The sequence below is a fragment of the Neopsephotus bourkii genome, unplaced genomic scaffold, assembly GCF_033783945.1.
Source record: "Neopsephotus bourkii isolate Nb327-2 ecotype Australia unplaced genomic scaffold, CSIRO-AGI_Nbou_v1 NB_1594, whole genome shotgun sequence".
NCBI classification, from domain to species: domain Eukaryota; kingdom Metazoa; phylum Chordata; class Aves; order Psittaciformes; family Psittacidae; genus Neopsephotus; species Neopsephotus bourkii.
The window spans coordinates 699,319-843,497 of record NW_026902070.1 but is presented as its reverse complement, the minus strand read 5'-3'; the positions used below and the strand labels follow the sequence as shown (position 1 = coordinate 843,497).

Here is a 144,179-nt window from a genome sequence, read left to right as displayed (position 1 = left end):
CGAGCAATATTTTACCAGCTGTATATTCATCTAGAAATACTGTATATGTCTGCAGTTACACAGTATTCAAGGTAAGAGAGAAAAGTACACTGCTTATATTCTTTACACCTGACTGTGCTTTATGTTTCTCATGATGAAGAACAGGACCAGCAAAGTCTACACACATTGTAAAGGCCTGTTTAAAAACTACTCACCTCATGATCTAAACTACTTGCAATAACAGATTATCTGATTAAAGGCTCCTCTAACATAAGTAGATAAATTTATCTTGCCTACAGGCATAAATGAGAGTGCATCTGCAGACTTACAATAATGTTTATCTATTGGTCTCTTTCACAGCTCAATAACATACACTAAAGAAGCATTTTAATAAATTCATCTCCCTTTTGTACTTCAGAGGAGGGGGGGAGAGAAAGAGAAAACACAGACATCTCCAGTTCTCATGTAGGCCAACAATTTAAAAGGGGTCTATTACAGTACACTTGGCTCCTGACGGAACTACTCGAGAACCTGTCATATGGCATGCCAAGTTCCTTTAAACTCTCTGAACAGGTTTATTATTACTGCTCCACAAAGTCTGCAACAAGTCTTGGCAGACCTACCACTCAACAAGAGGAACACTAGACCAGATGTGTTTAGAATCCAAAAGCACAAAGTTGCCATTTTCCATTTACAAGTCACCTTTAATCTTTTCAACTAACCTTTCAAACTGTAGTCAATCCAGGGTCTTGTCTACTTTAGCAAGATAGATAGATGGAAATGTAATGAGAGAGTTCAGTTGTCAGGCTAGCTCTTCACTGGCCAAAATCACTTTTCTAGTACATTAATTAGTCTTTCGGTAAATGTAACTGAAGACAAAATAAAATTACTAAATGCTGTTGGGCTTTAAAAGTACAGTGCACAGATATATTGTATTTCAGTTGATGTTCGCTGAAGCACTGTCTGGAGGACGTATGTAAACATCCATGCACACATCCATGTTAATTTTGAATCTTTCCTCTCCTCTCCTTTCCAGTCCCTCCTTTCCTCTGCTTACCAGGAAACATATGGAATGACAAAACTATCATGGCAAAAGTGGCCAGGATGTAACTGATACTGACTAAACGATTAGTGATAAGAATTTGAAAATGCCACAATCATTAAGTTTCAGATGGTTGTGTAATATAATAATGTAGTAACATTTATTAAGCTTTTTACTTTTTTAAGAAAGAGTTTCTGGCTCCCAGAACTGAGAGAGAAACAGTCTAAGAAAGAAAATGGAAAACAAAGATTCTGGTGCATAATTCTGCAGCAAAAAATTACAGCTCTAGCAAATTCAGGACATAAGTTACCAGAGCAAGAAAGTGTTGTTTGTTTTTTTTTTCATAAAAGACATGTATGTCAGTGGCTTCTAGAAGCTTCTCAGATGTTTATAAAACTATCTAAGATATAAGCAATGGAAAACATTATGGTTTATGTATGCACAAGTGCATTTCACTAAGTGCAAGCACCAATCTGTATTTTGATTTACATTAGCATTTTCTAGAGAAAACACATACTTTCTTACCTGAAATTCTTTACGAAGATACTGTTCTCTTAGAAGCTGAACTGATCAAGTAACAAAGAGTACATTTTTGTAAATTATTATAAAGCTGAATGCAGTCAATAAAGGAGTGAATTAATCCCTGAAATATGTTGCCTGAATGAATATCACAGATGACAATGGGGTTTGGTGATGTATGTGGGTTTTTTTAAATAAGGGGGCAGAAGGAGAAATTCACACCCATGGTTTTAGTAAGGATTATAACAAAGGGTAAAACACCAGAATCAATGGCAAAAAAAAAAAAAGCACTGAAAATTCTAAGATAATTTCCTAACCCCATAGTATCTGAATTTAAAAAAACGTCAATTTAAACTACTGAAGAAAACTTACATTACAAGGAATAGTTGTTGAAGTAATTTGAGTTTCCTTTCAGGTAAGGGAGAGTAATACATGATGCAAATTTCTGCTTGGTTATGGAATACTGATATTCCACGGTGCTTCACAACCGCAAGAAGCTGCCTCTTCATCAGGACATAGACAATGTCTTCAGAAAATTTATTTGCCTGCATTTTGCCTGCTAGTTCTTCATTAGACAAGTAAACATGAAGCAACTTAAAAATTAGACAAAACTTGTATACTTTAGGAAACAGCTCAATACAATGATCAGTTCCCAGAAGCAGCTAAGAACACACCAGAGACCTTTGATTTTGGCATCTGGTTTGTTTGTTTTGAAAGGGCAGACAGCCTAGTAGAGTTGCTGTAGCACAGCTTAGTGAGCAGAGAAGTTCAAGTAGCATGGACCAATGTTAACCCATGATCAACAAGCATTTCTAACTAGGACACTAGCAACTTCAGAAGATTTTGCACTGTTGACCAACACCCAACAAACTTAACAAAGAAACCTCCTGCCTTTCCTGCTTACCACCAGCAACTGTATGAGGGTACTCTGACACACCATACAGCCTTGTATTTTTGGTAACTACAGCAGTGTAACACCTCAAAACACTGAATTAGTATCTCCATTTAGATTGAATGCTTTGGTCAGAGAGCCAAGTTGAAGACTTGTAATTTAAACAGCAATGTTTACAACCTCAAAGCATGCTCCTACAAACTACGGAGCATCTTTCAACCATTTCAGCAAAGATGGCTTCTAAGAAGATGGTAGCAAGAACTGTTTGCTGCATTGGTGTGTCTAGCATGGTGACCCAATTTCAGGGCATTACACTGGTATCTTACATCTTCCCTTGTACAAACTAAGCTGAATTGCTCAAATATGGATGACCTTCTGGAAACAAGCATTATGCAGTTGGTGCTCTCAACAGCTTATGTACACCTATCCTCATCTTAATGATGAAAATCAGCAGTTGGAAAGGTCATGACTGAGACCTCCCAGGATGATGAAGAAGAGCTGCTAATCATGCCACAAGTTATGCAACTGCTGGGGGGGGGAGTTGAAAAACCAAAGCAGATTGCTACAAAGACAGGCCTATGTACAACAGATAGATATCTTTATAACTGTAGGGATAAATACTTACCTGTATGCACAGGAACATCAGACAGAGACAGACACTGTTCTCCTCAGGGGAAACTCAGAACCATGAGACACTATGTGCATTTTGCTCTACATGACCACCACACACCTTCCTATACACCTCCAAGGTGAACACTGGGATCTGACTCACAGATTAATGAAAGCCAGATTATCCATGTTAATATTCTGATAACATTATGACAATGGGGTGAAAGGATAAGCACATAGGAAATAAAAGGGGAATACTTCCATGGATCACTGCTTCTTTTGCAAACAGAATTTTGCGATAACAAATTCCTTGGAGAAAACCTTCTGCATAGGAATTTTCCTGTTCAGGTCATGTAATATTACTAATCAATGAATAACATTCTGAGGACAGCTGAAGAACAAACACCCGGTGCAAAACACGCCATAATACGGGAATTGTTTCTTCTGAAGATATGATGAAATATTCCAAATGACACAAATGTCCTCCTACAACTCCTTCTGAACTTAATGCCAGAACATGTTTGGTTACTGCTTGTCAAGTTCATTTTCTCCTTTCAACAAACACCTCATACAAAAAATATCCTTATTAATTAATGTTATTATTCCATAGCAACTTCCTTTACACTGTCACAACAGAGATCTGTCCCATCATAACGAGATTACGTAAAATACGCATTCTCCTTAGTTGTATAACTTTACCTGAAACGGTATTTACATAAGCTTCTTTTACCAGTGATTTTTTTTCTGCACATGTATGCCTTTTGGACAATCGAGAATCTGAAGTTGCTTTCTGCAGTTCAAGAAAGCTATTTTTAGGTATTGCTGCTCCTTAACTCCTTAAAGGACTTATTAGCATTATTCAAAAAGATAGTTGATAAAGAACATTTAACTGTTTAACAATACTCAACAGACAGTTGATTATAGAAAGACATGTCAGTGCACATATGGCAGGCGGATAAATTATGCACATCTGGATTACTTTTGGCAAGGAACACAGCTAAGTGTCTAACGCCAAGTTTAGCAATCTGTCACTATCAATATGTGCATTTATTTAAAAGACGTCAAGGATTCAAAGTCATATTTTCTATTTCTTCATAAAAGTTCCAGCGCTTCATGAGACGGCAAAGCAGGTGACAAAACACATTGCTTAAATTGCCAAAGGCTGTATAAACAGGGATAATTCTGAACTCGCCAGGCATATAGAAGTAGCCAAATTTTCAAGTCAACCCTATTCCTCATTAGTTTTTACTAATGTCTAGTACATAGAGCAGGCATATAGTCAAGTTCTGAGTAGCCAGCCTCAAAATTTAGCTGAAAATCATTAAAACAATTTGTTAAATTCAAAGAAAATGAAGCAAAATTAAATTGTCATAAAAGTTGCAATTACAACTTCATTTGTAACAGTACTTGCTTATTTTTAGTGATAGTTTAATACGAAAATACATCACCCCATATTTAACTTTCTCGGCCAGAACAAAATAACAGTAGTAGTGGTAGACAGAGTTTGCACCACCTTGAAAGGCAAGCATACCACTGGAGGTTGAGAAGTCATGATTGTTCTTAGTTCAAATTTAACGCAAGTAGACAAAACAGAAAAACTCCAATAGAAATGGATTAATATTTGCCACAGACACCAACAGTCATATAAAAACAAATTAGGTGACTAAAAATCCAGAGCTATTTTTCTCAAAGAACAGAGAGTATGACCGACAAGACCTTTTTAAATCCAGAAGCATTAAAAAAATATGAAAATCAAAATCAGATTTTGTGGCAAGAAGCCTACTTGCTTTCTTAAGGATCCAAATCATTTAACTCATGCTGAAAAAGTGGAGAAGGGAAAGAAGTATTAATACTGCCTATCATTTTTCATGCAAAAAAAGCTACAAAAAACATCTAAGAATTCCAAGACTGACCACTGCTTAAGAGAAGGTGAAACCCCCTTTGGCTGATGGTGCTGTTTCTTTTCAATAAGAAATTCCATTCAGCTTTAGCTGAATGATCGTATTAGACTCATCCACAGTCCTCTTACGAAGTATATTTCTTAGGGGAACGAAACCTAATTCTGTCATATTTACACTGGCTAGATCTACAGAGAGACAACAATAAGCCTGCATAAGGAAATTTAACTCTTACATTTAAATGCTTTGACTTCATTAAAAGAAGTTAACTTTCATGTGTTTTTTATGCAAAGTAACATGTTTTCATACTCTTATTAGCGTATGAATACATGAACTGTGGAAACATTTTTATTTAGTTGTAATAAACCCTTAATTCTATCCATAAGAAATGGAAATTAATTTAATGTATAATAATATATATTCCAAGTACTTAACCAAAGTAATGATAATATTTGCCGTACCAAAATAAAACAATTTTGGACTATATTTCAGGATCTAAACCCTTGACATATTTTCTATAAAAGTAGTCACCATTTACATTCTATTTCACACACAGACCCCCCAATATACACACACACAAAGGTAAATCACCAGCCACAACATTTTACATTTTAAAATAAGGAACTGATTCACCATCGTATTGAACATTGAATCTGAAGCCAAGAGAGATATTTAAACTAGCCAAACATTAAAAAGAAAAGTTGGAAGAAGCCAGCAAAAAGATAGTAGAATTATTTCCCTTCCTTATGGGCAATCTCTCCTCTGGTAGGGGCAAAACTATCACACCACTGGGGCTGTTGGGACAATAGATTTCACACCAGTCCCAGGACAAACACACTAGGCAGCAAGAATTCATGTGGGCCTTCGAGAGATGCACTTAAGATGGCTTTCTGTTTGTTTTTTCATTTGCATTTACCTGTTGGTTCACTTCCTAGTGGATCACGGTACATGTTTCTCACAATGAATAATCTACTTCTCCTCTCTCCTCTCCAGTATCCCTACAATTTTCACTCTTCTTCATGAGTACTAAAAGTGCAAAATTTGGTAGAACCATTTCCCATTGCAGAAGGAAGATTTGAGAAATTCTCCTGACAAGCATGCATATGGCAATATGATCAGATTTTTAATTAAACTGAATTGAAAGTCTCTTAAAAAGCATGAGTGCAAAGGGCTGCTTATCAGGACAAAACTCTTAAATAGCACTGAAATTGGTAAAAAACAAGCTGAACAATGCCACAGGTTGGTTATAATACAATAGAGTACACTCACTATTGGACATGATGTGAATTTGTTATGTGCCAGCTAAAACAGACAGGAAACTTGATAACTTCAGTTGAACTGTATTTCACTTTAAAATGCTTTCAGTAGATTCACAATAGTTTATTCTGTGTAAGAGTGGCTTTTTTATTGCATAAACATGTTAAAATTCAATCAAATTTACCTCAGCATCTACATACACTGAAATGGCTTGAACACTGAACTCTCTACCAGCAGAGGGGGAACCTCTATTGTTTCTTTCAACACACTCCAAAGGCAGTCTTCTAAATCCAACATTTAGCTTCTAAAGCATTCTTTTTATAAACCTCACATACAGGACTAGACAAATACTTTGATTTCCCATGGTCATTCGAGACAGACACTTAAGTTGGCTGATGGCTCCAGTTGCTTTTATCACTCTTATCAGACAGCATTTTTAAAGCTACTTCCAAAATTTCAATGTATACCAGCATGAACACATGTTAAGGGAATTGTATAAACTCAAGATTCTTGACCCTCATTTTAAATGACCTCTTATCAGTTTAAAAAATTCATTTCAACATCAAAATCTTTGGAGCTTTCGTTTTCTGACACAGAAATCAACATTTCTTTCACCTGTACTTGGGGTCTCCAAGTTACTCGAAACTATAGATTGTCATTATCAACCTACAGCACTTATTAAGACTTTCCCTATATGGATGTAAGCTGGACTGCAGAAATAAACTCCTTCCACAAAGTCAACTACAAGACTTGTACAGCAAGTCCACAGCAAACAGTAAATGAACCTGTATTTCCTAACACCTCAATATAATTGTAATGACTTCCCTCACTCTAAGTAACAATTGTCATCTTAATTTCTCTCCATCAGAAGCTCCCTCTGGATTAAAGGAAACTGTGTTACCGTATGAAACAACTGGCAATTATCTTGCATGACAAAAAATAATTATATTATGGTATATTAATTGTCCAAAATACAACTTCTTTATGCCAACAGAAATACTGTAAACATATTCTTCCACTTTATTTATTTTATTTTTTTTGTGGAGCTATGATTAAAAGTAGTCTTAAAGAGTCACACCAGGTAAAGTTCTATTTTAAAGGGTAAACATTTCAAGGGGTAAAATGCTTTTCCGACTACAAGATGAGTGTCCTGTTAGCAAAACAAAAAGACCCAAATCCCCAGATAACTTTGCCAAAATCTAATCTGAGTGCTTAACTGTGCCATTACGTTGTGCTCAAACAAAACTTTGATCATAAATTCCTTTTCAGAGACCAAAATGAATGATAATAGGAAAGCACATTTCTATGGCAGGGCAGCTCTGCTAAAGCTTTCAATAACCATGTCAGCTCCCAGGGGCTTTAATTTGCTTCTGTGGTGGCCTTTGTTTTTATCTTTAAAGACTTCAGTAACTACATGATATACACATACCTTTTCTTTTTTTTTTTTTTTTTTTTTTTTAGTATACTTTGGTAAAATTTTCATTGCTCTAAGTCACATATTTGTGAGGGCAACAGTCACCAGTGCAGATTTGCAGAGCACCAGAAACAGGTGAGCCTCTGAGACAGAGTCGCAAACACCAACAGCTTCAATTCTTTTGGGGAGGCAAACACATGGGCACAGCTCTCATCTTCTGGCTTTTAGGATTACTCTTCTCACTCCATGCTTGCTGACATTAACTGGCATACTCGGTCAGTAAATATGCTTTTCTCTGAAGAACTAGTTTCCCGGGGTGGGGGTGGGGGGTGAGGGGAAGGAATTTTCTAGGGCTATAGCTTTCTTTTCTGCTCTTCATCTCTTCTCCCTTGTTGTTTGCCTGTCAAATTTAAGATGAAATACTCAGGTCTGCAAAGACAAGCAGGAGATTATTACTGCATGACAAAAATAAACCTTGTATTTTCTAACAATAGCCTGACAGCCTCAGAGACAGTCTGTAAGAAACATGTGGCTTGGCCCTTCCAAAGCAAAACTTTAGATACTATGTGTAAATAATAATGTTTTCTTAGTGCTATGTAATACAGAAAAGCTGATATGGCCATAAACACAGTACCGTAGCACAGAAATCTTGCAAGATCCACTACCTAGCACGCAATTTAAAAGAAAAGTAGAATGGGATTCTTGGAAGATTTCTGATCCTGAACCATGCTTGGCATTAAAAATTATGCTGATGAGGATTTATTTCTTATATTATTCTCAATGCCTCAAAGCTCATGAACAGAAAGGTTATGATGGTGGTATCCACAATTCTTCCTCTATAAGAACAGCAAATATTCTACTAACAGCATAGTTACCTAGAAATCAAACTTAAAATCAGAAAGATTTTAAATAAAAACGTGACAAACAAACTCTTTTTGAAAGGTAACTACTTTCAATAGCCAGGAAGTAGAAATTTGCTTAACTTGAACAAACTTCCATTTTCCTCCTATCACCAGAAATTAAGACTTTCAGAGTTGTTTTCAAGAAAGATAATTATAAACATTGCAGTGCTGAATAATTGTCCACACTGTAACAAAAGCTGCACATAGGAAAACAGTTCTCCATTTCCGAGCACTGCACAAAGCGGCCATCTAAGCACAGCCTGAAGATGCAACAGAGAACTTTGATAGAGGTTGTGAGACTTTTGGTCCTCATCAGATCTATAGCTGTTGTAGAGGGACGGCAGTTGTCCAGAGTGCAGTCAGCTGAAGAATGCTAAATCTGTGGAATCCTGTGGTGTTTTGCAGGATCTCTGGCAGAGTTTTCCTGCATTTCTATAGAACTACATCAGTTTCTTGCTGAGTCTTTTGTGGAGCTCAAGCTGCAAATTCTTTTAATAGGTACAGGATTGCCACACTTTTCAGCAGTAATACTTTATACCAATATTCATAAAACTCACAAAAACTTGACTCCTGAACAGTCTCATCAGTCTATATTAAGAACAAAGTAACTGATGAAGCAACAATTAAGGTCCAAAAAACAGAACTGAGAATCAGATTTAAAGGTTTCTTTTTCATCTCGGGAAAAAATGCAGAATTTTATCAAGCTTGCAAACAACACCACTACACTAGCTGAGACTACTTTTTGCCTATTAATACAAAATTAAAGACTTGTTATCTATTAGCACTTACACTCTGTACATTAACACTTATATTATGAATATTAGCACCTACATCCTTATTAATTCTGAAATACTTCCAACTTTTTTCTTTTTTTTTGCACAAAAGATGAATTAAAAACCCATTAAGAATGTACAGTCAAGAAAAAGAAATGGAAACAACAGAAATAATCAAAACAGTAACAGAGAATTTGAAATCTACAGGGTAAGAGAAATTTTTGGACTTCAGTGGGTATAACAGCAAAATGACCACTTCAGTATGGACTTTCCACATATCTAAAATGTATTTTATAGGGATAGTATTTCTGTATTCTTTAGCAGCATAGCTGAATGAACAAGGAGGAAAATGGTCATACCAGTAGAGAACATTAAAGCACTGTAGAGCTCAAGAAACATTAGTCTCAGGGAACTGTTTCTAGACCAGACACCAGCAGTCAGAAGAAAGTTACTGGTTCATACTGAAATGAATAAAGTATGCAGAATAATTTCTTTACAACAGATAACTAATTACTAGATACTGTATGTTACCTATGCCTTGGGTAACACAGGAATGCCATTTCAGAACCTCACAGCGCTATACTTCTTTCCAATTACTACAATAAAAGAGAATCCAGACTCAAAATCATTTTCAAAGGGTCAAAAAAGGTTTTGAATGACACAACACTTAAAGTGTCAGAGCAGCACCAGTATCTTTTTCAATTAATTTGCAACTATTGATGTCAAATGGGTTACAAAATGACAGGTTATGTAAGTATACTTAAAAATGTATTTTAAATATATTTGAATATAAATTAAAAGTTTAAATGCAATCTTATTTCATAAAACAAACTCAAATTTGAGTCAAGTGAAAACATGCTTTTGTCAGATTTTTCCAGCATTCATTGTGACTTAGACAAGTGGTCAACATAGTGAGTCCCTGATAATCCTGAGCAAGGCAAGTCAACTCCTCCTCCACTGCCTGATCACAATACCTCGACAACACATACTGTATTATGAAGCATCTTCATTTACTCATTGCAGGTTCTCAGAATACTTAAAATCATATTTCTCAGAACACAGATGTTGAAATAATTGTAAAATCCCAGGATCAGAAACCTGCCATAGTAGTCTATTGCTTCAATGCTTTACATAACTTTTCCAGTCAAAGACAACATTATGACAGTTACAGTAACAGCGACATAAGGTGAGGGACTCCATATGACCACAGCTCTTTGAGTATATCAGGGTCTATGCATATAAAAGCACTGTGATGTTGACTGAGTCACAGCCATCCTGGAAAAAGAGATGGAAATATTCAGTTATCAGTCATAGTACCAGCTAGTCACACCACAGTCTTGTTCACTGTTCTAATTGTCCAACTTCTGCGTTAAGCTCTCAATTCCTGCTTCAGATTCAAACTCTCATTGGAATCACTGACAATTATATGGCCATTAGCTTTGTGGTTGTAGCAGACAGTCTACTAGTGCTTAAACTCTTGCAAAATGAATAGCTGTCTGTTTTCTTACCTCAAAGATGACATGCAAATACATTAAGAGATTTGGTATGTTCTGATACTACACTACTGTATTGATTAAACACCTAGTACAGGGAGCAAGATGCCTGAAAATATCCACTTAGCCTTCTCCCTAAAAAACATGAAGGAAAGGGCAGTACAGTCCCAGATGTCCTGGTATAACAATTTATAACAGAGGTAGCTCTTTAACTGAGGGTTTTTTTATGTGTCTGGGAAAAAAATGGAGTGCAAAGAACAGAATTACAATTATGAACCTGCAAATTCCAGAGAAGGACAGCTTTGCAAAATATCACACATCCAAACAGTTCAATTTGTCTCACATCAGCTATGGCTCTACCTAGGGCAATAGCGAAGTTCCTTGGCTTTCACTGTATCTGTTTTCTCACTCCAACCACTCTCTGCCCTAAGTGGCTTCAACAGTATTTTAGGGAACAGTCCTTAGCTATCAGGTCTCTATCAGAGCACTGGCTATGGCTGCAGATTCTGAATTTTATTGAGTGATTCTTAACATACACCACTCATTTTGCCTTCAAATGGCTTATGGATTCAGACCCATGCACAGTCTGATTGACAGTACACAGAAGAGGACTCAAGCACCAAACCAGAACTGAATCACACTAACACAAGGAAGTTCCACATGCGCTACCACCAGACATAGATTTTAAAATTATCTCAGCCAGGTTCTATAAAAAATGGAGATGCCGTTTTGCTGACCTACCCTTTGAACACAGCTCACTTCTAAAGTATCCATCCCTGACAGGGGTGAGGGACTTGATCGGCTGCCTTCTACATGAATAAAACCATCATGTAAATCCTGGGCCTTATTACTCTCAAGAGCAGACCCTCTAAGCTTTGACCTGGTTTGGCCACTAACAGCTATCTTTCTAACCGAATCATGCTGTCAACTAAATGTCAACAAACTAATATGTAACAAAACAAAACTTAATCCAGTGTTCCTGATTTAAAAACAGGCAATTCTTCAGTCAATAAACATGCCTTCTACACTACAAGTAAGTGAAAGGTGACTAACAGGCAGAAGACTTTTTAAATGCCTGGAGAGTTTGGAAAGGGTTTGGAAAGAATATGCTTGCCAGAAACTGCTGGCAAGTACACTCCCCTACAACAGCCGGCAATGGATATCCGAGCATACATTCTTGCTTCCTTTCCCAGACATAGTATTACCACCCCCACCTTCTTATTTATGGAGGGGAAGGGTGGCATTATTGAATTCATTTTCTTAGTTAGGCAAGATTTTTTCCTAATGCACAGAAGGAATGACTTCCAAAAGGTAGCAAAATACATCTGGGGAACATTTTAAGACCTTTTTACAGTTACTAAAATCCAAATCATTGGAGTCCATTGGCATAGCATAATGCTCCATTTTTATGCAACATACTAGCTACTGCACTCCCAGTTTAGAACATTTTTAGGGATATGTTTCTCAAATACAGCCCAGAGACACAAATAATGACTTAATATAAATATAGGAAGGCACACGCATTTTATTTGGTTAAAGAGCATCTGCAACTAGATTTATAGAATCATAGAACAGATAGGGTTGGAAAGGACCTTAAGATCATCAAGTTCCAACCCCCCTGCCATGGGCAGGGACACCTCGCACTAAACCATCCCACCCAAGGCCTCATCCAACTTGGCCTTGAACACTGCCAGGGATGGAGCATTCACAACCTCCCTGGGCAACCTGTTCCAGTGCCTCACCACCCTAAAAGGAGAGAATTTCCTCCTTATATCCAACCTAAACTTCCCTAAAAAATACGGAACGCTTCATGAATTTGCGTGTCATCCTTGCGCAGGGGCTATGCTAATCTTCTCTGTATCGTTCCAATTTTAGCATATGTATTTTTCCTATTTTGCTAAATCTTAATGGTTGCATCCCATCCAAGATGTGATCTAACTCATGACCACTTCACACCATTAAGGATTTTATGGTGGATAACCTGCAGAAACTGTAGCTTAACCTCCAGGAAGGTATAACGTTTTGCTGCAGGTTACATATTGTGACACATGGATAAACAGAAAAAACTTGTATGTTGCATTTTAGCAACTCTATCACAAGTTAGCTTCTCTGTATTATAAGAAACGCTTTCCTGAAAGACAATTATGAACTGGAAGGAAAATTTTCCAAGTGCCTGCATTTGGCCATATCCCCTCTTCTTTCATGAGCAGTCTTCCTGAACCAAGCAACAACAGTTCCATCAAAAAAGATCTTAATCTTTCCATATAATACCTGGCAAATTTTTGTGAAAACAAATTTACATGGCAACAAATCTTTTGTGCTTTTAAAAGAATTGCCATACACCATGTTACAAGAATTATTCACGTCTCTAAGAAATCCAACAAGAATATATTAAAGTTTACTCTGTTCTTCAGATCTGCAACGTTTACTCTTCCACTGCCTGCAACTGGCAGTATCAGTACATTAATCTATTCCTGGATTGACTTTCACTTACAAGCCAATTTTGAAATACTGCTTCAGTGTCGATTCCCAAACACCCTTAAAAATTAGTCCAGCGAGAGGACATTAGTCTCTTCTCACTGACCAAATGCTTTGTAAGAAGCAGATTGGCGGAGATGACTTAATTCAGACACACTGAGTAACTGAATAATTAAATCAAATAGCAGAGCTAATAAAGAGCACATAGACACTGCACAGACAACGTTATTTGGGGAATGGACAGAGTCAATGGAAACAGAATAGTAGTAAAGCTTAAGTGTGTTTTGATTCAGTGTTCTGATTTGTTAAACATTTTTCCAACATTTTATGCCCTAATAAATTTCCATTGACCAACATGACCTAAAGCTACAGAGAAAGCTAGTCAAGTGCAGACTTTCCTAGAATGTACCTCCACCAAGTTGCTGCAACTAACCATCAGTTAAAATAATAAAGAAAATGGAACTGCATCCTAGTAAATTTTTTTGAAACTAGTCTTCAAGTCTCAAAACCACTAAGCTACTTTGAACATGATACAGAGTTAATTTATTTTTAAACAGCACCAAAAATCCAATAATAAGTGAATTTTACAATGTGGTAAAAACAAGAGTGACACACTGGGAAAGTCACTGAGAAATGCAGCACTGTAGACAGAGAGCATACTTTGTTTCCCATGTTCAACTGTCATGTAAACTTAAGTTTATCAGGAAGTAAAACTGTAACACATGTTCACTTGAAACAAAAGAGGCTCAAGATAAACCAAAAATAATCTGGCAGCACATACTAATACATAATCCAATGCAAGTACAAAGCAAAACCAAAAGCTAATGTTCAACATGATTAGCCTGACATCTTATTGTCTTCCTTTTAACCAAGTCGAGACACTCCCTTAATGCCACTGGAATTATTTGAATGATCAATGGGAGCACAGTTCCTAAAGTCAGAAAAGAAAAATTCTATGAATTATGGTCAGCTGTTCTCAGACATTTAACTTTGTATACTTACAAGTCGTCATGAGACGCACAAAGATCAAGACAACAAACTCTGTCCACGCAGTACAATCTGAAAGCTAACACGGTTGTATACCAGTTGTGGAAATCTGATTTTTGACAGCCAGCAGGAGTAAGAATCAATTAGTGAAACTTCTGGTAGCAGACAGGAGAAAGTACTTTACCCCTAAGACCACCCATTTGTTTTATTACCTACTGCTTCAGTGCACAATGATAATATAGTTAAAAGGCTGCATGTACTTCAATTTTTATGAAAGCCAGCCAGATCAGAAATAGCAATGACAGGAGTTTGCTATGAGTTAAAGCCTATCAGTGCAACAGCTTAAAAGGATATTCTGCATGGCAGTTGTACTCTTCAAATCATGGAGATTCAGGACACTGCTAAGTAAGCGAATGTAACAGAAGAGGAAACATAAATTCAGAATGTAAATGTAAATTCAGAAATATGTAGCTCTAATTAAAAAGCAGCAATAAAAAATCTGCAAATATAAACCAAAGATGAAAAAGCTGCCAAGTCAAATACAATTGTTAGAAAACAACCTTTTCTATTAAGAAAAACAGTTTTTCAGAACACAAAGAGAATGGTGTTCTTTTGGTCTCTGTGTTCATAAATGTAAATTTAAGGTGAATCTTTTTCAATTTCATGGCCAGTGGCATGAAGATTAGCGTTTAATTTTCATTCAGGAGAAACAATAAAGGATCTAAGGAAAAAAAAATAATCTCATAAAATGCTGCAGAAGACTCCAAATCCACATTCCTGGCAACTGGTGCTAGATTTTTATTTTGACATATATATACATATGTGTATATATGCATACATGTGTATGTACTTAATAAATACAAACAAAAAATTATATATTATACGAACACACATACACATACACTCTACAGATCTCAAAATAAGCAGCACGGGCACATAATTAAGGGGTCCCCAGGGCTCATAAAGAAAGTGCAACGACCTTGTTAGTGTTTGGCCTTTCTTTCGCACCCAGTCTCATTGTAAAACAGTCAACCATGAAAGTACTTTAAAAAGCTGGTTTTCTTCTTGTATTTACAGCATGATTTTATAATGTACCTTTCATGTTTTAGAGAAGCTGGTACTTCTGTATATCTTCCTGGCAAATTCAACATGAACCACAAACTTTCTAATTTACAACTTTCAGAAATCTGAATGCTTTTGAATACCAGGATTTTCAACTTTGCAATTTAATGACAACCCTGCCTTTGGCCTTTCCTGACCTGTTGTGAAGTAAATCAGGCACACTAATGTGGGCTAACAAGTCTTTTTCACACTGTTCGATCACCCTGCATCTTTTTTCTCCACAGACACCGCCTCTCTCCCACTCTCTGTCTAGCCATCCTCCCTCAAAGCAAACAAAATGGTCACTGTAACCCTGCATTACTGCTCATTAGATCACAAGTTAGTCAAGTGGAACTGCCCGAGGTTCCCAAAGGAGAGCTATACTTCAAAAATCTGTCCATGTCAAATGAAGAAAAAACCCCTGAGCGTGGGGTCACCCAGATCAATGATCAAAAGAGACTGAGAATAGCGGAGGGAAAAAAAGAAAAAAAAGCCCTTTTTTGTTAAAAAACAGCCTTCTGTATAATAAATCAGAATACAAAGATACTAAGCTTTTTCTCCCCCTTAACAACACTCCATTTTGGCTTTAAAATGGAATACCTTGTTTTTCAGAAGATTTTCTAAGAGTTAAGATGATATTTTAAGTGCTACAACTGAGATTTCAGTAAACCTCAAAACTACCTTAATAAAACTGGCAAAAGAAATAACAATGGAAAATACTGTGGATTTTCTTTCCATTACGCAAATATTTAATTATTCAAGAATGTAGTTAGAAGTCAATCTTCATTCAATTATGACTTAAATTTAAACAAATTATGCCTTCTGAACTTCATTAGAAATGATACAGATATTATTTCCACAGAAAAAAGTAGCCAACCAGAATTACACAGTTTGAACTCTTCCGGTACATGACAGATGTGCAGGCACGTGCAATACTTGAGGAATGTGGAGCACCATTCCTGTAGCTTCTGTCATCTTTTAAGAAGATATAGCAACTTATTAAAGACAACTAAGAAAAATCACAGGAAGGTCCAAAACAAACAAACAAAACTAAAATAGCAACTCTATCTGTAATTAATGAATTTTGATACACAGAACAGACCCAAATTACTCAGTAACAAGTAATGGCTGTTTAACAAGGCTCTGCGCACACACATACTTGTGAAAGCAACTTTGGATAGTCTCTACTTACCCCTAATGAATGAAATATGACAACATTAACTTACATAATGCATTTTAAAAATCACATAGATAACCCATCTTATTCAAAATGAGTTACACATTTTTAAAACAATAAATATACATTGTGCCACCAATGAAGACACTGCTGCAACTACTGGGACCCTAAGTGTTTCCTGCAATACTGGTGACAGAACATATTTTCATTTACACCTCTGAGGACCTTTATTTTTCTGCTATAGAGCAACTCAAATTTCACTCCCTTCCTTCCTTTATCCTCAGTCACAAGTGGAGGCATAATTAGGAAAGAAGAACAAAGGTATCTAAATTGGAAGAGAGTATTTGGTTGTAGGTTTGTAGTTCATATATGGTCTGTTGCAAAAGCATTACAGCAACAGAACAAAGCTATAGAAAATCAGAAGAAAGGAATCCTTAAAATACTAGAATGTTTTATAGAATTTCAGCAAACAATTTCTTAGCATTTACTATGATAGTAAAATAAAAAAAAATGAGAATGCAAATGTTGTAATAATAAATTATGAAAAATACTGGAATTTTACAGAACAAACCTGTGTTGACAGAGAAACAGATGGGACAACTTTATTTTAAATAAATAATAAAGTCATAGCAAACCTATAACAGTATATGCAGTAATCTCAATTATCCTCCTTTATACGTATGTGTGGGTTAGATGAACAGCCTTTTCAGAAAAGCTTATTCACTGATGCAGGTTGGGTTTTTTGCTGGCTTTTTAACAGTTTGCTAGATTCCTCACAGTGCATATTAGTATTTGAATAATATTAATTCAGTGTGCATTATCTGTAAAAAAGCCTACACACAAATATTGAGTCTTTAGTTTTAATACAGTATTTCTGACCCTTGCAACTCCACACCTGAGCAGAACTTGAACAACCAAAGATAACAGAGAATATCAGAAAAGTTACTGAGGAATTCCTCATACATGAAGTCATGGATTACTCAATGCACTGTTAATATGTTATTTTTGTAAACATAGGGGGGGGGGAGAAAAAAAATATGTATAAATCTGAATAATATATTAACAGATTAAAAAAAAAAATCTCAAGCTTTTTCTTTTTTGTACGTTTGGGGTTTGTTATTTTGGGTTTGTTTGTTTGTTTAATAGGTTTCCTAGTTTATTTGTATGATCCTTCACTAACAATTCCTTTCCAGACCAACTAAATTTTGGTAATTTCATATTCCAGCAGAACAAGTTACTGTTTCATATCTTACTGATGTAATACATCTTCTAAACATGTAAACTATTTTAAGAAAACATTTATGCTTATAAAGATTCTAGCATGACTAATGATATGCCGCAGTATCAACAAATCTTCATCAGAACAACGTCATTATATTCAAAACTCTGCTTCTAGTCTCACAGAGACGATTGCTCTCAGATGCTAGAGAGTGGGTAACTCATGTTTCTTCAGGGCGACATCTGCATCTGATGCTGAATCACTGCAAGAAGAGCTGGGAGAATGGCTTTCCCTTTTTGAACCAAATGTCATAATGCACTGGATAGAAGAGATTTCTGTAGAAATAATGGACTCAGTTCTCAGCATACACCCATCCCCACAGAAGGTTGTCTCTAATGGACTGCTTGAAGCAAAAATTCAGCAGTACTCCATCCTCATCCTCCCTGAACTCTGGGACTCTTCACAGATTTTGAACTTCCTGAACTCCCTTCCATTCTTCATTTCTGTTTCAAGCCCAGATTTCTCTCTACTCATCTCTTCTGCTTTACTGCCAGTGAAGTCTTGGGAGATGGCAGGGAAAGAGGTGCACAAGATTTTGTCACCAGTCCCCTTCCATTCCTGCTGTTTCTCCTTATGTCTGGATTATCCCATTTTCAAAAACTATAATGTCCTGTCCAACACTGGACTCAAAACCTAGGAACATTCTTAGATATTTGGCTTTCCTTACACCCATAGAGCATCTGAGATTTTTACAAAAGCATAACGGCTTGAAGGAATCCTGGGGAGGGAAAAACCTAACCAAACAAAAACCCCAAAACTCGAACAGTTGAGAACCAAGAATGGATAGGAAAGGATTTCATCTCACCTTATAACAGTAGGTCTTTCCTTCTTGGTCTTTGACAACCGTAACACTGCCCCAGTAACATGCACCCAGAACGATGATCCCTTCCCTATCCTGTCACTTTGAAACACACCATGGTTTCATGAAGTCTCACATGTATGCCACCACCTCCATGTCCAGCTCTCATGCAACCTCACCACCCTCACAGTCAAGAATTTCTTCCTAATATCTCACTCTCCTCTTTGTCAGTTTAAAGCCATTCCCCTTTGTCCTGTTACTACCTGTCCTTGTAAAGCCCAGAATTCTTGTTGGCCCCTTTAGGTACTGGAAGCTGTTCTAAGGCCTCCCTGAGGGAAGCCTTCTTTGCGTCTTCTCTTCTCCAGGCTGAACAAGCCCAACTCTCTCTGCCGTTCTTCGCAGGAGAAGTGCTCCAGCCCCCTGATCATCTTCATGGCCCTCCTCTGGACTTGCTCCAAGAGGTCCACATCCTTCTTATGCTGGGAGCCCCAGAGCTGAATGCAGTACTTACTTCTTTCTCAAAAGCAGGACTAGGAATTCACTATTCAGAGAAACACTTTTCTTTGTTAAATGAGCTATGCACATTGGCATAGCACAGTTATTTGTAAGCTGTATTATCCATCTAAAAATTATCAACAATTCCAATTGTTCTTTTGATCTAATAAAAATATATTGGGATTTTTATCTGCCATGGTTTTGTTTATAGTAAAGCATAATTTAAACAGAAATCCATGTAAACAAAAATTATTCTGTTTGGATTCTTCATGTCACCATTTATTATAAAGGGATTTTCAGAAAAAGTAGGGCCATTCTAGACAGATTAATTTAAAAACCCTTTAAAATAATTTTACAGTTCCTTTTCAGATCATCTTCATTTCTTTCTTGCTCACCATTACTTCCTTCCATACTAGGACTCAAAGAGAACAGACAAATCCAGCTTCTTCCAAGATTTTCAGTTTCTCATTTTAATTTCTTTATATGGTCACTTGTATTTTGCAGTAATAAATATTTACTACCCAACTTGCTATTTGTACGATCATATAACTATGCAATGATTAAAGCAAACATGACCTGCTAAATATTTACATTGAACAGTCTTGCAACTGTATGAAATTGATGAAATTGTTTTGCTGTTCACATCTAGCTGGGATGTGAATCTACACAGAGATTACTTTTTAAATTGTTTATCTTTGTATATTGTGTTTTATTTACATTATTTTATTTTAGAATCTTTTTGTATCTAAAACATCTTCCTAGCAGTTCTGAAGAAATTCTGTAATTAGAACAGGAGTTCCTATGACACATGTAAATTAAGAGTTACTTCTGCATTGTTCTAAACAAGCCAGAATTAATATTTCCTAAGCATCAGTTTAATAATGTCCTCCTCTCCTGTAAATGTGTTCATAACTGAAGTCTGACAAATAACTCCTCTGTTCTTGCAATGGCCACAGTTGTGAAGGAAGCAGCCAATACTCAAAATAGCAGAGTCCAGCTCCAAAACAATCTTCAAATATCAGGGGATACACCTTGGACGAGAAGAAGTATTTGCAGTGAGGGGATTGCAAATATTAAGGTCATTAAGGTCACTATGATCTCAAAACAGGGTAGGAATCCATATTTTGGCTATTTGCTGTAGTAATCTGAAGATAAATAGTTTCAGAAACAGTTTCTCGAGAAATCAAAAATCTGCCCTCGATTTAACTTTGTTATGCATGTCCTTGTCATAAAGTACACAGATTTGTAACAGCTGGTCTTTAAGAATTCGGATAGGTGAACTAATTTGAGAGGCTTGACCAGGGTGAGGATGGGACAGGCTGCAGAGAGAGCCTCCATTTTCATTCTTGGTTTTGGGCTGTTTTTGTAGTATCTGCTGCTGGAGGCATTATCTGCTCAAAACTGTTAGCTGAGATACGCTCATGCATACTCACTGAAGCTAAACCTCCTCAGGTGTCACTGTTCAAAACAGTTTTCCAGATTTTAAGCAATGATGTCTACAACTGGTATATTGACAGGATTTCCAAAAAGAAACCATTTTCCCCTAACTAGCTGAAACTACAAAAGGATTGAACTATGGCAAATTATTACGAAGATGCCAAAATAAAAAGAAGTAATAACATCTTGGAATTAAGCCTGACATATGCAGTCAACTTGGCCCATAAAGCATCAGCAGGCCCTGACAGCACAGTTTCAAATGTGCTCCAGATCCCCAGCACCAGTAAGAGCTTCTGTAGATACTGACAAACCTGGACATTCTCCTGCAGTGGTTATTTAGCTTTAAGACTCTTAAGGCATCAAAAAGACATTGTTTATCTACAAAATTGTTTCCAGACATAAACAACAGAGAAGAAACTGGCAGGATAACAGATTATTAGCCCTCACATCCCTAAGGTGGCTCTTTTCACGAGAGTCATCCTTCACTTTTCTACTAGCAGAACACCAAATTAAATGCTGTCCGTGACTCAAGATCAAAATGCATTAAAATATTCTCAGATAAATATATCACAATCTAAGTAAAACTGGGATCAACTTTTCACACTTGCTTTTGAAAATAATGTTTGTAATTCAAAGATATTTTTTATTCTAGCTTTGTTGAAAAGGAAAATGTGAAAGAACTTCCTCTGCAGTTTCACACACATATCAGTATCACAACTATAAAGTAAGAAATTGTAGACAAGAGGAAAAAAGGCACTTGCGATCAGTGCAGTCATTACCTTTTCACCTATCTTTCTGACAACAATATTTAGAAAGACAATACAATCTTAAAATAGACTGAGAAGACTTTTGATATACTGTCTACTAGGAAGCCTATGTTTTAAAAGTTCTAGCATTTTTTTAAATGGTAATTTAGAACATATATTCATTGGCTTCCCCTGGTACTGGTGATCAGCAACTTTCATATATAAAAGAAATCCATCAATTGCCTGCACTTTCGGATAAGTAAAAGAAAATGCAGCAAATGGTTATACTCTATGAATGTCTTTACATATGTGACCTTAGACTACAATAGTTCAGTTGGAAGAGACCTAGAATGATCATTTAGTCCAGCTACAATCTTGAAAACAGCCTTAAATATAAAAACCAAAGAAACGCCCCAAAACCAACACACTGCCAAACACGTAGCAGCTTCACCACCAAACTGCAAAGCCTCCTGATCCAATTGTGTTTGTCCTTTGGCCAGTCCTTCATGGCTTCCACAAGTCTACAACAGATTCAGACAACTGTTTGTTTGCTCATCATAGCCTGTTCCTAAAATACAGTGGCTATGGACAACTTCCAATGAATCCTATCTGCGACTCTGAAATACTGCTCTGGCCTTGGAGGAAAGCAACTCTCGGCATGTATACTGGTTCAAATCACAGGAATCCACTGCAATATCCAGCTTCCAATACTATTACACAAAGCAGCACAAATTCCAAACTAAAAATCAACCAGTTGGTAATCAAAGTAATGCTGCTGTTCCCTTGCAAAGCAATTTACAGTGCTTTTATCACCATAAATCTCCTGTAATATTCTAAGCTTTTAACAGAAATCTGACTAATCAACAGTTGTTATAAACAGAAGCACTTTTGTGATGGAAAAAGCAAAAGCATATCCCATCACCAAGATACTCATTAAAATATATATATGTAATTAAGTACACTGGCTCAGAATTGCACCCTGTATTTAGGAAACAGTGGCCAAACTGATACGCTGCCATCTTCCATCTGCTATCACAGTATCACAGTATGCTAGAGATTGGAAGGGACCTCAAAAGATCATCCAGTCCAATCCCCCTGCCGGAGCAGGAACACCTAGATAAGGTTACACAGGAACGTGTCCAGGCAGGTTTTGAATGTCTCCAGAGAAGGGGACTCCACAACCTCCCTGGCAGCCTGTTCCAGTGTTCTGTCACCCTCACTGAGAAGTTTCTTCTCAAGTTTAAGTGGAACCTCTTGTGTTCCAGTTTGTACCCATTACCCCTTGTCCTATCATTGTTTGCCACTGACAAGAGCCTGGCTCCATCCTCGTGACACTCCCCCTTTATATATTTACATACACTAATAAGGTCACCCCTCAGTCTCCTCCAAACTATAGAGACCCAGCTCGCTCAGTCTTTCCTCGTAAGGGAGATGCTCCACTCCTTTAATCATCTTAGCTGCCCTGCACTGGACTCTCTCCAGCAGGTCCCTGTCCTTCTTGAACTGAGGGGCCCAGAACTGTGTAACTAAATTTATTTTCACTTGTAACTCTCTTTATTTATTAATTCAGGAGATTTCCAAAACAGCAGTCAGAACTGACTTATACATGATTAATCTTCATCACTGTGATTTTAGTCTAAAAATTTTGCAGCATACCCATCAACTCAAATACTTTCACCTGAGCTTTACAGTCTGGTTAATATACGCAGTCTATTATTTCAGCATGGCTAAGCTGAAATCACTTAGCAGCTATCTGAAACCACTTAAATATGTAGTACTGTCACAGGAACAACAAAACTTACAAGGAACTTTGACACTGGGACATAAACACCACAGCAGCTGACATAAGAGAAGTAATACGCACAACATTTAAATTGGCATCTTAATTTATGGTTTCTAGAAGGAAATGTCAAGTTGACTTTCTTAATTTCATTTCAAAATTAAAAAAAAACCAACACAACAAACAAAAAAAAAACAACCAAACAAACAAAAAACCCCCCCAAAAACTAGGAAACAGCCAACCAGCAACTGAACACAGGAAAAAAGGTTTACATTTACTTATTAGTATTTTGACTTAGCTTCTCCTGTAATTTTTCCTGATAACTTCAATAATGTGAAATACCCTATCCAATCATACCTAAAAAAATGAATTAGGTTAAATTACATTTCATAAATTAAAAAAGTTATTTAGATATTCTTACAAATAGCCATTATGGTTCTGAACTGACCTACTCATGACGTTGCTTCATATTTACAGCATGCAGCTTCTACAGTGTAATTCCTACCTAAGCAAAGCATGGAAAAAACACATTAAAATAAAATAGAAAATTTTGAAAAACTGGAACAACTGTACTTCCCAACAATAAATATAACTAACATCTGCTGCAGAAACTGCTTGGCACTTGTACAGTTTTGTGAGGGATTTTTGTTGTAGATAAATATTTTTTCTACAATTCCTATTATGCACCACTCAACTCAGACATTTTCTTTAATTATACTCCAAGGAGTCTTTTCATATGCATTAAGGAAAAGCAATTTGTTGCATAGGAAAATGCATACATACTTCTAAATTTCATCTGTCTTCTGATACATAAAAAAGCAAGGAAATACCTATAATTAATGGACTTAGTTCTGCTAAAATGTTTAATAGAACACTTAACGTTATTTTTGTTAAATCCCAAAATATGCTCTTTTTGAAATAAGGGAAGGTCTTATGATTCAGCATTTTACTTTCATTTCAAATGTCTATAATGAGGACAACAGCACAGCAAAGACTCTGGGAAAGCAAGAGATTTCTATCTTAACATCAGCCATACTGACCAAATAATGATCCCACTTTGCATACACTGCAAACATAAGGCATCGTTTTTTTTCAGGGACAAACGAACAACTTTGTGGCATTCTCCTTAGCTGTTTTTGTAATTTTGATCACCACTATTCTTAAGTAAACCATTTCAAAGACATACACGGCATTCTTGATAGAAGGTTACTTTTTCCTGAAAATATGCATAAGCTGTACACATTTAACAAAATTATTGCATTCAGCATTTCATAAAGACTCAAAGCAATCAAGATTTGTTTGCTATGATAATATACTGAAAGATTTTTTTTTTAAGGGCATGCAGTAGAAATATATTTAAATGATATTGTAAGCATGTAAAGATCTACTCCTCTGCTGAGGTATCAAGCAATTGGTAATGATGAATGAGGAGAAAATAAGGGTGCTGCCAATAAAAGAGTAGAAATGCTAACTCTAAACATGTAAAAGATTCAGTTCAGGCTCAAAAGTCTATCCATGAAGGCTCAACTCCAAAACAGAGAGTTACAGGTATAATTTGCTGTAAAACAAAGTAACTGGCATTATATTCACTATTCTTATGAAAACAGACAAAGAGCATTTCTTGAACATTATTTATAATCAAAATCCTCAGTTAAATTTAAACTAAGTTGGGCATTTTAAAAAAGAAAAAAGTAGTAAAAAAAAATATCTTAAATCATGTGAAAAAAGCATTTCCATTGATGGAAACTGTAATCTATATTGCTCTATGAAAAAAGTAAAAATCAAACCACCTTGGGTATATTTGTATTAATAAAATGAAACCAGTTGTGTTTCAGAATATTGTCATTTTTTAAGTAGAAGATTAGGAATATGTGCTTTGCTTTTACACTGTGCAATAAACTAGAGGAAATAAATAAACCATACCTAAAAATCCACATTACATTTCCTTTAAATACTTCTTCCTAAATCTGTTTTTAGATGAACAAATCTTCAAACTTGTAGATTCTATCCCTGCATTATTTCAGTTTAGTTTTTATGTAACTTGCAACTAAATCCAAATTCCCTATGCCCTCTCCTATACTCTTTCTTTTTCCTAAGCACAGATTTTTGGAGGAAAGGGCCAACAAGTTCATAAAACATTTTACAGTGTATCTAATGCAGTTACAGCTTATTCTCTTGCTCTCATATTAAAAACATTGCTGTTCTCCAGTCACATTTACACTTATCCTTCTTAACATATAATAAGCTGAACTTTTTATCCACTATTTCTTTTGGCTAAGAAAGGAGGTCTGAATAGCAATAAGGCGGTACAGAAAGCACGTATGACTATACTGTACAAATAGCAGTTATCCTACAGATCAGTAAGTTTTGCATTCAACTGAACTGGCATTCTTCAAAAAGACCAGATTTTAATATCTTAGACAAAGTGTATCTAAGAAGGCACCAAGTTTAGATGCAATGCAGCCACACAGCAAGGTGCTGCACTAGTTTTCACTCTGCTGTAATAAAAAACACCACTCACAGAACAAACAGATTTCACATACAATCTTTTAATAGGAAGAGTCCTTTAGATGGCATTTATGAACAGAATGACACAACCAAATTGTAACTTCTTCCTACAAATTTCAGAATAAAGAGAGCTTCTCATGAAGAATCAGTAACTTTCTGCATTTCCTCAAATGTATGTGACACAATAGGAATGTAGGTAAGATGAATTTTTCAGAAACTTAAAAGCAAAAGGTATATTGAATAGAACAATTACATAATTTACTATGCGATAGCTACAAGTTAGACAAAGACACTACCTAACGAAGAAAATCAGAACAAGTTAAGGACTTTAGAGCAAGAACTGCAACTCTGCTTCCACATCAGTATATAGCAGTTCAGAAAAAAGCTTTTACATAAAAGACAACCTATGGCTACGATATATTGCTTTAAGCAGTTGCAAAGAATGGAGTAATGGGACAGTGCAAGATTAAAACTAACAGCAAACAAAAAAACAAGATTAACAAAAATCACTGTCCCAGCAGCATTTGATAAGAGTAGTTTAAAAACGCCTTTTTTCCCTTAAGCAAAATATGGTGAAAGCAGGAGAACCATTTGCATCCAAGTATTACTTGGCTGTTTTCCACAACAACTAAGCCTGCACAGAGTGCATTGGACTAAGTTCTTAAGGGCTGGGACTGTTCTTGGTCTGCATACTTACAGTGAATAGTAACCGAGGCCAGTTCATAACTAGGATGTCAGGGTAATAATTTATACTGGGTCAGTGATGTGCAGATAGCAAATAAAAACAGGCAAAACACTGCCACATTAACATACCTCTTGCACAGAGCGAGCTGCTGGCTTGTCTTGATGATTGGCCAGTATTAAAAACGGCAAAGTACATAACTGTGGGTGCTGGAGAGCAGAATGCAGTTCATTCCTAGCAGTTTCTAGATCGTCTTCAGAGGAGGCACTGTCTAATACAAATATTACTCCTTGGGATCCTTGGTAGTAACGACTCCAGTACTTCCTGATATTGTCGGCCCCTAGCAAGAAAATAAGAAGAACTAATTAAAATACAAATAATTAAAGAGATTTAGCACTTCTATCTGAAAATAACCCTTCTATTTAGAACAACCAAAGCAATAGACTAGATTTTCTCTCCTACATAATCACTATTGAAAGCATAAGAAAGAAAAAAGCAACACACTCACAAACATCAAATTAACACTGTTTAAATAAGAAAGGAATTTGACTCAATACAGTTTTCATCCCTAAAAGTGTCTGCTCCATCAATGAGTACTGGCAGAACTACTAAATTCCCAGTGCCACATAATCCTATACCTTCTCACTGTAATATCTTGCTACTAGTATCTAAAACTTTGCCCATTCTTTTTTACTTAGTCCTGCAGATCCTTGCTATAACCTGTAGCTTCTGTCATGGTAGTTGCTCATTTCTGAGCATGATCAGGTCTTTCAGTTCATCTACAAGCCATCAGACAACCACCTAATAACTGGGGAAAAAAGTGTCAGAAAGTCTAGTAATTAGACACTTAGTGAGGAGAATGGTGATACAACAGTGAGTTGAACAGTGGATGAGAAGCTACGGTGACAATGTGCAAAGGTATTCATTTCAGCTACTTTTGCTCTGTCAACCACATTAAGGATTCTGGAAAAGCCCAACAGTAGACACATGAGTGAATGTACAGGCTTATATGCCACAGTAATTTTTAGAACACAGTTCAGCAGCACTCAGCCATCTCAACAGAAGCCAAGCAATAAGGTTATCCACAGAAAGCTTTTGTCTCCCTTGGGGAGTAGCATATGTTGTAACATTGAGGTAGGGAAAAAAAAGTATGTATTTGACAGCTGTCAAACTATCTAAACTATGATTTGGATATGGGCTATTCTTTGTATGTCTGAATCTGGCACTACACTCAGGGGGACTAACACTAAAAAGTGAACAGCAGCAATACCCTAGTAGAAAACTTGACATGTCTGCAAGAGAGTGATTTGCAGAAATGGGCTGATCCTTTACAGACACTTTTCTGAATCTGAGATAGACAGAAGTGAACTTTAATGTAGACACAGAAACCATGTGCTGATAATAATAAAACTCCATTTTTTTTAGAGAAACAGAACTTCACAAAAGTTCTGAGCAACATGTTGGCACACAACTGTAATTTAATGCAACACTAGTATTATAATGATATAATACCTAAAATATTTGCTTAATTTATACATTGTGCAACAGAAAGGCAGTCACTAACCAAAGGGATCTGGACTGGCTGGATCAATGGGCTGTGACCAACTGCATGAGTTCAACAAGGCAAAGTGCTGGGTCCTGCATATGGGCCACACCAAGCCCCTGCAACACTACAGGCCTGGGGCAGTGTGGCTGGAAAGCTGCTCTGCAGAAAAGGACCTGAGTGTGCTGACTGGTGGAGCTGGACATGATCCAGCTTGTGCCCAGGCAGACAAGAGGCCAACAGCATCCTGGCCTGTATCAGCAATAGTGTGGCCAGCAGGGACAGGGCATCCCCCTGTACTGATGAGTGATCACCCCCCTGTACTGGGCACTGGTGAAGCCACACCTCGAATCCTGTGTTCAGTTCTGGGCCCCTCACTACAAGAGAGACATTGAGGTGCTGGAATGGGTCCAGAGAAGGGCAACGGAGCTGGTGAAGGGTCTGGAGCACAAGTGTGATGGGGAACAGCTGAGGGATTGGGGCAGGGTTTAGTCTGGAGAAGGCTCAGGGCGGACCTTATCGCCCCCTACAACTACCTGAAAAGAAGATGGAGCTAGTAGCTTGTTGCTCTCTTCTCCAAAGGAACAAGCAATAAGACAAGAGGTAACAATCTCAAGCTGTGACAGGGCAGGTTTACATTAGACATTAAGTAAATGTTCTTCACTAAAAGGGTGGTCAGGCATTGGAACAGGCTGCCCAGGGATTCAGTGGAATCCCTGCCCCTGGAAATGTCCAAAAAACATGTACGTGAGGCCCTCAAAGGCAGAATTGGCAGTCCTGGGGTTAAGGCTGGACTTGATCTTAAAAGTCTTCTCCAACCTAATTGATTCTATGATTCAATGGTGAAGAAATATCCAAATCTCACTCCATGGAGTTCCTGTCTTCTCTGTACCAGCCACACTGGAATCTTAGGCACTCTGTTTCTGTGTTCTGCATCTAGCACAATTTAGGTGGCTAACGAACACTGGGAACACATGCTTTTTTATAGAGAATACCAAAAGTCATACCTGAACAGTTTTTCTGCAAGAGAGCTAAACAGTCAATTATTTAAATGTAAATGATCATGGGATTTAGTCAAGATCTTGCTTAATTTCCCTACTAATTTAATCAGAATCAAAGTAACAATGCAGGAACAGGACAGATGTTTCATTTATTTTATCATCAATCTCTGAAGATCAACATTACATGCATAGAAGAGAGACTGCATTGAAAGCTAATTCTGTGTTTCCTGTATCACCAGAGTATCTACCAACTGTACTTGTAAAGAATTTCACAGCATCTGTCAGATGTTCCAGTCTTTCCAAACATCTGTCTCTGTCAGAACCAAGTGGAGCAAGTTGCCAGAGGGACACTACTTGCATAGCCACACACAGCTGTGTCACAGGCATCTGAAATATCACATTACTTTAAAACCTGTTAGAGAATGATTTTCAGGGAACCGAAAGGCCAACACCCTGATCAGTTCCTTGAAGGTCTTTTTTTTTTTTCCCTAGCAATCTAACATCTGTCTTACTTACTCTAAGCTTCATCCAGCTACTTCTCAATCAAATGTTGCTGCCAGAACCTGAGTCTTTTCTTTGTAACTGCAATATTTCTAAAGAGAAATATTTTGTGGTGAACTACAGAGCACAGAAACTGTGGTATCCAGGCACATGGATCCCTACATGGGACACTGGAGCCAGAAAAACAACATGCTGACCTGTGGACCTTACTGTCCTGTCTGCTTGATTCAAGTTCTTGTTTCTCCGTATCAACTGTCCCAAAAGAAACACCACCAAAGCATAGTAGTCCTTTTCTCTCCAGATGTGGCCGGTCATCATGGCGTAGTTGTGAGAACCAACTGACAACGTCCAACAAAACCTGGTGTTTCCTTTGGGATGTTCTATTAGAATAATGACGTATTCTGAATTTGCTTACACTTCAATTCAGAGGAAACCACAGCCTGAGTTTTAAGAATAAAAGTATCTTCACTAAGCAGACAAGCGCTATCAGCAACTGGAAATCACAATTCCTACATGACAAATAAGCTCATATTCTTTTAATTCTTCACACCCAAGGAGCATAACTTGTTCTTAGTCTCTTTTTCCAGAGGGCACTGGTAGTTATCCTGGGCAGAAAATGCTGCCTTGTGATGAGTGATCCATCACTATGGCATGACAAACTCAGTCTTTAGACCAATCAGTTGTTTTTAAAGGTGCAGTTTAGCACCTTAGCACACTACCCTATAAATTAATCTTTTCATCTCTTCTAAAGATTTCTATGACAGTGAAATTCAAAAGTTGGACTTCTTTGGCAAGACATAATGTAATGTACCTCCACTAAACAGACTCTCAATAAAACCAAAAACTTAACTGGTACCCAAAAATGTTCTATCAAGTAATAGTAACATACAGGACAAGCATTTAGGTTTGTCACAGGCAAAAGCTACAACTCATGCCTTGACATGTGATTTTTTCCTACACCACTGGACCCATGGGAGTGGGTTGGGTCCTGTGATGTGACTAACCCATGCAATTTACAAAGAAAAGAGGTGAGACACACCACACACAACAACACACCAGAACATACTACAACACAATCACACTACTTACTATAAAAGACTCTATAGGCTTGACTTACTTCATAAAAGGAAGTACAAGGAATCAAAAGGGTGCTGTAATTAAAACCCCAGTCATTCAGCATTACTACAGGGCAGATCTATTCTATAACTGTTACAAATTTTACAAAGTTTTAACTTGTAATTATAACAATATCAAATAAATTCCTTTTTTATTTTCAGCCAAGGGTATAGTATTTCCATATCAACACTACTTATTAAAGACCCCTTAGAAGCTGGGGGGGAAAGAGTGTGAGTTATATGCAGTTTAATGCATTTCCAAAACAGGCTGCACAATTATGTGCAAATATACAAAATTCAGAGCTGCAAATCTCCATTTCACCTATTAATATTTCTGCTCACATCTTCGTCCACACATGCTTGAGGCTACCTTCAATTCCCCCCTTTTCAGTACTTTAAGGAAAACACAACACAGAATTACAGAAAAACGTCACTGAAAGCAATTTAAAGGTGTCAAATTTGTTACTTGTCAAACTTGCAGCAAGACTCCATCGAGAGCACAACGAATGTCATGTAGCCCTTGCTTCAAGACAGTCTAGCTTGTGCATGAAAGCTCTTGCTCACCTCAAAATACATCACAGCTCCAGCGAAATTATAGTCTCAAATCCAGGGGAGAACTTTTTTTTTTTCCTTCACACCAAAAACAGTTAACCTGGGGCCATAAAAGATTGCAGGCTGCAACCAGTTTTTCTGCCACTTCAAACATGACATCCACTCACCTCCAATAAAAGCCATATACCTATTTTGAAGGTTTTATAGTTGATTAAAAAAATACATAGATAATTCCTCTACTGATATCAAACAGGCCATTTCTAATTATCTAAAACCATGAAAAGATGTTAAAGAATATGTCAACTGCACCACAAAAACTTTTTAAATGAAAGACTGGACCACAACTGGAGAAGTAAGGAGAGGAAAAGAAAAAGAAATCTCTTGTCCATTGTTGCAAAATCTTTAAATACACCCTAGTGTCCCACCCCACAAAAACCTTATTAAAAGGATTTTGAAATAACAGTTTCTAAATCTACATACGGTTTATAATTTCACTTCCCATCAAAACTGACATGTCTTCTTAGGCAATCTGGAAAGTACCTGAAATCTTAGAAATCTTAATAGATTTTTAAGAGATGTTGCTATACCTCATCTGTCTCTCACATACTCTCTATTTAGGTGTCCAAGTATTCCCCTTTAATAAATACAGCATACAGATTTATTTGGTTTTTTAATACCACCTATTTTTCAGCCTGTTAGGTCCTTTTATTTTTATAAATAAACTTTATTTGCTTTTATAAGTAAGTTATAAATCCTAAGATACATGCTTTGTACATACATGCAATTTGTCCATGCTGACAGACACATCCACACACAGATACAGAAGTTTCGCACAGGTGTAACGTCAGTCACCATTCAATGGCTGTATTGTATTACTACTGCTTATCGCCAATTGGCAATACAGATGCTAAACCAAAACCTTCCTCAAGGTTTTAAACCTTCCTAGGGTTTAAGACCAAGTGATCACAGCCTTTCATGCAGCCCACTCCTTCAACCATATACAAAGAATGGCAATAGGAAACTGGCAAGCTTTTTTTCTGAAAGAGGAACACTTGGAGATTGCTAGATCAACTATAATCACTGCAGGAATTCAACAACAATTGGGACAAACAGAATTAAAAATGAGAAATAGCTTCTGTGCCTTTATATTCAGTACATACAAAAATCAGGAAAACACTTTATTATACTCGCTTTCATTCTTCTTATCAAACCGCTATTTATGAAAAAAAATCTCTGACATCTCTTGTCTGCCTTCCAGGCTTCCCCAGTGAGATTAATCTGGAAATTGAGCCTTCAGTATTTTCTCTATTAGCTAACTTAGGTGCTGTCTCCAACTTTGAACCTCCACCTAACTCTGCTATTTAAAACTGTCAGAACAAGCACTTGAAAGTTTTAAAAACACTGTACTTACCCTTGCCTGCAGAAAGTCAGTTTGATCTACTGAGGCACGTACCACATCTTACAATAAAATCACACAATTTGAAACAAAATTCTCCTGTTCTAGTCAAGAACATAATGTTCATTAGAAAACCTTACAGATTATATCAAAAGGAAGATAATGTGCCATGCAAAACACTCTTCACATCTACTTAAGCCTGAAGCTTTAAAAAGTCTGCAGCAGGTGGCACATCACACTAAACTGGACTTCAGGTACCACAGACACTCTCAAAATTACTTTTTTTTATTGGCAAGGCACAGACACACAGTAAGGCCCCTCGAGCTGGCAAAGAATGGCTGGCAACAAGAAAAATCATCATCATCTCTACCCAATACCCCATCTCTGCCCTTCCTCAACCTCTGCTGGAGGACTCTTGTAACAGCCAGGATCCGAGAACCACCGGCACAACTCCCTAGCCAACAACTGCTGCCAGCACACAGCAAGAATCAGATGTACCCTCCACTGAACTGCAGTCACACCTCCAGGAACAGTGCTGGTAATCTCAAACAAGGCTCAAAACACATCTATCTCTACAGAATTTAAGACTAGAAGATATATGAAGAAAGCAGCAAGCCAACCACAGTTCTGTACTTCTGTCTAACCCTTCTGCTGACTGGCCAAAAAAGTTTGCATCCACTTTAGCCTCTAAGGATGAAGGTCTTTTCTGTCCAGAATAAAAAATAAAGCCTTTTGTTGTAGTTGTTGTTGTTGTTTGGCAGGGAGTTCATAAAATGTAGGTATCATTTTGGATGCTAAACTAGGCTGCTATGCTCTACCCTTTCATTCAGCCAGAAGAAAATAGTCGCAAGCCCAACAGGAGGCAGAGGCTTTTTAGCAAACCAAAGGTTCTTCTTTTCTCTCCACAAAACATCCAAACAGCAAAAAACAACCAGCCCCCTACCCCACAAATTACTTAACTAGGAAATTCTGAGTTTAACTTATCATATTATACATAGCTTTGATAGGCATTGCTAGCATGGCTCCTACTTGTTTTGAATAAGATAAGCAGTGGGCTGTCTACTCACACTGCAAAAAGCTAATTCTACAGAAGGACAGGATTTCCAAAGAATGGCAGAAAGATCACTACGCTGAAAATCCTTATTGAAACTTCCTCAGGAGTCATGTTAATGAGATCCATAAGCAGGTGCAAATGATCTCTCTTCTCTATGAAATGAGGAAACGATGTGACAGAGCCTGGGCTTAGGCACCATTTGAACAGCAGGCTGAGTATGATTGATAGCAAACAGACCTAACTTTAATGCTTTCGGAAGCTGAATGTCTCTGTGCAACTCACAGCTTGGACAGCTCATCAGGGTCATCTAAAAATTTCATCTGCTAAGACGTTCTGTAAACTGTTAGACGCAGCTATGTCGCAGATGGCATTGCATGTACTCCACAACCAGATTTTGTAGAGGTGTCAACTGCCTTTTAGTTAAATACAGTACTGAGATTTTATTGCTTTGTGTTAGTTCATCACTGTGAAGATGACTTAAGATGGCATTTACTTGTGGTATCGGTTTTCTGATGACTAACTAGATGAAATTTTAGCTGCTCTGTGAGGCTACGTTGCTAGAAGGATGTTCAGTACTCCCCTCTACCTCCACAGAGAAAAGGAGAAGATTGATCTCCCATAACTATTCAAATTTTAAATTCTATTTAATAGCTCAATATAATTTTCTCCCTTCTCCCTCACTTTTTCACAAGTTCAGGCTCTGCTTGATAACTGCTGTCACCTTCTTCAGGGGTTCATGTTTCCCACTCAACTTGAACTGCATAGAAGTGTGACTCCCCCTACTAGTCTCTCTTCTGCTCTTTACTTCCAAATTAAGGCAAAATACACATGCTTTGTTTAACCAATCCTATTTAATGTTATTTTTTTTACCAAGCTCTCACCTAGACAATTATTTAGCTGGCCTAAGAATGTGAATTTATGACTTCAGTCATCAAGCTTAAGCAGAAGGGAGGACAGTTCTCATCCCTCTTTTTCTGGTGTGCCCAAGCGACTGGAGACTTGAGCATCCCTGATATTAACCACTCTGCACTTGCTAAGCACTTAACACACACTGTCTTAAATGTAGTTTCAAAGATGACTACACAACATGTAGTCTCTATGCTTGTGAAAAAGGCCTTTGGTGGATTACAAAGATGTAACACAAACATACAACAATATATTTTAGTACATAAAACAGAGAAGGTTACTAAACTCTGTAACATGTTCTTAGTATTTTTAAACTTGCTAAGGAGAAAAAGAGCTGTTCACATCCAGAATAATTCTTTTAAGTATGATCAAGCTCAGTACTTGGCATCTCTCAGTAGTTTCTAAGCCTGTATTTACAAGATAGCAAACTATATTATGAAATAGACATTCTATAAAAAGCAACTGTAATTATTACTTGACTTCCAGAGCTAAAATCTTGATTATGGAGCTAAAATCTTGATATAGGTCTGAATATGTATCTACGTCACAACATACACTATGACTTTGCATTCTGTTATGACAGCATTGTAACAGCAAATTAATAAACACACTCAATAAATGGTGGTTTCAGGCACTGTGTCTCCAGGCTGGAATCTGTCAGAACCAAAGAAAAAGCTTTCTATTGCCTTTGCATCTTCTTTATCTGTCTTAAATATAAACCTCAGCATTCAGCATCCCAAATTTCTTTCAGCCAAACACTGTCAGAACCTTCTGAACAACAGATGTTATCATCTGCTTTATTTCTGCAGTCTTTCCACACCCTCAAGTTTGTTCATCGCACAAAATTTCAACCTTAATTCCCACCAGAAATTGTGGCACCAGAACAGGAAATCATCCAATTTGTAATTTCTTTCTGTACCATTACTCAGCTGAGTTCCATAATATAGAGGTATTTCCAGTTATCCTGGTAAGAGTACATTCTGAAAGAATGCGGGCAAGGACATAGCACACCTTCATAGTAATCTAAATTACACATATTATTTTATGGACTAAATTTCTGACAATAAAGTGTGTTAGGGTTTTTAATTTGGGTTGGGCTTTTTTTTATTTCTCAGGGAGCAGGAAGTCATGACTGGTATATGAAAGTAGAAATTTAGAGAAAAGGCAGTTCAATTTGGTTAGTAAACAAAGCAAGACCCTCTTTTCAAGTAATTCAAGCAGGCCCATGTTCAATTTGAAAGCTACTTATTTTCTACTTATTCAGGGTCAAAATGTTTTTAAACAAAACATTTAACATTAATGAAACTGGATAAAACCTCCATTTCCTGGTAGGAATTCAGCCTGGTTTAGGAGACAGATACAATTAAAAAAAATAATCAGAAATAGGATTTATATATTTTTATTTGTATATATTTATAAATCCTAGTATCATATATTTTAAAGAAATATTACTGCAAAAAGAACATAGCAAACTTTGCACTATGTCTCTAATCCTAAAGGCTGATGAAGAGATAATCAGACAAACAGACCTGGAAGAGACAAAAGAAGAGAGTTTTCTATACACTTTGCCTGAAAATTTAGAATCCCTACAGAAATTAAGAAACAAACCCCAGCTTCATTAGCAGCTCCAGAGGCAACCAGCACAGTAAAAACTATCAGCATATTCAACCTCGAGGAAGGATACAGCTTTAACCAAACGAAAAGGATACCATACAGTCAGCATCTTTTTCAAGTAACTGCTTGGCTGCTAAATACAAGAACCTTCAACAGTATGATTTCTGTTGTGTTTTAAATGTTGGATGTTAGTAAGTTGTTGTATGAAGACATTTGAAGCTTTCAGTTACCTAAACCCAAGACAATTCTAAAACAGGGTATCAAAAACTATATAAAACTTCACCCTTAGAATAACATGCAACAATGCACAGCAGTTGTTAAAAAGTTGCCTTTCTACCTGCCTCCAAGTTTCCAAGATCAAATGTGACAAGACCTCCGCAGTAACGTAAAGAGAAATTATACACCACCACCATAAAAACTGAAGGCAAAAAAACAGGAATAAGAACAAAAACGTAGATTCCTATTCAACACTAGAAGCATAAATTCCAAAATAAGATTTAGCAGTCCTTAAATATGCAGGATGTTTTATTTTCACATAAAGAGAGCAAGAGAGCAGAAAGCTCAGGCTTTACCTTCATCACACAGGAAAACATCTCCCAACTAGAAGATTAAATGCTGACCACCAGCTTCATAATAAATTTTGGGAATCTTGCCTTAGCTCCCTTACCTAGGCAATGAAAAGCTGGCAGTGTTCAAGATCACGTTGGACAGACCCTTGGGTGACATGATCCATGAGAGGCTCATGCCTATGGCAGGGGGCTTGGAACTAGATGATCTTAAGGTCTTTTCTAACCAAAATCATTGTATGATTCTAGTATTTTTATCCAATATCTTACAGAAAAAACAGACAATGTCATTTCTAAGCACAGACATGTAAACAGCCATAACTAAAGGGAAAAGAAATATAAAGGTGAAGTAAAGGAATTCTAACAATCTTTCAATCTTTGGGAAGAGATAAATGGGTGAAAAATCAAATATTCTGGATTACTTCAGGACATCCTGTCATGAGACATTAAACCACTCCACTGAGATAAGGTTTCTCCTAACACACATACCTGCATAAAAGTTGTAGGATCAGAAAAGTTTAAGGAAGACTCTTTAATGAGGATCTGCTGCAGAACTCTCAGATTCAATTCTTCATGGAAAACCTGCATTTACCTATACAAATTACGTATTTCACAGAGACTGGGAAGCAGAATGTATAAATTGGGCTGCAAATGATTCACCTTGTGAAAAACAAACAAACAAACAAACAAAAAAAACCCACAAAAAAATCCCAAGGTGACCTAAATCCACATGAATGGGGGCTTTGAGCAACCTGGTCTAGCAGAAGGTGTTCCTGCCCATGGCAGGGGGTTGGAACTGGCTGATCTTTAAGGTCCCTTCCAAACCAAACCATTCTGTGATTCTACAATGCAGATAATACACTCAAGCACAGCCAACAATATCCCTGTTGATGCCCTTTATAAAAAAACTTCTGCTTTGTTTATAGGATATATGCCCAAACAAGAACACGTACGTTTAAATCCACGGATCAATGGTAGTAAAAATGAAATATAAGATGTGCTTATCTCAAAGCATATTCTTGAAACAATTTCAGGTAAGACAACTATGATGAAACTTCATTTGATCTCATGAAACTTTATTTGATCTCATGAAGCTTACAGGAACTGAGTTAACTTCTGAAACCCCAGAGTATTTAAGAGAGGTTTCAACCTTGCCGGAAATCTAACAAGCAAGATTAATTCTACTGTATTTACATAGGTAATAAAGAAGATCTACAGAAATTCTAGAATATAAAGATCTCAGTGTTGGGGTTTTTTTAATTAGAGGAACATTAGATGAAATTCGACTCCACAAGAACTCTCATTAAAAGAGTGTTTTCTTCCTTTTACCAGTTACCTCTTGATCACTTAAGACTCAGGGGCAGAACTAGGCAGCTAAATAGCCTACTTGTATACAGATAATTAAGAAGAAACACAATCACAGAACAACCATGCCTCCAAAAGCCACAAATTCAACAAGAGAATATCAAACAATATTAGATGTTAGCTGCCTTTGCAACATTTTCAGTGGTGCAGCAAATATATTGTTCTTGCTAAATGTTGGCAGTTGCCTGAGCCAATGCTCATAAGTAAAAGCTTATACATACAATAAACACTGGGAACACACTTCCTTAAGCTGCTGCTTGAGTTGTACCACAATTACAGTCCAGTTTGTATTTCTGCATAACTCAACCACTGCCGCACAAGAAATCACATTAAGGAGATACGCCACACTTAACTGCCTTCTGTTCCTCCTGCTTTTTACTTTTCGTTCTTTGTAGTCAGCATATGTACTGACTTATTCCCAACTTTATCTGGAGAAACACAGGTTTTAAATTCCGTCTACATGGATTTATAATTTTTATATTTAAAACAAGTAACAGTTTGCTATGGTAAGATTTAGACACTGCATTTTTTTATAATCAAATTATTATATAAATATATAAATGACATACCTCCAAGTTCTTTCACATTCAAGATGGCATTCTGGAATGGCACTGCTTTTATACTAAAACCTGAGAACAGAAATCAAGAGTAAGTTATTTGTTAAAGAGGCCATTTGCAATCAACTGCATACGTTCAGAAAAGACTATGTTTTTCATCAAGAACCAGGATTTTGCATGTAAAATTCTGTTTCACTGTGCTATTTAAAAGTATTAGTTTTAAGGAAGGGGAAAAGGAATAAATCAGTGCAAGCAATAAAATTTGCAATGATAACTATTAAATAGCTGGCACACATAAAATTCAGCACAAAACTTCCATCCAAGCCACCTATCATTTGGTCAGGAGTTAGTATGGAATATACCTTTATAAAACCATCTTTTCATGTATCTTGAACTACCAGCTTAGATTTCAGACTACCAGTAATATGAAGTAATATGCAATGGTTACAAACACACTAGAAGCATCTATGAATCCTCTATTAATCTGCTGTATGCTTAAAAACTTCCAGAAGGGTGATGTTTTCCCTTAACTGAAAATTCAGACAGCCAACAGAAAGGTAGTGTGAAAAGCTCCCAGCAATCCATCAGTATAAATTCTGCATGTTTAGTGCATACATATAAATGTATATATCACTTTATACAGTAAAAACTATGTCTACACTTTCAGCATAAAATATCCAGATAGACATTGAATTTATTTCCATTTAGCACAAGTGGTTTCAACATTATTACATACCTGTGAACTGAAAAAAGGAGTTTTGAAAAAAAGTCTTTCACTCCAAGTTTATTACCTATCATTTAACAGAAATAAGATGATTTTTGACCCAGATCAGACCAATAAGATATTTGAGTACTCCAAACTTGGTCAGTGCTAGATGCAGTGTAAAGGAATGTGCAAGAAAATCTGAAGGGAATAATTATAAAGCACTTTTGTTGTTGTTGTCTTCAAACAAACCCTAAACTCTTCCTAGAAAGGAGGAAAAACTGGAATGGACCTGAGTGGCGTTGATGGGAAAAAGGAAAATACAGGTTATTGTTTGAAAACTCAGTGGAGAAGTTGTCACACTGTACTCTCGGATTCTCAACAATATTTTCTAACATAGGACAGATATGGCACATATGGGTAGATTTACTAATAGCCTAGATATGCATTATTTTGGTATGGATGCTGCCTAGTTTTCACCAGAGTCTACCTTCATTCCTCAAGCTGTCTAACTAAATAATGATATTTTTTGGCAACTATCTAGAAACATGTGGAAAATCAAATTTTAGAAAATAAAAATATTTTCAGTATTTCCTGTGATGGATCTATACTGCTGTGTACACTGCTGTTACTGTTTCTTTCAGAATCTAAAGTGTTAAAGTATAATTTGCAATTATTTAAGGTGAACTCTAAAAATAAAGTTCGGGGGGGGAGAGAAAAATAAAAAGGCTGAATTATTCTACAGTTTTCTTCCAACTTTTCAAGTTAGGTACTGCTAACTTCTCCATTCAATGAAGTGTGAGTTCTCTTTAGCATCTGCAGTAACACCCCTGTGAAGGCAGTGGGTTAATGGCTCACTGCAGGAAAAAAACCCATATTTTCTTGCACCTGTTTTACTTTGTTTACTTACAGCTGTATTAAATAACTTTATGTTCTTGTAATGTGAACAAAGATACAGTGAAAATCAGTGAGGGTTGCTAAGGGACAACCATATGATTTAAGCCTGTGAACCACAGCTACAATGCAAAGCCATGTAGGTATAAACACAGGTTACTTGCACAACACTCACTATCTGTTCCCTCCGCAAATCAACCTTAGTAAACTGCTATGGCCACAGAATCAGATTTCCTCTGTCTCTGTTATTTAATCTGTCCTCTTTCTGAACTTTGCAGCCAAGTATTCCTTTTTCTTGCTCCACATGTTTGTTTCTGGGTTTTGTTGTTGTTTTTTTCTTTTTTTTTATTTTGGGGGGGGGTGGGTGGGAGGGATTCTGGTGCTGTTTTGGTTGGGGGGGGGGGGTGGGATTAGGGTTACATTTATTCTTTCGGTTGCTAGCATATACCACAAGGTGCTCCTGACCAAGTACGAGAAGAAATAGATTGCAGTAAGGTTTCAAACCAACACTGTCCCATTCTGTGTTATAGCACATTCTTCTCTTTACTGTCCATGTAACAAAGACTGCTTTAAAAAAAACCCAAAAGTAAAAAGAGAAGAAGGAAACCTTTTAATGCGTCTGCACTACATTGGTACTGTTTGTTTCCAATGGTTCTACTTCATTACATCACAACATAAGTTTTGACTTTATACACATTCCAAATTTTATGTTTTCATGGACAGTCCCCAGTATATGACCAAAGAAGGAAAAAGTAAGTAGTGGAAGCTTCAAGGCAATCCATTACCTGCTTTCAAAAGAAAGATTACTAAACCTAAATTCTCTACCACCTTTGCGACACATTTCAAAAGTTACCTCTGGGAAATGTTGCAGCATACCATGGAATAAAGGCGGCATCCTACCTGTGGTAGACACTATATTCTCCGGGCTTTCACCGCAAAGCTGTGACAGAAGACTTGTCTTGCCAGAACCGGTGAGGCCTATGCAAACCAAGTCATATTCAGGTCGTGGTGGCGGTGGTCCCTTGCAGCAAAGTGCTCGAAAACACTGCCAGGGTAGGGAAAAACAGACAAAGCAAAAACAAAAGGAAGATGTTACTTTTTTTGAAGATGTTTATTCAACAAAGTTCTAAAAATCAAGTTCATAAATTTAAAGGCACTGGAGAGAAGCAAATAATTATTCAAACTTTCTATTTTAACAAAACCTACAGTTAAGAGGCTGAGACCACGGCAGAAAATCTAGAACAGTTTTATAAGAAAACACAAATATACCTGTTAACTTTTCAGCTAAATTTCACAAAGCTGGATGTCATTTTTCTCAGACCGTTTCCTGACAGCATGTACAGCAGACATACAGGGCATACAGTAGGCATACAGGGAGGCACACTCCCTATTCAACTCTGCAGTGGGGTATGCATAAATTTGCTTCCTGTGCTAATTTCACGCAATATGTGGTGTGAACATCAGGGAAGCTCCTAAGCAGCTGCTCGCCAGGCTCTACCTGTTGTCACAGGAAGGAATCAGAGATGCACTCCTCCAATGTCCTTCCTCGGCTTGGTTTGTCAGATATTTTACCTTGCGATATCATCTGTTAAAGAGTAAAGCTTGCAAAGAAACAAAATTTGCTGGACATAGCTCTAGTAAAAGATATAAAGATCTCTCACTTCCTCTGGAGGATTATAAATTAATCACAATATAAGAATAAAAAAATCTCCTAGACAAAGACTGCTCTAGAGTTCTGCTGTCATCTCTTGAACAGTATTGCCAAAGTACACCAATCTCATCCAAAAGGTACTTTAAGCCCTTGGCTTAAAGGTTCATCAGACCTTTATACATGATGTGGAAACCTTTTAGGTAAAAAAGGGAAAGCCAGGAAGTATGTATTTAAGTTAAGGGCTATAATTACCCGCTACTGTACAAGACAGACCTGCATCAGCCCCATATATATAAATATCTTTTTCCCCAGTATCTGCCACCTTCATATCAAAGGATTCAATCTGCTACAACAAGGAAAGGAAAACATGTTTGCACAATCACTCTTCTCACACATTCGATCTTTACATATTCCCAACTCTTTTCTTCCATCTTAACCCCAGGCCAATCACCGCACTAAGAAATCCAGTCTTTACAACCTTAACCTACTTTGTGTACATTACTACTCAGGATCTCTCACTGAGGGCTACTATAGGAGAGAAACTGAATGGATGTCAGTAAGGTGCTGTTGCAAACAGTGAGGTCTGGCTCTGTGCGCAAGTCAGCCAAAGAGAGCATGATTATAAAAAGACAGTTCACTGAAAGCAGGGCTTTTATTGGGTTCTTTCCATAGAGATGGTAAGTTATTATACATACTGCTGAACAGTCTTCATTGCTTTAAAGAAGCAAAAGACAGCAAGTACAGGGAAAGTTACAAAATTCCTTCAATAACTTTTAAAAATGTGAGAGGAAATATTTTAGGAGTAAAAACATTTACAGTAGTAGTTAAGCTGAACAAATACAACAGATGTTAAAAGCTTTGCCTCTGTTAAATTTTGACTAAATTTTCTTTTTTTTAAGGTCTGCCCTCTGTGTCTGTCTGTAACACAGTAAACATGCCTTCTAGCTTTATTCACTGACGTCAGTTTATACTTATCTCACAGGCTCTACAAAGCCACAGCAAATATTCTACTCTGGTACTTAAGTGGGAAAGGCCAATTGAGTTCATTGCACAAAATAAGCTCCTTCAAACAGAGTTTCCACTTAGTGGATATCATGCTGAAGGCCACAAAATTCTTCGAAGCTTGCCAGAGCTCCCGAGGCTGTGTGTCAGGCCCTTTGCAGCCAGTCTTTAAAAAGCATTCAATTTGTCCCTGTCACCACTGCATCTTTGAGACAACTTCTTGATGTCCTATTGAAAAACATAAAGGAACAGATGAGCTGATGAAAGTCTGTGCTTCTCTCTGGCCAGACACTTTGCCAGTTCTTATGCAACCAGACACAACTCTTCCAGCCCTGACTCTGTTTAATAATCTGCAGTTCTGTCAAAGATAACTATCTCTTTGTAGAACACATATGGAGGCTCTGTGGGTGACAGAGGGGCTCCACAGGCTGGTTTTGTTAAGTTCAGTATCTGTTTTGTGCAGATTCCTTAAGCCTAACTTAGTCTGCAGAACCTCTACTTGCTGTTGATTAAACGTATGATCAAAAAGCCAGGTCATGTCCAAAACAGCGTACACACACCCACCACTCCCTCACTCATCCTTCTCCAGGAAACACAATTATGAAAGGTATCAAAGTCCCTGAGATACAGCAGATACAGGATCTCAGAAGACAGAGAAATCACTCCCTCCAGAACACTCTCGTATTTTATTCTATGATTCCCCTATCTTTATTATATTCATGACTTTGTCCTTCTGCAAAGCTAATTTCCTTCAGTAGATATTTTTGTTTCATTAGAGTGAAAACAGACTTTAATATTCTAGCTTCAAAAAGCTGCTGAAATTTAAGCTGCTATGTATAGCACTCAACCACTGGCTGACACGAGTTCTACAAGCACATTTTAGGGGATACTTGCAGCAACATATTTTTAATTTCAGAAACCTTTTTGCAACCCTCTTAATTCAAGTTCAATGACATCTCTTCCTTTGGAAATGTCACTATACAAACACTCTGATCGCTGTCCTCCTGTTCCCTCAGTAAAGTTACTTGGCCACTAAAAAAGTCTGGGCTGTTTAAGCTTCCACTATAAAGACTAAACCTCTATTATCACAAATTTGGTAGCTGCATGTAGTACCTGCACAAGATCTGTGGAGAGCAGAAAATTCAGAGGTCATTGACCAAGTGAATAAAATTACATCCTGTATTCTGCTTTTGATTATAGACAGTAAATGCATCCTGAAATATTTTATAGAGCATGTACTAGAGCTATACCATTATCTAAGATATTGTCACATGACAGTGTGGTCTGAAATGCACAGAACTGCAAGAAATGTGTATTAGTGACTAAAGAAGCCATTTCTGAAATTCAAAACACAAACATATGAAAAACATTGAGAGAGTTGTTCCATTCTCAACTACTGCTCTAATCCTTTCCAAAATGGTGTAGTTTCCACTACACCAGTTTAAACAACCCAAAGGGTGTAACAGAAACTTGAATTAAGTCTGACTGGTCTTGAAACACTTGCCAGATATGGACCTGGAAGTCTCTTTCATTGATTTCAAACCTGATTTGCTCGATGAGTGACTGTCCAAAAAAAGGCTGTCATTTAGGTATTACAAAACGAACTCCGAAACCAAGTAAGGCCACTCGGAGGGAGTGTAGGAGGTGAGAGAAAGAAAACATTTGAGTACCTCAGCTATAGGGTCAAGCAGAACTAGCTGGCATAGTCACCAAAATGTTGGGTGTCTACATTTTCAGCCCCACTGCTAGAAAATAAAAGGAACATTTTTTGGAACCCTTCCATCGTATCTGGGTAAGACTTCACTTTAGAGAGACAGACAAGTCAAACAAAGTATCAGTTTTCATTATTTTTGAGAACATCACACTCAAAACTCTTTATAGCCATTGGATCATGAGAAGAAGCAGGCAAGGGAGGCAGGGCAGGAGAGTCAGAATTTAATTATTTTTGTTTTAAATGAATGAGCAGATTTTAAAGTTCTGTACAGGAACACAGTATCTTGAAAAAAGTGCTTGCGTTTAGCCGGTTTTGGAAAAAAAGGATACTATTAATCCAGGAAACCAAGCAACCAGGTGCTGCATCCTGCAGAAAGCTGCAATATTCACAGCAGCACTGATGCTTTCATTTTACTTGTATATGTGTGTGCATGTTGCATGTGCATGTATTATCATACACCAGAGCTAAGGGAAGAAGTTAACCGGTCCTACTCCTGCTTAGAGATTTCTATCCCACCCAGATGATTCCAGTTTTAGTTAGATCTGTATTTGAGCTGACAACCCTAGACAGTGTCCCTTTAAAGCCCTACGGGGATTTCTTCCGGGAAAAGCATTAAATATTGTGTCTATAGCAGGGGTGGCCAAACACTTCTGGTATATGTGCCACTCAGAGATCCCAAATTGAAGCTCCAGGCAGCAAGTGTCCCTGAATTACTGCTCTCTCCAACGCACTACACTGCCTCTGGCCACTGAGTCTGTCTTTGCCCTCTCATTGTACTTCGTTTCACTCTCCTTTTTGGGGTGAAATACTCCATTATTTCTGCTTTGTTCTGGACCCATCTACTGTCTGTTTCTTTTGTTGCCACTATTTAATAGGGACAAACAGAAGCAAGGGATTTCATGCTTAGTTGGTTAAACACACACACTCTCATGCAAAAATACCCTAAGTTAGTGCAACATTAATGCTAACAAATCAAGCATTCAGAGCTCTTGAAATCCAGAATTAAGGCTGAAAGCTCAACCATAACTGTGCTCCCCTCACCCTCTTGCTTATACTTACAAATACGGTGCCCTTTACATTTTATTTTTCAGTTAAGGTACCTTTGAACAAACAAACTTCTAGTACCCAGAACACCCTTGTATCTACATGACTGGTTAGTCATCTGAACCAGTTGGTAAAATCTCAAGGGGATTATTAAAAGAAGTTACATTTACATACAGGCTCTATAGCTCTGATGTTGTATGAGATCACAATCGTGCAAAGAATTCTCAAGCCTTGAAGAGATAATGCAAAAGGTGGGGGAAAAACCCACAGTAGGCAGTCACAGTAATACCGAGGATAGGAAACTGGGGACAGCAGTGGAATAACTGAATGCAAAGAGTTAAAAGTGCTCAAGGCACCTGAATGTAATAATACATATCTAAGAGAGAGGGGGGGAAAAGGATATATAAACAAACTAAACTTCAACTGTATGAATACCTTAATGTTAAATTAGTACATTATCAATCTGAACTTACAGGGCAAGCTAAAGCTGCAGACTCTTCAGCTTCTATAGTGCTGTAAAGGTGGCCTTACCAATACAAAAAAAAAAAAAAAAAAAAAAAAAGGAAGAGGGAAAATGTACCAATTTTAAGACATACAACCAGTGACACTGCTTTTATGTTTTCAACACACCAGATCGATAAGGTTCATCTTTGTCTATACAAAAACAGTAATGAGGACATTCATTTTGTGGCTACCAGTACAGATGAATGCTCACATGGCCACTGCTATGCTGAAGTGATGTTCAGCACAGATTAAAATACTAAAATCATGACCAGACACCTTCTATGACAGCCCACAACCTTAAACAGTGACTGCTACACTCAACCTTCTCCAACCCAATACAGACTAATGATCCAAAGTCCAACAGAGGGAACTCAGCTTGAGACCTGCAACCCTATTGCACCACAAATCCACAGAACAACATAATCCTCTTGCTTAGCCTGGCTAAACATGAGTGCATGGTGGCCCACCGGTTGAACGCAGAAACTCTTCCTCTGCATGCACCTACACATCTTCAATTCTGTATCACCCTGTGATGCAGTAATACAGACAAGAATATAGCATTAAAGACAGGATAATATAAAAGGGGTCAGAAAATAACAATCGATGAAATGAGCCAGCTTTACAAAGCAAACAGAATCCTAGTGATGTCTGACCTTATAGAAAGTAACAGGATACTAAAATAGCAGCATATTATTTGGAGCACGAATCTCAGTTCCTCCCTTCTGACCCCTAAGAAATACATTTTGATTCATTGGTTGAAATCATTTACCAAATGTGAAAAACTCCTCAGTATTTCAGAGGAGCCACACTTCTGGAGTCTCAAAACAAGCACCCACACCTCAAATTAGTTTTAACTTTCCAATGTAGTCACCAGCAGAACAAGACACAGGCTCAAGTGCCAAAACCAGACAAATGACACAGCCCTATTAATTCTTTAACATATTTGACAACTCTGCTACCAGGCTTGGAGGAAACATGGTCGAAAAGGAAGAGTTGCTGGTGTCTGACAAGCCAGATATGACACTGCTGTTTACAGCATATGACTTCAAAAGACTTCACAGTCATGATGCATTCTTTGAGTGACAATAATGCAATCACAGTAGGTTGAATCCTGCCCAAAATCCAGACTAACTTTTGGTTTTCTCTAGAAAATCAAGTCTTTACTATCTCAAAAGATTCAGCTCAGTCTTTGATGGTCAAGCTGCTGCCTCCCTCATTGCGCAAGGATGAAGGACATTTGCTTTATTGTGTATCAGACAGACCGCTCTGGGGTGAAGATTTCACTCAGAAGTTCAGGGCCTTAGGAACCACAAAAATCCAATAAATGCAGTCAAAAATGTAACTTCCTTGTAAGAAGCTGTAAAGCAACACAAATCCTTCCCCTACTACCAGCCAAAACAAAGCACAAAACCTCACATCCAAAACGAAAAATTAGCCTCTCTGACCTTAATCTCTTGCACACTCCCTATAAATGAAATGAGCAAACTCCCCACTCCATTAACAGTGTACTTGAAGAAAGCATGAAGAAAAACAATATTCAGCTCTGGATGTACTCAGACATTCGGTGCAGCAGTACGGTTTAAAAGCTTACATAAAAGCAAATACCACATGGCTATGATAAACCAAAACTGAGTCAACAACAGTTAAACTCATGCACAGGTGCTACTCTGAGGAGGAAAAGACAATGACTCACTTTACCGTATCAAATCAAGGTCCAACAGGGTTGTCTGACCCTTCTAAGTTTCAATCAAATGTGGAATTATTGCCAGAGTTGTTTACTCTTCCAGAGTTTGACTTCCATTTGTTTTGCTGCACAGGAGTAGCTCAGCTCTTTCGACCCATCAGTCCAGTCACATTTCACAGCAAGAGACAGAGAGTGCAAACAGAAATCCAGACGAAGAGCAAGAGAAAAAAATATTTGCTTTGTATTCTATATAATAAAAAAGTAAAAAAAAAAACACCTACTGTTGCTGTCCTATTCTGAAACTGCTAGGCAAATTTGAAGTACAGTAGGAGAGTAAAAGCCACCACCAAGTGTGAAAGTGAGACTTCTGCAAGTTACAATAGGATTTATGTAGGAAAAAGGGTCTCAAAAAAAAGCCATTTATGTTAAAATAAGCACAAATTAATTTGAAACATAGTTGGATAAAGTACAAGGAACATTGAAGTATGACAAACAAGAAGCATGCCCTTATGCACTGATAGGCAAAGGATCTCAAGGAGGATTCAGGTGATACCAGTTATAGAATCATAGAATAGTTAGGGTTGGAAAGGACCTTAAGATCATCAAGTTCCAACCCCCCTGCCATGGGCAGGGACACCTCGCTCTAAACCGTATCACCCGAGGTCTCGTCCAGCCTGGCCTTGAACACTGCCAGGGATGGAGCATTCACAACCTCCTTGGGCAACCCATTCCAGTGCCTCACCACCCTAACAGGAAAGAATTTCCTCCTTATATCCAATCTAAACTTCCCCTGTTTAAGTTTTAACCCGTTACCCCTTGTGCTACCACTACAGTCCCTAATGAAGAGTCCATCCCCAGCATCCCTATAGGCCCCCTTCAGATACTGGAAGGCTGCTATGAGGTCTCCACGCAGCCTTCTCTTCTCCAGGCTGAACAGCCCCAACTTTCTCAGCCTATCTTCATATATCCCTGAGAAAGGTATTAAGATCTGAATTCTTGCACCCACTGTACCAGTAACATTACAGAAACAAACTCCAAAGAGTCTTTTCCTCCCAGCTTCAGCCCACACTTTCAGAGTTTTAGGGCATCATAATCATAACTAAAAGAAAACATTTGCTGGGCTGCATGCATGTCTCTGAGTATTAAAAAGCAAAGAAACCTAGACAAACTTCAAGTGTATTTTGAAGGAAGAAGAAGAAATAGCTAATGTTTACTTAAGGCAATGTTTCCTCTGAGATTAAGCCCCAGGATATATCTTGTTCTTTCTTATGAAAGATTTCAAAGCTAACACCACCAAATCCAAAAGAAGAGAGGAGAAATCTCTAAGGACAGCAGACCAGACTATTTTCTATCAAGTCCATTCTTAGTGAACATGTTCATAGCTGAGGTAGAATATTAAGTACAAGAAGATTCTGGGAATCAGTCAAAGAAAGAAAATCTGAAGAAAAAAAAACACAACAACCCCCCAAAAAAACCCACCACCACCAAAAAAAAAAAAAAAAAAAAAGAAAGAAAAAAGAATAGGAGAGAAGGACCTATTGACAAAGAAAAAGCCTGAAAGAATTTTTGTTTTGCTAAGTACCAAAAGTGAAATTAAACAAAATTATGGTAGCGTGATGGTACATTAAAAGGAAAGTACAGTTTCAACTGTCAACTTTAAACCTGCCTGCTCAGGGGTGCTTATACAGTACAGGAAGCACATCATAGAAAATTCAGACATTACCCAACCAAGAAGTTAGCAAACCAAGGAATGTTCAGTTGCTTTAAAATTAAAGGGAGTCAAGGGAAAGAAGATGCCACTAGAGACTAAAGCAAAAAAGTTACAAAAATAGAAACAGTCTACGCAGTTAACATTCAAATGTAAGGATGAAAAACATTAATAGCATACATGCACTGTAAGTAGTGATGAGAGGATTTAGATAAAAGGAGAGGGTGGACAGAAGAACAAAGATAGCTGGATTTTTCAGGCAGCACAAGTAGCCTGGCCAAAGAATTCTTCTGCTTAGCACACTGAAAAACTAGACAGTTTTCCAGCACTAGAAAATGGAGTGAGAATTACATAATGTAGGCAGAGACACAAGTGGGAGATCTAACAGGTGTGCTCTATTACCATTTCATGGCATTATTAACCTCCAGTGTTGAATTTGAAGCATTATGTAGTTGTGGGCATCATCTCTTATTCATTCGGCACCCTATGAACGATTTCACTCTTATGTGCCCTTTTCATTGTACTTTCCCAGTATGCTATATTTACAAAAATAAGAAACTCTAAGAGAATATCTATTTTGACCAAAAGACCTATGGAATAAGAAATATGTATTAACATATATGGGAACCTCCTTCCCCTCCTCATATAGCCTAAGAGTTTTACTTAGCTAGCATAGAACATTACTGCTGTGGAAGGAAACAGAAGACCAAGCCACACAAAAATATTAATCCAAAATACACAGTTAGAGGAAGGCATATCAATCTTCAGTACCATTAAAAAATTCTGTGGGGTTTTTTTCTGTGGGGAAGAACCACTTTTAGTCTCAGAGCTGCCAAAAACCCTTGGAGGGGATTCATACTCTTCTCCTTTGGGCAGGTGCAGTGTCCAAGCAGATTCAGCAAATGAACATTTCTGAAGGGAGGAAAAACCCTCAGCCTGAAACCTTCCTGTGCTATCCCTTTCCCAACGCTACTGCTTTCACTGACAGCGGGCTGGGTTTCTGTTTTTTTCAGATAACTATTACACAATAGTTCCATAAGAAGTCTTTTGCATTAAAAAAGCAACAGGTTGCTACTTCAGAATAAATCTTACGTTGATGAAATACAATCATAAATCCAAGCAGAAATAAACTCAACATGCAATTCAGATAACTGAGCTGGGTGCTCAGTCCCTCACCTGCTTTAATGCACAGCTATGAAAGATTTAATACTTGTTCTAAGGAGGCTGCAGACACCTCAGTAAGAACTGACTCACTGCTTCTTATTGTAACAAAAATTTTACCATTTATTCTAGATCAGCACAAATCTTGCCAAACTGGAAAACTCCTCTTGCTGGCTACAGAGGAGATTTCACTGAGGACCAGGGAGAACTGCACCAACGATGACATTCCATCAGAGAAACACAGGCAGTCTGGAGCTGGTGGCATAACTCAGAGTGAGACAGTGAGTAAGAATAGGCTTAAGAAACAGGAGTGAGCTGTCTTTTAGAAACTAAGACATATGATTAGTTGTAAAAGCAGAACACTGGCTTTAACTCAAGCTTTTTGTTTAAAGTATTTTCACTTTCCTAAGGACTGACAGATTATTAAAGAATTGTAATAAAGAACTGTAAGCTTGGATTTTGTAGAAGTATGATAAGGAAACAACTTTTATAGTGAAACTTCAGTAACTGCCAATTACCTACATATCATTAGATCAGTATTTTTGAAGCACAAGGAACGTATAGAGTATGGGAAGAGATGCACACAGCTCTTCTCATGCCACAGAGAATTTTTACTGAAGAGGAAGTGCTCACACCTAACAAGTATTTCTCCAAGGCAATTTATACAAGTGAAAAGATACGACAAGGCATGGAATATATCAAACATTTTATACAAGGATTAAGGAGTGCAGCACAGTCCGATAATGTTATTCAGTAATAAAATTATGAAGTATAGGGTTTAAGGAGAAAATGCACTAAGATGTATCAGATAAAGGTCACAGTAACTGAACAGCCCCAGAAGTATTTTACTTTCCTAAGGAATAATAATATAGTGCTCTTCATTTGAAGAAATGTGTAAATGATCATGTTTCCTCATCCTGGCAAGAAATTCTTAAGCTCATGTTACCAAGTCTACTGTTACAAAAGCATGCAATTACAAATTATGCCTCATGAAGATCAGCATTTACTTGGAAGAAACAGCAATCTATAAAATCAGAGGATGAGAGATATTTGAAGAAAAAATATTATTTCATAATAAATGTCTTATTCTAAACATTTATGAAATTAAGAGACATTAAACATCAGTTTCCTAGTGGGCTGCACAAGTGGAATCTAGGTGGAATCATCATGCACATAGATGAACCTTCACTTGGTAGGTCTGCAAAGCAGAGACCATCACAAGGTGCTGGTGTACTGCTGTCAACTAAAAGAATAACACTGCAGAGCAGTAGGAAGCAAAAACTCTGCCCCAAGTCCCACAGCCCAACTGAGTTAAGAGCTGTTAGTGGGGCACCAGCTCTACACACAGCCTCCTTGGACTTGCACAGATTGAGCAGGAAATAGAGGGGACTTTCTGGACAGATACTGAAGCAAAGTAATTAAAAACAGAGGATGTCTTCCGAGACTCCAGTCATTTCCAGCTCTGTAGGTTAAGAACAGAAAGATTAGAGTTTCAACCAGTTACAGCAAAAGAATGTTTTCTACTCATTTTTATACAAGCCATTTATAAAGCCTATAAAGCCTATTAATGAGAAAAACACGCTGTTTGCAGTTCTCTGGCAAGAGGCAAAGTTTCTGGTGCCCAGTATAAGGTATGAGCTCCTACGTCTCCTGCAACAGAGGAACAGAAGCACCTGCAAACTGTGTCAGGTCACTATCCTCAACTGATCAATGCCAAGGAAATCAACATAAAAATCACAGAGCAACATACTAAAAAAATATAAACCTAAGTATTCCTCAAGCCTCACCCAGACAGAATGCTGAAGCAGAAATTTTCCTGCCACTGTTAACTACATTGCTCAAATCTGAAAATTTGTTAACAGCTACTGTTTTCCAATTGCATTTTCCAAGTTTCTTACCACAGGAAACTAAAACACCCTCAGATCTTTCAAGCAATTAAGTGCACTCTCTAAACCCAGAGATATTTTGACGGAAATGAACAGAATACCAAGGCAAACAGTTCAAGATGAAGCAAAACATAAGAAATTCCACTGAACATATGCCGTCTCAAGTTCAGAAATTTAAGTGCATTTTCCCAAAAAAAGTGCCTCATATTAATAAAAGGACTTTCAATCTGTGATTTCCAAAACTGATGTGCCATTGCCTAAATTTTTAAACTGACAAACTATCAGCAAGTTGGTTATTTTTTTAACTTTATTCTTAGGAGCTAGCCAGCAAATTTTATTAAACCTATTTTTAAATGTAGCTAACCTCACAGAGTTGAGGATAATGTCAGCCTGAACAGTAAAATTCAGCCAAGGAGCTGAAAAAAAAAAAAGACTCAAGAATACTAGCAGGAAGGGGGAAAACTACGTTGTTATTAACATATTACTTCTAGTGAAATACCACTGAGTTCCAATGGGATCCAAACCGCAGTGCAATGTGTGTAAAGCAGCAAAGACTTAAAGTTCCATGTACTAAACAGAAGTAATAATTATATGGGGGGGGGGTATTATTTTGTTCAGATGTAGAATTTGGTTTTGGGACTGATTCAACCTGTGTGTAGTTCAAAGGAAAAGTGTCCTCCAGCATAGAAATATGGTCTAAAAAATTACTAGATGCAAATTTCAGTGCTAGCTTTCTTCTTAAAGACAACAAAAACATGAGAACATGACTCGATGTCCATCTAGCACAAAGAATCTAGAGTAATTTAAAGTTTAGTTTATTATAAGAAGACACAACTGAGTTTAGAAGTCTCATATTTGACTCTTGTCCAGAGAGAGGAATCAAAATGAACTATTAAGCTGCAGTCTAAATGTTTGAAGATTTTTCGGCTGGGGACATTATGCAGCCTTAAATGGTAAAAACAGTTAAGTCCTATCCCAATAAAAGTCCTAGGAAAAATAACCTTCCACAAGCATGATGAAGATAAAGTGCCAACATAGCATAAATTGATTTGGAAATGCTCACATCAGAAAGATGACATTGACAGCAATGAGCACAGTGTTGAATAGTATAAAATCAAGTAAATATTTTTGCACTAAGTGTACCTATGAGGTCCATTTCCAAAACATTAAAACGTACTTGGATTTCCAGGCACACTGAAGTATTTTCATGACAAATGTATCATGATTCTTCTTCCTGCTGTCTACTGCTTTTCTCTTCTGCTAAGCCTTACATTCCAGCCTAATAGCAACATATTTTCTACTCCAATCAACCATACTATTCAGTGGTATTTCCTAGAAGAATTTTTCTTGTGTGTCAGATAAACACAGAAGAAAGTCCTTCAGGGACAGCTTGATATACCACAGATTCCAGTTGAAATAATACTGAAGCAAGAAATTAAGAATTTCCTTAGTAAACTTACCAGCACAGAATGGGGTAAGAGTATAGACATTTTAGCAAAATTTAACTGTATCAAGCACAAGTGACTTAGACTTCGTAATTCTAAAGCCATATGGATTTAGAATGATCAGAAAAGTCAATCTGTGTGAAAGTGTGGCTGCAGTAAAAATAAAGGTCCACACAAGTAACATTATGGTACTGAAATATTTCTTGATTATGCATGTTTCATGTGGAAAATAAAAGCACCTCACATATGGAATTTTAGAATAGCAACATCCTTTTTGTAATTTTCTGGTTAAAAATATTTTGGTGGCACCTGAGTAGACAAAAACAGTGACAAAAAAATCTGCCTTGCTGGTGCCACACAGAATCTCATTAAGGGTAAACAAAACATACTTTCCTTGAGAAATCGCTGAACTTCTATCAACAATTAAATACTCCATTATGTCAAACTGCACATAACAAAGAACTGTGTGAATTTGCACTGCAACTCATTTATCAGTGTTCTCATACAATTCTTTGCTGCCCACATTTTCAGGAATTAGGCCTGCAAGTTTCCCCATTTTTACACATGTTCAAAGAATTTAACATTATTAGACTGTCATAAATGACTTAAGATTTTTGGCAGGCCATCTGCTGTAATAGCTTTGAATTTCCCTTAAGTGCTTACTGTGGATGACTTATTTTAACAAGAATTAACACTACCTTGTGGCTCAGACAAAATCTAAACTCTTAACTCCTTTGCATCACTAACATGACAAGTGAAGGACAATGTTATATATGTGGTATTTGCATAAGGTGAATTGAGATGCACAACGTGTTACATATATTGGACATTCTTTTGATCTTAACTTGAAACTATTACTCCTTCTAAAGCAGTGTAAGACAGTATCCATACATGTGTACCCTGTACTTTGTATCTCTGGAGCAAGAGCTCCGGAAAATTTTAAGAGCAGTAATTGGACAGTCACCATAGGGTTAAAAATCAAGCAAGATCACTAATACCATTCCACAAATTCCAGGTATATTTGAAAAGTCATACCAATCCTATTCTGCATTCTGAATTTCTGCAATATTCATTAGTTTCAGTGTAAGAACCATCATTGAATGGAAGACCTATTGGCTTGTAACATTTCCTGTGTTGCTTGCACTCTAGATCTACTTTGATACTGCATATAGAAGAATTTAATCAATCTTCTCAGAAAGCATTTCACTAACTAGAGCTATTTCAGTGTCTCATTAGGTATTTACTAAAAAACAGAATTCATCACTGATATCTTAGAACAGTGAAAACAAGAACCACATTGCATGATTTGTTTTTAAAATATTTGATGTCATTGGTTTTGCCATTATAAACTGACACTGAAAGCAAATATGGGCAAAGACTCCTCCATTCTTGACTCCTCCATTGCCCATGCATTGGAAAAAATACTGCTCTAACCTAACACTGCAGAACTCAAAAATGAGTGAGTAAAATCTTGTAATTTCTGTTCAGTCACAAGAAGCAATTTCAGTGTACACTTCACCACCACCACCCCCCAAAAAAACACCAAAACAAAAAACTGTCATAATGATCCTGCAGTTCTTGACCACTTCACACTGTTTAGCATGTGGCAGAAATATCAGCCATACTCCTCAGCATTTCATACCTACTGGCTTGAGTATTCTCCACATCATGAGTGAAGGGGAACTCAACTCTGCCCGTTCTCAACACATGGAACCTAAGATTTGTGCCCCAGTGGAGAGCTTCACTCAGAGCCTGAGCATCTAAAGTTTTAGAGATGTTCAACATCACGATGATGAAGTTTCCCATAGCATTTCAGTGCCTTGTCACACATCATACACTTTACCAGATCAGCCAGTATTTAAGTAACTTCGTATTACAAAATTTTTAAATCTGTAAGACTGTAGGAAGAGACCTGAGAACACTGCAGTAAGTTTCAATTAGTTTTTTTGTGAACTTTAACTAGTCTAATAACACAGGAAATTGTGTTCACTTCAGCCAATGCTTCCATACAAACACCCAAAGAAAAGTGTTTTGATACTGCAAAGCCGTATTGTGCTCATCCTACAGTCACATCATACCATGTAAAGCTGTACTGTTGGTAAAGTTTTCATTTTCAGTATCAACACAGGCTACCTATATGTGTGGTCCATCAAAACCAACGTCTTAAGTAGAAAAGAACCCTATCCATGGTGTAGCCTCATTCCTTCTGGGGGCGCTACTTGTAGGGTAGTATCTTTTTATTCCTTTTGCAATTCCCTATTTTAGACACTGGTTGGCTACAGCTTCCAAATCATACTGAGAAAATTGCCACACCCTAAAAAGCGGAGGAGGGATTTGGCTTGTTTTTTTTTAATTGGGAACTATTTGTAGTACTCCTGGATGCTTACATAGTAACAGTAGCTAAAAACTCTTGCAGTCTTTGGCTGTCCAGGAGACTGCACCCCTTCCCCAGGAATGTGGATTCAAGCATAGTTATCCATGTATTCATCACCCCTAGGCTGAGTATCACCAAGCACTACACCCCAGGGATGAGGCGTTTCAACGGAATCAACAGGCAGCCTGCCCCGTGAAGTGGCACGTGGAGACTGCTCACTGCACTGGGATGCCGGCTGGTCTGTTACCAGATTCCTTCCAAGATCTGGTGCTTGATTTCATGCTAATGAGTGGGAGCGGATCCGTTTCCCCATGCATTTCTGTGATGATGGCAGTTGAGAGATCATTGGTATGGGCTCAATCAGGGGAGGGAGGCTCATTTCCATAGCAGCTGACTTCAGCAGTGAAATACTTGTGGTGGTGTCTCGACCGCAAAACAATTATTAGTTCAGCAAAATTTCCTTTGCGATAGCATTGTGATTATAGGAATGGTTTCAATGTCTACAAAGAGAGAAATGGAAAGTGCTATCTCAGAGCATTATATGGAGTTTCAATAGCCACTTGTATCACATTAACATGGATTCTGATCATGTATGCCTGCAACATTTTTGTCTCAGCAAAAAACACTACTTATGAAGTTTCATGAAAAGCTTACGAAAAATGCAACAAATGCTTTACATAAAAGTAAGAATAGGGAGAGGCCATTAAAAAAAAGTCAGGTTTCTTTTATCCAATTCTGTTGTTTGCCAGTTGGAAAGCAGTTACTACAACAGAGGTAAAACAAACAAGTAAATAAATCAAGCCAGAGACAGTTTAGACTGCCCCTGTCTTCACTGTTCAAGCTGCTCCTAGTTTTCTGCTCTGTTAAAGAAGCTAGTTGCTTCAGTAAACAGCACTTTTTGCTAGTCAAGTGGCCTTGATGCTATATTTTTAATACTGACTATTCACATGCAGCTCTGCACATCAAGAATGCTATTGGAGCACTGCAGAAACATCACTACCTAAGGCACAGACTGTAAAAAGCAATCCCTGTAGATCCTGTGCAATACAGCAAAGGCTCCAGTGCATCCGGACCAGACAGAGGAAGAGAACATAAAATTGTCCGTTTTCAGAAGTGCGGTTTTACTGATTTAAACATAAACCAAGTGATGTACCTTACACAGCCATAGTACGCCCCATGGAGCTACACAGAAATAAGTGATACTTAAGCCCTTTCAGATAATGCACAGAATAAAACAAGTATGAATTAGGAAGTGGATTCTTATTACTCCTATACATCACATACATGCCTGATGCAAGTTAGCCTAACTTAACTCAGTGAATCTTCACACACAGATCAGTGCTTATTTAACTAAAGAGTTTTAGATCATATTTAATTAAGCTGCAACTTGTGCATAGACAAGACTGCAGCTCAGCATGTACTTGCTATCAAAAAGCCATGAGGAAACGAACCAGAAATCTATGAATAGAGCTTGAAAATACCACTTACCTACCTGATGGTCATTAAAGAAAAATCTACCTGAAGAGCAAAAAGCATTAATACATCTATTTTCATACAACTGATTATTTTAACATGAATTTCAGGCTACCTTGCTATGTGAAAATAGTAGCATACTTACATGCTGTTGTTTTCTGTTTGATTTTCTAGTGTCTTTGCCAATGCCCTAAGTTTCCTGTGTGAAATTAAAATCAGTGAGTCTTTAAACTCTGAGCCCTAAATGCAGCAGCATATTAAAGAAAAATACTTCCAATTTCCTTTGTCACTTACAAAGCCACTCCGATTTCCCGCTTTCAGAACAGGCATTTGTTAACGCAAATGCATCAGGCGTCACATTTTTTCCTTATGTTTCAGACGACAACATTGCCAAAAGTACAAATTTCTATTTGTTCAAATTTATTTTGTACTTATACTACATGTGGCATATTGAACGTGCCAACTTTCAAAAATCACACTGCAGTCTGAGTTGCACCCTCTGCTAAAAGAAATCTCACTTGTAAAATCTAAGAAGACCACAGCAGTACCACAGAATAATCTTCGAGACAATCTAAAGCAATTGAGATATCCAGATAAACATCCTGGGAACTTTCTGAAGGGATGCTTGCAGCTGTAAATGGAGTGATGACAAGAAACAATGGACAATTTGAAGCCTGGGAGGTTCAGACTGGCTATAAGAAAATACTTTTCCCCATGGGAACAGTCCAGCTATGTGCAGAGAGGCTCCGCAGTCCTTATCTTTGATGGTTTCTTCCACTAGGTTTTTAAGACCAGAACTAAGATGAATAAAGCCTTGAGCAACACAGTCAGACCTCAAGCTGACCCTGCTTTGACCACAAAGTTGGACTACAGACCTTCCAAGATCCTTTCCAAGCTCAGTTGTTCAATGAATGCAACACAAAGTCTACAGAGCAGTTCTTTGATCTTACATCTACACAAGTCTTAGGTGACAAAATTCTCCAACAAATACAGTTTGTAAGTTGACAGTGCCCTTAGAAAGATACCATCACTGGGGAGGGCCCTCAAAAAGCTTGAATAGCTTATTAATTTTAATAGACTTCCACAGACTGCTAGCTCCAATGTAGGCATGTTGATTCACTGCTGGTTTTGCCCAGGTGCTCAAACCCAAACACCCACATGAGCTTAGTCACAGGGTGAGTAGCCATTGCCCAAGTGCTGTTTCTTTACCAGTGAAAACAACTCTAGAGGTGTATCACAACGGGGGTGGGTGTGTGTGTTTGCTTTGTTTGTACAGTAGTGGGGGAAGAGAACCTTCTCGCATATTAACTGAAAAGGAATCATCAAGCATCTGCCTGTGCTTCTGGGAGAGCTGTGGGACAGTTCTGAAGGACTGCCAGATCTATCTGGCATCCTCATTTGCACGGTGGGCAGGTTGCCAGACTGAGTTAAAACAATACCTGAGGTGTAGCTGGGCCAGCTACCTGGGATGTAAACCACTCAAATTTGGGTGTGAGGACAGCGTGCATTGACAAAGGAATTAGGGCATGGCTCTAAAAGACACAGATGCAAGGTCAGCTCAAGCAGTTCTGCTCTCCCCTCACCCTATTTTCCAGCTTCAGGAAAAGGAGGTAGGGGACAGGCTGGCCTTAATTTATGCCTAAAAAATCAGGCCTTTCTCTCAGTTGCTCTCCTGCTTTTTATCACTTATGCCTCCCTTCTGCCTTCATGCCTCACACACCAGTCGCCACAGTCTGTCCTTGCTTCCACTTCTCTCTCCTTACTTTCAGAGGAAAGGGGATATGGCAGCAGCTCCTTTCCTAGTTAATACCCTGTCCACAAAAACTCCCTCCAAGAACACGAAAAAGAAGAAAAATAAAATGCCAGTGACTTCCTCAAGCAAAATGCCCAACAAGTCTGCTTGCACATCTCCAGTGAGGTAACACTGGCGGGCCACTTCCCTCTACAAGGATACACAGGGAGGGAGCATCTCTGGCCATTATGATGGCAGTACCTAGCACCTCCTAAGCTTTCCTTCTCCACCCCTGCCACATGCTGACTGTCCTTCGCTAGAGCACCAGGGGTCTTTGTCTTAGAATTGACAGTGGTTTGTAATACATCAGCCTCAGGCATGGTGAGTTTGGGCAGCACAAAACACCACCCTGCTGAGAACCCTGTGAGGCCAAATATTTTGTTATCAGTCCGTTACTTTCTGTTAAGTTTAGGCTGCCCCAAACGTGGGGAGACCAAAACATATTGAAAAAACCAAAAAACCACCAAACCACCAATTTGCACCTTTTAGCTCATCTCAGATAAATTCACTTCCAATAAGCAGCAAAGTTATGTTTAAATCAGTAACCCACACTCATTAAAGTGAGCAATGCTTACATACTCCACTGCCTTAGATCCCTGAAAATATAAACTGTCCATTTACAATCTTTTGTTGAGTGAGACAAATTAAGACAACAGGAAGTAAGATTTCATCCCACTTTTTCACCACATTAAAATAAGATCAGAAGTATGCTTAAGGAAAATTCACATTTCTTAAACCTCAATGAAAAACATCCCAACTAAAGCTTCCAAGGACGGATAAGACTTTCTAATGCAGCATAAGCAATGAATAAAAAGTAACCAAGTATAATAACCTGTATTTGTTGTGTGCAGGTACATGTTTCACAAAATCCAGTTAAAACCAGGTTACAACTATAGAGAAGTTAAAATGCTTACTCAACTGTTCAAATGCTGTATTAATATTAATTAATTTTACATTTTAATGGAAAATCTAATTACAATCTCTCAATGCAACATATATTTATTTTTGATAAAACTGTAACACGGTGGGGGGAACAAAAAAAACCAACAACAAACAAACAAGAAAAAAAACCAACCAGGAATGTTTCTCTAAGACAGGGAGAAAATTATGTTGCCACTGAGACACTGAAAGATGCAATATGGAGGCAAAGTTTGGCAAACTATTAGTCCCAGTAGCCACAGATAATACCCCTAAGAAAGAAAAAAAAAAGGAATGAGGGGGTTGGGAAGAAAGCAGCTCTATGCCTTCTCCACATAAAGAATTCTTATTCTGCTGTTAAATATTTGTTTCTTTGGTAGCATATATTCTTTTCGCTTAAGCACTCACACAGAGGAAAGTTGTGTAACAGTCAAACATGTTCAGAACACATAAATCACAGAAATTTACCCAATAAACAAAGATTACACCATCACAATCTCTGACCATGGATTTGCAAAGAATAAACTGGCTGCTTTTTCCAAGATACAATGGTACACTGCTGCTGCATAGCAGAGTGGCTGTGAGCCCCCAAAACACAGGGAGCATGCATATATTTTGTGGTAATACTGAACTGCCTGAAGAACCAGCTCTGATTTCCTGGAGCTGATTGTTGTCAATTAATATTTACAGATTTACTTTTTATTTACATACTTACTTTTTATTTACATATTTACCAGATATATTTACTTTCTTCCACTGCTACAAAGCTCTTTTAAGAAAGAAAAATAACAAGAGCAGAGAATAAAACTTTCTATAAAATGAGTTCATAGTTAATTCAATTCTTGTCATGATCAGTAGTAATTACTCCTAGCAAACAGGGGAGAGACTTTCCAAAGCACACACAACAGACTTGCAAATTAATTCAAGAATTTTGCAAAATTGTTTCGTCATTAAGTAGCATTCCCCAAATATACAGTTGACTATAACATCTGGATCCTTTCATCAACCCGTTACTCCCTTAGCTACTCTTGAAATAGCCTTAGAACAGGAAAACATTTTCAAAACATGCCCTGGCATGTTCAAGCCCAAAGCTCGCCACTGCAGTTCAGCTATTTGAAATTTGCACTACCTCTTGTTTCCACCACCAAATGTACCAACATGTCCAGCTTAATTTAAAATTTCCCCAACGCTCCCGCTCAGCATTCCCACTGCAACACAAATTACTGATGCCCCCCAAAAAATAAAAACAAAAAGATACCTCAAGCCCCACAACATTTGGCTTATTTTAAATATGCTCTCCTCAAAATCATCTTTCCCCTGGTCAACCACCAGTGGTTCTTACATTGCATAGTAGCTATGACCCCTACATTTGAGGTGGCATGATCAAAGGAACCCTGGCCAGGCTTGGAAAAACATTTCCACTGAGAATGGACATACTGCCTGTCAAAAGGTTATTCCCACTGCGTAAAGGGAGCAGCTCATATTACTCCAGTGTAACATGAAAGTGCAAAATCTAGCCGTAATAACCCACATACATGTTTTTCTTTCTAAAAAGGGCATATGGGAGACACTGACTGGAACAGAACATCCATATTATCATTTGAAGGGAGGGGATGGACGGATGAGGGAAAGCTTCCCTAATCAATGCAGCTGCAGAAATCAGCCTTTTAAAAAAATACTTAAAAAAAAAAATATCTGCCTCTTGCCTTTGCGATTACTTCTCTTCGGTTGCTTTCTTCCCTTTTAGTTAAACATTTATATATGCAAATATACATCTACATGTAGATAATCACACACATACACATGATCAGACTTTACACTCTGCGGAAGACAAAATAACTTTGGAGGCGTAAATCTTAATGTCAATGACAGGAAGGCTTTGGTGAACCATTACCATAAATCTGACAAACGCTAATTTGATGGGTGGCTGTATCTGTCTGCTGCAAGACCAGTCTAGACAGTCTATTGAGAAATCCTAAAACACAACTGTTTGTTCCCTGTAACACCATCTGGATATGGCAATAAGAGCCGACCCAGTGCCATTCACACATGGATCAAAGCACATGCTAATGCCATCATGAAGTCATACACATAAAAAATTCAATCTGAGAACTCTATGCAATTTTCCTAAGTCCTCAGTGAAGAAACCTCAGACTTAGCACAACTCAAGCTAAGTGCATGAAGAGGGGGAAAGGGTAGAAAAAAAGAAGAGAATATTTAATGAGCTTGGCCTTCCCGAGGAATGTTAGGCCACCCATTGTATTGGAAAAGGCTCATGTCACACTTCAGTCATGGCACCCATCAGGGTGCCCCTTTACAAAAACTGATCCGGAGGTTTTTGTAATTACCTGTTTCAAACAGAAAGAGTGCCCAGAAATACAAGAAGGTGTCCGAGGTGTAAATCATGCATTTTCTTATTTAAGACAGAGCTGGCAGAATTTGTAATATTGCAGACAATATTGAAAACCCCTCTCTCATTAAACTGCACCATGGCACTAGATCAAAGCACCAAGGGCCCCCTATTGAACTTCTCTAAATTTTACAAACATAAGAGCAAGTCTGGCTAGGCAGAAACTAAAAGTAAAGCAAATTATTTTTTCTGCCTCCAAAAAACAAAACACAACTGCCCATGACACAGCTTTAAAAGGTACAAAAAATACTACATAGCCGCACTGCAAACTTTAAATTGACAGGGCTTCATCCACTTAAAAAAAAAAAAAAAATCAAAGATTACTGGTTTTTTTTCCTCTGCCTAGCTCCCTTCCAACAGCTTCTGGGGTGCTTCTTTAAAAACTGCCCTTCACAAGGTCTCTTAATTTTTATTTAATGTAATAAATTATGTCACAAACTCAACAACCTGCATAAGACATTTAGCTTTGTCAGAAAAAGCACCAGGTTTTATTTCTGTGAAGTATCTGCTAATACTAAGCTTCCAGCAATTATATTGTTCCCAGCCTTTTGACCACTGAGACTATTTCCCATTTAACTCTGTTTGCTTTTTGTGATGTAAAATTTTACAAGAAGTCTTTAATCTTTTTGGAAAAACTAGAGTATGAAGCTGATTTGCTGCTACTGAAGATGTATCAGGGCAGAAAGCAAAGGCAAGGTTTAACAAACATCTTCATACTAGCTCCATCTCTAAAGCGACACCTTATCATTTAAGTCTTTTTCGCTAATCTTACGAAAGTAGTCTAAATGCTTATATGGAGGCATTTCATACAGAAAACAGTTGAGTTAGCACAAAATCCTAGCTCCTTAAATACTTTCCTTTGTAAACTAAACAAATTACAAGTGACAAAATTTATTTCTGCCATCATGAGAAATTCAATGCAAGTTAAAACTGCATTTTCAACTTTTACAGTATGATGTAATTTCTTTATTCCCAAAAACCACAACCAGCATGTTAACAAGAATTGCCTGTCATAAAACACTGAATCCCTAATACGTTTCATAAAATTACTGTAGAAAAGTAAACTCCTTAGCTCCTTCACAGAACCTGCAAAATCCTGTAATCTGCACACAAAAATCACTGGAACTAAACTTCCAAACACAAATAACTTAACAAAACTCTCAGTCTAACCTGAAAAAAACATATACTTGCAAGAGTACAGTGATGAAGTTATAATAGCTACACTCTGGTGCATCACTGAAATACAACTGTAAAAAAAAAGTACGCTGTATAAGCTTCATGATCTTCTCATTCAGCACCTCTATGGAAGTTTACAGTTGCCTTAAGATTTAAATACCCAAATTCTGTACAGGTTTTTTAATAAAACTTCAGAAGAGAAACAAGTTCACATTGCTATAGAGACAAAATATTCTGAGGAACTTTCTGCTACCACACCATCAAAAGGGCTAACTCTAATAACATTATTGAGTGATAAAGATTAAATACTTTTTTTTTTCCCAGAGAAGATTAACATTCCAACAAAAAAAAAAAGAAGGGGGGGGGGGAAGATGGGAGGACAGAGAAAACTTATTTTTGCCATCAGATTACTCTTTAGGACAAAACAAAAGTGATCAAGCAGTCCTTCCATTCAAAGTGTGCTCATGGATAAACAGAAAAAAGCTTCCACAAAGATTTCCGGTACTAGAAAAGCCATGAGAGATTGGCCCTGACTTAAGACTCAAAGACTGATAAACTATGAGTCATCAAGTTTTCAGACTCTAGAGATGTTTCACTATGGGGAAGTGGGAGATTTACAGGAATGAACTGTACGTCACGAACCAAGAGCTGTAGAAAGCAAGTAATTCCCTTTGAGGAAAGAAGACAGGAGCGTACGTATCACAGTGACCCCTCATTAAATTTGCAGTGGCATTAAATGGCATCATATTAGCATTAGGCTCTTTCATGTCTGAATGGTGTACAAAACAACTAACTTAAGAATACATACGCACTTAATATGTATTTATAAATAAATATCTATAACCTCCTACCCCCTTCAAACTTCTACATCGATAACTGCCTTCACAGAACTAACGTAATTCTAGATAGAACCATATTTACCCTAACTATTAGTGTTTCAGCAGCAGACAAGTAGCGTACGGCACGTTAAGCGGGATTTAAAACGCCTGATCGCTGCTCTTCAGGCACTGAACGGGACAGCACTGCCATCTACCGTTCACTGCCGAGGCAGAACCTCTCCCACACCTCCGAAAGCCTCCTCTGTCCTACACCACATACAGCAGATTCAAAAACTGAACATTGGAAAGCCATTCTCAGGGAGGACACCTGCGCCAACAGACCCCTCTAGTAACTCTGCAGTTCTACAGAGTATGAAACAAAAGTCCTCTTCTATGTTTTAGTGAAATACCTAAGCAGCACAGGGCTGAAGCGCAGCGCAGAGCTGCAGCAGCTCCCCAGCGCAGCACTGACACTCGGGGGTCACTGGGCAGCTGTGCAGTGCCCTCTTCTGCTTTCCCCCTCAATACAGGCACACTTCCCTTTCAAATTTTCAGAGCACAGACATAAATAAATCTGTCTGTACTCCGAGAAGCTATCCATGTCACACATACAGAAACGTCACAAGGCTACACAAATTACACACCCAGGGTTGGAAGAACGACGATCACTGATTTTTCAGATTTTAGCTTGGCAAATTTATTTCTGCCAAATGCTGTTAACTCAAATCATACCTTCATTTAAAATAAAGCCTGTGGCTAAACCATGTACTGGTTAATAAAAATACATTTTAGCTGCCTAAAAAGATCTGCCAGGACATTACTGACATGCCCAATGCATTTCAATCACAATCTTGGTATGACGAAGAATTCAGTACAAAAGAAGCACAAGGACTTACTTGTGCCACTGACGTCCTCACTGAATGAAAATAAGTTTGAGTAGTAAGCTTTAAAGATTATACTTGAGAATTCCACTTCAAAAGTGTTCTTCCAGTTAACAATAAATTTGGATCCCCTAGAAACGGACACACACAATTTAAAGAAAAGAGATGATGGATTTTGTTAATGGAACACATCTCACACAGTACAATTGTAATGATAAAACTACTGAAACTTAATCTGTAAATACACTGAAGACAAACTGAACCACTCCATTACGAAAAACAAAAAAGTTATCGCTGTTTTGAAGGGTACAAATAGCCATGTAATCACTTCAATGGTAAGGCAAGTGCCATGTAATTACAGTACATAGTTATTCATGTCTAAGAGATTACATGGCAATAAAAGGCTACCTGTTACCATAGGCAGCAATTTGGAGTTGATGGTGACAGTTGGCAGATGTTGAAGATAACTTTAAAAGGGTGAGAATAATTGTGAAATCTGTAGTTACAATTAGTTTTATGAAATTATACACTCAGAAGGTTTTGATTTGCTGGTTTTTGCTGTGTTTTGGGATTCTGTTTTTGTGAATGACCTTTCAGGTGCAGGCTGCCCCTACAGATCTGCAGGGCCTTTACAGGTATGGTGGACCTGGAACTTCTTAAACAAAGCAATCTGTTATCAAAACATGACCAAGGTACCGACATTTAATTTGGCATTGTTTCACAGAGCCAAAGATCACCCAAAGATTTTGCCCTCTAGTCGTACGCTATTTTTGCTGTGCAGCTTCTTTTGCGTATTTCTCTTTCAGTGCTACCCTTAAGACCTAAAAAGCCCTCCCAAAAGACCTCTGCATTCACTCGACCCCTCTGTCTTGTTAAAACGGTTCTTCAGAGAACATTCAACTACACTTGCTCTGCAAAGCCCAGAAAAGCAACTCACAACCTTCTGTTGTCAATATCTGGTAGACAAAAAAAAATACAGATGAACTGGAAAGCTAGAAAGACCCCATTTTCTGATCAGAAAGTGCTGACCACATTAATCATTCCCTTTCCCCATTTGGAGGAGATTTTAATCTGCAAGCTGCTAGACTATCAAATTCAACCTGCATTGGGAACATAAAGAAATTAACTTTCAGATGTCACATGTGATATATACAAATTAGTACCTTATTCTTAGAAGCCACATTTCCTTTTTTACTTGAAATCACCAATGACCAAGAGACAAAGGCAAACACTATCTGTAAGAGCCACTTCTTAAATCTTTACTTTAGAAAAGCAAAATTTGGGTATCAAAACCTAGATGATGATTCTCTTGGTAGCTCCCCCTTTTTATATCTGGAGAGAGGTGATCAGCTTGGCACCTACCCTAAGACACCTATGGATCAGAAGTTTGCTTTCATACTGCCCTTTACAGTCAGTAAAAGAAAAGAGGCACTGCCGAAAGAATGACTTCTTACTCTAAAATGAACATCTAGGTACAAAACTTCTACTACATTTAGATTTAGGATAAGTAAATCATACCTTTAGTAAAAAAATAGTTATCAACAGAATGCTCATACTGAAAATGAGCTAGGCCGTTTCATTTTTCTTACTCAAGAGCTACTAAATCACTGTGGGCGCTTGATTAAAACGTTTCTCCATTAACAGGGTATCAGTTGTCCCCTCAACACAAGATCGTGACTAGAAATTAATACTGAAAGGATATTATGTAAGTTGCAAAACAACAGAAAAAGAAACTAGTAGCTAAAATTGTTCAACAGTTTTTAAAGTTTGGTGGAAAAAAGTAATCCATTATTACACGGAAATTGTAGGACTACTGACAGTAACAAAGAAAAGGAGGAGAAGCTTAACACACACATCTGTCTGAGAAAAAGGAAACAATACTCTTATGACGATGATGAAATAGTTTCCATTCCAACAGCAACTCAATAAGATGTTGAACAGCAGCTATTAATTGGACACTTCTACATCAGCAGAGTGGATAACTTGGACGCAAGCCTGCTGAAAGAGATGGCATAGGTACTGGCTGGACTGGAAATACTTACTGTCATTAACATTTGAAAAACTGGAACTGGAAAAGTTCGCATGTAAAGAAAGAACTGCTATGTCAATATTTACAATAGACAAACTGGATGCCCTGTCAGCCTGAAGCAGATTTTGTGAAGAAAAATAATTTTTATGTAGTGAAATAGCTGATGAGAGATTTGGTTATGAACAATTAAATTAAATTACATAATGAATGCCAATCAACAGGTCTACAGACAATAGACTTACTGTTTTAAACCGGGTTTAGAAAAGTATGTCTTTATGTAATAGCCTTCTGGAATACACTCAGTTTGGCATGTAGGACATTTTGCTTAATCCATCAGAATAATCCAATATCAACAAAACACTGTTGAAACTGTGGAAGTTCAGTTGATTTATGGGCTCCACAATATACCTGGAGCTTTCACTGAGTGATGCATTTCTAGTACGATCCCATGGTACCCGCCTCTCCTGTCTGACATTTAACAGCACCCATCCCAAAGAAGCTCAAGATCATAATAAATAATGATAAATAATGAAAAAGAGCTTGCTGATACATTACTAGGTGTCTAGTAGCACAGCAACATAATTTGGAATATATCGGCTTCTTGAACAGGTCTACTGAAGATAATCCCATTTCAAGCAACTGGCTGTACACTGGGATTCTTGGAGACAAGGTCAGAGAAAGCAATTCACAGGCCATGTTGACTATTCTCAGCACAGGTAATGGTAGGTATAAAAGGAAACCCAGGGGTGTGCCAATTTGCATCGGGAAACAAAAACAGACAATGGTTATTTTCTGCCCCAGAAAATAATGCCTCTGAAAATGCTCTTGGCTACAGCAGCTAAATTTTCATGGGACATCTGTAAGGATCAGTCACAGCCTCAAAGGACTGATGTGTGCTTTGGAGATTGGGGAATTAGCAAGTTGGAAAATAAAGGTTTTATGATGTCTGTAGTTGACACAAGAGTAATTCCCACTGCACTGCTGCTGTCTGTCCCGTGGTCCCCAAAGAACAGTATTCAATATATAAACAGAAAAATAGAATCAAAAAAGGTCAGGGAAGAGTCATTAGAATGAGTGAAATACTAGAAAAAAAAAATCTCTGATAATTCAGGGCTTGAGGAACTCATAATATCTGTATTACAGATAAAGAGCAAGGAAAATCTTCCTTAACATACAAAACAGGATCAAAATGCAGTAGGCATTCATCAAAGGGAGGCAATCAAACACTACAACATCTTTCCCAGACTGTAGTGGATTTTCTGCTAGTGGAAATATTCAAACCATAATTAAATACTTTGACCCTCACACCAAAAAGATTAAGTTTAGAGGACATCTGTAGACTTTACTATGAATAAAGACAAGGTAATCAAAACAATACTTTGTGGATTTTCATGTATTCATTTATACTAGATAATCAACAACCATGGCTTTACTAAAAATAGAGAGAAGGCAGTGGGTGTCCTCAAGATGAGTATTGCCATGCTTGACTCCCCAAGTGCCATCACATGCTGTTCAGCATCTCACAGTGCTGCCAGAGGTAGGACTATGCTGAAGCATCCCAGACATGGTGATCAACTTATATTCTGAGCAGAAGTAACTTTTAACAGGGACAGTTCAGAGTTCACAATATTAGAACTGCTATAGGCTGAATTTGGCTTATTGTGCCAGGCACAGCAAGCAGCACAAAGTAAACACAATTCCCTATTTATAACACAACAGCCTAATCTTTTCAACGCTGAGAGAGAAACACTTCTTTCAGGATACCGGTGCACATCAGGCCCAAGAACTAAAACAAATATTTCCACGGAAGTTACGGGATCTCCTCTAAAAGAGAGCAGCAGAAAAAAGCTCTCTGCTTACCTAGCCTGTCACAGAGACTACAAAACATGCAGAAGCAGAAATCACTTTTGCAAGAATAAAAATAAGGAGGCAGAAGAGAAAGAGGAACATCTTTTTGTCATTTTGCCTTTCCCTTTCTACTCCCACCATAAAGCCAGCAGCAGTGGCTGGTTAAGGAAAGACAGGAAACCTGCAGGCATTCAGGTAAGATGATTGCTACTCCCGCTACTGGTTGGAGGCCACAACACTTTGTCCCTTTAGCTGAACACAAGTGAAGAAGCACTTTGATCATCCACTCCCATGTGCCAAATGGAGTAAGCCTTGAGGACACAAAATGACTGCCTACCAGAAGATGGACCATATTGACTTCAGCATACTTTACCTGGCTGTCCACTCCAGAAAGCTTTTTATAAACATTAAATTCTTGTTCCATGTTTGGTGCATCTCACCAAATTCCACAGGAAGTGCATCCAGATTTCTGTGGAAGAAATTCAGCTTTACTTGCAGGTATCATTACAGAGAACTTCAGATCAAAGAGTTAAGATGTGCTGTTTGCCTCTCTTAGGTCAAACAGTAAAAGGTCCTCCAGGCTAATTTATGCTGTTGGTCACATGTACACAATCCCTATGATTTTAACAGATGTTCTCAACTCTGACTGGAGTTCAGTGAACTGTCTTGGAAGTCTCCAGAAAAGCACAGAACCCCAGCAGTATTAAAGTCAGTGAAGTAAGAAGGACCAGCTCCTAACACCCTGGGAGCAGACAGTTTGTCTTAAACAGCAGTAGCTTTTATCTACTCCATTTTGAGGTGAGAAGTAATACAGTATAAGTATTTCATTTAGATCCAAACATACTCTATGTGTGTATGCAAATAGGTCTGCAAAGTCTGCACTAACTCAAGAATTGAAGTGATGTCTGCAGATGACCATTACTGGGTAGCAGTTTAGACAGCATTTATTCAAATCAGTGCAGTAGAGAAAACTCAAGTGCAGTAAGCTTGAGTGGAAAGACAGTCACCAAACTGTCAGAAGTAAGAAGAGATCAGTTCCTGCTGAAGCCATACTTCCTTTTCCCAGCTGGAAACTTATACAGAAACCTCACGACTGAGAAAACATCTCAGAGAAGAGTGTGCATACACACCCGCATTGGAATAAATTACCAATTGTTAGGCTAGTGAAGGCAAGCATATTTCTCCAAAGCAATCCCTTCTCCTCTCAGGAGATAAATCTTACACAAACAATACTTGCTAGCAACAAAAACATAAGATGTCAACAGCTTTCTAGTTTGTTATGCTATTTAATACCAAGTTTGTACCAAGCACAGTCTCAGAATAAAAAAAAATACTGGAAAATACACAAAGTCGTTTGCAATGTAATTCAGGTCAAATTCAAAACAGTTTAGCTGGAAAAGCCTGGAATGATTCTGAACTCCAGGAGGCCTTTAAGAGTCTTGGATATGTTCTCATGAACCAAACAGAAATAAACAACAGAGTGTCTTAAATATGAGATAAATCTGAGGTTAAATTGAGCCAACATGGATAAAAACCAGCAAAAACAAAAACATACTCTACCTGGCCTGAAGCTCTCAGTAAGCCACAACACAAATGCTGTCAGCCCTGTCCATGTAGCAAAATGAAAAAAGATGGGCTAAATGGACAATATATTCTGAGTATTCTCAGAAACTGAATTCAGGATTTTTCCATTTACAGTTGAAAAACTGAAAATTCCATTTACAGTTAATAACTTGCATTAAAAAAAAAAAAAGTATATAAATCACTCTTTTTCCATAACAAAGCTTAAATCTGTTACCTGAAGTAATGTATCATCAAGTTGAAATGTCAGAGAGCAGTTTGTGGATAGAAGACATATGCTTGTACCCTGCACAGTTTTATTTCACTATTTAGGGATTACTTAGCACACATTAATGCCACAGAATGTTCTTCATTTCTCACACACTGCAAAAAAAGTCTTACCTGGAGTATGGCATTTGTCACTTACTAATCTGAAAAGACTGAGACTAATTCATGATCTTGAAAAAAACAAATAGTAATGCCCAGATGTATCATAAAGGACATCTGAGAACAAAATTTGGCACATATTCCTTACAAAATTTGCGTCTTGATGATTGATGATAGGTCTACTAGACAAAACAGCCTAGTTGAAGGCTCCTTCTCTGAGCATGAAGCCAAAATGAAAGAAAGAAAAGCTTACGAGAATTTCTCATCAATTTATACTGAACCAGGTGGTGCAAAGTTGGCACTGGAATGCTGTCTTGATTAACATCCTGATTTGGACCAGATGTTGTTAGATATAATACCAACAGTGCATCAACTTCAGGTGAACACAGAAAAACCCTTTTATATGCGGGCAAGACTCATTTGGAAAAAGCCAGAAGTACAAGAGCATTCATGGAAGCCTCATGAAGATTGACCTACCTTCATACGTGAGTAACAATACCATTTTAAGAAAATCTTCTGAACATACATAAGCAATACAGGAATCATGTGAGCAGAGAAATAACTTTATTAACAAAAGTGACCAGTTTTGGGGCTTAAATCTTTGAATCAGTTTAGCTCTAGCATGAAAATTTTCCTGAACCACAGTATTACACCTTTGACGTTTTACTTTTCCTCTGTTTCTGGGAGAGTTTCATAGAAACTGAAGCATTTGTATTAATAGGTTTTGGGTTTGGTTTTTTTTCATTATATTGTCTATTAGGAACAGGAAACAGGACAAATATGAACAGAACACCCCTGATCACCTTTCTTTCTATAGCTGTCCTTTCACTCTGAGAACTAGCCTTACCATGCATTACCTTTTATAAATCCTGAGAACAATACCAATGCAAACTTCAGTACTATGCTGCAAATAAGCTGGAAGCAGGACTTACAATGCTGCTGCAAACACACATGCTGTGCTGGTTCATCAAATGATCTAACAAGAACATTTACAGTGAAAGTAAAGGATGATGACTTTTATTTTCCTTTGTGTTACAAACAAGGGCATGCATGAACCAGACACTTTTCAGTCTGTATTGACACAAAGGGATACAGCAAAAGGTTTCATGAGACAACTAACAGCTCACTCCTGTCACAGAGGTAGGCTCACCCTATCTATGTCCCTTCTCAGCTGCGTATTCCTGCCACTCACATGCCACCAGTACTTGGTGCCAATCTGATCCCTCATCTGAGACCACTCAGTTCACTGACTGTCAGGAAACCAACATAAAGAAAAAACTAAACCAGTCTGCTAAACTTCCAGAAAACTAAACAAGTATGGAGATTACAGCCACCACATACACACACTTTATACCCCATGCCAACACAACGGGAAAGTAAGGTGACAAACCCCAAAGCAGAGCTCCCAAGTGGTTCTCCCATGAAACCTCATTCTAATCATTCCCTCATTTTACAGGTCTGAACATTAAACTAGAAAGGAATTTGAAAACACCTTTTGACAGCTATCCATAACATTATGAACTAGGTAAGTGTTTCAGTGAATCAACAAGGTGTCCAGGCTCTAGCTCAGAACTGCAGATATTTTTTTCTAATTCTCATTCCCTTGAGTCTGAAAACTTACTCCCTGTTGAATAATGAAGTATCAGCTAATGACTCCAGTTCTCTTGTTTTTCATTTGCCCTTTTTTATTTGTTTGTTTTGGAGGGGATTTCTTGCTTGTTTGTTTTTTGGTTTAGCTTTTTTTTTTCTCAGATAAAACCCATCCTCCTCCTCATTTGGAGCTGCTACTGGATTTTGCTGGCCTAACTTGTTTGTTTGCATCCTGAGGTTTCCTCTAGGCTCTGTTTGTTCTCAAATATATCTGGAATCTTTCTTCTCTGTAGTCCTTGGCACGCATCAGCGCTACGACTTCATAAGCTTTGCAATACAAGACCTAAGGTGAGACAATTCAGAATCTGCACCCCCAATGACACAACTGTCTAACCAGAAGGGATTTATACTGGTTCTCTTTTCAAACCAGACAAATCTATCTTCCTGGCATGTCTTTTTCCAGAGTGCCTAATAGCTTAGTCAAGATAATGGAAATGGCAGGAAGGCAAACACAGAAGTAAAGGTGTCAAAGCCAACTTCTCTTCCCCTCAAAAATCCTGCACCTATTTCAAAGAATTAGCTGTGTATAAACAACCCTGCCTTGGAAAGCCACAGCGACAACTTTGCCCTTTCTCTTCTGCAAACACTCTATAATTGCAAAACAAAAGACAGATAAGGTCCCTTCTCCAAGGAAAATGGCACAATGATCCAGAGGTGAAGCAACTGTGAAAACAGTAAGAAGCATCAATTACTTCAGCAAGCTAAAAAAGTGTCCACTTCAAAACACACAAAAAGGTGGGGGTTTTTCCCCACACAAAAAAGATTTAGACAGCAAAAAAACACCATCATAAAATATTATAGAACTCAGTAACTGATAAAAATCAAAAAGGCTCTAGCCATTTACACAGCAGCAAGCCCACTCAGCTGCAACACTGGAAAAAAACCCAGACAATTGGAAGGAATAAGAAATGTTTAAAACCAGTCTGTAACTAAGACACTGCACAAAACCCTTACAAACATGCAGATTTTTCTACATGTTCACTAGGGGAGTTACATTTTCACTGAATGTTAGAGATTATGCTCCCAGCTGAATCACAGGTACAAAGTATGGCAGTTTTTATGTTCTGATCTCCCCTGAAAATGCCACATGGAGCAAAAGCTCTACTATGCATTGCTCACATGCCCACAGTCAGTTTGGTTCTATAAAAAATAAACTAAAAAACCCAAACACAACAAAACTAAGGCACTCCATACAAAGCCTAGGAGCTATACACATCTGTAAGGCAACCACAAACAGCACTGCAGACCCTCCCTAGCATCCCCCTTCCTCCCTTTTCTCCCTAGTCTGGCCAAGGGGGAAGATGGCTGTGGGTTGTCACCGTAACCGCAGAGCAGCAGCACTGCAGGAAGTGGTTCTCTCTTCGTTTCCCACAGGGCAGAGGCCTAGAAATGCTGTGGGCCGCTGGCAGAATGGTTGCCTTGCGGTTCCTAGGTTCTACATCCCTCTGCCGTAATGATAATGCACTGCTAATTTACTGCTACCACCACATCTCCCTGATGTCAGACTGAGGCACCCACACGCCCAAAACGTCCACTGTGCAGAAAGCACCTAGTTTCCAGGTGGGGCTACACTGAACCATTTTTATGTGCCCCAAGTGAACTACTGCAAGCTAGCTCCCATGCTCTGCAATGGTGCCGGATGCTGGTGAGCCACCCCAGCCACACAGGCCCTCTGTACTCTTGCACAGACAGTGCTTACCTGTCCCTGCTGTCCTTAACTTACAGGTGCAGCTACTTCCCACCTTTATTCCTCGCTCCCTCCAGCTTCCCGTGCTTCAGACCACAAGGTCTCTTAGTAACTGCTCCAGATACTCACAAATCACTTAGCTAGCAGGTTGCTCTGTACCGTACTGAAGGCACAGTAACACTAAATAAAATAGTGGGCCAAAATCCCCAAAAATTCAGTTTTCTCTCCCCCTCGCTCCTCCAGCTTCAGAATCCACCTTCATAAACCTGTTCCAGTCTCTCCTCTTTACACCAGAACATCACTAGCACGGATCTAAAGTCTGTTCATCTGCAGTAGGAATGAGTTTTCCCTATCTTAGACTACAGCTTAGAAGTCTGCAAGTAAGCAGAACTACACCGAACTACAGCTCCCCGTGCTTTCCGGCAGCCGCGCCGCTGCACCGGGGATACCAACACCAACCCCGCGATGTGCAGGGGCAAAACGCAGCCTCACACAGCGACAGCCACCGCGACAGCTCCTGCAGCACGGGCTGACGCTCTGCTTCCCGCTGTGACCGGGCCGCAGCGCACAGCGCAGCCCTACTTGTGCCGCCGCAGTCACGCCCGGCCCACTGGCGCCCCCCCGTGGGCCGCAGCGGCACCGCGCCCGCCGTCCCGCCGAGTGCTGTCCCGTGGCGGCGCGGGGTGAACCGCGGCAAGACCACCCACCCGCTCGGGACCCGCCGAGGCCGGCATCGAGACCCGCGCCGAGCAGCACCGCACGGGGGATACTCGTAACGCACACCAAAGGGATGGGGCAGCACACCAGAGAACGCAGGTTCGGGAGAAAAAAATGTTTTTGTTTAGCTTGTGAGGACTTGGGGGCTGTCTGTTCGGTGGCAGTGGTTGTTCTGGGTTTGGGTTTGTTGTGTGGGGTTTTTAAGGCTTTAAAAATAAACGTCCCTGAAAATACATTAAAGTGGTGAACTGCAGTGTCAGTGGTCTGCCACAAAAAAGGGACTGCCCTTCCAGAAGACTGAGATGGTATTTCCACAAAGGCTGCATAGAAGACTCACCTGCTGAACCCCCTCTGTACCCTGCTGGAGCGTGCCTAACAGTGCACAGCTTCTTAAACCTGCAAAGCAGCAGTTTGGTACATTAGTTCTCAAGTAAATTTTAATGCAGTTGTCTCCTGGCTCTGCGACAGAACAGACCCATAGCTCAAAGCCACATTGTAACACGGAGAATTCTGAAATCAATTACAGAAATGCAGTTTAATGCAGTGGGATGTTGAGGAGGTTGAAGACAACCATACAAGCTATATATATACATACTGTATATACCAGAGGAAGCACTTTGCACTTTAACACAGAAGGTAAGTGGGCAAGTTTTACTAACGTCCTCTCAAAATTCTAGCCTGGTCTCTTGGGTTTTACCTGTCAATATCATAAAACAGCAGAAGTAAGGACACAAACATTTCTTCCGAGGAAGCTAAAGAAGTAGTAATGATCCAGTAACTACTGACTTTCCATTTGGGTATTTAAACCTGACAACAGGGTATCATAAGTACCTGAACCAGTTAACACTTCAGTCATGTTAAGGTACACTCTTTAATGAAAGATTGGAACAATGTTGAGAGAATGTAAAAGTGGTCAGAAAATAAACCAAAAATGTCAATGTTTTAGGAGATCTTACTTGAGAGAAGTTTGCCTTTTGGCTGTGCTTTACCTTCTTCTGCTGCACAAGTCCAATACACTAACCCGGCTACCCTTTAGAAAAACTGCTGTCCTCACTACTGTGCCAAAAAGATCACCTTTCCCACAGACTGTTTGCGACGAGAATTTCCAGCAGCGTGTGAGAACAGTCAGGGGTTACATGGGAGACTGTGACCCACAGAAGGGCTGCACCCAAAGATGGTAGTAGCTGCTCCCAATGGTGACCAAGACAGGGGAGATCCCAAAAAAGTGCAAAAATGCCAATGTCATTCCACCTTCAAAAACTAGCCAGAACTGTCCAGGGAACTACAGGCTGACCAGTCTAATTCTGGTCTTTGGAAAAGTCAGAGCAAGACCTCTGTAAGAGGAAAAACATTACAGTCAGCAGTCAAATAACTTGGGTAAAAATTGGGTAGATGGTTGGCTTAGAGATAGTACTCACACTCTACCATGACCACAGTAAGAGAGTGAACTAAGGGGCCCTACCTGTGACCCATCCTGCCTAATAACTTTTATCAGTGATGCGGGAGGAGTCGCTCCTATCAAGTTTGCAGCTGACACGTAACTGGGGGTATGTGCTGGAAAGCACAGCTGCCATCCAGAGGCATGGTGGAGGAACACGGCCTTGTAGTTCAGAAAAGAGAAAGTCAGAGCCCCAGGCAGTGGTCCAGGCTAGACACTGCTCCCCCTGGCAGCAGCTCTGCAGAAAAATCCTTGGGGCCCTGGGGAAGAGCGAGTTGCACCTGGGGCTGGCAGCAGCAAAGCTAGCAGCATCCAGAGCTAAAGCGGCACAAGGAGATGGAGGGAAGTGATGATCCACCTTGGCTTAGCACTTCTTAGACCACACCTAGATAAGATACTAAGTCCTCTGGACTGGTCTCCAGGACACTGACAAAGTGGAGTGAGCCCAGCAGACACCCCCACCAGCTCAGGGACTTGAGCACCTCCCTGGCACAGGGAACCTGAAGGATGAGGCTGCTTCAGCCTGCAGAAGGGAAGGGGGCACCTTAGAGCTGCCTTCTCCTGAAGGTAGGTCACTGGCAAGACAAAGCCAGGCTTTGTCATGGTGGTTGGATGCCAGCCAACAGGCACAAGCTGAAACAAGACAAGTTGAGACTGGAGATAGAGGGAAACCTTTTTCCTTACCGAGACAGTGCAGGAGCAGTGCAGGTTGCTCAGAAGCATTGTGTGGTCTCTGTTCTTGGACATTATCTAGACAGAATGCATAAAGCTCTAAGCCACATGGGTCTGACCTCCTCGCCGATTCTGTCTGAGCAGGAAATCAGACTGATTTTTCCAGCCTTAACTGTGGTGTAAGACTGTCTACAGTGCTGTCAAGCTTCAATGACAACTGAAGGTCTAGTGAGCTCTTTAACCTTTCATCACTTGCCTGTTAATCTAATAGGTGAACAGAAACCAACCGTCATAGAAAAAAAACACATAAAAGTTTGAAAAACCTACTAATTTGAATCCACAAGCCTGCACGGTATCATCTTCCACTGTTCTGAAGATTGGGAGGAGGGGCCTTCATTAAGTACCATCACACTGCTGGTTATGAGTGCTCATCTGAAGCACAAAAAGAACTGCAGGAGGCAACAACAAAAAAGTCACATGTGCCAGAGCTCAGTGCTGCTCCCCCTGCAGTCAGTATAAAACTCAAATTCAGTAAACCCAGTACTGGACACACAATATACAAGTTTTTTGGATCAAAACCTAAGTTTGTTCTTTTAAATATATGGAAAAAAAAAATTCAGTTCCATAGACCACAGAACGTATCAAAGGTGGAGTAAAAATGAGAAGACCTGCATTCACCTTTATCAAAGAAAACAGGAAGCAGATGTGCTGCTGGTATGTGGAGTGATAGCAGAGCCCCTATATTAGCAAACAAAATTGCCAATGCAGCAACAAGAGGTACACCACAACTCTCACAAAACAGCACAGGGCATGTGAGGGTTTCCTCAAACCACCCAACTCATTATCAGAATCATGATGTTTGCTTTTGAAAAGGTCTGCTGTGCGTAGTCTTCATGCCAGGGATTACTGAAATTCAGTAATGGAAGACTGAATTCTTATGTAAGTAAACTGATTAAAACTTGTAACATGTACAAAGTCCTTTGGATGAGAAGTGGCATATGAAACAGCTGTTAATCCTCCAATCTCCTTAGGAGGTAGGGAAGGTTCAGAAAGTGCAGTCAGCTAACAAGCATGCTCTGCAGCAGTCAAGAGAAGGGGATGTGAGAAAGCTACTAGTTTGTGAGATGGCTATTAATTGCAGGAGTCTCATTTTACTAAAAGTGGAAGGGACTGCATAAATACCAACCCTTCAGAGTAACTTTGATAAACTGCAATATAGCATTTCCATAACAGATAAACCCTCAACAGCTGAGGAAGGCTCACAAAGAGGAATGACTACCACACAACCAGTCTAACTGCTGGTAACTGAAAGAAGCTTTTTTTTAGGGTCTACCAGTTACTTGGCACTATATTTCTGACTCACACTAGATACCGCTAGACAGATTTCCAGTCTTTGGAACAATCACCTGGTTATTGACTTCAAGACTTTGCAGTGTCGAACATCCAGAAACAGTAACTGATCAGCCCTCAGTCAGCAACCAACCAGCTCCATCCATGCTAAGGTATAGTATCTAACCTGCATCCATCACAGCCTGGGAGAAAACAGATGTTACTGAGAAAATGCATACTACTAGAAGAGAAAATGAGAAATAAAATTTAGCATTTGACCTTCCCATTCTTCACTTAGACTCTATCTACACAACAATTTACTCAACTAAATTAGTAACTACATACAAAATCATTGCAATGTTTTTAATGTGTTGACTTACTGTGATCAGAAGACAGCAGAAAAGCTGTTTTCTTCCACAGCTGCACAAAGTCTACACTTTTTCTTCTTTTTCCTGTTGTACTGTTAGCTATGTGGCCTATACTAAAAGATACTAAAAGCTACCCTATGTAGAAAGTTCTTTTGCCAATGAAAAGATTATCCCAGATAACTAGCAACTTGGGGGGAAGGAGACTTGTACAAATGTATAGATGCATGTGCGTGATCATTCTTACAAATAAAAGTCTATCATATATGCTCTCTAGAGCTACTTATCTATTTTTCTTTTCCCTTACTCTCTTCCTCCTTTGATTTTTAATTTCCTAGCTAAATAAGTTTTCATATACTCTAAATACATCAATTAGGAACTCCACCTGTGCATGTGATAATATATAGGGTAATACTGAACAGTACAAGTCTCCATGTACTCTACCATATTAATAAAACCCCTAAAAATCTTTTTAGATTCCCCCTGAAAAAATACCAAGGTTAACAGAAGCATGACAGGATGGCCACTGGTTGAATGAAACCTCCACTTCTCTTCCTTCTGCCCATTCCCTTTTCCTCACTCTGTGCCTCCCTCCTTCCTGCAGCACAGAAGCAGTATATCAGGCAATTATCTACTTTATTTTACTATCTACTGACAATTATACACTCTATGTTCAGTCTTAATTTATTGCTGTCCTGCAGCTGCATGATTGTATTGGGCAGAAACCTTTTGTCTGCCTGGGCTACCACAGCCTTCAGGGTACACCCCAGCATGTTTTGACTGCCAACAAATGTTGGGAACCACAAGACCTCATTTCAGGACATAAGGACAATGTGATCAAATCCAGTTCTACTCCAGATATGAATAAACATCCACATGCACAACCCACCTCTTTCCAAGCCCATCTTTTCCACTACAATAAAACAATGGGGAAAGATTTTCCATCCTCTTTCCTGTTATACATTCTATTTTACTTTCTGTTCCCCAGAAATTTCAAAAAAATGTTATTTTTAATTCTCTGAGAAGATGGAGATGTGTAGTCAAAATGCAAGAGCACAAATCATTTACACAGCACCAACATTTGCACACAAATCCTGGGCAGAGTAAACAAACACAGTCAGTATGTAAGATTTAAAAATGGTTTGCTGTCCCAATGCTGCATTTTGTCAGTATGTCATCATTTCGATTAATTTATGCATATTTGGCCTTTCCTGAACTCTTTGCGCACCGTACTATGCTGGATGGTCCCAGAGGACCAGCTGGTGTCATAAACACTAACTTCAGACTTGAGGAGACAAAGAAACATGTCTGGTAATGGTGTTAACTTGCCCTTAAGTCTTTTGATAGTGAAGGCAATTGCAGTGCAACAATCCTTAACCCACACAGGACAAATCAGAACAAATGTCTTTTTAAAGACATCTGTCCTACATTTCTGCAGACTCTGAAACAGTACCTGTTACAGAAATCTGAATAAGGCAAGGGAATTTCTCATTACAAGGAGAAGGCTGCTAGTTCGGTAAATGTAATTCTACCACTGCTTCTGCCACAGAGTGGCTCTATCAGAACACTTAAATGTTTCAAAGATAGATGCTATTTTAGACATCCAACATGCAACACTCAAGTGTAATTTAGGGAAGAACTAGTCACTGTTACAGTAAATGTTACGGATCCATACAGAGAATGAATGGTACATTCTATGAGGCTAAGAGTTCGGGGAGGGGGGGGGGGGGGGGGAATTAATTCTGGAGGAAAAAAAAGTAAATATAAATCCGAAATTGACATTGAGTTATTACGCAGTTTAGACTGTAGCTAATCAGTGCTTTGTTCCATAACTGAAGAACTTTTACAACTTCACAGACATACAAATAAATAAAATTCAGCATTTGTGAAGTACCCACACAGAGTAGCCATGATTGCCACAGAAAGACCTTCAAGAAAGATTTCCACAAAATTCTTCAAACACAAAAAACAGCTGGTCATGACAGAAAAAGAACAACCTTCTATGGACAAGTAATTGACTAAGTGTCACAAAGCGTAAGAGTAAAAGGGCAATTCCTGCAATAGAGGAAGGCCACTTACAAGACTTATCAAGGATCTGTGATGGATTCCCTGTGGCTAAGGTGAGCAGTAAACATGCAGTCGTTCAAAACAGTACAGACTAAAGATTCATGGAGGAACACCATAAGACTAAACAGACAGGAGAATAGTAGGTGACATCCTAATAAACTGATGGGGTTTAAGCTGACCACTGTATTACTCAGGAAAAAGATTTTGGGTTATGATAGTCTCAGGAAAACAAAAGTTCGGTTCTTGATAATCCTCAAAAAAAATAAATCGAGTGTTAGAAAGACAGGAACCTCATCAAGACATTGTATAAATCTATGTCTCAATCTAACCATGCTTTTACTGAACACTAACTTTTTATTCCCCTTATCGCAAAAAGGATAACAGAACTGGAAAACGTTCATACAAGAACAAAAAAGATGATCAAAATATGGAATAGCTTTTTCTTCAAGAGGCAAGCTAAGCAATCTTAGGTTTTTCATTCTGGAAAAGAGAATTTTTGAGAGGTCTGATGAATTTACAAAGCTTTAAGTAGGTTCTAACGAGTGGTGGTACCAAGTAACTGCACACTGTCCCTCCCAGTACAAGAATAAAGAGACGCAAATTAAGCTCATCTGAAATAGCTTAAGAAAAGACAAGACAAGACATGGTTTGTCACGTAACTGGTAGTTCACTTAAGAACCAGCAGCTCATTGACAAAGGAGGCTCTGGATTCTGCCTGACTTCAGAGAGAAACTGGACATATTCAAAGATGAAAATCTACTTAATAAGGACACAAACCACAACTAACTCAGGAGTTGCCTGCCCTTAAAAGAGTTGGAAACTTGTAAGATATCAGGTAACAGTTGCACATACACTTTTCCTGTTCTTACTCCTCCACAGGCATTCGTTTACAGCTATTGTAAAACATGTTGTTGGTCAAAAGAGACATATTTGGACTGACCCAATATGGCCATTTCTGCGTTCCAATTCTACCTTCAGAAAAGTGTTCAAATAGCAGAAAAGCACGTGAGGCAACTCCACCTCTGTTTTTCTCCACAACTGTTAACAGCAGCTAATTAAATTACCACCACCCATCCTGTGCAATGAATGACTCATGGGTCCTATGGGGAAAGGAAGAGGGAAAAGAAAGCAAATATAAGTAATTAAAGACTACACCAAAACACACATGAAACACAGAAGGCAAATTAGGCAGGATTAATTTGGTTGTACATTTCCCAATCTAGGCTAGCTTGTCTTTCCCACCAGACAATTCTAATGTCTCCAGTGAACAACTCCTGTTTCTACAATGGCATAGATAAGTTTCTAAGAGTTTGGAAGAGTCTGATATATGCATCTTCTGATGGAGAATGCCACTCACACATCAGAATCAATGGAATGGAGTATGTGAAGAATCTCACCTGATTCCCTGGAAAGAGACTACTGTGTAAAGCATCAAAGACAGAGCTTTAAGCTGAACTGTCTGACCTTGTACTCAAGCAAATACACCAGTACTCAAGCTATGTTTTAGCAGCTAAGCTGGGCAGCCATTCCAGGCAGATCAAAGGTACATATGACCATAGCTATAGATGTTACTGAACAAGAAGCAATCAGATGTCAGCACATTGACAAGGTAGTGTTTTGTCATTGGCATCAGAACATCACATGCATACCTGCCACTTATAAAGATACTGCTGTAAAAGTTACCCCGCATTTTCTGCATTGGATCATAACCAGAAACCGATGGCTGATTATGTGTAAAACTGAGCAGTGTTTACCAGTACTTACATCTGTCAAAGAAGAGGTGAGATATATCTCTTTTTTTGTCATACTGCCTTCTTTCCTAGGACAGAATCTTCAGAAGCAGAGAATACTAAACAGGAATGAGTTTCACAAAAGCTGATTCTGTTTTAGCAGGAAGAGCAAAACACTAATTTCCAAATAAACTTCTATGCCTGACGGTGGCTGCCAAATGTACAAAGGAGAGTTGAAGTATACATGTATAGGACTATAAAATACCATTTGTAGGTTACATTGTGAAAACCTGAAGTTTAATGTCTTCTCTAAAAATGTTTGCTGTTCAGTGCAAATATTTTTGAATACCTGTGTAAACGTTTAATCCTCAAAATGGTAATAAATTCTTAACTCCAGAACTATATTGCAGCATAATGTTCCACTATGGAAAAAATGTGAAAGGTTTGTTAAAATGAAAAAAAAAAAATAAATAAAATCTGAGATCTGCTGTCTCCCTGGTTTTTGAAAAAGGTGATCCAGGAGCATCTGCTTTATCACCTCTACAAAAGTTACTCATTTTCCTCTGTAATGTCACTACTCTAAGAAAAGGGTCCCAGATTCTGCAGTGGCCTCTGAAATCAGATACTCTGAGACATTTAAAAACTGACAAGATTTTTGTTTTCAAAGAGAGCTGAAGGTATTTTGTTTCCATAGCATTTTTAGACGAGAGATGGGAAAAGACTTGTATCATGCTTTAGGTAAAGGAGCAAAAGTTATTTATGTAAGTGTATCACTATCATCACTTTTTTGGCATCCATGTTTGCTTTTTCAAAAGAAAATGCACGGCTAGTAAGCTTTATCCAGTGACAGCAATCTGCTTTCCTGAATTGTCATAGTTTTGTCACTTCTCAGTTTGCATGTTAAGCTAACATCCTTGAAATACTTTGTGTACACACAGATGTGCACACACACAACCCCATGGTTCTGGCCTCCACATGTAATTATTTCACTCAGCATGCATTCCTGCTGCACTGGTCAGTTATTTCAAATTCAATAAGACATGAAGCACTTCATTTTCAGATTTCTCCTTTAGAACCCAGCTAATTTGTTCACTTTTTAATTGCAACATACCCAATTGGAGGGTTTCGTTAACTTTCTGCATTGAAGCACTATCTAGGAAATCTCTTTGTGTATAGTTTAGACAAGTGAATTGATTTACAACTGAATTTGTTTACATACCAAGACTATGTCAGACCATGTTTTTACAACACTCAATTCAATGTCATCTACAAGAGCCCACTTCCCGTACTAAATTACAGTTTTCAAATAGTATATTGATACTGTAACTTATGCCACAGTCTGTTCAACTTCTGTGTATCTAATCATTTAGTATCTGCTGAAAGATGAAACAACATTTTAATTTTTATGCCCAGAGTCTGTCAGTCAACAGATTCAACAATATCAAGGAAGATTTAAAACACACAGAATTCACAACAGCTAATTAAGTACTTACATTATCCAGGGAACAATTTTCTACTCTTAATTGCAACAGCTCAGCCACTTCAGGACAAGGGAGTGACGTTACACCTACATCCAGAATCTGCAGTTGTTTCTCAGTGTTCTGACCTGGAAGGAATAAGCTGCTACTAGCAGTTAAAGATAGGCAAACTAACCGTTGGCAATATAAGCCCTTGTTAGACAGTGACATGGGATGAAAAGGACTATTTGAAGACAGAAACATAAGAGACCAACTAAGTCTGCATTTCTTTTTTTGATAAATGCTGTTACGAAGCACAGTTACAGTATCAAAGAGAACACGTAACCTTTGGTTCTTTTAAACTCTCCATGAACTTATGGAAAAAGCTTGAAAACATAAGGAAAAAGAAGCTAACAACAGATTTAATAGCTGAACGTCGACTTGGAAACTAAGGGCAAAGAAGGACCACACAGTCTCTAGTATTCAAACCCATACTCCTGGAAAGGATAAGGCAATCACAAGCATTTTCTCACATAGGAAATCAGTGGTTTCTACTCACTCTCCCAAAGTTGGCAGGCTTTTTCTCAGCAGTTTTACATGAAACCACACACACTATGAATGGCAATCTCTTCTCAGTTTTAATACTCAAAGACTGCTTTGCAACTGTAGTGTGTCGAGCCCTCAGTCAACATCCACATGGTATAGAAGCATACAATCTTCATGGACTAGCTCCGTAGAACGTGTTTTTTGTGACCAGTCATGCAGCGCACACAGTGAGCAGCAAGACAACTGAAGCAGACAGCAATTTAACAATACGTGGTATGAAACAGTCAAATTAGCAATGCACAAGCATTAGCCAAAATAATGACTGGAGGTCAGGCAGAAAAACAGATCGTGTTCAGCTGAGTAGTTTGCTTACAAGAAGTATTATCTGGTAAAAATTCATTCTCTGAACCAAGTGCAATTATGCTATAGCTAAAAGATGGAAACCATGGCCAGAGTATTCCAATGCATTAACCTGGACACCTTTAATTTTACTCAAGTATTACTAAAAATCAGACCCCAAGACTTCAATTACACTAAATTACTTTCGCCATCAGGAGACTCAATCCAGTGCCACAAACTGATGACTGGCAGTACGAGTGTATTATCAACACCCAAGCTTTTCATTTAGGGCAGGATAGATAAAATACATTGCTCAGTGAGCAATCTACCTCCCAACAGACTGGAAACAAAAGAAGCAACACACCTGGCCAGTCTGACCTCAGAAAGAAGCATCTTCTTGAACCCAGATCTACCAGTCAACTCCAGTCATGTGAAACTGAGATCAGGTAACACTGAGACGACTGCCCACCATTCTCCACATTCCCCCCGATACTTCAGAAAAGGCTACCATAAAATTAACCAAAGCACCTTCTCCAAATCTCACAGATGACCAGATAAATAGCTGAAACACAAATTTCCCCAATCATTTTTTTGTCTTTTTAATATAAAGCTACAATAATTATCAGATTTAATGGAAAGTTTCTCTGAGGATGCACATTATCAGTTACTGAGAACCACAGCTTTAATTTAGGGATTTTTTACTCACTATAGATCGAAGAAAACCAAACTGCACATTTGAAAAGCTGTGAACAAGAGCTCACAGGAACTTCGGACAGCAGCATGAGAGTATTCAGCACAATTTGATTATAAGGTTAAAAACACTGCTGGTAAACTAAAGATTAAGCATTGTGCTGACTCTTCCCACTTTCAGTGGGAACACAGGGCTAGACAGGATCACTGTTGAGTCACTAATTTCCACCTTTCACAAGAGCAGATATCCAAGTAAAGATCTGAGACGGACTATGTCAAACAATCTTGAACACACATTTTATCCTGCTCTGCCATCCCCTGCACACATTGTGAGCTGCAAGTCATCTCCAAGCTCCCCACAGTAGACTAAAGACTGACAGTATAGAAATTTCTAAGTCAGAAAACCAGCATTTCTCCAGAAAATAATGAGGTGAAACTGCCAGTGTTTTGAACTTCCCCATACCAGAACAAATTTTAGAAGAACAACTTTCTCAGTCAGGAAAAAGTACAAAAAGAAAAAAAGCAACTAAGGAGCCACAGAAAACATTAAGAGGAAACATTAGCAAAAAAAAATAAAAATAAAAAAATAAAAAAAAACACCAAACCAAACCAAAACAAATATAAAATATTAAAAACATCAGTAGGGATGCCCATGACACCAAGCTGTGTGGTTCACTTGACATGCTGGAGGGAAGGAATGCCATCCAGAGGGACCTTGACACGCTTGTGAGGTGGGCTGATGACAACCTCATGAAGTTTAACCATGCCAAGTACAAGGTCCTACACCTGGATCAGAGCAATCCCAGGCACAGCTACAGGTTGGGCAGAGAAGAGATTCAGAGCAGCCCTGCGGAGAAGGACCTGGGGGTGTTGGTCGATGAGAAAATGAACATGAGCCGGCTTCAGTGTGTGCTCACAGTCCAGGAAGCCAACCATATCCTGGGCTGCATCAAAAGGAGCATGACCAGCAGGTCAAAGGAGGTGATCCTGCCCCTTTACTCTGCTCTCGTGAGACCTCACCTGGAGTATTGTGTGCAGTTCTGGTGTCCTCAAGAACATGGATCTGTTGGAACAAGGCCAGAGGAGGGCCACAAGGGTGATCAGGGGACTGGAGCACCTCCTGTATGAAGATAGGCTGAGAAAGTTGGGGTCTGGAGAAGAGAAGGCTGGGTGGATACCTCATAGCAGCCTTCCAGTATCTGAAGAGGGCCTATAGGGATGCTGGGGAAGGACTCTTCATTAGGGACTGTAGTGATAGGACAAGGGGTAACAGTTTAAAACTTAAAGAGGGGAAGTTTAGATTGGATATATGGAAGAAATTCTTTCCTGTTAGGGTGGTGAGGCACTGGAATGGGTTGCCCAGGGAGGTTGTGAATGCTCCATCCATGGCAGTGTTCAAGGCCATGTTGGACAAAGCCTCAGGTGACACAGTTTAGTGTGAGGTGTCCCTGCCCATGGCAGGGGGGTTGGAACTTGATGATCTTAAGGTCCTTTCCAACCCTAACTGTTCTATGATTCTATGATTCGAGGGAGAAGAGAACATTAGGAAAACTGAAAGAAATTGCTGGCTGCATCTCGCAGACTCTAGACTTGAGACAATAAGCACTAAATTTGTAACAAGTAAAAGTAAAAGAAGCCATCATAGAACAGGCAAAAGAAGGAGAAGCACACTCTGGATGAACATTACATACACCTCCTTGGTCCCAGAATCCTCCCCAAAAGTCCCTATATGTACACAGTAGAGGGGCAGTAGTGCAGAATGACTTTGATTCACAGACAAAACAGCTTAGCTTGTATAACAAGAGACCTTTTCTGTTTAGACACAGTTCAATAAGTACAAAGCTGATACATATTATGTCATCGATGCAAGAGACTAAGTGAAGCAGAAGCTGAGCCATGGACATGTGTCCTGGGTTAGCTGTAACAATTTTTCTCCTTCCTAGTAGCTGGTGCAGGGCCGTGTTTTGGCTTTAGCCTGAGAAGATTCCCAGTAATACACCAATGTCTTAGTTGTTCCTCAGTAGCACTTAACTCTGATCAATGACTTTTCAGTCTCTCATGCTCTGTGAGAGAGGAGGGGCACATGAAGCCAGGAGGAAGCAAAAGTAAATACGTACATCCCTAACACCAAACAAAGCAAATGTAAAAGACAAAGCACAAAGTCCCTACCAGCACTTACAGAAAAGGTGATCTGGCTCCCCTCAGTGACATTCATACATGAAAGAGGTAGGCATTATGAACTAGTCCTGACTAGATGGAGAAACCATTTCTGCTGAGACAAGATTATCCATGGGAGAAGGAATTAGAGAGGAAATTAGCAAACCTATACGGTTAGCCAAGCATAGTATTGCTGTGAGAACAATCTCAAATTTCACCAGTAAAAGCACATGGGTGGAGAAAAGAAGCATTAGGTAACTGTAACTAGTTAGTTAAAAAAGAAAAGTTAACTTCACAGACTATAAAGCTTACGTAATACAAAAGAATAAAAACACAGAATGACTCTTGCCTGGTAACACCACTCAAAGCGAGAAACAACTTGACACAAACTGTTCCGCTGACAAAAAAAAAAAAGAATAAACAAAACCAACCAAGCTCAAATTCACTTCCAATGTGTTTTAAGTCTGAATACCCCAGTGATTCAAAGCCAGCCTGGACAAAAAGTAATAGCATAATACCAACCAGATTGACAATCATTTCTTTCCTGCCTTCATACAAAAGTATTTCCAACTCTTCTGTGACAGCCGATCTCAGGTTCTACTTTTTCCTTCAGGTTACATCAACTGTGACTTGCCCTCAAGGTAGGACAGTCACTCTAACACAAAGATTAAATAGTCAAGCACACAGCTAGAATTAGAAATGTTTTCACATTCCACCACTGCCCTTAAATTGCTGTCTATGGCAGCTTCAAGAAGTATTTCCCTGTTGCTATACAGAATGTGCATGTCAGCCAGAGGGACTGACTACTCAGCAGCCACATTCAAACAAAACAAAAATAAATAGTTTTCAAGTTATAAGGTGGTATTCGTTACAACAGACAGGCATGCAATTTTGTGAGAATGCTCAACAGATTTGCAGAATGCTCAACAGACTTGCAGTCCACCTGCAGAATAGGAATGTTCTAAGAACACAGGATATATACAGTTCTTTCATTAACATGGTAGGCATGAGAAGTCTTTACTCCAGTACTTGATCAGCTTCTTCTTGATCATTCTGAAGATTTTGTGAAGAGTTAATGAAAAATCTTAACAGTTTTTGATTAAGAACAATGCATTTCAAAACCATCAAATTAAAAAAAAAAAAAAGGCAACACATGACTGTTACCAAAGAAATTACACCTTGGAACGAGTGGTTTTAATTCTTTTTGTTTGTTTGTTTTAAATGGCATGAATTCATCTTAAGCAGTGTCCGGAAACTAATGAAAGGGCTGTTTCTAAAAGGAAACTACATTTCTCAACATACAAGAGCTCTGTGTGAGAAAGCTCCACCAAAATAAGTTTGTATTGAATTATTATTTGTATCTACATCCTGTTTAGCCATTTAGGAAAAAAAGTTTAGTTCATGTTTTGTAGACTCCTTTGTGTAAAGCTTTAAAAAGGCTTCTGCTAAAAAAGGGAGGGCCCCGGTACCTATATCCTCCAATTCACACTGTGTGGCAATTCAGAACCTTCAGCCTGGATTTCCCCAACAAAAATAAAGCCATCCTTATTGTTTCCTCATGAAACAGTTGATTTTAAGCTTTAAGCAAAAGAAATACAAAGGGAATGTTGAACGATAGAAAAAAATAATCACCATTGAAAGATGTAGGACCAGGTACCGAGACCATCTAAGGACCCTTTTCTGGCTTAATTACAGCAGCACAGCACTGAAATTTAATTAAGGCTTGCTTACGCTTTGGACACCTATTTGAAGTGACACCTACCTCAAGATGCTACAGCTTACATTCAGGTGGCTCCTTATCTTCAAGCTAGTTACGGAAGGACAGCACACCCTCTCACACTATCTTACAAAGAAGCTTCCAGCATACACATATGAGGTCTCTCACGATTATGTGATAGGTCTTTTAGCGCCTGAAGCAAGCCTAGTTACTCAGGTTAGTCTTCAATAAAATCCATGCTTCTTCTTTACACATATTTCTGAAGGCAAATGTAATTGGGTTCCTATCAAAACCAAAATAAGAGTCCATCCAAAGCAGAGCAGGAGATGAAAAGCGTAGGTGGAACACCCTCATTCACAAGGAGTAAGCACAGAAGATCACAGCCAGCATCAAAAGAAATCAACCAGCACAACTGCAGATTTACACCTATTTCCTGAAACCTGAGGACACAAACTGTTAAAGCTGATCACTTTTATTTCATACCAAATTCTGAGAATCCTGGATAAGGAGTCAAAATGAGTCTGAAGCATTTTTACAGCACAGAAGGTACTGCAGATGCAGACACTCATCAGATTCAAACTACCATAGGCCCTCTATGACCCCATACATAATTGCTTTTCATTTTATTTATTAATATTCTTGGCTGACCAAGTAGAAGGTCATATACTAGAATAATCCTGTATTTCACCACAAGAAATACATTTTAAATACAACTTGTATACTATATTTCTGTAAGAGAAAATCAAAACAAGCCTTGGGGAGAAAAAAAAACAAAAAAGCACTAGGTCCAAAAAACCACTCCAAGACCAACCAACCCTCAAAAATACCACATCACAACTGTGAAGTCCTCACCGCACAGAGATGTTTGTTTAAATTATCTCAATCTCATGATCACTGTAAAATGTATTTAATTTTATTAAACCACTGCTCTGCTTTTAGGCTTTTTGAAAAAAACATGTATGACACCGAGTTCTAAAAACATGTTTTCTTTCACATTTACAGAGGTACAGAGGTACTTTCACATTACAGAGGCATTTCTAAGACAAAAATGTGCTCAAATTACCAGATACTTGTCTCGTGACACCACACAAAAGCAACTGACTCTTCCATGTTTGAGCTTTATTTTATATAAAGATGCAACTCAATAAATGCTATGATAATATCTATATAATAATAAATAGATAACAACACAATCTAATTGTATGGTACAGGAACTAGCCCCAAGCCAAATTATTTTCAAATGTTGCTCAAAAGAATAGGAATAGAAATTTATTGTTTGGAAATCAGATTTTATTTCTGTGGTTTTCATTTTTCTGGGTTTGGCTTTACCCTGTTTTGAGAATTCATTTCACACTTTCCCCATGTGGAGGAAAAAAAAACAAACCAAAAAACCCCGAAGTGGCTTGTCTTCTTCCTAAAAAACTTGGTGCTTCTTCCCTTTCCTCTTGAACTTCATTCCCTTCTGGTTGTTTGCTGGGATCTGTTTTAAGCAATGGAATTCACATTAACTTTCCTGAAAAATGCAGCAGTCAGACATTAATTCCACCACATAAAACAGTTTAGAACTGCTGCTCAGAGACTGTATACAGGCATTTCAAAATCAGGAGATTCCAAAACCAGCTGTACAGTCCTTTGTCTCTTAAACACACTGACTCAGCTAAAGTTGACGTAGGTCAGCTTTGCCATTTTGATAGTGACAGCACTGAAAATTACATTCTTTGCCACATACTGCTATTTGCCCCTTCAGTTCACAGGGGAAATCCAAAATCGGTGAGGAAAATCAAGAAGCTGTCCTCCATGAAAAAGTACTAAAATTCTATCAGATGTTAAACTTTCAAACCAAATATAGTTGGTAAGTAGGACCATATCATTAAATTACAGGTAAAAACCCTAGAAAACTTGTACCAATTTTGTAATCTAATGTTATGCTAACATAACATAAAGTAATGAAAGCTAGCAAGAACTGTGTGAAGATCAAATAACATCTGGACCATGACCTCTAAAATAAATGCGTATTTTTCCTTAGAAACCCACTAATATTTGCATATACCCATGATGTGTTGGTGAATTTTTTCCTATCAGAGCCAGAACCTACATTTGAGATCACTATCACAGCTTCCAACAAGATCAACAAAAAGATGCTTAACTTTTAAGCATCCCAAAGCTATCTGTTTCACACATGTTAAAACACCCTTTTTATTCACTGGTTTATCTAACTCACTGCTTTATCTAACAACCTTTTTGACTGCCACCCCTCAGCTTTATTAGTGAGCAACGCAGAGCTACCGAAAGCTGAAGAAAGGGCAATCTGACTCAACCTATCCTTCAAAATAGGTAGCTACTTGTTTTTCAAGAAAAATCTGTCTTTTGAAAATACTCATGTTTACACAGTATTTTGGTACATTCTGATGCTGATCTGTTTCTTAATCCATAAGCTATGGTTTCTAAAGGCACCTGAAAATTTAAAATAGACATATACTTCATTTATTACATGAATGCAATACAGACAGACAAGATACAGAATTTATTATGAATTTTGCACCTAGATTAATATAAACATTTTTTTTCCCCCAGTTGAAATGTGGGTTTGTAAAAGCTATGAGAAACTCCTTAATCAAGTGCCTTTTGGATGAATTCCAAAGCAAACAAATGTGACAGAAGAGAAACTTTCTAGACTACACATTAAGTCTAAACAGAAACTTGCAAATAACAGTAAGCAGAAACTGGACACCTTAATTGGGTTGACATCTGTACTTTGTTTACCCCTTCAAATGCAGCAAGGCACTGAACCATTTGATTTGTTTTATAAGAAGCAAGAAATATCTGAACAAACAGCAATCATTTAGATTTACAGTTTAATCATAACCATATTAATGCTTATGCATAAAAAGTGACTTAATCTCACCCTCTCTAATTTAAGCAACAAAACATTCTCCCACTGAAAGCCCTATAGGTCTTGCTTCCTCCTAGAAGCTTAACCGAATAGGAAATAGTTCTATTACGCTGTAAATCCCCAGGGAACTACAGACAAGGGAACTCATAAAATTGTGAAGCACAATCTCCTGTAAACAATGTTAAGGCACACAAAAAATAATGAGGTGGCTGGCGAGAGCAAACACAGCTTCACTAACAGCAAATCATACCTGACCAATTTGGTGGCCTTGTACGATGGGACTACAGAAATGATGGACAGGGGCAAAGCGGTTGATGTCGTCGACCTGGACTTGTGCAAAGCGTTCAACACTGTCCCACACACAGTTGGACACTGTATCTGAATTGAAGCAACATGGATTTGATAGATGGACCACCCAGTGGATAAGGAATTGGCTGGATGGCCACAAACAGAGTTGCAGGCAATGGCTCCATGTCCAACTGGATTCCAGTAATGAGTGGTGTCCCTCAGGGATCAGTGTAGTGACTGGTCTTGCTCAACATCTTTGTCGCTGACATGGACAGTGGGATTGAGTGCGCCCTCAGCAAGTTTGCCGATGACACCAAGCTGTGTGGTTCGCTTGGTACACTGGAGCGAAGAAATGCCATCCAGAGGGACCCTGACACGCTTGTGAGGTGGGCTGATGCCAACCTCATGAAGTTTAGCCATGCCAAGTGCAAGGTCCCACACCTGGGTCAGAGCAATCCCAGGCACAGCTACAGGTTGGGCAAAGAAGAGATTCAGAGCAGCCCTGCGGAGAAGGACTCGGGGGTGTTGATCGATGAGAAAATGAACATGAACCGGCTTCAGTGTGCGCTTGCAGCCCAGAAACCAGCCATATGCTAGGTTGCATCAAAAGGCTGAAAGAGGTGATCCTAGCCCCCTACTCTGCTCTCCTGAGACCCAACTTGGTGCACTCTGTGCAGTTCTGGGTCCCCAACACAAAAAGGACATGGAACTGTTGGAACAAGTCCAGAGGATGGCCACAAGGATAATCAGGGGACTGCAGCACCTCCTGTATGAAGATATGCTGAGAAAGTTGGGGCTGCTCAGCCTGGAGAAGAGAAGGCTGCGTGGAGACCTACAAGGATGCCAGACAGGGACTCTTCATTAGGGACTGTAGTGATAGGACAAAGGGTAATGAGTTCAAATTTAAGCAGGGGAAATTTAGGTTAGATATAAGGAAGACGTTCTTTACTGTGAGGATGATGAGGCACTGGAGTGGGTTGCCCAAGGAAACGTGAATGCTCCATCCCTGGTGGTGTTCAACGCCAAGATGGACAAGGCTTTGAGCAACCTGGGCTAGTGGATGGTGTCCCTGGCCATGGCAGGAATTAGATGATCTTAAGGTCCTTTCAGTTCTGACCATTTTACAATTCTATGATTCTATCTTCTAAGAGTCTTTCCAGGTATCCTTGATGAAAGACTGTCTACTCAATAAATTACCCTTATCAAGCAATTTAATAAGTTCTGCATGAAAATAATAAGCTGCTCCAATGCCTGTTTAATTGAAGTAAATAAGGCAAAAGAAGAAAGGGAAACTACTTAGCAGCACCTCTGAATTGTAACCTGTCACACAAATAACTCCTCGCTCTAGTTTTAACTTTGGGGTTCTGTACACAATGACCCGTATGTTTATTTACAGAAAGCTGAAAAAGTATATGACAACAAGTTTCCAAATGACAAAGGAACAAACATTTCTCTCTGTTTGCTCTGTGTATGACAAAGAGTCACAGAATGGTCTGGACTGGAAGTGACTTTAAAGATCATCCAGTTCCAACCCCCCTGCCATGGTCAGGGACACCTTCCACTAGACCAGGTTGCTCAAACCCCCATCCAACCTGGGGCTTGAAGAGCTTAAACTGTAGCAAGAGAGATTAACAGGAGATGTAAGTTAGATCTTAATAAAAAGAGTGTGTAAAAGAAAACAGTTCTGTAGAATAGAGCTTGTCAAGCTCAGGAAGAGAGTGCTAGAGGACATTATGACATCTGCTGGGGTATTTTAGAGAACATGTCTGGTCCAAGCTGGTTTTACTGTAGCTCACCCTGCTTCTGAGCTAGGGATGTATTAGATGACACTCCTTTCAGCCCTATTTGTCAGGATTCTACCACATGAAAATTAAAAACAGAATCATTTGTGCATCAAGGCAGACTCTGTTTCTGAGGCTTCACATACTTCACCCATTGGTGCCACGAAATCCTGCATCAGCACACATTAATCCATTAATTCATCATTAAGCACTTTTCTTAATTAAGCTTTTCATTAAAAATGAAGCATTTCAACCCTGACACACCCAAAACAGCCACTGAAAAGACCTTTACAGAAAGATCTTCCCTAGCACCCCAAATAGCTCTTGAAAAGCTCCACAAAGAATTAAAGCTCACTCTTCAAATAAGGAATCAGGTTTTAGTACAAAATGAAGACACTCACATCAGAAAGTTACCCAAGCTAGTTTAAGAAGGAATAAAGCTATGCTCAGTGCCTGAATAGCAACACAAAATACCTGCAGCGGTTAGACATACTGAGCATGCCACAGTAGAAATTCATGTACAACTTTGGTAAATAAAGTTTTATCACCACATTTGCTGACTATACGACAGTGCGAACAGTGCTGGAATTTGAGGGAAACAGATTCTAGCATACAATTTACCTAAAAATGTTTCATCTGCACACACACCCTTCCACCACCACCTTTCACCCCAGCAAACAAATGGAAAACTTAAAACACTGCTAAAACTGGAGGAAATTAAAAACCAACACTAAGAAACAAGTCTGAGGTACAAAGAAAGTGAAATCTTAGAACAAAAAAAACATTATTTTTGTCAGTGGCAAGAAGTCTGATCTAACAGAGGAGGATAGGATGAAGTTTAGTGACATCAGAGAACTGAAGAAAACAAACATGATGCTTAAAGGACTATAGATCAGAATGGGAGTATAGAAAATAGATAACGAATAACTGAACTGTGAGATGAAAGAGGATGGTGATGAACATTAGCTGATTACACTGGGCTAATTCCATAAGCAGCTGAATCAAAAACATTAAACATGCAGAACCATGAAACATGCCAGAAACCACAGGCACCACTTATCTCAAGTACAATGGGCAGCATTAAAGAATACATCCCAGGAGACGTCCACAAAGAAACGATCGACCCCTTCACCATGCGGTCATCTGCCAAGAGATGTGTTGCCAACAGACCCGTCAAGCAGTATTTCACCCCCAAAGCCAAGATTAGCACGATCAGAGTCACTGGAGATGTTGAATCATTATGGTTCAAGCCAAGAAATAACAAGCAGTGGATCAACTGCGAGATGGTCTGCCTCAACTACTGGGGACTCGGACTCTCAGTCTTCACCCTGCAAACAGCTGGACCTGAGGGATATATCTATCAGATCAAATCCACTTACTATATCCAGTTCAAGGAGTTCATCTGGCCTACCAACAAACCCAGAGGGGGAAAACAGGGCCTTCTGCTCGAAACTCAGAAGGCGATTATCAGAGGAGCTAGAGAAGGAAAATCATCTGTGGGCATTAATAACCACAACCCTGGGGCATGGTGATCACGGAGTTACGCAGGTTTCCCAAGCCTGTCCCGAAGGACACACTGGCACAGAATGGTCAGAGATTAAGAGAATTTGGCTTCAGCCCTGTACTAACTAGAACTGATAGCTGCAGTCTTGCGGCTCTTGCCATGTGTATTTATCTCAAACAGGTCATGCAGATGTATTTAATACAACTTGGAATTAGGAAGGCCTGTGCACTGCACCACGTGTTTCTCCTCAACAAGAAGAAAACCTACTGAAAGCACACAGGAGTACTGTTCCTCAAAGAGCAAGAATAAGCAAAAATGGTAGGTCACATTTTGGCCTGAGATGCAACATTTATAAAATAACTACACAACAATTTGTGTTTCTGTGCTCTTAAAGAGGATGTCAAAAGGGCTGAGTGAACAAGGTGGGTCTAGCACTTTAACAGACAGCTAAGACATTGAAGGTGCAAGTTTGGGAAGCCTTGCAACAAACACTGCTGCAAAGGGAGGTACAAGAGATTTCCTACATTCATACAGGCAACTCTGACAGTACCAGAAAAAGAAATCTAAAAGTCTCTGTTACAACATGCCATGTGACAGCTGTAAGTAACCCCTGCTTTCCAGGACGCAAAGATGCCACTTCTTACATGTTACCGGTTTCTGAAAGCCTGTTGCCCAGAATGGCATCTGAAATACTAACACGTTTAATTACTCAAAAGCTACCTTTTCAAATATAAGTATGTGTATCTATACACATTTATACCAGTAGATCCATTGTATGAAGTTACAGTGCCTATTAAACACTATCATTTTCTACTCTTCAACAACACAGTATCCAGCAATATAAATCCACTAAAAATGGGAAGAGTGTGAGCAATTACAGAACAATAAATACAACTAAAACAGCTGGATGCAAATACTATGAACAGTATTTATTACTGATACTGTTTCTACTTGCAAATCACCTGTTTGAGTCTTATTTATGTAACTGTACAAAGTAGAGGATATGATTACACACAGAGAGCAGTGCATGCAAATTTTGCATATTTACAGTGGCACTTTTCAACACAATGCCGAACGGCCCAGTCAGACTCCAGGAATCCTTGCAAATTAACTTGCTTCTTTGCAAACCTCACGCCTATGCACAGTCCCCACCTCTGGACTACAGAACATCAAAGACAAAAAAAATGTCATGAAGAGACATTTCCAGTCTTTTTGCCCCCTCTATATATCAGATGATACAGCTAATTGCTGCACTGAACACTTGCCACTTGGTAAGTTAGCATGCCCTACTACTGTCTTTCTGAGTTCACAGTCACAGGGCATGTATCTGACTTTTCCACTGGATATTGTCAGGGTTTTTAATACCTTTACTTTGCAATGTACTTGCAGTTTACATTTTAAATTGATTATTCACTTAAAATAATTATTTATTTCTGTAATTAAAGATACTACTTTGCAAACTGTACAAAAAAGGGATGCTCAGCAGAGGCCACTAGGAAAATTCCATGCTCACACAATCACCCCTTGCATAACTTGAGCCTACAGGAGTAGTTTATCTTACACATAGACCAGCCACTGAAGCAAAACACATCATTTTGCCAGTACTTTGTTTTCTGGAAAGACAGCAACACTGAAGATCAGGAATCCTGACTTCCAAAGAGAAGATGCAAAACAGTGTTTATGTACAGGATAAACTGTTACACAGCTTCGATAAATACGAACTGAAAAGCAAATTGTCTAAACAGAAAATATTTGAGACTCTTGAAATGAGGATCTGAGCTTTTCTCCCTAGTCCTCCCTAAAGTTAGTGGTCTGTGGAACACCACTCCTGTTTCCTAGAACAGGAAGGGGCCACAGACAGCAGAGACGAGTCAAGAGGAATACAACCTAAATTCATTGAGTCCCTACTTTAGGACAAAGCTCTGTTGCAGCCTGCAAGTTTGCCAGACACCTCATTCTGTGCAAAAAACTAACAAATCGCTATCTTGGCAAACCCCACCTTTCTCAGAGAAATCAATCTGCAGCTGTTAGAGGTTGTTGAAGGACTGCAAGTACAATGTGTATCAGTTATTTGCTTGGGAAGTAATGCTGTTGCAGCAGCACAGGTTGGACCAAATTGCTGAGCTCTTTAAGCAGATAATGTGGCTCTGGCCGAAAGAAGAGGTTGCTTAGCAATTCCAGGACGGTTTACTTTAACCAATAAACTCTGTGGAGAGAAGAGCAAAAAACTGTATTCTGATCCTCACTCCTAGCCCAGCCTTGATGATTTCCCACTTCACCTGTCTTTACTTGCCCCATGGGCACAGGAAATCACAATTCTTTATTTCAGAAAAGTAGAAGAGAAAGTCGCATAGCAAAAATATCCACAGCACATCTAACCATTCACATGCACAGAAGAACTCTTGCATCAGGACATTCTGCCTTTCTCCTGTTCAAGTTGGTAGCAATGCACACCACAACCCGCATGGCTCAAGCAGCTTGACTATGGATTTGCAGCAACAAAGTGGACATAGACCCATCAAATGTAGGTTACTGCCAAAACTCTGGTAGATAGCAAGAACCTTTTATTTAAGGCTCAAAGTTGAAAAGATTTGTACCTTTCCTTTCCAGCAGTCTACCCACAGAATATCAACACTGACTGTGAATGGAATTATCCACATTTCCCAAAGGGTAGCACATAAAGCGATTTTTTCCTGCTGCCCTTTTGTGCCTTTGTTTTGCTGCTCATGTCAAGGACATGACATGGGAAAGGGAGGAGTAGACAGGATATGCTATATGAGCACAAGCACTGTTATTACTTTAACTTAGCATTTTCCAGTGGGAAACCACATTGGGGAGGGGAAGAGTCTCACAGGAAGCCTTTCATACAGTAAGTCAGGCTGGCTCCTGAACCTTTCCAAATACACTCCCATGATCACCTCCTATTCCATGACTGCCTTTAGTTACTACCTCAGTTGAATTCTTTTCAGAGGTTCCACTCTACCACTTCATGAACAAATGTTATTACTATTTTGCTCTATCATCAAATTCCTTACCACACCAGCTGTTTCCAGTCAAACCATTTCATGACATGAATTTATCATTATAAACAAAGACAAACGTAAGTTAATCCAAAGTAAACCAGAGAACTAAAAGCACATTGGCATCATTTACTATACTCACTGTATATAAATTATAGTAAGCACAGTCATATAAATGCATCATTTTTTTCCACATATCACTGCACAAATTCAAGCCAAGAGGCCACTAATACCTAAATATCCGTTACTCATCAGTGTCAGGAAGAAGATGCCAACATTGATGCAATGCTGCTAGAGTGCATCCCTTTTGGCATACCCACTATCTAAGAACCAGAAAGCTCTACAGAGAGCTTTTCAGTATCCTTATTGTATTGCTGTCAAATTAATGTTTCCTAATAATTTATCTACTGATGCCACATTCTGTAATCACGGAAAACTGTTACTTTCTGATTTCCTAAAAAGGGACAATATTCTCAGGTAGGTTTTTTTCTAACACACACCAGCAAAGGAACAAATTTCCACTAGGTTTTTCAGTATGGTTCTCACCAGTGCAAAGGCTTCTGTCCTAGTTTCATTATCCAAAATAGCAAGCAATAGGTAAATTACTTTTCTGCTTATTCCTGGAGTCACATTTAGGGGGTAGGGACAGGAAGGAACTACCCTTGTTCAAAAAAGTTTACTATTACATGTAAACAGCTGAGAAGGAAAGATGTCTCAAAGCCTAGTACAGAGTATCAGAGAGCCTTTTAGAGAAGATGTGCAGGCATACAATCATGCACAGTTTCTGAGATGAAGTCCTAAATAGCTATGAAGTGGAAAACATCCCATCATAAAAACTGTCTCAGAAGACAACAAGTTCTGGATTATTATTCCTCTGAAGCTCATACAGGCTGAACTCTCCATTGATATTCTACTAGGATTTTTACTTGGTTAAGAAAATTAAATCAGCAATGGAAAGGAAGTTAATGGTATCATGGTAAATTTTGCTACAAGCTGTCATATGCTTGCAATCTCCATAGACACACAGATTCAAGAAGTAATTTATCTGCCTGTTCCCACACTTCCAACTGTCACGTCTGACTCAGACACTAGTATGGCAGAAAAAGCAGGAACAAGAAGCTGAAATGACTGATACTTCTGCCAAAAGGCGTGAAGAAGCTGCGTGAAACACACAGAGGAAATGGAAGTCTACTTTGGTTGGTTGTCTTTTTAATCCAAGAAGTTTTCATTTAAGTTTAGGGTAGTGTTTTATTTTAGGATACACATCTTTCAGATTCAGATCTTTACAAATATCTAAACAGTTTTTATATTAACCACCCCTGCTTTTCCACTATCCCCCTCAAGGGTATATACATGTAAGTAATCTCATCTGGTTTAACCCCCCCAAAATGGGTACCACGTCTCTTTCTGCACTCTTGCAAAGATCTGTAGTTTTCCTAGCTCAGGACAACGAAGCTTTATCCTCTTAGTCATGGTGGCTGAAGGCATCACAGGCTCTTTTGCCATGGGTAACTACATAAACCCTCCCTCCATCTCGTAATCCATACAGGCCTGAAAAACAGGAAGCCTATTTAATGGAGTAGTACAGCTGAAGTAATGGGTGCTCAAGAGTGGAACTGATAAGCAGCTCGATAACAGACTAACAATTGAGATGTCTGTAGTCCAATGGACTAAGAGCCTTTGCAACGTACTTGCAGCACTGTACAATGAGGACATGCAGAACAGGACGTGTCCAGGTAATACTGTACAAACCAAATACATGGTGCTGGAAAGGACTGTCATTTGAGAGACTGTTTAGCTTTTGGATAAAAATCAATCAAAACAACAAAGTCTATTAAGTCTGCAAAACAGCATACAGTAGAAAGCACACAAGACACAAGGAATTAATTAAATGGAAAATACGAATTGGAATTTTGTTTACTGACCTCAATAAGGAGCACCATACTTGCTAGCTACCAGACATTCGCATACCTGAGCAGCAAATCCAGTAACCAAGTTACATGACTGAGCATGAGCAGGGCACAGTGGGGAAGGAGAAACTATCACTCTGTGCTTCCTTCAGCAGATCTTCCTTCAGCAGATCTTCCTTCAGCTGTGCTCCTGCTTCAGCAGATCTCTCCCTTTACTCTGACACCAAAGTTGTCCAAACCCACTCTCCAGTCAGACCACCTGAAAACTCACCTTTCTAATGACAAGCATTTCTGTATCAGCAAGTACTCTCAGTACCTAGCACTTTCCCAAAGGAACTATTTTATCCTTGAAATGGGATGCATGTCCTGCCTCTACACTGTGGTCACAGAGTAGTGCATTTGTGGAGGCTCTTAAGTCTACTCATTCTCCTTGCTTTCCTTCCTTAAATACCAGCAGTCAATGAAATCAGTTTCTCACAGCATTTTCATAAGTAAAGCTAACACTTTATATTTTGTTATTTAAAATGTTTGATGAAATTAAATATTATGCTGCCCAAAAGGTCACAATATTAGTTATCAATTATCACTATAACTGCAGCTACCACAACTTAGCAGTGCACTGCAGGATACACACCACACTTAGCTATTTTAAACCAAAACAGAAAGGGTGTCTTTCACTATACATTATACTTGCTTATACATGATTCTGCAACATGCATACATTTATACTTGGACACAGAATCACAGAATCATAGAATAGTTACGGTTGGAAAGGACCTTAAGATCATCAAGTTCCAACCCCCTCTTATGATACCCTCTCAAATTAATCTGGACAACTTGCTATAGCCTTCTAAAGAGTTGACAGATGGCTTGCATACCTTGCAGCCATTAAAATCTCATACTGTAACCCTCTCTGATCCTTCAAGATAAGCATACTCTTATCACATAGGAATTTGGAGAAAGTCTTCCTGAGGAACTTAAATACCACAGGAAAATATGCCTTTGACTGTGGAAGCAGCAGATTCATCCATGAGGATTTTGTCAATATTGCCCAAATCTGTCATTTTCTGCCATTTAGAAAATAGTCTTTCAGCTGTTGAAAACAGGATGCGCATCTCATGGGGAAAAAAAAACAAAAAAAAAAACAACCCCAAGCAAGTACTAAATCCTACCTGAACTAAATTCTAAGACTAAGAGCAAAAATTAAGCTTTGCAATGCTGTCACCAACAGTTAATGGTGGTACCTAGTGCTCATCACCTACAATTTTGACTGTACAGCCTAATAAAACAGTAAGTGGTATGTGCCAGACTTCCTCCTTAAAAGTATTAGCAGAAGGAGCAGCACGCCCACTCCAAAAGCTTCAGGATTTGAAGCATGATTTGAGCAAGTGTCTTACACATTGCGTAATCTGAGCTTACACAATGAATTTCTACAAAATACCCTCTTCGTCTAACTGTTCTCATCATTAACTGGAATAACTGAAAGCAGGAAAAGGGGAAAAAAAAAAACCAATCAAAATCCAACACCTAAAACAAACAACTTAGTACATTTGGGACATATGTTTGAAGTAAACCTCATACTTCTTTTAAATAACTTAATTATGTTTGGTAAATTCAACTTAACAGCATTTGGCAAATATTATGGCACTTCAGACAAAGCTTAGAACAATTATGACATTACTCAAACATCATGGATACTTAAATGTGTACAAACCCTTCAATTACAGTAGGCCAAAACTAATACACATGACTTCTGAACTTTCTTACAGCTTAAGTGGTGGACTGAATTTTTCTTTACCTGTTTAATTAAAGAATGTTTTTTCTGTCCTAGTACTAGTAAGTCTTTGAGAGGACAAAACCATGCTGTAGCCTGTTTATGTAAAGTGATATGACAAAACCCTTTTGTTAACTGCATTACTTAACCCTGATCGATTCCAAAAAGGTAAGTAACTTCACTCAAATGGCATTAACACTAACAAAAATTATTTAGTCAGTTAAAACATTGTCTTACCGTGTAAATCCCAATTCTACAAACAGCAAATGAGAGCTGGATACATTCAGACATAGTCTAAAGAAATTAAAATAGAGATATTACCAATAATGTTATTTACTACAAATTAGTTTTTTTCCCATCTTTCCCCTTTCCCCTGAAAGCACCACCTAAGGCTACATTTATTTTTCTTCTGTAAGTGTGTATTAAACAAGCTGAAAAAATTCCCATATAAATTCAGATTCTGCAGATACTTACTACCTTTCTATACAGAAGCAGCTGCCAACACCATTGTACTTCCTAATTCAGTATTTCACTACAGGCCTCAAACTACGTAATGCTCCCCAGAATGCTTGTATACAACATTAACATTTTGCATGCAAGCTTTCGGTTCCATTTATTTTTATCTACTTGGGTTTAAAAACGACCTGCAAAAGACATTTTAATAGGGTAATGTGCTTTTGGCTTCTTAGAGGACTGTAAAGAGCTTCCACGTTTAAATATTACCATTTTTCTCTCCTATCATCATTCAAATTCTCTTCCTCTATTTACCAAAATAACATGTATTATTTAATATCCCCACATTTCTGAAATCATACTCCTTTAGTTTTCTGAAACTTTTATGTTCAAAAGAAAGCTCTCTACTGTCCTGAATATTTAATCTGATCTTACAGCTGTGAATAAGCATATTAAAAGCTTTTACCCTCAACTTGCTCAACTTCCAATCTGTTGTGATTCCACAATTCTATGTCTTCTGCAGTCACACAGAGAGGCTGAGGATGGATTATGAATTTCTGATGAAACAGATGAAAAACACCTTCTTTAAATAGCACAAAGAAGCCAGAAAATAAATGCAGCTCCCCAACACCAAAATAAAGCCTACTGTAGGCTTGCCTTTTTTATATACAGTACAATAAACCAGGCTTACAATGATTTATTCAGATGAATGGAGGAATTACTTTAAATAAGGTATTTGAGAAGTCATTGTAGGCAAAAATTAAAGCAACCAAGTGGAATGTTTTTACTGCATGGTAACAGGTTCACACATCACCTATATTTTAAGATGTTGAAGGTGAACTGCTGGATGTTACAGACTTCAAATAGGATCAGTGAATTATTTTCCTTTTTTTTGGCCTCTGCTTTCTAACTTCCTCCCCTCAAAACCCTGCAACTGAAATACCCATTTAATTAGAATTGTGATTTAAAAGCTTAAAAGAGAAGTCATGAGAGCTAAACAAATGTGTAGCAACATTTTTCATTAGCTGAAACTGTTAAATTTTAAATGAGTAGTATTTCACTAAACTGTCTGAAAGTCAAAAAGCACAGCAAAAAAAACTGAAAGCGAACCTCAACAGCATGGTTGATTTTGTTTTCTTACTGGAAGTGATCTAGAATATTCTTACTGACAAGGAAATGCTGCTTCAAAGCACCATTTAAATTGCCAGGATGTATTCCTTTCAGCTTTCAGAACAAACATCCAATTCTACAACTTGTGCTCTAAGTTTGCCACAGAAAAAGAAAAAAAAAAGGCACAGAAAAACAGGAGTAGTACCGACTTCGAGAAATCCTAGGTTACACAAAGTGGTGGGGTGGGGTTATAAACCATACCCATACCCCTCCTGAGAGTATTTGCAGAGCTTGTTCCAAAGGTTCTAGGGATGGAATGACTTCTCTCAGCAATCTCGTCTAGTGCTTCATTACCCTCCCAACTAGAAAGTTTCCTAATGTTTAACCTGAGTCTGCTGCAATTTAAGCTCATACTGAAACACAGGGTGATACATACAGTGATTTGTATTTTCAGGATCCTGATATATTCTATGCTGATGGCAGACTCAACTTTATATATAAAGTAAAAGATTATTTTGGGTTGCAAGGGAAGTAAACATGCAGCAGCAGCAAAGCACTGCAATTTCTCAATGTATATAGTTTGCTTTTATTCTAGACTAGTACAGCATTATACATTTTTTTCCTTTTTTTAAGTTTTGCTCAGTACTTCCAGGCTATACATTCATGGAAGAATTTAGCTGCAGTTAAAATTCTCCAGCAAGCACCACTGGACCCTTGCTTCAGTAGAATAAAGCACATCTATGCTACCTTACTTATCTGTTGTTGGGTTCGTTAATGTTTTGAAACCAATAAGCTATTAGAAGGGATGAATACTAAAATTATTATCTCCCCTTCCTACTGCCACAAATAGTGCCATTGAATGATTCCCCTAATCATTTCCCAATGAAATATTAAGCTAATCCCTTCTCCAAGCCTCCGAGATGACGCTTATGATCTGCAGTCTGTGCCATTAAAAAAGCTCATTATTTCCAATGCTGTTATCAACTTCTCTCTTATATTCACCTCTTCTCCCCCCCAGAAAAAAAAGTGTACATTCCCCTCAATATTATTTCAGTTTAATCACTGAAAAAGCATCATGATTTGATTTAAATAATTAAATGCTTAGTGGTGCTGTCCTATAGAGTATCACTCTGCTCACTGAATTACAATGTATCTGATAATATGTTGCTACACTGGGAATTTATTCTTCATACTTTCATTACTTTGGTTTCGCATCTCATCCGGGACCATTCAATTGGGCAACAAAACAATTGTTGGAGAATTTTCATTTCGTTTACTTACAGTTCATTGTTGCTTTCTGAAAGGATTTTACATGGCAAGCATGAAAGTAAAAGAAAAAAAAAAATGTAAAAATATTCCTACAAATATTACAAAAGAAAGATACCTTTTTTATACAATTCTACAAACACTTAAGTCACTTAGTATGTCTAAAGTGAACATAAGAGTCATTAGGTCAAATAGGTCTAACAATATAAGCATGCATCTATGCCATTAGGTACGCTTCTTCTGAGGCAAAACCTCGCAAACATTATTTCTCCAGCTGGAAACTGAACTCACAGCTAACATACATATTTCCCCAAAACTCTGTTATTTCAATCATGTTTTAAAAACATGACTGCTCATAATGACCTAGAAAGATGTCTGCCTTGCAACTGTGCAACCTATCATTCACAAGTGTTTGTTCTGCCCATTTTTTCAAGCAGTCAGCTGTGAGTACAAACCAATTTCAGTATTAGGCATTTAAAAAAAAATAAAATCTGTCAGCTGACACAGGCACACACTAATACGCAACTGCACAAATTAATTGTTTTAATAGCTGTATCTTCACCAAATATTACCCTACCTGTAATATTTACAAGAGAGAAAGCTTTGAAGAGATTAATTAGAACACATTTCGCAACTGATCACTTCAAAGCTGCAATCACCAAGTTGAAAGCAGTACTCTCAAGAAACTTGGTGGGCAAAAGGGGAGGAGGGATCCTAATCAGCTTCTGGGAAGCGACACCTGACAGAACTGCAGGAGCTGGTATCCTCAACTCTGCCAATCAACAGAAATACTCACCTTGACCTCAGCTTGCTTTGCCACAATCCAAAATAAATTACAGTGCTAAGCATAGTCCCAAGACCACAAAGGCAGAAAGCAGTACATGAAAAGGAAGTTGTCTCTTTTTTTCCAGTGATATGTTTCTTCAGCAAAATAAAGATTAAGATGCCCTCCTGCTCATTTATAAAGTGGTCCACCACAGTAATCACTTGGAATTATCGGACCTTCGAGGCAAAAGCCTTTCCACTCCCATTTTTATCTGCATCTTTTCCAGTACATAAGAAATGTGAAAATTAGCAATAAAAATTTAAAGAATATGCAAATTTTATGGTACCTATACATATGGAGCCTGGAAGAAAAATACGCAGTGCTTGAGTTTTTCAGAACATGTAGGTACCCAAAAGCACACACAACTGTGCTATAGTACAGGTGGCAGGAACTTCAATCAGAACTATTGCTTGCTAAGCTTGTGGTGTACTCCAAGTAGTAACTCAAAGCCTTCTCTTTCTGCATAAGATGTTATTAATGGAATGTGTTAGAGGGCTGTGACATTTCTAATGTAAACTCCCTGAATTATTTTTTAATACAGCTGTCAGGGGTAAAAGACACAAAATATTTTCATATTCTCCTTCAATGTTGAATAATTAGATTTTTAAAATACCAACCTTCTTGTACATAATCATTAGAAAAAAGAAATCTGAGTTTAAAGACTAGAAGAAACTGGTGCTGATGGAAAGGCAATGATATGTGAACAGTAAGTAGGACCGGATCCAAGAATCTACTTGTCATCAGAAAAAGTAATGAAGTGGATGCACCAGAGAACAATGCTCTCCCCTCTTTTAGGCAATATTCTTACTAGAAAAGTTTTCCATGACTGCTTCCAGGACAGCAATGATTCAAAGAGTGAAAGACGCAGATTAGCCAACACAAAATAGCTGCAAGAACAGCATAGAGATTTCTCAAGAATTCTGGTCCTTTTTTCCTGTCCTGCTGAAACCTGAAATTAAGCAACTTTCTAGTCAAGAATAAAGCACTGAGAGATCACTCACTGTAGAGTGCATCATCACTCTGCATTCTACATAGGCTGCCAATTCAGTTTCAGGTTCACTCTGTGTTGTGGGCCTTACACATAAAGTTATAAATTGGTTAGGATATAAATGCTGGAAGGCCAGTAGCCTCTTGCTCATATGTCAAGGAAGCACCTCCAAGCAGAAGGAATCCTTCAGCTACATGTCCCTGGAGCACATTAAGTGTGTTCATAAATCCCTCTGAATTAAAAAGTCTCGCCTCCTGTGCAGTCAATGCAATTCTGCTTACACTGGGGAGCACTCCTGGAGCCAGTCCAGAATATCTCCATTTTCTAACTGTAATTTCCTGTACTGGAACTAGATCTAGCTGTCCCCTCGGTGAGGATGCATGGAGACATTTAGCATATAGCATAACTACCAGGGCATACAGGGAACCATATACCTCATGGACACATCCTCAGGTTCCAGAATCTCCACAAGCCTATCCTCACACCTGGACATCAAGTTTAATACCCCTTAGAAAAGACCTGCCTTACAAGAAACTACAAATTCACAATCTGCTTATTTTGGCTTCCCTAAGGTTAGTGCACAAATGAGATCCAGAATGCAACTATGCCCATGTGAAAAAAAAACAGTTCCTGGATTGTAACTGTCATCAAGTTCTTCTACTGGGAGAAATGACTTATTGCCTATTTACCCTCTCTTTATGATTTCAAAGATGTCTATAATATTGACTTCACACACCATTCAGCTGTCTCTTCTTCAGACTGAAGGGCTATTACTGTTTAATCCCTCCTTGTACGGAAGCAGTTGTTTTCTTTCAATTACTGTGTCATCCTTCTGTTTTTCTTTTTTGCTTCTACAATACTCCTTCCGAGATGATGCAACCAGAAATGGGTTTAAGACAACAGCAAACCTTACACATAAGCAGTGCAAAAATCAGATTTTTCCTTCTTTTTTGTTCCCAGTACTCTGCACTTGTTGACAGATGTCTGGGTTGAGATGACATTTTAAAAAAGGATCCTCTTTCCCTTTCCTGAGCACTCATGGTATTTTAGGGCCTATTCATTCATCTGTACTGCCATGCGACTTCTACTACAAATATATGCAACATTGCATTTATCAAAACTGAATTTCACCTGCCATTTTATTACCAGTATTAGAAGGGATACTATGACTTACTTTTTTTTTCCCAGGTTAAAGATGCATTCTTAATGTCTCTGCATCAGCCCATCCAAAGCATATACAGTTTATACAACTAAATACAAACATGAATTTCCCTTGTAATCTTTGCATTCTCTTGTCCCTTTTATTCACTGCCAAAGCAGGGCTATCAAATCTCATTTATGAAACTTACTACTGACAGTTTAAAGTATGATTACTTAATTTCTAACTGCTTCAAAGTTTTTTGTCTCTATTAGAGCCAAAATCACAGAAGACTAGGCAGTAGTTGCCATACAGGCTAACAAAACGTAGAAAACAGATGCTTCTTCCATCCAAAAGTTCCAAGTCATAAGAAGAAAGAAAAAAAAAAGAAGAAAATCTGCAAATTTATTTCCCCTATATGAACAGTTAGTGCTGGCTCCTGCATGCCATCCTGCTTCTCCCGACTCTCCAATGGCAACAGTTAATGTGGTCCTGTGAACAACTTTTCTTCCACAGACATACCAAAACATACGCCTTAAAAGCAAAGCATCACACAGTGATTCACGTTCTTCCTGCTGCTTGTCTTTATAGGCAGCAAAGCTAAAGGGCAGGACTGCATCTAAACATAGGAGGGCTTGTCAGCTAGACTTCCTGCTTTGTGTCTCCTCCTCAGATGGCAGGAAGCTACTTACATGCTCATGTTGGCAATTGATATAGTCACCTTACCAGGCTGTCAGTGAGACAAAAGTTCTGTACTCTGAAGAGCTACAGAATGAGATGGGTCAATCTCTTATTCAATTGCAAATACCCTATTTACATCCCCAAGGACTATTACACAGACAGCTGGCACCTGAGAAATTTTTGCTGCACACAGAGTGAAAAAAAAGCAAAGCCAACATACTCCAGAGTATTATAAGCCAAAACCCAAACAATCACAAGATTTTAAGTACTGCATATGGGGTTTTTTCCTTATGGCTTTTCAGCTGTTTGGACTCACATTTGTGCTTTTAAGTTTGAAACTAAAAATGCCTCTTTTGTTAATGGAAAGTTGATACCCTCATATAATCACAAAACTTCAGAACTCAGTTTAAGAGAATAAACATCACAAGCTGGCACTATTAAAAAACATGAGCTGATGATACTGACAACAAGCCAGAAATGGTAATCAGCATGGGGTATTAGGAGGAATATTCTGTCCTCCCTCATTAAAAGATTTAATTTCTAATCTTTTGTGAAAATCATCACCCTATTGCCTCAAGCTTGGAGGCCTAATTGAAGAATTTCAGGAGCAGCATACTGCAGAGCAACATGGCACCCAACACATATTGAACCTGGGACTAATTCACACAGACATTATAGGGATATTCATAACAAACAAAGACTAGCTCATTTTCAGAAACTGGCACATTTTTTGATGTAATGACATCTACCAGTCTAATGCAATCCTTACCATGCAAAAGGCAAAATGGCAAAGTAATTTGATTTTAAATGAGCTAATTCATTTGTTTCTTCAGTGCAGTTCTCATAGCAGCCTTCCAGTATCTGAAGGGGACCTATAGGGATGCTGGGGAGGGACTCTTCATTAGGGACTGTAGTGATAGGACAACAGGTAATGGGTTAAAACTTAAACAGGGGAAGTTTAGATTGGATATAAGGAGGAAATTCTTTCCTGATAGGGTGGTGAGGCACTGGAATAGGTTGCCCAGGGAGGTTGTGAATGCTCCATTCCTTGCAGTGTTCAAGGCCAGGCTGGACAGGGCCTTGAGTGATACAGTTTAGAACAGGGTGTCCCTGCCCATGGCAGGGGGGTTGGAACTTGATGATCTTAATGTCCTTTCCAACCTTAACTATTCTATGATTCTATGTACCTGAAGAATGAAATTTCTGTCACTGTGATACTGCTGTGACTTCACAGAATCTTGTGGTGAAAATCATATTAAGGCATTCTTCTGTGTTTCAAGGGAAGCTGTATCAAGTTTCACTGCTCATAACAGCCACCTTTGAATCAAAAGTTTAACTGGGGAATTCAGTAACTGCTCCTATTACAGGATGAGCAAATACAGCATTTGACTTTTATCTTCTGCAAAGGAATTGCACACTTCTGCTCACTGATCTACATTCTGCCAGGTAACTTCTAGTGAGTTAAGTCACCAGTATTTTTATTGCCCTTTCTGTATGGCTGATTACATCTTTCATCCAGCAACACTGTTTGCAATACTGGCTAGGTAGATTCTACAAAGGAGGAGCATTTGTTTTCCAAAGGACCTCTCTTCCAGGTCTTCAGCCGGATCAGGTTCTTGAATTCCCAAACTTACTTAAACAAGAAGCATGCTCATTCAGGTGAGGTCACCTCCCAGAACTGATTCCATTTGCCATTCCCAGTTGATTTAAATTTGAATGTTATGCTTTTTTGAGCTGAAATATCTACAGGAACCTAGTCACAACAACTTCTTTTGGTGAGGGTCTCTGAAATTGTTTTGAGTTTCTTCCTACATTACTATGCTGACACAGAAAGTAATCAGAAGCAGCAGCACTCTCACCTTCAGATTAAGTGAGCCTGGCTAGGTATACAGTACCATGTAATCCAGCATAGCAAAAGCTGGTGCTGAAGACCAAGTATTCATGCTATGTACTTCTGACTAGTTTTGATCTGGTCCTGTGGAGTGAAAACCTGTTAGCTGAGTGCTTCTTCCAGTGAGGTTTCAACTGAAGAAATCCCAAGTTCATGGGATCTGTGGTTACTCAGCAGTGCAAACCTACCTACGGCAAGGAGACTTAGATCTACTTCAAAAATTCACATCTGATCCAAACAGTAACACAGCTGCTTGCACCGTATACAGTAGCTGATCTTACACATCTCAGCTGTTTTCTTTCCTGCATTCAGCTACATCTTTACTTTGAAACAACTGCCAAACACCACATCCTTGTACCTAATCACTTCCCAAACCAAAAGAGGCATATTATCTTAATATGTAGGGCACTTGTGCCCTGCAGAAGGTGTAAACTTTCATGGATATTACAGCTAATAGATGAGCCGACAGCCCCAATAACCCTTATCATTATATGACAAAAGACTAAATCTATATCATGAGAGGAATGTTCAGCAAACGATAAAGAGGACAAGGCTATAAAGACTTTTGTTGCTCATGTTGCAGGTAATATATCAAAAAAAACTATCTGTGCCTCAGAGGAAAAATCCAGGTTCCTAGTATGGATCTTCCCCTATATTCCCTTGTTCAAAGGAGAGCAGCTACTTGTTTACAAAGTTTCAGTGAAGACTCAAACCTTTAAACAGATGCCTCCATAACACCATTTGTAGTATAAGAAAGAATGTTTTCTGTGGCCTGCAGATACCAAACAATGGAACAGGCAGCAACAGAATGGAAAGACAGGATCTGAAGTAGATCAGAATCATTAAGTGATCGTGTTTTATTCTGTATTACACTTCCCAGATCAAACTTGTCCAACTAAATTAAGGGGTCCAACTAAACAAAAGGGAAGGTCTTAAAGGGAAGCTGTTCATGAAAGAGAAGTTGCAGAGGATTTTTTTTTATTATTATTTTAACATTACCTAGTATTTCTAAGAACACCACAGCTTGGTATATGCAACTTTCCCTGTCAAGCAAGACTTTGCCTGAGTATTAACTATCCAGAACTTGAGGTCAAGACCATTCAGAAACCAAAAAACTCTGGAGTCACTTCAAGGCCTATTCATCTAAAATTTGAAAACTTAGTTCAATTTACTCAAATACTACTCAAATTTTAGCTTCTGTGTGCACGTATGCAGAGTAAAATGTTCATAACAGCTAACAAATGTAGAAAGACCTGAAAAAAACCCAAACTTGTCATAGGTAAAAAGCAATCACCAACAAAGCAATAAGGCTTCTACTGCACTAGGAAAGCACGCTCTTGAGTTTGCAATATTCATGTTCATGCTTAACTTTCAAGGGGGGGATAAAAGGAATCACTAAAGTTGATGCAGTTGTTCACATGAGAAGTGTCACCCTCATTTTCAGGTTGGAATATACTCTTCATTATCTGCCCAAGAAGCATTCTTACTTACAACTAAGATACAACGTAGTACAGAATACAACTTAAGATAAGCTATTGTATTAAAAATGCTTAATATACAAAATTAAACAGGTTATCAAATTTATATGACAAACTCTCAGGGCTATGTAAGACCTATTCTTTTTTTGTGAAGTCACACCGATGCAAATTTTTACATCACCCTCTAGCACAGCTTTTAAAAGCTCTATACAGGTCAGGCTGGTACATGCAGCTATTCAATGTAAGATCCTTATCTGGTACAGAGGATGCCATTGAGAAAGTATATTGTGAAAGTCTACTCAGCAGCTTAAAAATTACATTGCAAGTATCACGTACAAAAAAACTGAAGCATTGCTATTGTTTCCCCACAAGTTCCCCAAGCAAAAATTCTAAGATTGGTCATATGCCATGCTTTTCACAAGATGCATCATGCTGTAATTTCTTAAATTAAGCATAGTCTACTGAACATAAGCCAGCCAATACAAGTCTATGTATACACTATAATCCTTTCGACACAATGCAGCAAGAACGAAGCAGAAGAAGGCTGCGTATACATCACAGGATTATGTAGTCACAAAACCCGACAAATCTACATTGATGCAGCTCTGTTCACATAAGTTATTTTAAAGGAGTTAATTCCAATACAAAGAGAATAATCTGTATGAGTAAAAGGTGTGTCTAAATGAGTGAAGATGCATTATTTTCTAGAGGCTGAACCTGGATTAGCTATTTTGATCAAACAGAAAAACAAACACCACCACACCACACAAAAAACCCCACACCACTCCCAACACTGTAATTATATCAATACGAAAATAAAACAGGCAGCAGACTCAAGAGCCTGTTCTAGCTATTAAAGATACGGAGGCTAGCGCTACTATTCTGTTACAACGCAAAACCAGACCGGAGCACTGCAGGAGATACTCAGTTCTAATACCAGTGTTTTATCAAATGGCATTAGCCATAAATCAAGTATCACACTGTAAGTGGAAGAGGGAATATACAGGTTCTGGTTATCTACCCATACAAGCTTCAGGACCATAGTCCAAGCTGGCTCCAAATGACTTGGCTTTGAGCAAGTTTTGAACATTTTCAGTAACTTGCTGATACTTGTTGATGCTGCAGATGTTCAGGATTTCCTGGGATCAGCTCCTTAAAGGAGAAAAATGTACCATCAGTGTGAGCCCCATTCAGGAAGAATCAGAAGAACTATCTTCTTATGGAAGTCTGGGAAGAGCTGGCTGGGGGCAGACCTCTTGTCAAGAAAGAATGACTCCCGAGTCTGTGATGCAGCAAACCTGACCTCAGCTACCGTAACTTCCTTCCAGCAAACTCTCTCACTCAGCCCCACTGCTAACCAAAACTTTGTATAATGCTCTGTCAAAGGACTATTGCAGCCACAAACAAGTGCATTCTTTGCTCTGCTGTCAGCGTCACACTAAAGGCAGGGGAGAAAACCTCACTGCCTGCAGGCTGCAACACAGGCCCCCAAACTGAGGAACCAGAAAAGGAACCTTCTGTTTAAGTTCTGAAGCCCATATAGTGCAAAATCCCAACATACACACATAAAACACAAAATTCCCCAACATGCATCTTTTGCTACTACTGTTCAGAAAATAACAAGGTAGTTGATCCCTATCTATAGGTTAAAATCCATACTACAGCTGCAAGTCTTACATAAATAAAGAGTAGGCCCATCTTTACAGTAGGACAGACTGTGGCAACAGCTTGGAGCTCTGGGATGAAAGTGGGTGGTAGACAAGTAGTGCCTAACTCACTGCTGTCAACTTGTTTTGTCAGAGCAGACTTTCAACCACAGGTGCTTGAACACACTCCTCGTTACCAAGAAGAGCCATTCCATTTACCACCATTAACAGAGAAAGGTGAAGGAGGACCAATATCCTGCATTTGGTGAAGATGAGGACTGGAAGAAGTCCTCTGCACAAATACACAAGAAAATAACTGAACTGTCAAACAGAATTTGTCTTCAATAATACACAGACGCAAAAAAATAAAAACTTTCCTATTTTTTCCTCCTGTTGCCAGTTATGACAAGTATTCCAAAGACCAAGGATTCCTGATATGTAAGAAGTATGGAAACCCCAGCAACAAGTGCTGGTCATTGACAGATGAAGGTATCTTGGCCTGTCCTGGCCCATCAGTGGACCAGCATCCTGCTTAAACTATTATCCCCAACCTGTGGCTTTCACATCTACAAAAAAAATAACTTGGCTGATCTGTAACAACTTCTACATCAAATTACTCCTTTATGTCTCACATGGTGTCATAACAATCACTGCAGGAGTGATGAGACCTTGAAAGTCTGTCTTCAGAGATAATTCCCTACACAACAGGGCATTAAGCAAGAATTTATGACCACTCAGGATACTGTTATCCTGAAGATTCACTTTTTTGAGAGATGCCACCAAAGAAGGCCAGAGAACAGACAAGAAGAAAACGATCACCTGGAGAAAAAGAGTAAGGGGGAGGGGGAAGTAGAGTTCCTTAATCCCCTCCTCCCTTTAGTTAATACAAAAACATGCTCTCGTTTTCTAAGGCTTATTAAATTTATTGTTCCCAAAGTGATTGGCTTTCCACACAACTGCCTGCAGCAGTCACAAAGGTTAATGCAAGAATTTCAAGAAGTACAGGATGGCCAGTTTCATCTGGATATAAGTTTATAAAGGAAAAAAATACAAGAAACAGCTCCAGGCTCGCAAGGAGCTACGAGGCTGCCCCTGGCACACAACAAGTTTATTATCAGTATTTCATTAACCAGGTTCTTAAAGAGAAGACTACCTACCATTTCTGCCACACAGGACTTATTTTCTATTTTGTCTCTGCTATTCCAATTCAGGAAGCAAATCCTAAAACTTTTTTCTTTTTTAATAAAGCTGAATAACCCAAAATAAATCTAAGCTGTATGAGCACAAGAACAATATTTAAGTGAATGTTTATGTCTGGTTTAGTTATTTTCATTCTCAGCGAAGGAAAAGTCAACCACTGTATGCAGCTCTGATCTGAGTATAGCAAATCTTCAATCCACTAAAAACAGCATCGCCAGAGATTTTGTTGACTGGCTGATGAACTTCTCTTGAAAGCCTACACCCATGCACATCTCATGTGGAGACATTAGAAAGGCTGAGTCAAGTTTCTGACTTCAAATGCTTCCTGACTGGTCGCATCAGACACCATCAGCGAACAGGGATGACCAGCCAGAAGAGACCTACATCATAAGCCTTCAAAACTGAAGGAGGGGGCATAGTTCATAGAGTACTGCTCAAAGCACCAAACTTCTGCGATGGGATGTACCCATTACGCTCTCGCGCTGTTAAGAGGAAAAGCCCAGGTCGGTAGTTACAGTACTACAACCAAGTCGTGACTAGCTGTGCCATAGGGTTCACTTAACCGACTGTGAACACTAACCACGATCCCAGCCCTGAAGTGCGCGCCCGCGATACGATCTCTCGCAGGCGAATAAAACCAATATCCATTAAAGAGCAATAAACGTTACCCCTGAATACCAGATGCCCGGCGCAGGGCTGCTCTCGCCTGGGGTGACAATTTAGTTCATTCAACCTTACCCTAAGCTCATGTATTTAGGAAAAACACAGCGACCCGGGTCACGGCTTTAGCATCCTAATAGCGGCCAAATGAGCGGGGCGGCAGCACGCTCCAGCGGCACCCTGCCGGTTCACCGCCCTTTAACAGCCCCGGGGCCCGGGGAGGCAGCGCACCCGGAGCCCGGCTGTCCCCCGCCCCACCTGCCCCTCTTCCCCGCCGGGGTCGCCGTCTTGGCCGCTGCGCGCCCCGTAAAGATGTCCGAAGGGCCGGCGGAGGGGGGCGCCCCGCTCCCGTGGGGGGACCTACCAGGTAATCCATGTACCGGGTGGCGCCGGGCGCCGCGCTGCCGAGCAGGTCTCCGGGGCCGCGGCTGACAGCGGTGCTGTGCCACTGCGAGCCCCCGCCGTCACGGGGAGCGACGCTTCCTGCCGCCTGCCTCGGCGGCGCGGGGGACTCGGCCGCAGCCGCCAGGTGCGGGGCTGGAGCTAGCTGAGCCGCGGCCGCCCCGAGGACGCGCGAAGGGTCCCGGTGCCGGCGGCGCTGTCAGAGCCACCCGGTACCGCTGCCCGCTCCGTGCCTCGCCTCGCCTTACCGCGCCGCGCGGCGCAGTACCGGCCCTCCGCGCTGGGGAGGGGGGGGTGGGGGGGGCAAGGAGGGGGAGGGGCGCGCGGGGGGAGGGGCGGGCGGCGGCGGCGGGGCGCGCGGCAGGGAGCTTGGAGCGGGGCGGGGGGGGGGGGGGACGGGAGGGCCGTGGCACAGCCAACCCCAGCCCGGCGCCCGCCAGCAGCGCCAGGCCCCGCCCCGCGTGGCGTCACTGTCAGCTGATCTCACACGTGGGGCGCGAGGAGGACGCTCTTAAAGGCGTACGCGCCCAGGGGTGTTGCGGTGTGGGGTTGTTGTGTTCTGTGGTGAACGGTGAGCGCTCAGCTCCCGGACTGGACGGGTTTCGTTCCCCGGTCAGAGGGGCTCTCCCAGGGTGTGGAAACTGCAGACCGGGCCGTTGCGGGACAAGGACCGGGGGTGTGGCGCTCGGGGAGTCCCGTTGCAGGGAGGGCACCCCGGGAGAGAGGGCTGTTTACCCCGAGTAGGGAGCGAGCAGGTCTGCGAGTGCTTGCTCCGGAGGGCAGGGATAGGAGATGTGTTATTAACCTCAATACGAGAAGCTCTTGTCAGGAGGGACCGAGGTAGCCCGACCTCGGAACGAAGTTACTTCTGAGTTAGAGGTAGGCAGGTAAGAAGCTGATGGTTATCTTGCAGCGTTATTCACCCCCGCCACGGGAAGCAGTGCTTGTGTCTGATAACTGCCGGCCGACCACCCGACTCCCGATGTTAACATAACACCTTGTCTCGGTGGAGAAACAGAGGGAAAGAAGACTTGAGGGGAGTTTCAGGCTGGATCTGAGGAAAATATTCTTTATAATGAGGGTGGTGAGGCGCTGGCACAAGTTGTCCAGAGAAGCTGTTGATATGCCATCCCTGGAGACATTTAAGGCCAGGCTGGATGTGGTTCTGGGCAACCTGATCTAGTTGAAAATGTCCCTGCATATTGGAACTAGATGAGCTTTGAAGGTGCCTTGCAATCCTAACTATTCTGTGATTCTATAAAACTCCTCAGTATGGGATAGGAAATCAGGAAAGGCAGTATCGAGTGAGGTAATTGAAAGAAAAAACAGTGCAATAAAAAGGATTGCTAAAGTACATAAGGAGCAAAGAGGAAAGAACAAGTAAATGAGGATCCAAGGGCAAATGGGAATGCATATTTGTGAGGATATCAGTGAGCAGTTGGTCTCAATGTATTAAAACTGGAATGGGGAAAGGGTGATTATAGTTGCTGCACTGATTTTTTGTAAGGAAGGAAGGCCTGTTGCAAACAGGCTCAGTTACAACATCCTGTCAGTGTCAGGGAGTGTTGGTAGCGCATCCCCCTGTCTGCCTCAAAAGCAGGTACTTTTTGTCAATGGATAATTCCTTTTATTCATGTGTCGTGTCTAGTAAAAACTTGCTTCCTTTGACCCTCCTTACTTTACTTTGGGAACCAATGCCAAGTCTGCCTGCATAACAGATTAATTTTAACTTGTACTTCAAATCATTAAGAAATTTGCTAATTTTAGTATCTCAGTAGCTAAGGGGTGGAAGGAGGACTACAGCCTTTCCTGCTATTCAGTATTCTAACTGTTTTCCATATAGTCACAGCCTTTGCTGGCAACCTTCTGCTGATCACAAGATGCCCTTTTGACAGTGGAATTGTAGGGTGAACAGAGGTGGCTAAAGTTCACCTCTTGATAATGTAACAAAGGAGCTGCAAAAAAACTGATTTTGTTGTTGTTCTGTCATTATGTGTATTTTACCATTTTACAGTGCTTTCCCCTTAACCTGTAAAACCCTTTATTTCTTCTTTTTAGCAGCAGTAATGCATCACTTTTGAGACTTGCTGCTTTTAAACACTGCTCTAGATGACAGGTGACTGGAAGAGAATCCAAAGGACACCATCAAAAACAAGCAGAGATTTCAGAAGCGTTTCCTGTGAGAGTAATGAGAAAGGACTGGGAATTATTTATTCTAGAGCTGATTGAGGGGAAAATAGAATCCATATGGAGAGAGTTACTGCAGAAAGGATGTCCTGATGGGAAGAGAAGTGATTGGGTTGCATTGCAACGAGGGAGATTTAGGTGAAACACTGGAAAACACATTAACGGGAAAGATAATCTAGTGTAGACAGACAGCATGACCAAAAGCAGTAGTATTTATGAGAGTCGTAATGAGTTACATAAACATTTCTCAGGTGTTGTTTAGTTAGCACTGGTTTAGATCTGGAGAAAATGAACTAAAAGACCCTTTTATTTTATGACAGTCTGACAGATCTGATTATGAAGATGCAGTGTGTTTATACATGCAAAGAAAAATGCTTAATCCCAAATGACTGTTTTGTCCTGGGCTGAACCCAGGACAACATGTGATTATCTTTTTAGTTTAAAAATAAATCCTTATGAGCAGAATAGAACATCAGTTAACAAAATCAGAAAAATTTTCATGTGTACACTGCAAATCCTGCAGACTTGATAGACAGAGAAACCAAGCCTAAGCTTATACATGAGTCATCAGTTCATGACAGTGGGATTGAGCGCACCCTCAGCAAGTTTGCCGATGACACCAAGCTGTGCAGTTCGGTTGATACGCTGGAGGGAAGGAATGCCTTGACAGAGGGACCTTGACACGCTTGTGAGGTGGGCTAATGCCAACCTCATGAAGTTTAACCATGCCAAGTGCAAGGTCCTACACCTGGGTCAGAGCAATCCCAGACACAGCTACAGGTTGGGCAAAGAAGAGATTCAGAGCAGCCCTGCAGAGAAGGACTTGGGGGTGCTGGTTGAAGAGAAAATGAACATGAGCTGGCTTCAGTGTGTGCTTGCAACCCAGAAATCAAACCGTATCCTGGGCTGCATCAAAAGGGTGTGACCAGCAGGTCAAAGGAGGTGATCCTGCCCCTTTATTCTGCTCTTGTGAGACCTCACTTGGAGTATTGTGTACAGTTCTGGTGTCCTCAACATAAAAAGGACATGGAACTGTTGGAACAAGTCCAGAGGAGGGCCATGAGGATGATGAGGGGACTGGAGCACCTCCCATATGAAGATCGACTGAGAGAGTTGGGTCTCTTCAGCCTGGAGAAGAGAAGGCTGCATGGAGACCTCATATCAGCCTTCCAGTATCTGAAGGGGGCCTATAGGGATTCTGGGGAGGGACTCTTCATTAGGGACTGTAGTGATAGGACAACGGGTAATGGGTTAAAACTTAAATAGGGGAAGTTTGGATATAAGGAGGAAATTCTTTCCTGTTAGGGTGGTGAGGCACTGGAATGGGTTGCCCAGGGAGATTGTGAATGCTCCATCCCTGGCAGTGTTCAAGGCCAGGTTGGACGAGGCCTTGGACAAGAATATGGTTTAGAGCGAGGTGTCCCTGCCCATGGCAGGGGGGTTGGAACTTGATGATCTTAAGGTCCTTTCCAACCCTAACTGTTCTATGATTCTATGAGTCTTTTGGCCATTATGTAGCCTTATGGCACATTAATTTTATTACATAAAGTGAAGATGATCATTGAACAATGGTAAAATGCAAATAGACTACAAGTCCTGTAACACGTGCCTTCTAGGATACATAGCAGTCATCATGTTGCTGAGATTTTTGTAGCAAGACCTGTATCTAAAGGGAAGTTCAGTTTTATATTGGAATATAATATATACATATAAAATATATATATTGTGTATATATATATATTATATATATATAATACAGTGTTAGCTATCTTCCAAAATAGTCAGCAGGAGCTAACATGGCAAGATGGAAGGAAAAAGCTCAAAGTATTTTGATGGGGCAAAACTTCATGTGATGCCTAGTAAGCCTGGTCCCAAAAAGTAAAGTGTGCTTCTTCACAGAAGTGCAATTGTATCTTCAGTTAAATGCTGTTGCAGAAAATTATTTCTCTAAAACTTGTATGAAAAATAACCAATCTTGGACTCAGGCTTTGACCCTGAGAAGTGCTGAGCACCACATTTTAATTATCTATTGTTTATGTCTGTGCAACTTAATAATGAGTTTGAGCATTAGTGTATGATTGCCATCTGCTAAATTCAATGATTTATGGAACTAGCAGTCAACAAACTTTGAAGGTGGAATTGATATAAAATACATTTGTTCATTAGTAGATATAGCAAAATAGGAATTTTAAATACTAATGAATATACATATTTCCAAATGTATCTGGATGGAGTTAGTGTTTTTTTTTCAGAAGTATATAGTCAGCTGTATAGATGCAAGTTGTTCAGAAGCATTATCTTGTATATCAATTAGTCATGCCACTTTAGTTTCTGGTCTTATTAGTTAAATAGATTCTGGCAAAGATAATACTTGTTTAGAACTCCTGCAGAAAGCAGTGCTATTCATTCAGTAGCAATATATATGAACAGTATGGCCAGTGTTCCTGCCTCATGGTTTGAATGACCTGAATACTACATGTTTTATGAAAGGTGCCCTAAAGCAAAGAAGCCTAGCAGCATATCAGTGACCAGGACAATCTAAAACAGTTTGCCACATCAGAATAATTTCATTCGTTAAGAGAACAAAGCGTGTGGTGTGTTTGTTCTGCCCTTGTTGCCTTCGTCCTGCCCAATTGCTGTACTTTTTAATAGACATATGTGAAAGGCTGACTAATGTTTATTAGCAAGAAGGTAGTTGTACTACTCCACAGTTTTTACTGATACAGGGTGCCCATATAGCTCAGTTTAAGAAGCTTAATTGGGGGGGGGGGGAATGCCCTTAAAATTAAAACTGAGACACTGATAAAGCATTCTGTATCTCTAAAACCACTGAAGGAGATTAGGTTGCTCACACAGCATTATGTTTCAACATTAGTTTTCCATGGAACAAAGTTTTTACAGAGGGCATACACAACCTCTCATCTTGGCAAGTCACAGGATAGTTAGTAGCAGGAAATCAAAAACATTATAACATGTAGCTTCATGTTAATACCATATACTTACTCTGGAATGACAAAACCTGTAGAGAAAAGCCTCACGTAAACATAGGGATCTCTTTGACTCAGGAAATTAATGTAACATAAGTGCTCCTAAATGATAAAAAATCGCTTTTATTGGGTGTGGCTAAAAATTTAGAATTGGATGCCTTAAAAGACACAAATTGTAGTTAGTTCTAAAAGACAAATGATGTGATAAAAGTCTCTGACTTCGCTGCCAGAACAGACAAGAAGCTGGAGGCAAGAAGGGAGACTTGTTAGATTTCTTATGTTCAGCAGCTGGAAAACTAATTTAAAAAAAAAAAATTTAATGGTCTAATGATAATAGATTTCTAAGTATAAAGTTTAACAGTAAATGGCCAATTATGACAAAGCATATTTCCTAGAAAGATCCAGAAGGGCATAAAAATGGAAAAAAAAAAAAATGGACACAGAAATCAAAGATTGGGTTTTTCACAAGGAGAGTTTAATTATTAAATGGAGACTAAGAGCAGTCAGCAGTTGTATTTGCAGCTCTAATTTCAGTGACTTGGAGTCTGCTGTTAAACAATCTCCTGTAGCTGTTACTGGAGAAAGGGAGATACTGCTCTGTGTAAATAAAACTTGAAGCAATTTGCAACTCTGATACCTTGACAAACGTCAGTGTGCAGAGATACTACAGGCAAAGGTGTATGAGCACTGTGGGCGAGGCAAGGCAGCTCAGTCAAAAAAGTCTTTCTTCTTTCTCTGTGCTCTAATGCTTTGCTACCTTCTGGCGTTGTGGTCACCATGTGTGCTATGGTTAGGTATTTTTCCTGCAAAAGAGCAAACTCATGAATACAAAAGCAGGAAAGTAGATTTTGACAAGGATTTTTTCACCTGTTTTCTTCCCTTTTCTTGTTTCCAGAACCATTTGGCAGTCATTTAGATAACCTTTCTGGCAAAATAACAACAGGCAGTCTAAAAGTAAATATTGGGGGGGGGGAGTGCAAAAGTAGAAACCAGTTTCTGATTCTAATTACACTGCCATAAATTTAATATACTTTTAATGAATAGTTACAATTAATGAATAAATTAATTGTAATATTACAGTTGGTTTAATTTAGGGTATTTATTCTGTGCACCAAAAATGTTACTGTTGGTAAAGTAATGCAAGAAGATCTGCATGAAGAAATTTGAATACATTAGTCAGTCAATTATATTGCCGAAAAAAGTGGAAAATACATGTGATATTTATTAATTTCTATGTTACCCCAGCCAAAGTTGGTGCTGCTGTAGACTCATTTTTCATTTCAGTGACTCTTCAATGAGTCCTGCAGCAATAGAAGCAATAGTTAAGAGTCTTAGCCCTAAAACCAACAACTTTGTTTGAATTATTAGCAGAGTTTGAGAAATAATTACAGCTAAGGAATCTCCCTTGGTTCTGTGTTTTAGTAACTGTGGAATCTGCAAGCCCTAGGTTGAGAGCTTTCAGGTTTCTTCTTATAAACACTTAACAGAGCATTTGAGTCTGCTTGTTTCTTTTTTTGTGGAATGTAGTGTTTTCCTGTGGCAAGGTGATGTGAAGATTTTTTTAAGAAAAGTTCACAGTTGTGATCTGGATTAACCATCTACTGCTTAGGACACTGTGGAAATGCCTTCAGGAGATGGATTAGAAGTTGTACCTTCATGTCCCCTCCTGAGAATCAGAGAGGAGGCAAACTCTTAAGAAATCCAGTCCTGCTCCACATGATGTCTAGGTTTCTGGGATGAGCTGACCCTTTGAATTTTTGTGACTTCAGTGTGGTACTTTTTATGAGGATTACAGTTGCAGCTGAAGTTGTAATACGTGTGTTTCTAGTATGAATGTTGTTCAGAGTATTCAGATATTTATCCCTCATGTTCATGTTTTACCTTCTTGTGGAGACAGTGTTCTCATCCTGAAAGGTACAGCAAGGCCATGAGAGGCCCAAGGAAGCCTAAACAAGCAAGATAAGAAGAAGCTGGAATTAACTGAGTTAATGAGAACTGTGGACTGTTGGCGAGCTTTCGAGGTCAAGTTCTCACACCTGTGCTTAACCAACTATATGTTAGTCACTAAGGGTCTTCAAGACATGTATCCAATCATAACATGCCAAATCACTGTAAGTGCATGTAAGAAGTAGTATATAAGGGGTTAAGGCTTTGTAATAAATGGCAATCACTTGATCACATTGATCGTCTCTGCGTTGCCCGTGACTCCCACGTCAACACCTTCTTACTGAATAAGTAAATAGAAGCAATACAGTTATATGTTCTTTGCTCCAGTGTTAACATGCAAATACATGTTTTCATCTGTAGCCTTTTCTTTTGTTTTTGACCACATGATGAGAAGTCTGGCAAGCCAGAATTAAACTTGTGTTCCAAATTTACCACTAAAAATGTTAGGCACTGTATTCTGTCTCTCTCAAACTACAAAATGGCCTGGGTTTGGATCCAGGCCTTAAAGCCTTCCACCTTCCATTTTGGTCTTAGAAAATTCTTATTTTCAGAAATTCCTAAAGCATAGTCTTGTGAAGGTGTGGGAAAAAATATGCTACTACATTAGTAAAAGACAATATAGTTTATGACCTACATAATTCGTCTGTTGTGTTGGAAATGAACAATACCCATCTTGCAGGTCTGCCTGGCCAGAGAGGAGGGTGGTACCTCAAGTAAAGCTGTGCAGAGACCTGGAACATAGGTCTGACTGTTGCCAGCATCAGTCTTTCTCTTCATTCTGAAAAAAGCAAGATTAAGTAATGGCATGTATAAATTGGTGAGAAGAAATATGAAGGCTTAAAACAAAGGAAAGAACAGATAATTCTGAAACAAAAGAAACTGCATTTTTTTCTTATGACCTTGTGTTTCATATTTATATTCAACATGTTAAACCATCTTATATAGTTCAGCTTTGTGTCTTCCTTAACTGTCATGTCTTCCCAAGTCAGTGAGTACAAACCTTAGCAGCTAGATTTTGCCTGTTGTCTAAATACAGCATATATTAAGTTTAGCTAAACATTATATCTATCAGCAGAAATTACCATTCATCTGTCACTGGAAATAATAAACTCCAACCAGATGCAGTCTCAGTGAAGGTTTTTCTACACTTTAACTTAGTTCCTGAATCTTAAATTAAAAACAAAATGCCTTTTAGCAAAAAGGATAAAATAAATGCCCAAAATGAGTAAGAAATTATTTATTGGTATGGATATGCCTTTATGGCAGAAATGAAGCTAGGTTTTAACCTCATTTAGGTAGTGTGTTAAGAAGAGAAAGGACAAGTTTTTAAAGCATGCCTTAGAGTTTGAACTCCAGTTACCAGTTCACACAAAAGTAATTATTTTACTTATTCATGTTAGCTAATTTAAACTATGCAGGCATGTGAGCACAAGTTATAATTAAACCTGCATTTTCCTATGTAACATATCCTTAGGAGCTCTGTTTAGTTTAAATTGTATCCGAAGTTCTACTGAGTGAAGTGTGTTTAAATGCTTTGCTGCACATTCCTGATGAATTACAGTATGTAAGTAATGATAAGGCATGTGTATCAACATACAGCTGAAAAAGGATTAAAACCCAATATCAGAATAAGATCCTGGAAGCAAAATCTGAGGTATAGTTATCAGTGCCTCAAGAAATGACAACAGGCCTTGAACAAAAACAATCCAAAAGGAGACTCCTATGTCAGTCAGATATATTTACCAGAAGGATTGTGGTTCAGCCACCTTTTGAAGACAATGAGGAGGGAATAGGTGATACCAACTACAGATCATTTTAAATGATACCTATTTAGTTGAAAAGCGGGAAATGTGGGCCAGTGTGCTAATTCTTGAGAGTAAAAAAAAGACAAAAGAAAGATGTAATAAGTAAGGAGATACTGTGAATTAAAAGAAGACTCCAGGGAGACATTAAAGCAGCCTTCCAGTACCTAAAGGGGCCTACAAGAAATCTGGAGAGGGACTTTTTAACAAGGACACGTAGGGATAGGACAAGGGGGAATGGCTTTAAGGTGAAAGAGGGGAGATTCAGACTTTTTAAGAAAATACTGTTTCCTGTGAGGGTGCTAAGGCACTGACCCAGGTTGCCCAGAGAAGCTGTGGCTGTCCCATCCCCGGCAGTGTTCAAGGGCAGGATGCATGGGGCTTTGAGCATCTTGGTCTAGTGGAAGCAGGCCTTCCCCTTGGCAATGATGGTTGGAACTAGATGATTTTTAAGGTCCCTTCCAAGCCAAACCATTCTATGATTCATATGATTCTAGACAAATCCTACCTCTCCAAAGGGTTTGTTTCAGCTGTGACTGTTCTGAGGCATTTTGTGATATTTCTGTAGGTACAGCACTATATGTCTGAGATAATAAAAGTTTAAGCGATGATACAAAAAAAGAATCCAGATAAATCAACCTATGCTCCTCCCACTAGGACAACAGATGTATTTTTAAGCTGGAAACTTGGGGGGGGCCCCCCCCAACCTACCCAAAAACAGTGCTCTGCTGGAAAATGTGTCTGAAAGAAGGAAAGGAAATATGTGTTACAAAGTGTTGTTTCTTTTTCAGCTCCACTAATCCCCTTGTACTGGGGCTATTAAGTAAATAACTTGTGGTTTTAAATCACCCAGCTGTGTCCATGGTTTCCAAAACCAGCTCACATATACGGGTCTAAAGGGCATCTGTACGGGAGGAGTGACATGAACTGAAGATAATCCAAACGGTTTTAAGCACCACACCTTCTTGATTTGGGCAAATCAAACCACCTTCACATGAACTGTTCTTAGAAAGATAACACATGGAATATATCATTGGAGGTATTCAAGACTGGTTGAATTACTTTCTCCATAAAGAGACTGTTTTGGTTGACTGCAAGCTACTTTCCAAATGCTGTAATTCATACAGAGAAATTTCAATACTTCACCCACTTATGTGGTAAAGTAGGATAGATTATGTCAAAACAAGTTTACCTATTGTCTTTCCTGAGGTTATGATAAGTAACTAAGGTTGAACACATCAAGCTCTTTGTCATGGTTTAAGCCCAGCCAGTAACTCAGAACCATGCAGTCGCTCGCTCACCCCACCCAGAGTGGGATGGGGAAGAGAATCGAAATAATTTAAACCCCAGGGGTTGAGATAAGAACAGTCCAATAACTAAAGTATAACACAAACCACTACTGCTACTATTACTACTACTAATAACAATAAAAGTAACAAGGGGAGAGAATATAAAACTAAAAGTGGAAAGGGAAAAAAAAACAATAAACACAAGTAATGCATAGTACAATTGCTCACCACCTGCCAACTAATACCCAGCCCAACCCAAGCAGCAATCTACCCTTTTGGGTAACTGCCACCAGTTTATATACTGGGCATGACATGCTGTGGTATGGAACACCCCTTTGGCTAGTTTGGGTCAGGGGTCCTGTCTCTGCTCTCTCCTGGCTTCTCATGCTCCTCCTCACTGGCAGAGCATGAAAGACTGGGAAGTCCTTATTGGGGTAAACATTACTTAGCAATAACTAAAAACATCAGTGTGTTATCAGCATTGTTCTCAGACTACAGTCAAAACACAGCACTGTTCCAGCTACTAGGAAGGAGAAAAATAGCTGTTACAGCTGAATCCAGGACACTGTTAAAAATACCATCTTATAAAGGTTTATTCAGCATTACTGTAAGGGTGGTGAGGCACTGGAAAAGGTTGCCCAAAGAAGTGGTAAATGCTCCATCCCTGGCAGTTCTCCAGGCCAGGCTGGACAGAGTCTTGGGCAACATGGTCTAGTGTGAAGTGTCTCTGCCCATGCAGGGGGGTTTAAACCAGGTGATCTTAAGGTTCTTTCCAACCCAAACCTTTCTATGATACGGTATGCTTAAGTATGTGCTTCAATTACCAGTTACTTCTTTTTAACTTCAAAAGACCTTAGTTCAAATGTTTATAAAAGCAGAGTATTAACTAGATTTTTCTGAAATTAAAGGTGGGGTCTCTTCTACTTTCTTCAAGTCCTCTTCAAAATCCACTGGTCAAATTCTCGATATTTATATCACAGATTTTTAAGAAACTGTTCTTCAACTAGTGTGAATGGTAATGAGAAGGGAGCACCATGCAAAATGGATGGTCTTCATAGTGAGAATGGTTGCCTATTCTGAAATCACATGCAGAAAGCTACTTGAAAATATAAACATTATTTGCATGCAATATTTTAATCTTCAGCATGATTTTTGTGTATTATATCAATAATGAGGACATCTTCTCCTTGGAAGACTGGACCCTCTGTCTCAGGGAGAGTAGAAAAGTGTGTACTGGTCTTTACAAAGAGCCAATTTGTATTCCAAATAAAACACTGCATTCAACAGGAAGAAGACACAGGCTACCTGACCTCCATATAAAGAGTTCTGTTCAGAGGTTTTTCAGATAATTGAACTGTATTTTCCATAGGCCTTATGCACATATTTTTACAACTAGGCAGACTTGAAAGAAAAACATAGTTCTTGAATTCCTAGCTGCCTGGAATTTGCATACTCTTGAGTGCTCTGAGCTATGCTGTGCCATGTGTGTGCACTCTGGTAGTTCATACCCCATCCATGGCCAAGAAGGAAATGTAAAGCATATGAGTAAAGTAGCTTAGACGTGTTGGTCCAATCAAAACTAAATTGCAAAAAAAAAAGTGGTGTTGTCACTTGTCGCATAGCTATCACGTCAATCAAAACATATGTTTTGAACTTTGAAGATGACCATGTACCTGATGTATTTCTGGAAAACGTATTTTATCTTTGAACTTGGACTAAATTAGCATGTTGAGATCTGACACACTTTCTCTCTCCATGGAAGATTTTTTAATGAGAGACAACAAAACACCATCTGTTGGGAGACAGGCAGCTGACCCTGAAATGCTGTCACCCTGACGGCTCTCTCAACTGTATTGTGTTCCCTGCCCAGAAAATCCTCCCAGTAATGCTGTTCCCCAATCACTGGAAGCTGGTGTCCAACAGTCAGAACAGATCATAACAAACCACACAGAGACTTCTGTACACTTTAAACATAGCAAAATGGCAACAGATAGGTATTGGGATAAAGCGTGATATACAGAGTTTGTGCTTGTTTAAACCCAGGGATTTATAGAATTCCATAGGAGGAATACAATTAACATTTTAGCCCTCAGGCCAGAGCAGGCACCTGCAGGGAGTCAGAGAGAGTGGATTTTATGAAGTCTCAGAAGCTTAAGATTGATCTGCAATAAAAAAAAAAAATAAAATCAATCAGTGTCAGGTTCTGCTGTGGTGAGGAAAAGAAGCAGCAAGTGTATTTGAGGTTTTATTCCTTAGAACTGGTTGAATGCAGAGAAAGAGGAACTGGGAATGAGTTTAGGGAGTTTCAGTGGGAAGGATGACTGGAAAAAGTCTCACACTGGTCCTCATGCCTGCCGATGATGGGATACAAGACACATCCTTCTGCCTCCCCCACTTGCCAGTAGCCTCTCCTTCCCTCCACAATCTCTCCCATTTTAAAGGCCAAAGGCCTCTTGTTTCTTCCTCTCCCTCCCACCAAATGGCTGTCAGCTCCCACTCTCCCCAGAGGAAGCATTCACCTGACTCTGGACAGGGCAGGGCCGGGCCAGCCAAAAGGAAGCAAGCAGGTTGTTGCCAGCTCAAGCATGTAACAGCCCACACTTCACACACTCCACCTTCACCCCAACAGCATCTTGCAAAACAGACAGCAAGGTCACACACTGCTGTTTACTTTGGCTCTGACTGGAAGTTAAGCTTGCCAATTGCCACTGGTAATTGGTAAGAAAAGCTTCCACAGATTTCAGCTGATGTCCATGAGTAAAAGTTAGATTGTTAGCAAGCCCCTTTTTTCCTTGGGTGTTCAGAGTAAGGCTGAGGAATCCTTTATTGCCACTGCTACTTTTGCAGAGCGATTTGGGTGCTGGTGGTACTTGTACGGCAGTTTTAAGATGCTTCTGTTAGCTGCTAGAACACACAACAGCATATACATTGTTTATGTTCTTCTTTATTGCTTCCTGCAGAATAAAATTGTAAAGACAGTTTCTTTGCCTCCCAAAGCAGGCAAAATAATAGGGTAAAACACATAGAATCCTTTGTGGAAAAACAGAGTATAGCAAGAGTTAGCAGTAGTAAAGGACATTCTTGGCTGAGCCAGCTGTACAGTATTACACTATTTAAACAACTTAATTCTGATTATGTGTACTGTGTAAAATTAGGTGTAGAAAACTCCCTAGTGTATTAACTATGACATTTAGACTTTTTAAGTGTGTGAAACATACATAACCTTTTGTTCATACAAAAGCACGGACTGAGGCTTATGCTATTTCACAAAAGAACAATTACTTCTTTGCCCTGGAGAACAGAAGGTGGTCACTGGCAGAGAAGTATTCAGTCTGGAAAGAACAGAGTGTGCTCTGGTGCCATTGGTTTGTTTTTACTGGAAAGAGGTATCAAATTAATGGAGATGTTCATTAACAGTTACAGTAAAATGCAGACTTGCCCTTACTATGGCCAAGGGCATATCGGTGTTAACTGCTTCTGTCTGAGATAGTCACAATTAGTCACTCTATTTAAAAACACAGTGTATTAAACAGTTCATTTAGCATTTTCTAACCAATGGGACTCAAAGGGATTATGTAGGTGCCAAACAGCTGATTTTAAATACCAGCAAGGAACCCTAAAAAAGTTGTTCTGCTCATGCGCACAAGAAAGTTGTCCTGAATCAGGGTATCTCTCAGCACTCCTCACCACTGCCCCTTACTTTTCAGGCTCTATTAACCCACACTGGAACTGAGGATGAGGAAATTTGTGACTAGATTTCTGTCATGAAAAGGGTCTCTCCTGACAGGCTTTCTGCAGTAGGTCTGCACCTTTAAATACTCATTAAGACTTAAAGAGACTCAGGAATGAGATCAATTCCATGTACTTTATAGTAAATTGTAATTACAAACTAAGAATAGGCAGAATGTGTGTTTTTTTTATAGTCTCCTTATTTTATACAAATGTCCTGGGTTCAGCAGTAGCAGTCATTTTTCTCTTTCTTGGTAGCTGGTGCAGTGCTGTGTTTTGACTTTCAGGCTGGGAAAAATGATGTTTTGGTTTGGCCAGGGACTTTGTGAGCCTCATGCTCTGCCAGGGAGGAGGGGAAGCCGAGAGGAAGCAGAGACAGGACACCTGACCCAAACTGACCAAAGAGGTATTCCATACCACAGCACGTCATGCCCAGGATGTACCGGAGAGTTCCTGGAGAGGCTGGGACTGCAGGGTGAGAGGAGGCATTGGTCAGTGCTTATTCGGGCTGGGGGGGCGAGTCTGGGGTCGCCTGGTTGTATTCTCTTCCCTTGTTATTTCCTTTATCATTACTATTATTGGTGGTAGCAGTAGTGATTTGTGTTATACTTTAGTTACTAAACTGTTCTTATCTCAACCCGTGGGAGTTGCATTCTTTCTGATTCTCCTCTCCGTCTCTCCAGGAGTAGGGGGAGGGCAAGAAGAGGGGGGGGAGTGGGTGAACAAGCTGTCTGGCTGGGGTTAAACCACAACAACAAACAATAAATGGCTACCTACTATTTCACATTATTGTTTACAGGAAACTGCAAGTATACAGTTAAGACAGAAAATCATGGGGTTTATGCCAACTGTGCTTACAGTAATCCTGGATAAAACACATTTCTTTGTTGTACACTCTTCAGATTGTGGTCACACTGTCTTAGCTGTATTTCCCTGCAAACCAGATACTACTTACGTTGTTGTACTTAAGCATACACACTCAGCTGTCCTGTTTTTCAGTTGAAGACTGAAACAAAGAAAGCCTTTTGCCAACACTTGTTCTCAATGCTATTTTACTGTATCAAAACTTGCACTTAAATACAAATATCCAAAGTTTTCATAAAGATATTTAAAAGGATAGATCTACATTTTTAACAAACTTTTTTTATCTTTGACAGGTCTTCTGTTGTATAATGCAAATTTCTTTAGGTGATGGTGAGGAGTGTGAACATCTCTGTCTAGGAGTTACTGCTATAAGAAGCATCACTGCTGCCTGCTGACATGCACTATAGGAGTTTTGACTTCAGTGAGTGTGAAAATTGTGTACTCCCAGTCAGCTCTTCTGGTTCCCTTGCCTGCCCCAGAAAAACATCAAGAGAACCTGAAAAGTTACAAAAAGGAAGGAAGGAACCTGGGGCTTATGCATATACTTTGGAAAGATTGAAATCTGAAGAGGTAGTAAATTTTTGACCCTTTAGTTCAAAGACATAAACAGACTTGTGTTGACTTTAACTTTGAATTAAGTCCTGAACTCCTGTAACCTCTTATTAGCCAATGAGGTAAAGTCCAGGATTTTCTAGTACCTGCAATCTATGATATTTAGTAGGAGCCTGCATAAACCAAGAGAAAATCTATGCTTCAGATCCTAGTTTTCAAGGATAGATCACTCATAAATTAATGATCTTCAAAAGATCTTTTTCTTTCCAGATTCAATTTGTAAACAAAATAAGACGAACAAAAACACAAACAAAACCCAAAGACACCCCACCAGCAAGGAAATTCTTGCAGTCATCAAGAATATTCTAGGAGATGAGCAAGACTTCTAAGCATCTCCCACATGTCGATGCAATGGAAACTACTAGAGAAGAACAGGAAAAGCTTTATATCTCCTGTGACAGAAAATGAGCCAATAAAGCATAGGCTTAAGAAAAAGACAAAATGTAAAGAAAAAGTGATGTAAGATCTGGTCAGTGAAATACTAACATGGAGGTTTCCTTGGTCAAGGGTGCTTATCTGAAATCCGTCTTATGCAGGTTTTTGTCAGAAACTACAACTAGAGCACCTTTTTTATTAGTCAAATGGTAATTCTCACATTCATAGTAATATTTGGGCACACTTCATAGAAATAGCTTTGAATTGTCTTTCAACTTGTACTCAAAAAGCCTCACATCTGGGATTTACCTTTTAAATCTTGTCCATCTTACTAGCATCTGCCAGGGAAGTGTAAGCAGCATATATGCACGGTAAGAGATTTTATTTATTTTGACAGTATTTACTGTACCTCAGCTACATAGAGTAGCAGAGTAGCATACACAACATCTGACATTCTAAGATGGTTTAAGGAAAACTTAATTCCATCCACAAATTATATGCTGTGCTTTTGTGCTTCCGATTATTCGCAAGTACTCTCAACATTTTTCACATATGCAGTTTAGCACATTAGCACACACAGCCACATATCCCACTTACTGTCACTGCAACATTTTTCATATTACTGTCTAACAAGTTTCCAAGGTTTATTTGTTTTAATCTTTCTCCAGTACAGGTATTATAAATAAATATTTAATCCTTTTGTCCATTTGCTCCTTTTCAGTCCTTATGCATTGAAATTTCAATTTCAGTATGAACCTTGCCCAATAGAAGTCAGAAAGGTGAGCTTACAATTGTTACTTTTAAATTGAACTCAAGCAATCATCCTGTAAAAGCTTTTTGTAGACAGAATCCATTAATAGTACTATAGTGTAATAAACCTACAATAGGCACTCTTTTGTGTTTTATTTGCAAACTAATTTTCTACTGGTGAATAAAACAAAAGCCATACAAACAGGCAATAAAATTACATTTACATTTTCAAGAGCAGCAAAAGGTAAATCTGCTGGAAACATCTTTGTTTCTACTGAATATGCATCCATTTGGCAAAATTTATTATGACATGCTTTCTTACTTTCTGTATTCTCATCTTCCACTTGCTGTACCTTTCAATTTTCAGTTGCATTATAAAGACAACTCAGCCTGTGGCACTGGATGCAGCCATCCAGTACTATGCTATCACATCCCATAAAGCAAGGGACATTCTTGGTGCCGTAATAGAGGAGGGGGGAGGGCTTATCCCTTCCAGTAAGTCCACCTCTGATACCTGAGTCAGCAATCTGTTCTTTGGTTTCACTAGCAATATTAAAGGTGTATTCACATTAAACTCAATTTTGTCTCTGTCACTAGTGATACACCTTCATACTTCACAATTCTTATGATTCTTGCTTGCTCTGTGTTTTTCCTTTGGAAGCTTCATATGCTGTCTCGTCTCTGTGGCAGAGTTTTTGCATACATGTTTTAGAAGATACTGTCCTCCCTAAAAAGCTTCACAATCTAAATAAGGCTATGATCCTGATACCTCTTCCCCAATTCTACGAATATGGAGCAGAAAGGCTGTGGTTTGCCAGAAGTCATAGAGAAAAGAGAGAGAGAGCGCGAGAGAGAGAGAGAGCACGAGTCAAGAGCCAAGAATGGATTTCTTACCTCCCAAGTCAGTGCCCTAACCACAAGCCCAGCTATTCTTTCTTGCTAATGTATTGGCATCTGTATTATAAACCTGTCTTGTGAGCAATGAAACCAGTTAGTTGTGATCATCTGAACAGCTCAAACCTGGTGATACTACAGGCAGGCTAGGCAGCAGACTTACGCTGCTCAGAAACTCAGCTGCATTACAGTCGGGGGATAGGTATAAATACAACAGAGGGCATGCACTTTGAAATGCGTTTCCACTCAGGCAATTAACTGTGTGGGTGGGAACTATAGCACTGTCCCTATTTTCCCAGCGTTACTACATGGGTTTGGGATGAGAATCTGAAGACTGCATGTGTTTTAAGCCATTTCGGTTTATTTCTGTCGTATATCCTATATGTGATTACAGATCCAAAGGTGGGAGAGCAAGACAAGGGTGTGAATACTCTTGAGTCCACCTGGAAGAATTCTTGGATAGGAGTAAACTGCATTTGTCCTTTTGGCGTAAGCCACATAGTCCTGAGGATGGGAAAAACTGGCACATAGCTGGCTCATGAAGGAATGAAGGGGATCACAAGTTAAAAGATGTTGACAGACCTCAGCCAAATCTGAATCTCAGATCAGGGAAACAGGTCACAATAGTCAGTTTTTTTAAAAGCTCATTAACAGTCAGGTATTCTGTGCAGTAACTGTATAGATTTCAGCTATGGGAGCAAGTCCAAAGCATGCTTTACAGGGTCCTTTGACTCTCACTAACGTGTTTTTCCTTTTTTTCCCTGAGGGAAAGGCCAGCAGCCAAAGTCAAGTCTTTTTGTCTTGAACCCATCTGAAGAATATGTGAGGAGGAATATCTGTTCTATTTTATTTCTGGTTATTTCAGCACAGATTAGAATCATACCTGATTTTTTTAGTCCTGGCTAAAAAATAAACTGAACTTTTCTATATAACTAACATGAAATTTGATCACTTGCTTCTATGTGGAGTATTTAAGAAGACGAGGAAGGCGAGTCTGTTAATTCATTAACGTAACTCTGTTAATACTTACTGAAGGAATTAAGGCTAAAGATTAATGTTACTCTGAACACATTAAAAATCATAAGTTGTGGTACTAAAGTAACCAGAGACTGGGAGAATCTTTCATGTAAAGCTGTATATATTGTGTGCAAAAGCACAATACATTTGTGTTTAGAGCAAATTATTCTCATTAGTATTGATCACTAATTCTTCATTTTCAACCTGTTCAGTACACATATTAATTCACTATCTCAGAACTTAATGAGCCCTGCAGAAAAACAATGTTTTTCACATGTTCTGTGTTTGATACCTGGCTTTCACAGGTCCGAAACTTATTACTTCTTAAAACATATATGGGTAACATTCCCAATAATTTCAGTGGGATACAAATGGAAACTTCCAGTAGAGGCATTTTAACTAGAACCTACCATGTCCTGCCTAACTTTCCTGATAGCATTCCTGCTGCAGAAGGAAAGTTCTCATATATCGGTAGTGGGCAGAACATATCCAGTAGATGTGGTCTCCAGACAGGGACTGCCAAGAGGTTTCAGTTTACCACATCAGCCAATTACGTTTCATGCTGAAAAACAGAGAGGACTAGAAACCTGACAATGGTGGCTGCTGCACAGTAAATGGTCAAAACACAATATGAAAGCTACTGCTGAAATCAGGCATTTAGAAAAAAGATGCAAGATTTCAGAATTCCTGTGCAGCTTTAATTCAGTCTGTTATGATGTACTGTCCAATTATATAACTCTACTGTATATTTTCCATTTGACTACTATCTTAGTATTCAGTTTTCCTCCTTCTTTACTGTTCTTATTGCTGTGCGGCCTAATGTATTATTTACTCACTACTTGTCAAATCTTGTCAGAGGACAGAATTATTCATTGCTGTGGGACGTGCCGCGGTACTAAGTGCTTCATAGATATTAATTAGTTCATTTCTATAACAATCCTTTAATGCTTTTCTTTCAGAGGCAGGAATGAGGCATGTGAAGTAAAAGGTCAAAGCATCTATCGATTTTGAGTACCTAATAAAAGACAAGACAGCATTCTGCAATATTTAGTATCAAGCAGCATCCCAGCCAGACCGCTTTTAATATTACTTGGAAGTACAGTTCTCAATGTGTAACACTGCTGCAGATCAGCTCTTGACATTCCAAGCTCTTGACATTCTAGCTTAGGGCTGCTGTAGTCAAACAAAGCTTGGGCTAATGGACCCAGGTATTTCTGCTAGCCTTTATCCTGCATATGGAGGTAATAGCTGCAGAGGTTATATCTGGTAACACAAGGGACCAGTCCAGTCATTCTGTAAATGCAGGCAATTAACTCCATATTAGTTTGTACAAAAGGCATATCTGACATGTAGCAGACAGTTTAGAAGCAGAAAGATAAACCTTAATGAACTCACCCATCTCAGCTATGAGATGTGGATGTTAAGGCTAACAAGCTCCTGAGGACAAGTGACTTTAGCAGCTGCATTTTGGAAGCCATTAATGCCTTTTACATGTTCAAATTGGGCCGAATTTTGCTAGCAGTCATGCATCTCATATGTAATTAGTATATGGCAAGCATCTTTTGTAACCATATTACCTAGCTGTCTAAATGCTTACTTCACACTTGGATGTGTATAAAAATAAGCCTAAAATATGTGAAAAAAATGTTTAACATTTTAGATCAGAAAATTAAAATTAACAGGGCATGTAAAGTGCCTTCAAAACTTAACATCTACTGAGAGGAAATACTAAATTCAAGTATCCTCATAATCAGAGTGCAGAACTGCAGCAGTAGAATAACTAAAAAACACTTCTCCACATTACAGAATAGTCCAGTGTCTTTTTATAGTATCATCACGATGCATTTTTGACTCTGGGAACAAGTGAAATAAGAATGGCAAACTAGTTTGATCTCAAAATAGCAGAGTCCTCTTGCATTGTTTCAGTATCTAACCTTAGAGGATGCTGATTTTCTATGGTGCTAAACTAGAATTACAGAATCCCCAGGACTACAGAATTACCAGTTGTTTGTATGTTGGTCCCACATCTCTGTTGCTGTGCAGTCTGTGCACATTAGCCCTTCCAGAATTATGGTTCATAGAGGAGTTCATTACTATTGTTTCCTCACTGATGCTAGCTCTCTATGGCTCCCTATATCTGGGAAGAATGGTTTGGCAACTGAGGTCATAATTTTTGTTCCTGATTAGAAAGGTACCTCTCTCCAAATTACACAGATTCAGGTGGGAGAACTGAAAAAAACACAAAACCCTGTACATACTGTATCAAAGTAGGGAGGAATTAGAAAGAGTCCCCTCCTGAGCTGGGTTATGTGCTTAACCCTAAAATGTTGTACATAAAAGCAAAACTATTGCCAGGAAAAAAAAATAAATTAAAAAAAATCGAATATTGCACCAGTGGAAAAAAAATGTCACAGGCTGTAAACCACTGGTATGTGACTTCATCGTCTGTCATTGTTCTTAATCCTGTTATTGTTTTCTTTGCTATTTGTTTCCACAGCAAAATTCCAGCAGTGATAGAAAATAAATAGCAGGAAGACAGCGTGGAGTCCATCTGAAACTGCCCAGTGATTTTTTCTCTCCTAGATTGTTGCTAGAATAAGTTTTAATCCTGCAAACTTTGCTCCTCTGATATCCTCACTGAATGCCATGGGAATAGCAATGTGAGAAGGGAGTTGGCAAGCTGGACAGACAGTCACTCATTATTCAATATCCAGCTCCCTTTGGCTGCTATCACTCAGAATATTTTGTTGAATAAGAGCTTGCTTGCACATAATAATCAAATTTCCTCAGGTTTAGAATACTTTTCTATATCCATTTTGTCTTTCACTCTCCTTCTCTGCTTCTAACTTCTTTATCCATCCATCAGACATTCTCTATATAACCGCATATATTTTGAATTGATAGAAAATACCAATAGCACTAACTCCTTTGACTGCATATCAAAGCACTCTCTGTGGTTTCTGGTTCTGCTTATGATTAACTCTTCTGAATGATCTCGCTGTGGTTTTGTTCATCACACTAACACATAGAAGCAGCACTTCAGTTTATAAATAACAGAACCTATACTCTTCGGCCATCTGTAACTATCTTTGACCAGCCCCAAAGAATGCTATTATCTACACAGAATAGCTGACATACTTCAAATTTTAAAATAAGAATGTAAAAAATTGCAAGGATCTGAATTATTTTTTGAAACTTCTCTCCAAGAATAGGTAATCACTCTAAAGTCCAGTATTTCAAATATGATTGCAGAACTATCCTATTAGTCTGCACAGACCTAATTTGCCTCATTGTTACAGCAAAATTAATATGGAAAAAAAGAGCTTCTACTCTGAAAATAAAACAGTTTCTGTAACACAGGAGTTGAATCTGCCTTTATAAACATGATCTCACTACAAATATTTTATATTTTGCAAAACATACTATATAAACATAAACCTTAGCATAATGAAGTTTAAGGAATTTCTGACTTTCAGTAGAACAACATACAAGCAATAGATTTTGTATATCAATTCTGCTCTATATTATTATAAAAATACCTCTATTGATAAGTATTTGTTGGGAGGAAAGTATTGCAGTAATGGAAAGAAAGCACTACCTTATGTACTGACCAGGTATCTGGTCATATAAATGCATGTACAAAGATCATAGCATAGAGAGTATGGTAAACACTGAGTGAGATTCTGCAGTATGCTATATGATGACTCTTTTAAGAAGAAAAACAAGTCTCCAATTATTTCTTCCAACCTATGTGACATGGAATCTTTGCATATAGGCAAGTGACCTCATAGCAGCCTTCCAGTATCTGAAGGGGGCCTATAGGGGTGCTGGGGAGGGACTCTTCGTTAGGGACTGTAGTGATAGGACAAGGGGTAATGGACGACGCCTTGGGTGATATGGTTTAGTGCAAGGTGTCCCTGCCCATGGCAGGGGGGTTGGAACCTGACGATCTTAAGGTCCCTTCCAACCCTAACTATTCTACGATTCTATGATTCTAAGTGTACAAAGCCAGAAGACTTGTTTTCAGATATTTCAAATATTAATAAGTGTGAACAGAAGCTCAAATAAGAGAGAGGGGTAAAAAAGTTTAAATTTCAAGCCTAACACTTCATTAAAGCATTCACTACTCATGTCTGTGGAAGTCTATACCTGTCCAAGTCTTGTAAATCAAGATCCACAGTAAATTTAATCTGTATTCTTAAAGAAAGGTCTGGCCAAGTGCTGTCTATGAAAGAACATGTAATTTCAGAACTACTATGGATAATAATGTTAAAATTAAGGATGTAAATTCTACACTGAATTGCACTATGTGCAACTCCAATGAAGATAAAAGGATTATGTGGTTTATATATCAGAACTACTTTGATTTACTCAGACTTCACTGAAACCCTGCCTATAAAAAAAAGGATTTCTAACATCAGATTTTACAACATCTGCAGCCTTCCTGGCATTGCCAAAGTCAGGAAATGAAGACAATATGAGAACATTGTTCTAACTCCAACACTGAAGGAAATAACAATTTTGACAGAGGAGCCAGATTTTGGTTGGCTTTCACCATGTGGACAGGCAAGGGGAGGTAGTATTTTTGCCAATGAATTATTTGCTTTCCTTCTAAGACTGGTAATGCAGGGCCAAGGCTGGCTTTGTGATAGAAATAGGTGGCCCACAGAACGGAGGTGTGGCTACTGATGAATTTCACATTATCTGCTGTATCAGCATATGAAGTAGCATTGGGTCACCCTCAGTCCCCTATCAGTAACTCTAAACTTGAAATTTTGGGCAAGCCTCCCATTTTCATTACTGACCTACCCAGTTTCCAGCTGCTCCTTGATAGTTAAAGAGGCTCATCATAGAAGCTAATTCCCAAGGTACATTGACATCAAACAGCACATTTATGTCACTCCAGAAAGGAATTGCTCGCTAACCATGGCAAACTTCCTGTCAATTTCTGTCAAATCACAGCAGTTGCTTTTTAAGAACTTTCTGGATGAGGTGTTTCTATCCCGGCAAAATGCCCCATGTTGACTCTCAGCCTCAACAAGGTTTGGGCTGTGTGATCAGGGATTCTTTGCTTGGCCCTAGGGAACTTAAAGTGAACTTACCCACCTTGGTGATACATGGTGGTGGGTAACTTTTATGTTATTTGGAGAAATTTTCATGGATTTTTATGTTAAAGAAAAATCTTAACTGTTTACAGCTGCGCCCTCAAGACACACTCACAGGATGCAGCAATGCAGGATGCCTTAAGTGAGTGGCTTCAATTAGCATACAGTGCCAAAGTCGCAGATTTTGGCTAAAGGCACACAAAACTTTTGTATCAAGGGCCACTCTACATATTTGAAAAAATATTGTCTACAGAGCTAAAATTTCCTAAGTACATGGAAATATGTATTCTGCAAGAAGTTTTGATTCTAGCACTCATGTCATAATATGGTATTTTCATGGTAGATGAGCAGTAAGTGTGTTCAATTATCCCTTTAATCCTTTCTAACACTTCAATATAGAGAACACTTTAACCCTCAAAATTCATTTAGTAAGTTCAGTTATTTTCCTGGTAAGTAATTAGACAAATGTATGCAGAGCATCAGCACACCAGGTCTTCAATTCATTCTACCTACTTAACTTCAGTCTTAACTTTGCTCTCAGAAAAAAATAAAGAAAATGAGATCCGGGGGTGGGGGTGGGGGGGGGGGGGGGGGGGGGGGGTACTGATTATGGTTAGAATGCTTAATGCATAATTTGGATCCTAGATTTTCCAGCCCTAACCCCTAGAAGCCTCAGGGAGTACCTAATTTTAAACAGCAGAAGTATTCCTACTCCCAGAACTTCATAGGTGATATTTTCAGTAATGCTATTGTTTTTCCTAAAGTGGTCAACCTCAAAACATGCAAACCTGAAGATCTGATCCATGGAATAGGAGTTTCACATCCTAAATAAGCGAGTACTTGCTATAAAGTTTAGACAGATCCAAAATAAATACACAAGACTTACTGTACTCAGCTGCCTTGTGTTAATTACTCCTATCAAGTCTCAAGACTTCAGTGAGGCAGAGGAGGAAGAGACCTGAAAACTGGCATTCTTCTTGGAACACTGGTTAATTTTTAACTAGTGAAAAATAAGACTGTTTCTACAGTAAGAGTGCATTAGATCCTGCCTTTCAGTGGCAAAACAGAGCTTCCAAGCCCTCAGGCACATTATTCTCTTTCAATTGTTCATGTTGTCACTACTGTTCTGTGTACAAGAAGTAAACAGATTATTATCACTTTAAATAAAATAGTATAGTTTGCTTTCTAAAGGAGTCCCTGAAGTATTTGTGAGGCAGAGATGCAATTGCCCGTAACAGACATAAAAATATTTAGTAAACAAGCCACGTGAATAACAAAGCAAATACTTGTGGAGAGTCCCATGACATCACTTTAAACTAACTTTTATAGTAACTTGAAATTTTTAAATCATTATTACAAGTTGCATTGTTATTCCTTCACTACTCTGTAAAGATGATGCTCCTACAGCAGCTGCTGTGGTCCTGTCAACCCTCATCCTCATCCTTCACCTGCCTTTCTACCATCTCAACATGTCAAAAAACCCTTTTGTTGTAGATTGTCAAAATGACACCTCTTTCCATGCTTACTTCTGACATAGCTTCCTGACAAATGAGCAAACACTTGATTCTTAGTGCAAGAGCTGAGATTAGTTTTCCACTTCTTAAGAGGCCCCTAATATTAAGAGATCAAGTTTACAGTTACAGGTGGGCATCGGTGCCCTGGAGAGATTTTCCAAGAGGTTAGGCAGATCCAGCCTTTTCCAGGTTTTGAAGGACATGACCCATGGACTGAAGCCTTCCTTCAGCTAAGTTAGCTGTGTAACAACACAGGCTTTACAACTTGCAAGAAATTTTATAACACAGCATGAAGTCTTACTGCAAAAAGAGTTATGTTGTGATTCACTGACCAATATAAATACCATGTGACTGGAATGAGACATGTCGTGGTTTAATAAAAAAGCTCAATATTTCTTGAAAACACAACACGTGGTAACTGCTGATTAGACACTTGCAGTAGTTCTGCTCACATTTTGATTCCTTCAGAGCTTACATACATACAGATCTAACAGTCCAGCTAAAAGGACAACTCAGGGTCCTAAGGGGTAGTGGACTCAAAGTGACACAAGTAGGAGACAGTAATTTTCTCACTCTACAAAAATATATTAAATACCTTGTGGAAAATAGCTCTTTCTCATCCAGTTTCTGTAACTGTCACCCTGGGTCCCATTCTTGCATACATTTTATTTTACTGCCCAGCTCTATGGTATCACCACAAAGCTTAAACTCCCTACTGGATATAACAGAGCTAGCACTGGTAAAAGCCCTGAAGTCCTACTCTTCCTTCTCTTTCTTATGTATTGCCAAGTCTGAAGTGACAGTATCTCTTTTGAATGACATGTTAAGTAGATCATGAGTGGCATCCTTGTGTGCTTTGTGCTCTGCCTAAATTCATTTGGATAATTATATGGCTCTAGTTTGAAATTAGCCTGCTAGCATTTGCTAGAAGAGTTCTTGTTCTCTTCATAATGCCAGCCTTTTCACTTTTTTTCTCCCTTCAGCTGTTAACTGAATTTTAATGGTAGCTGAAATACATATTTCACTTTGGGGAATCCAACATGAAGAGAATTGCAACAAGGCAATCTCTTATTTTAAAGTTATGGTTTTTTAACATATATGCATATGCATGAAAAGAAAAAAAAAGTTAATCTCAGGAGTGTGTGCACCTTACATTCTTACAATTTACAACAAACACAGCTTTACTGGGGTAACTGCTTTCTGGATACTCCACGGGTTCAACATGAATCAAACGTTTATTCCCTCCCCCTCCAAAATACTGACACAAAACCTTGCATTAGCTTGAAAATAACCTGTCGTAATTTAAAATCTTGCAGTTTTATTCCTTTGATGTCTTTCCATGCAAGTATTTCACAGAACAGCAACGATACCTGCTGTGAGCACGCACCGAGTGGCGTGTGGCCTTCTTTTACCGCTGTTTTCTGATCTCACCACAAGATGGCGGTGTGACCCGTTTATACTGCCCCGTGTTTCTCCCAACCCATGGATCCCGTTCCTTTCCTTCAGAGCTCCTCAGGAGGTACTGGGGCCCTAAGTGCGCACGGACGGGCGAGGCCGCCGTAAACTGACTGGCTCAGTTTCACAAAGCCTTGCAAAGAACAGCTCGGCAATGCTCCCCACGCCACGGAGCAGCACTGGGCAAGGCTTTCACATGCGCAGGAGAACTGGGAAAGAAAGCCCGAGGCACTGAGCTGGCAATTAAAGACATTGATCCTGCTCCTGCCAGATGTGCTGAGGTTTAAAATGGCCTCAATAATCAATAGTTATTAAAATGCATTGCTTGACTCTTAAAGTTATTTGAAGCTGCATTAGGATCAGAAGTTCCTCAGTATTGCAGCATCACATCCATATTTAACTTGAAAGGCTATATTCTGGTTTGCTGGGACGTTTGCATTTCAAGGGTGTTTTCTTTTTTCAGTTTACATATGCTCTGTGTTAGCAACAAAGAGGTAGGAAAGATTGTGATAATTCCTGAGCCCATAGGTGGCAAAAAGAGAGAAAAAGGGGACTGGGGCTGGGAGAGGGAGCACAATGGAAGAGCAGGAAGAGGCTAAACAGCTTCATTACTAAAATCCTTCTAACTCCTTGTCCTACACAGTAGAAAAGTATCCTATAAACTTCTGTAGAGCTTTGCATATGACGTGAATTTAAAGGGCAT

The 144,179-nt window shown here is 39.0% G+C and overlaps 1 protein-coding gene, 1 long non-coding RNA gene and 1 other non-coding gene across 7 annotated transcripts; all 3 read right to left on the bottom strand.

Moving 5' to 3' along the window:
- Window positions 1–12,570: 12,570 nt before the first annotated feature.
- LOC133222430 (U6 spliceosomal RNA) lies at window positions 12,571–12,676 on the bottom strand. The gene has a single exon (XR_009728290.1). It is a non-coding gene; the product is annotated as a U6 spliceosomal RNA (small nuclear RNA).
- A 10,655-nt stretch (window positions 12,677–23,331) lies between these two features.
- Window positions 23,332–117,142, bottom strand: ARL15 (ADP ribosylation factor like GTPase 15). 5 transcript variants are annotated; one of them, XM_061372106.1, is made up of 7 exons: window positions 116,912–117,124; window positions 106,055–106,070; window positions 104,130–104,220; window positions 103,448–103,504; window positions 40,915–41,059; window positions 38,430–38,489; window positions 23,332–26,587 (listed from the first exon to the last, which is right to left on the bottom strand). In XM_061372106.1, exons 4-7 carry the CDS (start codon window positions 103,499–103,501, stop codon window positions 26,370–26,372), a joined length of 477 nt encoding a protein of 158 aa, XP_061228090.1. In that variant the 5' UTR covers window positions 103,502–103,504; window positions 104,130–104,220; window positions 106,055–106,070; window positions 116,912–117,124; the 3' UTR covers window positions 23,332–26,369. The 5 variants fall into 5 exon arrangements, with proteins under 5 accessions (XP_061228090.1, XP_061228092.1, XP_061228093.1 ...); XM_061372108.1 differs by lacking the exon at window positions 116,912–117,124 and adding an exon at window positions 106,836–107,170; XM_061372109.1 differs by lacking the exon at window positions 106,055–106,070.
- An 18,971-nt stretch (window positions 117,143–136,113) lies between these two features.
- On the bottom strand, window positions 136,114–143,334 carry LOC133222426 (uncharacterized). The gene is made up of 3 exons (XR_009728289.1): window positions 143,285–143,334; window positions 136,493–136,695; window positions 136,114–136,417 (listed from the first exon to the last, which is right to left on the bottom strand). It is a non-coding gene; the product is annotated as an uncharacterized LOC133222426 (long non-coding RNA).
- Between the last annotated feature and the right edge of the window lie 845 nt (window positions 143,335–144,179).

Bases quoted from the DNA above. Each gene is read 5' to 3' on its own strand.
- ARL15 (XM_061372105.1), bottom strand. The intron at 41,060-103,447 runs GTAAGACAATGT...CTACCCTGGCAG, and splicing joins GTAGAATTGGGATTTACACG to TGTTTTCGAGCACTTTGCTG. The intron at 38,490-40,914 runs GTAGGATGCCGC...TTCTGTTCTCAG, and splicing joins GAATATAGTGTCTACCACAG to GTTTTAGTATAAAAGCAGTG.